Here is a 101,065-nt window from a genome sequence, read left to right on the forward strand (position 1 = left end):
GTCATACTCACGCTTACATTCTACCTGAACTCACATTTATGTTACCCACAGCCTTAGAAGAAGATAGGCTCGTGTACACATGATAACATGCCAAAATGTGATCTGATTTACATCAACTCCATTGACTTCACCTGGGTAACTAGAGATAAGGGATGGACACAATATGTGTATATAAGCTATTTGGGGAAAAAGTAACAAAAATTACCACTCGGTATAGCACTATGTTCTTTGGGAGTATGAAAAACAATCAGAAATGTGTGTTCATGTCCCACTGCCCTGTTCCTACACCAACAAAGTCAATGGGAGTTTTGCTATTATATCACCAACATTATTGTGTGGGCTGTATTGTCTCTTGAGCTCATGCAGGGTTTTTGAACACCCTTGAAGTTGGTAGATGTAGGGCCAGATCCTGTGCTTTTTGACATCAATGCTGATTTACTATATCTCTATCTATAAGCTAAGCCATCTTTTAAAAAAGCATTATATAAAAATAGAAATGCAGAAAACCTTAAAGCAAAGAGCAAAAGATAGCTGCACTCAGCCGTTTTCTTGAAAAGAAAAAAAGCTCTAAAAGATATATTTAAAGCAGCAAGTACAGTATGGATTAAGAGTAAGGTGACCAGACAGCAAGTGTGAAAAATCAGGACACGAGGTGGGGTAATAGGTGACTATATAAGAAAAAGCCCGAAATATCAGGACTGTCCCTATAAAATCGGGACATCTGGTCACCCTAATTAAGAGTGAGCAACTTAACTGCTGGATCAGGGGCCAGAGGGAGGAAAAGAGTTGGCTGTAAAGATTGAGGTGCTATAGTTATACTTGCGGAGCACCCAACCTCCACTGCGTGGTAATTTTGATGATGAGTTTTAGAAAAAACATGAAGTTTAAAGAGCCATCCCACTGGCATGAGCCAGGACCATGTAATCCAGGAACAGTGATTTTTGCTGAAATACTTAGCTTTGGAAAATAAGGGTAAATGGTAAAAAACAAAAGCAGTGCTCCAAATCATTTCTATGATGGAACCTTCTGCTATTATTTAGCTCACAAAATACCTTTTAATGAACAATATCCTTTTTATCGTGCAGTAAACTAAACAAAATGTGGTATGATTAAAGATGAAAAATTATTTATTTTTAATCAGTGCACACTGCCTGTTAGAGACTTGACTTTTGTGGCAGCAAACATCCCGTTTTCATGTTACTGTACTTGGAAGGGAACCAGGCAGAGGAAAAGACAGGCTACTGAAGGAGAAATAGAGCTCAAGAATAGGTTTGCAGAGTTGGAAAATGAAGAAGGGGCTCAGCAGGTGGTCACTGAAGGTGGAAGAGCAAGGAAGAAGAGAAAAGCAGCTAGTCCTATAGGGAAAAGGGAAGAGTCAATGGAGACTACACCAAATATGAGTCCCAGGAGGTTACACAATGGGTTGAAGAGGATTACAAGGGAGAATAGGAATAGAAAGAACTTGCAGCCAGAGGGAACAGGGGATAGACTGGAGAATAGCACAGTCACTAGGAAAAGGCAGGTCTACGTGATCAGGGACTCTTTACTGAGAAGGATGGACAGACCTGTAACCAGAGCTGATCCAGAGAATAGAAGGGTGTGATGTCTTCCAGGTGCTAAGATATGAAATGTAGACCTGAGGTTGAAAAGGATCCTAAAGGGAGTGGGAAAGAATCCCCTAATTATTCTTCATGTGGGAACAAATGATACCGGTAGATTCTCACTGGAACGTATCAAGGGAGACTATGCTAGGCTGGGGAAGACGCTTAAGGAAATCGAGGCTCAGGTGATCTTTAGTGGGATTCTGCCTGTTCCTAGAGAAGGGCAACAAAGGTGTGACAAGATTATGAGTATCAACAGATGGCTTAGGCAGTGGTGCTATAAGGAGGGCTTTGGGATGTATGGCCACTGGGAGGCATTCATGGACAGAGGTCATTTCTCTCAGGATGGACTTCATCTGAGTAGGGAAGGAAATAGACTTCTAGGATGGAGGCTGGCACAACTGATTAAGAGAGCTTTAAACTAGGAATTTGGGTGAGATGGTTGGGAGATGTCCAGGTAATCTCCACACCGGATTTTCGCATTGAGAGGGAAGAAAACAAAGTAAGAAAGATACAGCCGTGGGTAGGAGAATGGACATAAGGAGGAAGGGCAGTGTGCATACCAGTCTAATAGGTCATACTGGCTGTAGAATCACCGTGCCTAATCGGGTACAGAATGTGAGCGAGGCCAAACAGCAAAAATTAAGATGTTTGTACACTAATGCAAGGCGCCTAGGTAACAAAATGGAGGAACTTGAGCTACTGGTGCAGGAAGTGAAACCAGATATTGTAGGGATAACAGACACATGGTAGAATAGAAGTCATGACTGGACTATGGGCATTGAAGGGTATGTGCTGTTTAGGAAAGACAGAAATAAAGGTAAAGGTGGTGGAGTAGCATTGTATATCAATGATGAGGTAGAATGTAAAGAAATAAGAAGCAATGGAATGGATAAGACAGAGTCCGTCTGGGCAAAAATCACATTGGGGAAGAAAACTACTAGAGCCTCCCCTGGGATAGTGCTCGGGGTGTGCTATAGACCGCCGGGATCTAATCTGGATATGGATAGAGCCCTTTTTAATGTTTTTAATGAAGTAAATACTAATGGAAACTGCGTCATCATGGGAGACTTTAACTTCCCAGATATAGACTGGAGGACGAGTGCTAGTAATAATAATAGGGCTCAGATTTTCCTAGATGCGATAGCTGATGGATTCCTTCATCAAGTAGTTGCTGAACCGACTAGAGGGGATGCCATTTTAGATTTGGTTTTGGTGAGTAGTGAGGACCTCACAGAAGAAGTGGTTGTAGGGGACAATCTTGGTACAAGTGATCATGAGCTAATTCAGTTCAAACTGAATGGAAGGATAAACAAAAATAAATCTGCGACTAGGGTTTTTAATTTCAAAAGAGCTGACTTTCAAAAATTAAGGAAATTAGTTAGGGAAGTGGATTGGACTGAAGAATTTATGGATCTAAAGGCAGAGGAGGCCTGGGATTACTTTAAGTCAAAGCTGCAGAAGCTATCGGAAGCCTGGATCCCAAGAAAGGGGAAAAAATTCATAGGCAGGAGTTGTAGACCAACCTGGATGAGCAAGCATCTCAGAGAGGTGATTAAGAAAAGGTAGAAAGCATACAGGGAGTGGAAGATGGGAGGGATCAGCAAGTAAAGCTACCTTATTGAGGTCAGAACATGTAGGGATAAAGTGAGACAGGCTAAAAGTCAAGTAGAGTTGGACCTTGCAAATGGAATTAAAACCAACAGTAAAAGGTTCTATAGTCCTATAAATAAGAAGAAAACAAAGAAAGAACAAGTTGGACCGCTAAACACTGAGGATGGAGTGGAGTTAAGGATAATCTAGGCATGGCCCAATATCTAAACAAATACTTTGCCTCAGTCTTTAATAAGGCTAATGAGGATCTTGGGGATAATGGTAGCATAACAAATGGGAATGAGGGTATGGAGGTAGATATTACCATATCTGAGGTAAAAGCGAAACTCGAACCGCTTAGTGGGACTAAATCGGGGGGCCCAGATAATCTTCATCCAAGAATATTAAAGGAATTGGCACATGAAATTGCAAGCCCATTAACAAGAATTTTTAATGGATCTGTAAACTCAGAGGTTGTACCGTATGTTTGGAGAATTGCTAACACAGTTCCTATTTTTAAGAAAGGGAAAAAAAGTGATCCGGGTAACTACAGGCCTGTTAGTTTGACATCTGTATATGCAAGGTCTTGGAAAAAATTTTGAAGGAGAAAGTAGTTAAGGACATTGAGGCCAATGGTAAATGGAACAAAATACAACATGGTTTTACAAAAGGTAGATCGTGCCAAACCAACCTGATCTCCTTCTTTGAGAAAGTAACAGATTTTTTAGACAAAGGAAACGCAGTGGATCTAATTTACCTAGATTTCAGTAAGGCGTTTCATACCATGCCACATGGGGAATTATTAGTTAAATTGGAAAAGATGGGGATCAATATGAAAATTGAAAGGTGGATAAGGAATTGTTCAACAGGGAGACTACAGTGGGTCCTACTGAAAGGTGAACTGTCAGGCTAGAGGGAGGTTACCAGTGGAGTTCCTCAAGGATCAGTTTTGGGACCAATCTTATTTAATCTTTTTATTACTGACCTCGGCACAAAAAGTGGGACTGTGCTAATAAAGTTTGCAGATGATACAAAGCTGGGAGGTATTGCCAATTTAGAGAGAGACCAGGATATCATACAGGAAGATCTGGATGACCTTGTAAATTGGAGTAATAATAATAGGATGAAATTTAATAGTGAGAAGTGTAAGGTCATGCATTTAGGGATTAATAACAATAATTTTAGTTATAAGCTGGGGCTGCATCAATTAGAAGTAACAGAGGAGGAGAAGGACTTTGGAGTATTGGTTGATCACAGGATGACTATGAGCAGCCAATGTGATATGGCCATGAAAAAAGCTAATGCGGTCTTGGGGTGCATCAGGCGAGGTATTTCCAGTAGAGATAAGCTCTGGTCTCCCATGTTTAAGAAGGATGAATTCAAACTGGAACAGGTACAGAGAAGGGCTACTAGGATGATCCGAGAAATGGAAAACCTGTCTTATGAAAGGAGACTCAAGGAGCTTGGCTTGTTTAGCCTAACCAAAAGAAGGTTGAGGGGAGATATGATTGCTCTCTCTAAATATATCAGAGGGATAAATACCGGAGAGGGAGAGGAATTATTTAAGCTCAGTACCAATGTGGACACAAGAACAAATAGATATAAACTGGTCATCGGGAAGTTTAGAATTGAAATTAGATGAAGGTTTCTAGCCATCAGAGGAGTAAACTTTTGGAATAGCCTTCCAAGGGAAGCAGTGGGGGCAAATGACCTATCTGGTTTTAAGATTAAACTCAATAAGTTTATGGAGGAGATGGCATGATGGGATAACATGATTTTGGCAATTAATTGATCTTTAAATATTCATGGTAAATAGGCCCAATAGCCTGTGATGGGATGTTAGATGGGGTGGGATCTGAGTTACTACAGAGAATTCTTTCCTGGGTATCTGGCTGGTGAATCTTGCCCGTATGCTCAGGGTTCAGCTGACTGCCATTTTTGGGGTCAGGAAGGAATTTTCCTCCAGGGCAGATTGGAAGAGGCCCTGGAGGTTTTTCGTCTTCCTCTCTAACATGGGGCACAGGTCACTTGCTGGAGGATTTTCTGCTCCCTGAAGTCTTTAAACCATGATTTGAGGACTTCAATAGCTCAGACATAGGTGAGAGGTTTATTGCAGGAGTGGGTGGGTCAGATTCTGTGGCCGGCATTGTGCAGGAGGTCAGACTAGATGATCATAATGGTCCCTTCTGACCTTAATATCTATGAATCTATGAATCTATAAGGGCAAAAGGGAAATAGAAAAAATATGCTGTATAAACATAATTGGATCACAATAGAATGTGCTTCCAAGTGTGTTTTGCTGTGTCAATAGCTTTAAGGAAACCTCCCCTTCTAGACTCTAGAGTAACATCATATTTAAGAGAATTACTCTTCACTAACTGAACTCACATTTTAAAAAAAAGAAAAAGACCTTAGGGGACCTTCCTTTGGGATCAATTCCAGCCCCCTTTAAAAATGTAAAACTAATTTCAACTCACTGAAGGAAACCATTTAGTTTATCACTCCTCTTCCAAGATTTTTTCCTATTCAGACTAGGATCCAAGCAGAACAGAAGTCAAATGTGCACTGAGGAAAAGAGGAAAACAGTAAATACCATGTATTTTTCTAGAAAGAAAATAACATATTTAACGTACATCTGTAGAACTCAAAGCTGCCGCTTGGAAAAATAGCAGAACAAAAGGACAGGATCTTAATTAATTCTGGAAAAGGATGACACAGAATGCAGGCTTTTAATATGATGCTACTTACTGCAGTCCAGAGGAGGCTCCATTAAAGTATTTGGGTATTTGCCATACTTATAGGGATGAAGCATTCAGCTGGACCAATTTCTAGGTTAAGAACAGCCCTAGTCACTTGTGACAGGGTTATATAAAGACTAAGCAGCCCTGAAACTAGGAAAAATAGATAAATCAGAGGTGAAGTTGGGCCAAAGGCAGATTCAAAAGTGTGCACGAGTCAGTGAAATTAAATAACTTTTTCCTAGTTGTTTTTTAAAGATCAGCTCGTCTCTTATGAAATATTTTGAAAAGGATTCAATTTGGCTACAATTCTGATTTTATATTATATGTTGTACTTTACATGTTTAGCTTTGTTTAATAACTAAGGACTTTTGAATACAAAAACACAATCCTGGGATCAGATTAATCACAGGACAGGATGTGTTTTTAAGTTTATTAATAAACTACATGCTTATTTCTTATTTATTTGCAGCTGAATTTTAAGGAATCTTGTCTCTTTATGAATTTGGTAATTAGAACTGTGTGTTAAATATAAGAAATGTAAACAACAAATAAAAATGACAAATTCTGAAAGAAAAAAACATTTGCATCCCACTGATGGGTCTGGAAATTGGCTGAAGCATTCACTTGCTCCTTCTGCATAATCCCTACCTGAGAGAGGGCCAAATCCCTTCTCCTCCCTTAGAGCAGAGCCACTGAAGCTACAGAAAGTACTTGCCTGAGAAAAACAAGAGGGATTTAGCCCATAATGATCTGTTTGCAACATCAATATTTCCCATAGTAATTCATTCAGATATCCCAGAGGATATTAACTCCAGGCGGAAAGCAGGCAGCTGCAACACATGAAATGTTAATGAAGAAAATGTTTTCCTGCAAATGTCCTTCATAAAATGAAAAGGAAAAAAATACAGAAAATTATACATAAACTCAAATGATTTCTTAATACGACAGAATGCTTTTCAAAGTTTTTCCACAAGGCATCAGCTGCTCTATAAGGATGAATATCTTAGTAGCCTTGTCGATGTGATCAATTTATTTCCTTTACTAAATATAAAGTTTTGCTTACTTCAAGATGTCCACCATGTGTAATCATAATTAAGGGTCTCAGATGCTGTAGCTTGTATGCTAACAAAACCTCCACTAAAGTACAGTGAAAATTTGGGTGCTCAAGGATGCAGGAATAGGCTCCCAGTAAAATGGTAAAATGGCAATATTGACAATTGGTTTCATTCTGCCCTGCTGTTGGCTTGATTCTATGTAGAGGTGAATTCCCTCAACAACTCTCACTGATTTCAGCTAGAGTTGAAAGCACTCAGCATCTCCCAAAAATGAGTGGAGTTTCTGCAAGGCCCTGATTTGTCCAGGTGCATAAGCACATTACACATTACTTACAGTTAGGCATCTCATTGACTTCACTGAAACTACACATATTCATAAAGCTAGACACATGTTTACAGTACCTTGCTGAATCAGGGCCTATATTCTTAAATACTTTTGAGTTTTTATTGCTATTTTTCTATTTCAAAATGGAACAAGACAGATGATTCTAAGTGGCTCAATACCCTTAATGTTAATTTCTAAACATTCCTAGCTATTTTGTTGAACTAAATAATACACTACAGTAGCTATTTACAGCTTTGCACCACATCAGACTGTAAGTGGTACCATATAGATACAAGCTTAGGATACAATTATTTAGCAAAAATTATTAAAATGCCTGAATCCAACTTTTCACATACAAAAATATATTTTTATTACAACACTGAACAGTTAAGGCCACAACACTTCAGTAACACTCTGATAAGCTTATCAGTTTCAATTACTAAAATTATCAATAGAAATAAATACCAAAACCATGGTCTTCAAGTCCAAAACCAAGGCAAACAACTTAATTATTTTTTTTAAATCTGTCATCAGTAACAATAAGAAGTCATAATTGTTTTCAAGTATAAATTGCAACATGTGCTTGCAGCCTGTCAAATATATATTCTGACAGCATTACAGTATTATACAAGTAGAGGACTTGGTCTTTCTGCCCTGGTTAGTTGTGGTTTCCTTAGGATTCTTCCTCGTGTGATTTTGGTTTTCATCTTTCCTGTCATAGCCAGATAAATCTGCTTCCTTTCCTTTATCCTTTTCACTTTGGAGTGGCTTTTCAGATTTACCTTCATTGCTGTTATGTACATTTTTCTGACTTGTCAATGACTTTCGCTTAAACAAAGAAAACTAAAATAAAAGATGATATATTACCCCCTCGACAATTAATAGTGATTTTCAAGATGTACAAAAAAGCCTGCACACAAGTTAAAAGTTACACTCTCAAATGAACTTAGGCCACACAATTATGTTTGGTAAAACAAACAAAAACCCCACCTCCTAAACAAAACAAAAACCTCCTAAACGTAAATGTTTCAACAATCTTTTAAAAATGTTAAATGGATAACATTCCTTTGCAGTATTTGTAACCCAAATATTGCAAGTTTTGCCCGTGTGTGTAAGAACGAGAAAGTGAAACTGAGCATACACTGATGAATAACACAAGTTTGTTTACACAGACCAAACTCAGCAAATTGCAAGAAGTAAACAGTGTAAATGATGAAAAATAAGTTAAATTTGTAATATTTTTTTCAATTTTAGCATTAGGGCTCAAAAAATTAATTGCAATAAAAAAACTGCTATCAATCACAGTTTTAATCACACTGTTAAACAATTGAAATTTATTAAATATTTTTGGATGTTTTTCTACATTTTCAAATATATTGATTTCAATTACAACACAGACTACAAAGTGTACAGTGCTCACTTTATTTTTATTTTTTATTATAAATATTAGCTCTGTAAAAATGATAAAAGAAATAGTATTTTTCAATTCACCTCATACAAGTACTCTTGTGCAATCTCTTAATCGTGAAAGTGCAACTTATAAATATAGATTTTTTTTGTTACATAACTGCACTCAAGAACAAAACAATGTAAAACTTTAGATCTTACAAGTCCACTCAGTCCTACTTCTTGTTCAGTCAATTGCTAAGAAAAACAAGTTTGTTTACCTTTACGGGTGATAATGCTGCCCGCTTAATTACAATGTCACCTGAAAGTGAGAACAGGCATTCGCATGGCACTTTTCTAGCCAGCATTGCAAGGTATTTATGTGCCAATACGCTAAACATTTGTTTGCCCCTTCACACGTCGGTCACCATTCCAGAGGACATGTTACCATGCTGATGATGCTCGTCAAAAAGTAATGCCTTAGTTAAATTTGTGACTGAACTCCTTGGGGGAGAATTGTATGTCTCCTGCTCTGTTTTACCTGCATTCTGCCATATATTTCATGTTATAGCAGCCTCGGATGATGACCCAGCACATGCTGTTCATTTTAAGAACATTTTCACTGCAGATTTAACAACATGCAAAGAAGGTACCATTTGAGATTTCTAAAGATAGCTACAGCACTCGAACCAAGGTTTAAGAATCTGAAGTGCCTTCTAAAATATGAGAGGGATGAGGTGTGGAACATGCTTTCAGAAGTCTTAAAAGAGCAACACTCTGATACCAAAACTACAGAACCCAAAACATAATAAAGAAAAGCAACCTTCTGCTGGTGGCATCTGACTCAGATGATGAAAATGAACATGCGTTGGTCCACACTGCTTTGGATCATTATTGATCAGAACGTGTCATCAGCATGGATGCAAGTCCTCTGGAATGGTGGTTGAGGCATGAGGGGCATATGAATCTTTTGTGCAACTGGCACGTAAATATTTTGCAACACCAGCTACAACAGCATGCGAATGCCTGTTTCTCACTTTCAGGTGACATTGTAAACAAGAAGCGGGCAGCATTATCTCCTGCAAATGTAAACAAACTTATTTGTCTGAGTGATTGGCTGAACAAGAAGTAGGAATGTGTTGACTTGTAGGCTCTAAAGTTTTACACTGTTTTATTTTTGAATCCAGGTTTTTTGTACATAATTCTATATTTGTATGTTCACCTTTCATTATAAAGAGACTGCACTACAGTACTTGTATTAGGTGAACTGAAAAATACTATTTCTTTTGTTTTTTACAGTGCAAATACTGGTAATAAAAATAAATCTAAAGTGAGTACTACCTTTGCATTCTGTGTTGTAACTGAAATCAATATATTTGAAAATGTAGAAAACATCCAAAACTATTTAAATAAATGGTATTCTATTATTAACAGTGTGATTAATCGCACGATTAATCGCGATTAATTTTTTTAATCACTTGACAGCCCTATTAAGAATTTAAAGCCAGATCCTGGAAACGTAGTTCATGAACAAAGGCAAACCATTTAGTTACATGCTTAATTTTAAGTATGTGTGTAGTTCTAATGAAGTCAATGACAACAGACTTTGACGTTAATGGGACTACTCATGTGCTTAAAATTAAGCGTATGTTTAAATGCTTTGCTGGATTGGGGACAGAGTGCTCAGTACCTTGAATGACTGAGCATTTGAGTTCTAACCCTTCAAGGGGCTCCATGTAAGGTGGTCACCTGCAGCCCTGTAAAGAACTCCATGGACATCAACTCTGTATGTTTTCAGCTCAGTAAAACTCAAAATGGTGAATTATTTCCTTCTTTGAGGTACACTGTATAAGATCAAATAAGAATTATAGGCCTGATCCAACTTTCACTGAAGTCTTCAGAAAGACTTACAATGACTTTAACAGGAGTTGAATCAGATCCTAAATCTGTGGTAGACCCTGCAAACCCTGAAAAATATTAGCTCTTAATTATGCAAAGAACAGTCTCATTCAAGTCAATACGAATATTCATGTAAGTAAGTTTGCAGGATCAGTCTCGTCATTTGGACTATAAAAAAAATTTTAATCTAAAAATCCCAGACAAGTTCTCTAATTTATTCATTGTCAGTTATACAAGAAAACAATTGTGTATCTGATTTAAACTAGCTGTTGAAATTGATGAAACAACACTACTTCCTTTTTGCTTTTTTGCCAGGATATGGAGAATTGTGTGTGTCAGAGGGTTCAGAGTTCATATGCATGTTCTTTAGGAACTGCCTAAAATACTTTGGAAAAGACAGATCGTTATTTAAAAATCTGGGGTTGGAGTAAAATGTTTACTTTTCAAGCAGGTGATACTCACCTTTTGACAGTGTTCTATTCTGCTGTTATTCATATTATCTGCATTCATTTTAGTTTAGAGAATAGCCTATTTTAAGCTTCAATCGGAGAGCAACATAGCCCTAGAAAACTTCTTTTAAAACGTACAATACGTTGTATCTGTAAGTATTTTTACACTAAGGTGTCTGACAAAGAGATTCCAGTAATAAATTCACCACTTAACCTTCTTTTACTGGCACAGAATTGTTTTCAACTTCACAATACTTCTCCCCCACCGTATCTGATGTATACCCCAAAACTCAAACCTCCGGGGGTTGGGGAAGGAGGTGAGACTTTGTGGGTTGCTTGGAGCAAAGCAACATATATTCAAATAAAATTTTAACGGAATGCTTCTTTGTACCTGTTTTTTATTATGTGATTTCTGGGTTTTAATATTATCTTGTTTTCTACAGTCTTCTGCTTTGGAGGAGATTTTTGAACATGGGGGATAAAATCCTGGCTCCATTTAAGTCAATGGGAGTTTTGCCATCATTTGAGTTCAGTGGGGTCAGGATTTCACCTGGGTGTTTCCATAGCAATAGGTCCTGTATGTCAAATGCATTGGCTACTTCTTCTCAGAGTTCTTTACATTCCCAATACTGCAAATAGGACACAGGCCCTTGAAATGGGGTTCAGTAGTCTCTCTACATCTTCCAAACCAGGTTTGTCTTCCTTCTTTGGTCCCTTTCCCCTACAGAGTGTGTCTACACAGCCCAGGGCAGTCAGAGTCCTAGCCTGGTGTCCATACACTCCGGCTTATGCTACTGTGTAGACAGCCCTTTGAAATTGTGCCTTGGGCTGGAGCATGGGCCCCTCCGTAGGCTTCAGAGCTCAAGATCCAGCCTAAGCCGCAACCTCAAGCACAGTCCACACAGCTGTTTTTAGCATAGTAGCACAAGCCCTGTGAGTCCAAATCTATCGAACCTGGGCTGGGAGCCTCACTGCTGCAAGCTGTGTAGACATACCCAGAAGCTCTTCACCAGTCATACTGTGCTGAACCCCCACCTCCACCCTGAGTATTCCTAAGGCTGTTCATATGCCATCAGGTCCTCTCTTCCTCTGATTAGCCTCTGGTTCACTCCTTGCTCTACTAAAAATATGGGCACAGTAGGGAATAACCAGAGGAAGAAGAGAAACCTGGTGTAAAAGCAGCATAAACCACTGCTACACTGTGGGACATATAGAAACATGACAAGATGGTATGACACAAAAATGGAAATATCCGAACAAGTGAGATGTACAGCAAATGTAGGATACTTAAGAGATAAGCCTGCCATCAGTGGTCCAAGTCTGGATATTTCCCCTGACTATGTCTCAACTCTTCCATTATGGGGCTGTGGCTCATAATGCTTTCACATGATGTCTTATCCTCTCTATCTGCATATTGGAGTCAATGGAATCACTCGTGCAATAAGTTACTGTTGAATGTGAGTAAGGTTCTCAGGCCTTCTGCAATTCCAAGAATGATCCACAATAATGGATACTCTTCAACAGTAGCCGGCACATACAAAGGGATGTTCACTGGGGCTTTTCAGTCAGCTATGATGATGAGGCTCACTTGTGTGGACAAGGATCAAAAATTTCAGTAAGTGCTCACCATTATTATTATTATTTTATTATTAGTCAAATTACACAGAACTGAAAACTCAGGTGGTTTACCTTTTTAGTCCTTCCAAGTATTCCTCCAGATATTCTGTCAGTACTACTTTCCGAAATTGCCCCTAAAGAACTGTTCTCAGGATGAGTGTCGGTATTTTCTCTTTCTAAAACAACACAAGACATTACATTGAACTTTTTTTCACAACTGCAAAAAGAAACCTGTGCTTTTAATTATTTTTAACACTCAGACACACAAATTAGTTCTGCATCTAAAATGGAACAGACAGAATAAAATATTCAGTTCCACTTGATACCGAGCCAAACCTGAACAATTCTGTTTTTATTTTTCTCATTTCTATCTGTTTACCATACCCCAGATGTTTGATTTTCAAAAGCAGAATTAATACTGAGGGCACTGGCAAATATGTAAACTATTTTGACTAATCCACCTACAACTGCATATGGTTAACAGAAGGCAGAGTATATTGCACATGAATTTAGAAAATGTATCTTAACCAGCAGAGAGTGACTCCTGGTGCAAGAGTTGTATTTCAGCACAAGTCTTTGTTCTGTAGCAACAATACAGAAAGGGACAGAATTCATCTCGATTTTCATACATCCAAGTTGCCCTCTAGTGCTAGCTTTAATGATATAAATCCCCCTCCTAGAATCAAAGAACCCCAGATTTATTGGGGGTTGGAAAAATATTTAAAGATCTGTTCTGGGTTACCTAATTGCAGCGCAATATTGGAGCGAGATGCCCTAGCTTCTTTGTAATTAGATGGAGTGATGTGTTACTTTATGATGCATCACTGATTTCCATAAAGGCAGTAATCATTTTTTATTCCAGAAGTTGAAGAAAAAAAAAGGCTCGATTTTTTTCATTCCAACATGTACATTCCAGTATCTTTCCAAAGGACAGCATAATCTTCCCTGATATTCTCAAACCTGTAAAAAAGCTTTAGGCTTACTATATCAATGTTGCTGCATACTGTCCAACAATTCTATATTTCATCTAAGATGGTTATCCCTTTCAGTAGTGGTGGTAGGAAACAGATTCCTACTTACAGTGAGTTACATCCAAGTGGTGAAAAGGCTTATGAATTGGCCTTCAGGTAAAATGCCACACAGTGCTAGGGCATTAGCACTGGTGATGAAGGGGTGGGTGGTCTGGAACAATAAGGTGCAGGAAAAGTGCATCTGGAATGCTGCAGCATTGTCTGCCCCTTTCTTGAAGACTGAGGGTGAAATCCTGGCCCCGCCGAAGTCAGTGGGAGTTTTGCCATTGACTACAATGGGGCTAGGATTTCACCTGATTAGGTATACCAATTTAGTCAGTTTCTTGGTTCATTAATGTCAGCCAGGAAGGTGAGAACAGCTCACTCTCCAAGAACTTAAAGGAGTGTCCTGGAGCCTGAGAATCAGCTGGAAGGGGAGCCTGATGATTAAAATATGAAGCTAAGCAATCAGGACAGAAGTATCCCTCCACACAAGGTATTGTGCTTTAGTTGATATTTTATTTTATCCTTGTCCACTGAATAGGGAAGGATAGGGTTACTCTGAGCCTGGGACATCTGTACCCCAAAGCAACACCCTGGCACCCCCACATCTACCATGGTGATATAATTATGATGTGTTTTGTACACAGTATGCCTTGTGGGGTACATTTTAAAAGTCTTGATCTGTTGAGCATTAATATCCTGTTGCATTGTATGTGCTCTCATTTTATGTGAAGCTTACTATGTATGTGTTTCTGAAATATGCTGTGAGGTTGGGAACACCCAAAAGCAGCCTTTCAGGTACAACAATGAAGAAGCCAGATAGTGTTGATGGCCCATTAAGGGGAATATACACACTACTAAGGATTACCCCAGAAACTAAACAATGGAAACCTCTCTGAGATAGCATATACACAATGGAGGCTGTTTGACTCCCATCACAGCAAAGGATCTTTCCAGCAAGCTGAAAGAAGCTATAAAAGGGGGAAGTGACATCATCATTTGGCCTCATTCCTCCACAATTCAACACCTGGAAGCGGGTCAGGAGGAAAAAGACTTTGAATGGGGGAGGGTTGTCCCAGGCTGGAAAGGCGTTCCAACCTGTGTATGGAAGATCTGTAAACTGCTTGTACTATCGGGGTGAGACAGTGCTTGATTCAAATCCTGTCTAGTTAATAGAACTCAGATTGCGAATTTGTTTTATTTCTTAGGTAACCAACTTTGATCTGTACGCTATTACTTATAATCACAAAAAATCTATCTTTCTGTGGTTAATAAATCTGTTTTATAGTTTTTTACCTAAACAGTGTGTTGTTTGAAGTGTAAGGGAAATCTGCTCGGGAATAGGTGTGTTGTCCTCTCCACATTGAGGGACTGGGTAATAAACTTACACTGGTCAGGCTTCTGACCAGGGCAAGATGGTACAACTCTGGCATCCTAGGCTGGGGAGCTGGGGGGAATTGGCTGGAGCCACTCTATTGTGAGTGGCCGGTGAAAGCATTAATGTAAGTCACCTGTGTGTGTCCCTACCTGTGAATGTTTGTGTGAGTGCAGGACCTGGAGGGGTTTGCAGCTTGTCACATAATCACAGTGTGAGAGGGAGCCCACGTTGGTAAGAGAGAGAGCTCAGCAGTACCCCACTTCCAGGTTGCACCTCGGGGAACCTGTCACATTATACTCATGGACTCTCTCTTCACCACTATTGTAAAGTGGAGGTGGGCACCACTGCAGGTGGAATTTCCCAGAATTCCCAGAGGAAAATGGGCAAAGTTGACTGGAACTGTGATTTCCCCCCTGTTCCTTTTTTCCAGCTGAACTATTACAACAATGCAGCAAACCCCCAGTCCTAACCCTGTTATCTCTGCAATCAGTTCCCTGTAGTTGGCCCAGGACACTGCACAACTAATAGATTTGGCTTCAATAATGTCTCTCTTGCAGATTTAAAATTGGCAGTGTTCAGTTACTATTTCAGCAGACAATAGGAGTGGAATAACTCTCCTCAGATACGGAAACTGATGGTATGCTAGATGTATGAGTGCAAAAGCATACAGAAACTTTTGAAAAATTTTACCCTGAGTATTTTAGGAGCCTAAGTCCAATCTTCAAAAGTAACTTAGACTCTTAGAAATCTAAATCTCAGACTTATGCTCCTAACTCACTCTTGAAAGTGGAACTTAGGTTCCTAGGTCATTCAGGTGCTTTTGAAAATGTTACCCATAATCTTTTCAAGAATTTTGAAATCACATTTTAATTAATCCACGTCTGGCAGCCTCTCTTTCCCCCTAGTATGGTAATGAAGGCAGGCAGCTAATCAGACCCTACAGTTTTCATAACCATATAGATTTCATTTCATCCTTTGTTTCTGAGTATTCCCCATACAGTTTCATGCATAATAATTACTAGAAGGACATCTGAAAAAGGCAGGGTGCAAAGCTCTCTAGTGCTCCCTCCCCTCAAAAGTATATAGTCAACTAAGGGGGTGGGGAGAAGATATCTGTCTGTCTGACACAGGATCCCCACAAGGTGAGGCAAGGAAACACCTGGCAAAACGAGTTCCCTATGCCAAACAGTCAGCACAGATACCGGCCTTTACAATTAGTTTGTCATCTGTGAACTAGAACTTCGATGATTTCTCCTTTAATGGTTTGCCTGTGGCAACAAGCATGTAAAAAAATACAGAATATTCCTGCAAGGAGCATGCCACTATGATAAGCTTCCCCTACTACACCCCCGAAAATATCTTGTGAAGAAAAGATTTCTTTCTTGGAGGCAAATAAAATTGGTAACTTTGCTGTGTTGCTAGCTTTAGAGCATTGCTTTGTGTGTCTTACAAAGTGTCTGCCTCATTTAACATTTATATAACCTAGATACATATATAAATGTTGCCAGGTAAAATATGTAGTTTGTATTTAGAAGTGCTGTAATGGTTAGATTCTGAATGGAAGGTTCCTGTACCTTGCTGAAGTATTTTCTCTTCTTGGGTGGTCTTCTCTTCCTATAAATAATAAATAAAATAATGAAATCTTTATACTGTACTTTCAAACCCTTTAAAAAAACTATATTTAACTGCAACATGTGAAATTCATTGTATTTTTTTTAAATATTGCATTATTAGTATAATTCTTGAAAAAATATAGTACAACTGTAGGTATTACTTTATTGGTAAAAGATGAAATAAGATAAAAAAATAACATACCTGTTCACCTAAGCAGCTAATCTTAAAAAAATAGGAAATATATTTATTTAGACAAAGCATTCCAGAATATTTCTTTTGGCTACAAAATAAAATAACTGAATTATAACTGCACTCCTATTGCTATTAAAACCACATACGAATGAAAAACTAATTTGGACTCAAACATAGGGGTAAGTTTTCAATGCTGAGCACAGGTATTTAACAGCATGCATGTTATAAGGAATTATACAGCTAATTCCTTCACAGTAAACAATTTAAAAGAAGTGCATGCTTTACCTCTGTAGTGGTGTTATTGCTTCTTTCTCCCTCAGGTGTTTTACTGTCACATTCCTCCTTTTCATGCACTTTCCCATCATCACTGCTCCCTCCCTCCTCCTCCTCCTCTTCTTTGTCTGTTATTTCTTCTTCTTCTTCTTCTTCGTCAGTCTCTTCATCTTCAGAAGTTTTTTGATCCTGTGACAAAATGGAAAAAATAATTTTTTTAAAAACTGTGTTCTGCAGCAATAGTAACCAGTACTCTACGACAGCCCTATGCCTCATATTGGAATGGATTCAGGTACCCTGGCCCATGTTCCCTTCACAGGCAGCTGAAAATAGGAAAAGACAAAAGCATTTTATTTCAGAGTATTATGAGTCCTTATTTAGGCTCTGACCTTGGAGTCGTATTTTAATGTCTGTTTTAAGTACAAAACTCAACTCAGCCTTAATTCTGGAGCTGTGGCCAGTAATAGCCTTTTTCTGACGAAGATGTCCCCTTACAACAGAAAAACAACGAATGCGAATGCTTTTTTGGAAATCCTGGATAATTCTTTTTATTTGATATCTGTGTGAATAATGAAATCGATAATGCTTCCAACACTTTAACAGAAGGAACCTGTTAAATACCAGGTCTATTTTTCAAAGAGTTGATTCAAATACTAAAGTCACAGCAAATGGAATGCTCTGATTCCCTTTAGACGCTATCATTCACAGCATGTTTGAGCTCAACCCAGTATAGCACCTCAATATATCTAGGCTTTTCTACAGATACTGTTTTGTTTTTATGATAACCATGGGGTATTATGAAAAACTAATTTACATCAAAGAACATGTCTCTGTGAAAACTGTTACTAAGAAAGCAACGAGTAATTTGTATGATTTACATGACATCATTTAGTCCAATCACCTTTGCTGTGCTAGTTATACAGTTTTGGTAACATGAAATGTAACTTTTTTTAAAAACAGAAACATTCTTTCTCCTATTGCAAATCTACGATGAACATATAACAGCCTAATCTGAAATTCTAGCTTGGATTTCTAATGACAAAGCAGTGGAGCTCTGCTCTCAGTTGATCATTTCACCAGAAAACGTAGACGATATTACATCCTTGCACTGTGTGGTTGTTTAACTATCGTTGTTAAAATACATTTAGATGTTCCAACTAACATTTCACAGAAACATTCACTGAGCTATTGAACATAACACAACGATCCCAGTTGTAACTCAAATCAGTGGTTCCCAGCCTTTTTTTTCTTTTTTTTGATGCCCTGTTTTGATTTGTTGGTGGATGGGCACTCCTTACCTGGTAGCCTCTCACTTCATGCTCAGGCATAGTTGCTGTGTCTCTCCTATTTTCTGTCCATTCTCTCTGGTTTTTTCCTCCTCTCCTTTTTGGCTACACTCTCATAGTTGCTTACTGTGCCCATTCAGGATACTTGTTGCTCAGGGCAAAGGCCATTCATTGGTGGTTCTGTGGGGCCGGGGCACAGGATCTTGCAGCCATGCTGTATATCATGAATGTGGACACAAATGCCTAAGCTGATGAGCTCCTTCCTGGATGAGTTGCTCTTATGAACAGGTGTATTTGAGGCTGCTGCAGGAGCAGGAAGGGTAGGTAGATTTCAGGAAGCTGCCCACCACTTTTCCCACATCAGCACGTTTGTAGAGAGCAATCAGAGTGGATCCAACTTCATGCAGCTTTCCATACTTCCACTGCTTTCCTCTGCTCCACTTTTCATGGACTAGTCTAGTGCTCTCCCACCCGCAGAGACTTGTCCCCAGGCTGAAAACACTGCCTTCCGTACACACAGGCAGCTTGCACTTAAGTCAATGCATGCATATATATCTAAGGGCAGAATCAGGCCAGCTCCCTTTAAACAATGATAAAATCCTGAGCTTGAATATGCTAAGTTTATGTTATCTAACTGCGTGTTTCATTATTTCAAAGCAGAGAAAATGTACGGTTTCAGAGTAACAGCCGTGTTAGTCTGTATTCGCAAAAAGAAAAGGAGTACTTGTGGCACCTTAGAGACTAACCAATTTATTTGAGCATGAGCTTTTGTGAGCTACAGCTCACAAAAGCTCATGCTCAAATAAATTGGTTAGTCTCTAAGGTGCCACAAGTACTCCTTTTCTTTTTTAGAGAAAATGTAAGTTTTCAGTAGCATAATTCCACCTTTTTTAGAGTGGTGGTGTTCATGACCTGACAGATTTTGTCAGCTTCTAAGGCCTAGACTGTCTAAGGCCTAGACTGTACCCCTATGATCCATACTTGGATTTCCCCACTTTCACATCAAGGGAGTGGGAGATGCAGGAGTCACTTCTGTAGCAGCAACCCCCTCACTCTCTAGAACCTGCAGATGGCACTTTGCCTTCTGGGCAGGGAGTGAGTATAGGGTGGAAGCTGGACCATATGGACACACATCATCCCCACACTGACCCCACGGAGATTAGCTGGAAAGGGAAATGCAGCTTGGGAGTATATTAATTTTCCTACTGAGCCCCATCTCTGTTGGGGAATGAAATTTAAGCAGTGGTCATGGGCAGTCATGACTAGGAAGAATCCTTGGTAATACAGCAGTATTGTAAGCGTACTACGAGGAAGATGGGAAATGCAGGGGAGCTTCTGCTGATGTGGATGGCCCTGACCTTTGGGGATCTATGAAATTTGTAACGGGCACTGCAGCTCACTCTGCTGGGGGCAAGCCCCATTACCAACATAAAATCTGCAGTGTTGCCTTCACTGAGATTCCCTCCCCGTTTGCTCCCTCCAACCGATTTCACTGCAGTTTCATTTAGTTCTATAAGAAGAGTCTTCATAGCAGGCAATGAAAAAACATCCTCATACACAACCTTGAAAAAAGAAAAAAGGAATCACAAGCAACCCAGATGCAATCACAAATGCAATATTTTGTTTTGCCTACATTTCAATAGAATAATAGAATCACAGAAGATTAGGGTTGGAAAAGACCTCAGGAGGTCATCTAGTCCGACTCCCTGCTCAAAGCAGCACCAACCCCAAGTAATATTTTACATTACTATTGGGACTTGCAAACTCGCATATCATTGTCAGGATTCCTGGAAGCAGGCTGTGCAGATTGCAAATGGAGAGCCAACTGTGAATTCCACATAGTGGGCAGTCATCAGTTTGAGAATGTTGACAAGCTGCCAGCAAAGATCATGCCTGCTGGCTTTTGGAACAAATATGAGAAGACTGACAAGAGGTTTCAGAAGGGTATGATTTTGTTGCTGAATTTTTTGTTTTTACTGAGGAACACATTAATCATCAAGTTACAAATAACAGTCTCTTACACACCAGCTTAATTTCTATATCATTATTTATTCAAGCATCTATAAAGCAATGGAAAAAATACTAAGTGTTCAGCAAAAGCTGTCTTTTTCAGGCCAGCTCTGAGGGGGAAGAATTTACAGATAAAAAATTGGAAATGTTTTCATCTCACAGTTCTGTGAAATTGCTGTGTTATTTATCTTTAGTATGATACACATGCAGGCCTGGATCTGCAAGTGCTTGTACATTGCATAAGGTGACTGTACTCCAGTGCATATGTGAGAGGAGATTACACATATGCACAGGACTGGATGTCTTTCTAAAAGGTATGCTCCACCTCAGCCAGATGTTATAGACTTGATGTAGGACTTAATGGGTGAAATTCCATGCCTTGTGTGGAAGGTACGACTAGACGGTCATAATGGTCCCTTTTGGCCTTAAAAATCTATACAACAGTAAGGGTGAAATACACCACTGTGCAATGGGCCAGCAAAAGGCCTATGCAGCACTTAAGTCCCACTTTAGTCCTATTTTGAGGAATTAAGTGGTTCATAGGTCTTGGGTTGGTCCATTTCACAAGGGTAAATTTCATCCCACAAACCTAGTCCTCTCCAAACTGCAAAGAAGATTAAAGCCCTGATGGGCCTACTCCCTTGGACTTCAGAGCACAAAGTTTAAACAAAAAGGAGTGTGGGTCATAGGCGGAAAATGGGCATGTCTCAGGAGATACTGCATTAAGTGTGTGTGACCCACCAATCTCTTAATGCCAACTAGCAAGAGGATGCACAAGGGTTACAGGGATCTCTTGGGCTGGCATGTACATTCTAGTTTACCAAAGTGCGTCATGTGAAGTCTCAAATAAAAGTCAGTGTCACACTGATCACCAATATAACTGCAAAATGCATGTGCGGATGTTGTGTAAGGAAGCATCTACACACTCAGAAAATTATGTTCTTAAACTCTGCGTCTAGCGACTGGCCACCAGCAAAGGTGAAAAACAAGTTTGCTGCCAGACAAGCAAAGTTTATCTAGGTAGCTGTTTACATGTAAATTAAGTATTGTATAGTTCAGAATGGGTCCCCTCCCACCAGTCTGAACAGAATGCTAATGGAAGATTGTAAGAACTTCAAGAAAGACAAGTAACAAGAAGAAGCAAACAGCTGGGGGCAGAACCCTATCTTGAAGTGCACATTGAAGGTTTTGGGACTCTCTTTAAAGTACAAAAAAAGACACCCTATCATCCTTCATCTAGGAAATAAACTGACAGCACATTCTCTTAATGAAAGAGGGGCTTCAAATAAGCTTGGATGAAAACGTTGGATAGTAACTGCAGGTGAGATAGCTTCGTTAGACAGGAGGTAAACCTGTTAGTTAAGGTTAGTCTCCAGGAAGTATGTTATGATTTTGTTTTATATGTAACTGTTTGTTTCCAATATTCTTACTCGCTACCACTTGAATCTTTGTTCTTTGACAATAAACTTATCCTGGTTTTCATACTGAATATATCAAAGTGCTGTGGTGTTAACCAAAGTGGTTGAGTTGAATCTTATGAGCTACTGTATACTGTTCCTTTGGGAACAGTGGGCCAGGTAATACTGTGAGTGTCCAGTGGACAAGGGGCTGGACACTACCAGGAAGGCTCGGAGGGCTCGGGATTTGATGTGTGCCTTTCGCTAACCTGTCCAGAGAGAGAGAGAGAGAGAGAGAGAGAGAGAGCACTGCAGAGGCTACCACACGCTGGTGGGTCAGGGAGCTGAGCCACAGCAGGCACAGACAAGATACCCTCATGCTAAGGGCAGGTGGTGCTGAGGTGCCGCAAAACCCTAGGCACCCCTGGGGAGTGTCACAATGTGATCCTCAGCACACAAATGGGAAAATTCTGTCTTACCTCTGAATTTGCATTCTAGGACGCTCCATGTCAGACAGATTTCACACTGCGGTGTTCCCAGTCTCCATGGAAACCAGACCTTGCTCTGAGTCTAGGTTTAGGACCAGCCCTCAGGAAGAACTCTCCAGACTCATAACTTCCAAATACTAAATTATGTAAAAGTTTAAATTTATTATTTGGCTCAACATGTCAGCCTTGACATGAAATTGAGGGATTTCCTGGAGGAACTCCCTTTCCTTTCAAACTACTTAACAAGTGAGCAATAGCCAGAGAGGAGGAGGGTGCAACCCTGGACATAGTCTGACCCTCACTCAGAGGATTGTACTATCTCCCATGAAGGGTCCTAGGACAAAAATTCACAGGTAAAACAGAACTTTCCCTTTCTCACTCCCCTCCATGTCAGACACTCTTCACAACAGGACACAAAAAGCAGTAAATCATCTGTAGTGAGGAAGGAAGGATTCAATTTATCCAGACAGAACTGAGAAGAAACTTAAAGATCGGTGGGGCATCCTGTTCAGTAACACCCTTCTACCAAACACTGCATCAGCATGGGTGAGGATGTCAAGCCTAGAGTGTAGGAGAAATTGTGAACAGATGACTCTGAAGTAGACTTATGAACTCTCCTTCTCAGAAGATGTGTAATCTCTTTGCCCACAAAATTGCTACTTTTTTCAGACTGCATAGTAATGAGAGGAGCAGTACCTGATGCTTTGAATGCCTCTACTATCTATATCTTTATTCCTCTGTAGGCTCTGTTCACATCTAACTTATTAATTTCTACTTCCTCAAGATGTTTGTATTAAATCAGAAATGCAACAATACCACTTCCTATTAAATGCGAAAGATTGGTGTAATCTTGGGGATGGATGCCTGGTTAGTTCACAGAACTGCTGCCTTTGGCAGAACACGTAACGGGTTTCATTGAGAGCATGCCAAGCTCCAAAACCCCTTGGACAAGAAGGTGGCAATGCAGTAGGCAAAATACTTTCATTGAGAAGAGGAAGAGACCTACCAACTGTGAAGCTGAAAAGTGGTTTTATTAGGACTTGTAGCTCTCAGAACAAGACCAGAATCTGCATATTGCCAGAGGACTGATAAGAGTAATGGCCCTCAGAGATCTGTTATATGACAGTGATGAGAGATTCTCACGGGTTTCTTACAGTGCAACGTCCCCGCAGTCATTGACCTGTCTTTCCAAAATGTGTTGGCCTTGAACCCCATGATCAGACTATCTTGTAAAAACACCAGAACATTCTTTGCTTCAGCTGACTTTGCTCTGATGTATATCCCTTATAAGCCCAACATCTAAACCTCAAGTGAGACATAGACATCTTTTGAGAATTTCCTCCAAGTGGCTAGGAGGGTGTTTATTCACCTTCTTAGAATAAGTGACCGTAATTCTTTCTTCTCAGCTTCCCAGACAATGGGTTGATGGGTTAGGCAATGCTGGATATTGGTACAGGATAGGTCCCTGTTGCACTATGCTTTGTCTGTGTTAGGAATTGGAGCAGAGATTCCAGTTACATCTAAATCAGGTCTGTAAACCGAGAACTGAAGGTTAATGGGCAGGTGATTATGATCACCAAGGTCTGTTCCCTCACAAACTTCTTTAAAATCATTACTCTCAGTAGTGGGGATGGGATGGGGTCGAGATGGCATAGACTCATAGATCATAGTCTTTAAGGTCAGAAGGGACCATCACGATCATTTATCTAGTCCAATCTCCTGCACATTGCTGGCTACTGAACCTCACCAATCCACTTCTGTAACAGACCCCTAACCTCTGGCTGAGTTACTGAAGTCCTCAAATCATGATTTAAAGACTTCAAGTTACAGAGAATCCACCATTTACACTAATTTAAACCTGCAAGTGACCCGTGCCCCATGCTGCAGAGGAAGGCAAAAACCCCAAAGGGTCTCTGCCAATCTAACTGGGGGAAAATTCCTTTCCAACCCCAAATATGGTGATCAGTTAGACCCGGAGCATGTGGGCAAGACCCTCCAGCCAGACACCTGGGAAAGAATTATCTGTAATCAGAGCCCTCCCCATCTAGTGTCCCATCACCAGCCACTGGAGATATTTGCTGCTAGCAGTCACAGATCAGCTACATGCTATTATAAACAGTCTCATCATACCATCCCCTCCATAAACTTATCAAGCTCAGTCACGAAACCTGTTCCAGAACTTCACTCCTCTGAGATAAAGGAACCATAGCCTCTGCTTTTGAGTGTCTCTTCTTCATTTAGTGCCTTTTTTGGTTTTAGGATGGAAATAGGTTCATCAATAGGCTTCCAACATGGCCTGTGATGCACCGAAATGTTCTAAGCTTGTCTTGCTGAGCCAATCGACCATGACTTTCCTTTTTGGTGTAGAATCTTGAGTAGAGCAACAGCTTCTGCATAGGATATGAACTAGACTACTTTTCTCAGAAGTGCTGAAGGTTTTCTGCCTTCTTAGCAGGCAAATATACGCTATGTTTCTGAAGAATCATCAGCTGGAAATGGAGATGCTGCTTGATGGTCCATAGCATGAGACAAGTTATGCTCCATGTCACCTCCTTGAGCCACATCCCAACCCTCAAAGTCACATAAGTGTCCAGATATGTTCCCCCTACATGGAGTCTCGTATCTATACTTTGCTTCTATGTTTCTCTGGGCCTAATACCACACAGCTGTTAAGTAATAGTAAGAATGAATTCAGCTAGTACTGAACTGAACCAAGATCTCTATATACTGATTTGCTGCAGTTGCTCACTGGAATTGAAACAAGGATTGTGCTGGATATACATATGAGACCAACTAGCTCAGGAGCCAAGTCAGAGATTTTTTCTGAGGAGAGCGTGTGCTCACGTTTGAAAATCAGAAACAATCTTCCTCCCTCTCCTCTTTTGAAATAACTACTGTTTTGGAAATGATTATTGTTTTGACAATAACTTAGATACTAGAGTTTTGTAAAGGCCATAATTGGTCCTTTCACTTGTTCGCGCAAGTCAATGTTTCTGAAGGCTTTCAGTGATGGCTGCGGGGCTCTGTGTAATGATGAGAAGGCTGTCCAGACAAGGATATCCCTTTCACTTGCAGGGAGGGATGATATGGTATTTATGAATACCCATGTAGAAGTTACAAACCAAAGAGGGAGTACTCTATTGAAAATATTTCTTATAGCAGAAGCTGAAGTATCTCCAGTAGTTCTCCAGGAGGTTTATTTTCATATTCTGAAGTTTTGGGAAAATAATGTATAATTGATTTCAGTATTTCCACCTACAATATTACACTCTTTTATGAACTCATTGAGAGACCTGAGATCTAAAGTGGCCTACATGTCACTGTTTCTCTTTGTACCACAAAAAGAATAATTTGAAGAGTGTCTCACTGGAAGAAAGGAGTGACTTTTTCCCTTCTCTAAAGCCCCAGGGACTGCTTCGTCTCAGTGCTTCCCAAAGAGCTTCCCAACAAAATATTTGGAAGGATATTAGATGTTAGCACACAATTCCAATTTCATTAAGTGGAGCCACAGTTGTTCCTGAGACACATCTTTGGAAGTTCTGAATATACAGCAAGTCAGAATCAGGTGAGACATCATGCACTGAAAAAATTGCTAGGGAAGCCTAGTTTAAAGCACATTCTTTGTGGTGGGTTTTGGAAAGGTTGGGATGGGTGGGGCGGATGTTTCTGCATGCTTAAAACGGCCTTCCAGTTGAGCACAGACCTTCACAATAAGAGACTACAGCCAATATTCTCAGGCTACTGTATCCACATTTAGCCTGAGTGATGATCTTATTCTCCTGTCTGTGGATTTGACAGAAGTACTCCCTTGGCTGGTATGACTATGCCCTTTACTAAGAAGGCTGCAGGAGGCTTAACCTTAGGCAGATTAATGAAGACCTCTTAGTCCTTACCTACAAGTAGGTCTTAATCACACCCCCATAAACCAGGTGAAGAATTACACCATTCTTCAACTTTGCAACATGGGTTTTTTAATTTGTTTTGTGTTTCAATTGCTTAAAACACAAGCACCTACAAAGTTAGGCCTCCCATTCATGCTTACTTCTGTGAAGCTTAGTTAAGACAGTGAGGTATCTTGTTCATAACCACAGCTCTAGAGATGTGTCCATCTCTTTAGAGGATCTAGAGGGGAGACTCTCTCATGAGAGGTTTTAAGACGGTGAACAACATTCTTCACCAGTCCCTGAGCCAAAACAGAGAAGGGGAGGGGGCGCTGTGAGGAGAGTTACTAAGGAGATTGAAAGGACAGTCTGAAGGCATATATCCTGCATGTCTTACTAAAGGAAAAGAGTAGCTACTTTATGACCTCATGTCACACCCCTGGAGGCAGGAAGGGGAATGATGGTAGGTCCATCTTCTAGGAAAGGTGATCTAAAATGCTTCACTCTATATTCCCTGCTGCTGGATCTAGGCTAAGTGGGGACTGACTTGGATCTCCTGGAGACAAATGACTCTTTGGCACCTTGCATAGCAGCTAAGGTCATGCAGGCAAAATAGCTCGTGGGAAGGGAAAATACCTTGCGGCCTTCTCAACCACCTCAGCCTGGACCTTGCCAGGCTGGGAGGAGGAATTTCTTTACCCTGCTCACTACAGGAAGAACTTTTGCCTTCTGCCAAGATTCAGGAGGCTCCGGTGAAACTTTCCTGCTTGCTCTGCAAGCTGTGGGAATGGGGTCCCATGCCTAGGGAAGATGCAGGGGCACTTTGAAATAAAATTTAGCCCCAGTTCCATGCCACTGATTCTGGTTTTGTCTCAGTGAAGGGAGTTTTCATGTGGCTGTTTATCTCTCTTTGCATAGGCTTCAACCACACACTGACTAGAAGCCAAGTTTTAATGCAGCCTGCTGAACTATCTCCACATGGCCTTTCCCATACACCAGCTGAGAGTTCAGTTCCTGGGACCTGCTGTGTGTGCCTGCCATTTCTGAAGCAGGAGGAGAGGTGCTATCCTTCAAATCCTCCTCAGAAAGTCAAGATTTTTTTTTTTTTTTAGTTTACAGTTTTGAGAAGACAAACTTTAAAACCAATGAGGAAACAGAGACATTTAGTTGAAAAATCTTTTTAAAATCCCGTGAAAGCTCTGCTACAAAGGGGCCCCTGAAGTCTGTTTTGTATGCCACCTAGAAGCAGAGAATTCTGAGGATTTCTTCCTGAGGGCTGGTCCTAAGCCTAGGCTCAGAGCAAAGATCTGGTGTCTCCACAGTTACCATGGAGAAGACTGACAGAGGAGACAGAATGAGGCACTTAGCTATGTGCTCTTTCCGTGGCCCAGCTCCTCCTAATAAGCAGGAATAAGTTGGCAGTGACTCAGCTGTCCTCTCAATAATGCAGGAACAGGTTCCCTCACAACTGTCCAGCTCATCACCTTAGGGTGTCCAACACTCTGCCAGTGTTGTACAGGCTCAATCCCAACAATCTCCAACATTACCTTCAAAGTCAGCAATTCAGAAAAGTTTACCAATTACTGTGCTATTTCACACCTAAGGACACAAGTGAATAGAAGGAAAAGCAAGTATATTTGTGGACACAGATTCCCAGCATTATATGAAGCAAAAGGCTATGCAGACAGAAAATCATCTGTGCCTGCAAAATTTCTAAAAGGCAGAAGTATACAGTGAATTCTGCTTTGTCATGCACACTATCCCTAGGTGAAACGTTTGAAAAGTAATCAAGTTAGTTCTAAATGTTTTGGCTACACTGCAGTTTTAAAGATTGTTCTTTAGAGATGTTTATGCAGCTGTATTTGTTTTACAATTTCACATAGCAGATAAATTAGTCATTTTTTGTTTACCTCCAGTTTATTAAGAACGATTTGCAAACTCAGATGTCGCCTTTTTCATATCAGGCTTTTAAATTTAAGGTTTCACCTTTTAAAGAAATCAGAAACTAGATCCAATGGGTCAGACCTTCCTTTGCAATAGACCCCCCCTGTGAGGTACCTCGGTGGTGCAAAAGGGCCAGAAAGTTTCCCTAAATAGGTGGTTGGGGATTACCCCACTGTGGGTGAATGTAGAGCTGGCAAAGCTCCTCCCTGTCTTCCAAGTCTGTGTGGTAGGAGGGGATACAGCCAGAACATCCCCAACAATCTGGCATTCACAGTCCAGTGTAACAGACCCAAATAGGCCTTTACAAGCAGCATATTTAAAGCTGGCTGCTCTAGATTACATCAAAGGGCCAAACCAACCCAGCAGCCCCTGGGACAGGGAAGGTGAGTGGTGGTATAAAGCTACCTTTGCTCTTTCCACCCCCTAACACACAAACCTTGTGTCCTGTGCAGAGTACCGCTCAAGCAAACTGAAGGATTGGAGTTTATGCTATAATCTAATTAGGATGTGCCCAGTAGGCTAATGGTTCTTGAGAGACTTTGCAGGTCAGATTTTTTCCCCCCAGATTCTCAGGGGAATAAACTTCTTTTAAAGCTTCATAAATACTGAGAAGTCATGGCCCTTTGCATGGGTGCAATGTGGGTTGAGTGTGGACAGGTTGAGAGTTTTAGAGACACCCACTAATTCCCATGCAGCAGCTGAGCAGAATATATACTTAGCAAGACCCTGAGTACTAGGTGGGGCACCCAGACAGAGAAGCTGATAGGCCTCATGGGTACAAGGGATTGTGGTCAGCTGACGTGGGTGCACAGCCAGCGTGAAGGCTGCCTTCATAAGAAGGTCTGAGGGAAAATGAACACTAATTGTTTTATGAGCAGTGGTGAGGGGTGCTACAGAGTGCATTGCCCTAGACCATCCGACCCCGCTGAGGCAGGACTTCACAGGAATCCTCCACTTGGCAGATATTTTGTTGTTCTCCTCTCCACTACACCTCAGAGATGGCAAGGACAGGATTTTACCCTCTGGGGGCTTGTCTCTATGGGAAAAATGCATCATGCTAATTAAAATGTGATAACACTTGTTCTAACAATATTAAATAAAGGTTTGGTAGAATTCATTTTTAATATAATTTTGATGGATAATATCCTTGTTTATTTTTATCAATTTAAATTTTCATAGTTGTGCAAGATTATAGGTTTTACTTTTTCTTTTTAACAATTGAAATTTTCACAGTTGTGGAAAATTATGGAGCTGTTGAGATTCAAAAAGTTAAAGCTTTATAACTGTCAAAACAAATATCACGTCAAAATATACAAAGTAAATATCCTTAGCTCAAACTCTGGTAAGTTCTCAAGCAGCATTTTTCTTACTTTGCCTATTTGTAGATTTCTATTATTATTGTTGATAGAAATATTTTTTCATCAGTTTATGTAAGTATGGTGAAATTGATGTTTACTGACATTTACACACAAAAATCTAATCCTTCCAAGAGTAATTATATATGACTTTGCCTTGAGTGTGGACAAGGACAGTCATTTAAAAAAAACATATCTGACCACGGTTAACCCTTAGGGGATTAGATATATGTGGGTATCTTGATCTGTAGAACATTTCTTTAATACTGTTGTGCTTATTGCTCTGATCTTGGATTACTTAATGTGATGACTGGAGGTACTGCTTTCCTAAGCTCTTAGCAGTACTAATAAATACATCTGGTTATCTCTTACTGAGCAACAGGGCAAGCTTAACATCTTAAAACCCAAATACTCTCAGCCATTTACCTTCATAAATTGAGAGCCTTATTTAAATTTCTAACTATTAATATAGTAACTTTGTTAGCTTCAGCTATTCACCAGAAGTGGCAACAGTTTCAGCATCCACCACAGGAAAAGCTGTTCACAGAGTTTGATGACAAAACTACGTAAAAGCATGAGTTGACCACTCTGATGGATTTAAGAGCTTATTCTTTCAGCTATAAGTTATTAAGGTAGCTGTCAAGCTAGAACTTCCTTCTGTGTTTTCATGGACACAAAAGCCCCACTGCATACTTTAAAAAGAGTTCTGACAGTAAAATTTAGGGAACAATTACTAATTCTTGCTTAAGAGAGAAACTTTGAGTAAAATCAATCACTTTTATTCAAATGATTTGTTTTATTTTACTAAAAGATCATATAAAGCATTATCTGAAACCTGCTGATTGTGAGCACAACGTTTTATTAAAGGCTATATTTACACCGGCCTTCAGTTTGGACTATGGGGGCATGAAGAGCAATGTTGCACCAAAGTGCTATGCTGTAACTCCCTCATGTGAACACTGCGGGCATGAATGAAAATGGTTCCTAGTTCGCATTAACATTAAAGAGGACTACATTAATGTGAACTAGGAACCTTTTAATTCATGCCCAGAGCATCCACATAGGGCAATTACACAACAGCACTTTGGGTACACACTGCTATTCATGCCCCCATAGTCCAAACTGCAAGGTAGTGAAGACAAGCCCAAATTGCATGTTCCTATCTCTGTTATTCCTGTTATTCTTTCTCCATTCCCTCCAACTGTTTGCAATGCCCACTTATTGCAACCTGTCCAACATTATAGTATAAACTCTTCAAGTCATATTTCTCCTTATGTGTTTCTACAGTGGGCAGCACAATGGAGCTTTGATTTGATTGGGGCAGCTAGGTGCTAATGCCATACAGTTTGGCAGACGTATAGTTGCAGAGCCTGGGACAACTGGGGTAAAGGAGACAGACAAGTTGTGTCAGACCACCAGTCAAGGCTGCCTGCTATAGATGGTATCTGTTATATACAAACATATACTAGATATAGGGTAAAATTCCAAAATTGCCAAAGAGACATAGGAACATAAGTCCCAATGTCAAAAGTCACTTTCAGTGGGATTTATGTTCCTATGTCACTTTTGAATATGGAACTTAGGCTCTTAAATCTTAGGCACTTTTGAAAATTTTAGCCATAACATTGGTACATGGAGAAACACACATCATGCAAGCTACAAAGTATATCAGCCTGTGTGCTGTTCCCTCACAGGTACAGCTAAGAATACAGTAGATTCTTAAGCACCATCTACTGTTCATCTCCCTTATTGGAAACTAACTCATTTAACACATATTATACTTAACACAAAATACGAATTTGATAGGTAATCCAACACTATTCTATCTACATTTTAATTGCACTTTTGTGTTTTACAATACCTATTCATCTACTTCTTACTTCCTTCTCATATCAGTTTTTCTTAGTAACTGGAAACATTTGTCCTGCAGTATCTCTTCCTTTACACTCTGTCTCAGATTAAATTAACCTTTGGAATTGATTGACAAATCTGAAATGGGTAATTATTCCTTATATCAATGCTTTGTCTTGAGCTTTCACTTCATGCGGGGAGCAGGGACATATATGTTGGATCAAGTTGTTTCTATATGGTAATACAGTTCGTCCTATGATTTAAGTGGGTTGGTAGATTGCTGCTGTGAATCTCCCCAAGGAAGGCTAAGTCTTTGCCATGTTGTCCAAGCAAAGCATAAACAACTACTGTACTTTTATAATTGTTTAAAAATTATAGTTGTTTGTAACACGTTTGTTTTAAGTATCTGCCCTTTTATTTTACAAGCAATCTAAGTGGACGTTAACATCTTTTCTGCCAACAGTGAATCCAGAGAATTACCATCAGGTCTGAAAGATTTTTATTTACATATTCCCAGGGCAAGTCAGCATTAGAAATAGCTCAGGTAGGCTATGTCCTTAATTTACAAAACAGCATCTTCTGAAAGGAAGCAGGCTGTGTGGAAAGAGCAAAAAGATACAACTTAGATGGCCTCAGGCTTAACTGATCTTCTTGCTAAAATGGACAACTGTAGAATTTGAAGCCAGTTTTAAGGAGCTTTGCAAAGCATCAAACAACAAACTTAACACTCTCACTTCTTCCAGACCACCTTAAATAGTAAAGTAAATATCTTTTAATCTTCAGTCATTTGGGAAAAGTCATACCAAAAGCAGCCCCAGACACAAAAATAAAATAGTCAGTCAAACTAGGATAGACTATTAAATCACAGTACACTTATGATATCAACTACTTAATGAATCTCCAGGAAATTATTATTAATGCTAATTGACACTGGAGAGACTAGCTTAGGAACATTAGCCTAGCTTTCTGGCTGTAATTTGTATACGTTTCCCAAATGCTTGAAGAAGGAAACTTTAAACATTATGCCATGCAGCTTCCACAAATTTCTCAACTGAGTAGTGGACAGATGCAATGTGTTCACTGGTATCGTGCCTTGGAAACAGTGAAATTATTATTCCTTTCACTTTTTTCTAAACATTAGATATTCTGGCCTAAATTTTCAAAGTGATTAGTGATTTTGGGTGCCTCTTTTTTTTATATCTAAGATGAAACATCTTAAAAAGGTCTGATTTTCAATGGATGAGTGCTCAACACTTTATGAACATGAGGCCTATTTATGGTCTTTCAAGTGCTGAGTGGCCGAACCAAATAATCAATTATTCTTTCAGCTCTACTTGCTACTAGAGGGTCAGATGCTTTAAAAATGCACCTATCAACCCATTCAGTGAATTAAAAACCTTTAGGGTTTTAGTTTCTATATCTGCCTCAAGAGGTGAGATTAAAATCTTCTTCTGAGCACCCCTGTAAGTGACCTGGCTATGTGGGAAAATCTGACTCTTCCAAGCTAGAAGTGCTTTTAATGTAAAGAAAAAACTTTTGTTTTTCTTTCTGGTTGAGTTCCTGGATCTGTATCCAAGCATTTCCCCTTCTTTTGATGGCAATTCAGAGCAAGATTTCTGAGCAGTCTTTACCTCCAACAATGCAACCGTTGCAATGTTTGCAGTAAATTATGAAGTCCTGTGAATTGCTCGAAAATGGTGATAATATTATTGTACATCCCTCATCTTCTATCCTATAGACAGAGACAGCCAGCATAGGACAAACTGCTTCATGATTTTGCCCACCAAGAAACTGAGCAAAAGATCCATCAGCCAAGTTCTGTATGTAAACCCCAGTCCATGCATTTTCCACCAGTTTTCTCTCTCCCCCCCATTGGGTCTGGAAACAGACATTTTGCCTCATTGGTCATAACCAGCTCTCTCTTATTTTTCTTTGTCTTTCTTTTATTCCAACTCTCCAACAGCAGACAAGGGGGACAAGAAGGATCAAAGAGCCACACTGAAAGGAAAAGGAGAAGAGAACAGGCAGCAGAGATATAAGCTCTCCCAGTAAATCCTTGCTTCAAATAGAGACCCCAACAACTAGTAGTCTAGTAGCACCCCCTCCAATCTGTCACGGAGATAAGGCTGGGACTCTTTTCCTTCCCTGCCTGGAATACTGCAAGCTCCTCAAGACTCTGTGCTTTCAACTTGGATTCCCCAAGCTGCTCCTGCCACAGTGAGCCCTACTACAGTGAGCCTGTCCTCCTGCTGGACTGCTTCATTCCTATCCCTTTTGTCGCACATGTACGCACACACAGTTCTTCTCTATTGGTGATTTCTCTCTACTGCTGGCATTTTTAAACAAACTTGAATTGTGCCTGCTCCTATGTTGTGCTCTGTGGGACCCCACTAAACAGCTCACATAGCACCTTCCAAATCCTCCCCCCCCCCACATTCCCAGACATCTGTCTTGATTGGCCTTTGTAGCAATGGCCCTCGTTTCCTCTTTCTAGTGTCATCCCTCCACCCCATAAGCTGTGCAGGTCCTAACCAGTCTGAGCCCGAAGATATGATCTGGGCAATTTTTGCCTCTATCCTTTAAGAGGGCCCTTCTTCCAAATGCAGATTCTTCAGACTCACAGACCTACACACACACCAGAAGGGATGCCGCAGTTCCTTCAGTTCACTCCTAAACGTCCTTCCCACCAGGTTGACTTTCTTGGAGACGATTTCTAGATTGATATTACTGTGGTACAGAAAGAAAGATTTCTCCCAAACCACTGAAGGCTCAGGATCCCAAGGCTGAGTCCATTATCTTTTATATCCTTGCAACTGTTTAGAGTAAAGAACCCTGGAAAAATCATGGAGCAGGTCCTCAAGGGATCAATTTTGAAGCACTTCAGGGACAGGAAAGTGATCAGGAACAGTCAGCATGGATTCACCAAGGGCAAGTCATGCCTGACTAACCTAATTGCCTTCTATGATGAGATAACTAGCTCTGTGGATGAGGAGAAAGCAGTGGACGTGTTATTCCTTGACTTTAGCAAAGCTTTTGATATGGTCTCCCACAAAATTCTTGCCAGCAAGTTAAAGAAGTATGGGCTGGATGAATGGACTATAAGGCAGATAGAAAGCTGGCTAGATCGTCGGGCTCAACGGGTAGTGATCAATGGCTCCATGTCTAGTTGGCAGCCGGTATCAAGCAGAGTGCCCCAACCGTCGGTCTTGGGGCTGGTTTTGTTCAATATCTTCATTAATGATCTGGAGGATGGCGTGGATTGCACCCTCAGCAAGTTTGCAGATGACACTAAACTGGGAGGAGTGGTAGATACACTGGAGGGTAGGGATAGGATACAGAGGGACCTAGACAAATTAGAGGCCAAAAGAAATCGGATGAGGTTCAACAAGGACAAGTGCAGAGTCCTGCACTTAGGAAGGAAGAATCCCATGTACTGTTACAGATTAGGGACTGAGTGGCTAGGCAGCAGGTTCTGCAGAAGAGGCTGGGATGATTTAGCTGGGGATTAGTCCTGCTTTGAGCAGGAGGTTGGACTAGATGACCTCTTGAGGTTCCTTCCAACCCTGATATTCTATGATTCTATAACCCTTAGCTAAAATCCAGGGATCTGGAGTGGAATTTTCAAACACACCTCAGATATATAGGAGCACAAGTCCTATTGACTTCCAACTAGATGAGAGTTCCTAAGTCACACAGGTACCTTTGAAAATTCTACCCTTGATGTTTAAATGGACTACTTTAAAATGTAGTTTGCCTTCCCCCTGCACTCTGCCATCTGGGATATACTCCAATTTTATTGCAGAGAGGACAATAAACGTACCCGATTTTAAATTCTATTGTTTTAAGATGTGTCAGATGAGTCGAGCCTGAGGCAGCTGCTTGATAAAACACAAATACATTCTTTAAACCTCTAATAATTTTGGTTTTAAATATATCCAACCTCTGCCAAGGTGGTTCACAATTCTGGGCTAATATGGGATCCATGCCTGCTCCTGGGTTGCCAGGTGATGCTATTACAAAGTGACTTTTATCATCTACAGTTGACCTGGAAGTGGTGAACATTCCTCTCCAATGTCATAGAGATCCACGCCCTTCTAGCCACAGGATTTTTTGATTAATACAATGTGTCCTATTTGAAGCTACCTTTGATAAGCACCTGGAAGCTAAAAGCATGGACCACAGAGAATCATCACTTTAGTAGGGTATCAGTTACATTCTGAGTATGTAACGAATGATTTATGCTCTGCATTTTCTACTTGTCCATTTCCAGGTGCAGTTCAGAATATTGGTTACAGTCTATAAAGCCTTACATAATCTGGGACACAGTATGGCAGTGGAGGGCTCATAGGCAGGAAAGCAATCACAACTGAGGGCAAACATGGCTGATCTTTCTCCAAGAGGGAATATGCCAATCTTCACGGTTCAATATAAAATTCTGGTTATTCAGAAGTCTGATATCTAGGTCTCCAACAACAAGGAATGGGTTCTTGAGATTCTGTTGTTGTTAAGTAGCCGAGGTGTGTTTGAAAATTCCACTCCAGATCCCTGGATTTTATCTAAGTGTTCTTTACTCTAAACGATTGCAAGGATATAAAAGATAATGGACTCAGCCTTGGGATCCTGAGCATAAAATTCCTAATTAAGGATGCAATGGGAACGGTTACAAATCTCTAAATGAAACAGTGATCAAGCATACTTGTTTTGTCTTTTTGCTATAGACTAATAATAACCTATGAAGTTCTCAGCAGTACAAATTAGTTTTTCTGAAACAAAAATACCCATACCTCATCCAAATATTTTCACATACAAAAGCCTAGGTTTAAGTGTACAATCACATTCTGGGCTCGGTGAGCGTCTCCAAATCAAGAACATATTGCAAAATGTAACTCAGGATAACACTGGAGATTTCCAAATTGCACAATCAAAACATTTGGCTCAGTTGCTCACATACTGCCATGATTCCAAACATTCATATATTTGCACTGCACTGCTAGAAATGAATTTCAAAAGAGACAGTTTGTTAGTGTACATCAGCTTCTGTACATTCCATTAAAATGTACAGATCTCACAACTGACTAGATTGTTAGGTGTTCACGCAATTTGCTATATATGGGGTCGATCCTATACCAAATTTAGTCAATGGCAATGCTGTCACTGACTTCAGTGGATGCAGAATCAGACTCTAGGTGCATTTCCAATGTAGCAGCAGTATGGTAAACAGATGTCAGGATACTTTTATTTGATATTTATTCTAAAATTAGAAATAATGTCACAAATTCTGTTGAAATCGTAATGGATAGTTCAAAACATATTTACAGCTTCAAAATGCATATTTCCATATTACCGCAGTCCCTTCTTATTTAGGTTTCCTATATATAAACATCAGGTATACAGCAAAAATCAAGCTATACAAGATAAAACACCATTTTAGTGCAGACATCTTAAATCTTGGGGCAAAGCCAAAAGAAATGCTGAAATTATTTCTTGTTGCGTCACACAAATAGAATACTTTGCATATAAAATTATATCATTTGAAGTTCTCATACTGTATCACAGAAGAAGATTGTGGGCCAGAGTATGGTCCTGCATAAGTTAGGAAGGGAAGAAGGTGACAGTAATCAGCCATAAAGACTGCTCCAAGCTAGTTCTGGCCCGTAGAGCTGACCTGGCACAAAGTCAGGGGGACCGTATACATGGAATGCTTGCAAAAGGTGATCAAGCTGCCTTTTCATCATGTACTCTTCCTAAAGCCCCGTGAAGAATTCTGGGGCAGTCCAGCCACCATAGCTCCAGAGGCTTTTGCAGCAGCGTTTTCTTCAAATTCCCCAAATGCAGGCTGTGATTTGAAGTTAAAATCTAACTCTATGTAAAGTGAAACTTATTCAGACTGGGATTTCAAAGGAGCTTCAATGAGAGTTAATGGGGTTTGGGCTTGCTGAGGCCCCTTTGGAAATCCCACCTTTAATCTAACTAAAGCACTATCTGTCACATTAACTTTTATACATATCAATGCTTGCATATGCCATTTTAGAGGTTTTTATTGTGGGTTTGTCTGTCATTGGTTAACCATGTCATTTACTGTGGCAGTTACCCAGTCTTTGACTGATTTCTTTCTTTAAAAGAAAAAGCAACTTTATCTACAGACTTCTCATGAGTAAAGCAACCCAGAAAGAGGCTGGAGTAGACTATACAAGGCTAAGAAGTAGGATATCATGATAACTTTAAAACAAAAGCCCAGACAGATGTAAGGCCATCATGTCTAAGACAATTATCTGGCTTGTTTATGAAAATTAAAGTAATGAAAAAAGTATGGCTGTCAATCGCAGTTAATGCGCACAATTAACTCAAAAATAATCACGATTAAAAGAATTATTCATGATTAATCACAGTTTTAATCGCATTGTTAAACAATAGAATACCAATTGAAATTTATTAAATATTTTGGATGTTTTTCTACATTTTCAAATATATTGTTTTCAATTACAACACAGAATACAAAGTTAACAACTCATTTTATATTATTTTTTATTACAAATATTTGCACTGTAGAAATGATAAACAAAAGAAACAGTATTTTTCAATTCACCTCATACAACTACTGTAGTGCAATCTCTTTATCGTGTAAATGTAGATTTTTTTTGCTACATAACTGCACTCAAAATCAATGAAAAATTTTAGATCCTACAAGTCCACTCAGTCCTGCTTCTCGTTCAGCCAATTGCTAAGACAAACAAGTGTGTTTACATTTACGGGAGATAATGCTGCGCACTTCTTATTTACAATCTCACCTGAAAGCGAGAACAGGCGTTCTAATGGGATTTTTGTAGCCAGCATTGCAAGGTATTTACATGCCAGATATACTAAACATTCATATGCCCCTTCATGCTTCAGCCACCATTCCAGAGGACATGCGTCCATGTGGAGGACACTTGTTAAAAAAATAATGTATTAAATAAATTTGTGACTGAACTCCTTGGGGGAGAATTACATGTCTCCTGCTCTGTTTTACCCGCATTCTGCCATATATTTCATGTTTAGCAGTTTAGGGTGATGACCCAGCATGTTGTTTGTTTTAAGAAAACTTTCACTGCAGATTTGACAAAACGCAAAGAAGGTACCAATGTGAGATTTCTAATGATAGCTACAGCACTTGACCCAAGGTTTAAGAATCTCAAGTGCCTTCCAAAATCTGAGAGGGATGAGATGTGGAGCATGCTTTCAGAAGTCTTAAAAGAGCAACACTCAGATGCAGAAACTACAGAACCCCAACTACCAAAAAAGAAAATCTGCTGGTGGCATCTGACTCAGATGATGAAAATGAACATGCGTTGGTCTGCACTGCTTTACATTGTTATCGAGCAGAACCTGTCATCAGCATGGATACAAGTCCTCTGGAATCGTGGTTGAAGCATGAAGGGACATATGAATCTTTAGTGCATCTGGCATGTAAATATCTTGCGACGCTGGCTAAAACAGTGCCATGAGAACACTTATTCTCATTTTCACGTGACATTGTGAACAAGAAGCAGGCAGCATTCTTTCCCACAAATGTAAACAAACTTGTTTGTCTGAGCAATTGGCTGAACAAGAAATAGAACTGAGTGGACTTGTAGGCTTTAAAGTTTTACACTGTTTTATTTTTGAATGCAGGGTTTTTTTGTACATAATTCTACATTTGTAAGTTCAACTTTCATGATAAAGAAATTGCACTACAGTACTTTTATTAGGTGAATTGAAAAATATTTCTTTTGTTTTTACAGTGCAAATATTTGTAATAAAAAATAAATGTAAAGTGAGTACTGTACATTTTGTATTCTGTGTTATAATTCAAATCAATATATTTGAAAATGTAGAAAACATCCAAAATATTTAAATATTTGGTATTCTATTATTAACAGTGTGATTAATCACATGATTGATTTTTTAATCACGCAATTAATCGTGATTAATGTTTGTAATTACTCGACAGCCCGAGAAAAAAGGAAAAGTAAGATGCTCAACTTTTGTTCTCTTTCTTTTGTATTTAAACAATGGTCCACAAGATATTCATGCAGTAGGAAAAACAAGGTACAAAATGTACTTACTATTCTTATGTACTTATCCAAGAATAACTAAGTTTTATTCACATGTTGAACCAACAAAAATAAAGTTCTGTTTATCTTAAAGTTTATAAATGTATAAACTGTTGGCAATTCTGAGGGTGAGGAATGTTGTGTCATGTGGCCTGAAGAGCCCAAAGAGTTATTTTAAATTCCTGATTGAAACAGAAACTAAAGCTAGCTACAATTTTTCAGCCAAGAGTGATTTAAGAAAAGAAAGAAAAGAAACTAAAAAAACCCAGAAAAACAATTTTCTTTTTTTTAAAAAGATCATTCTTAAAGGCTCGCTCATGACCAAAAAATTGTTGCTAAATTAATAGAGAAAAGAGAAAACAAAGTTAAGTACCTTCTTGGGCCATTTACTAACAATTTTACCCACAAACCTGTTTATGCTCCTCAATAAACAATACCTTGGGCATACTCAGTGGAGTCTATCTTGTGTCAGTGACAGTTGTCCAAATGACACATTACAGAAGCACTGCTCGTCATTCCATAGTAAAGGGTGAGTTTTGCTCTTAAGAATGAGAATTCAACTACATTATTACTATGAAAAATACAGCACATCCTCTTCAAAATTAGAGCATTTTTGTCTGAAAAAAAGGGTGGACTTAAGGAGCTAGCAACTTGACTTCCCCTCAGACCTGGTGGAGGGGTTGTAGTTGTCCACACTGGAGTTGGAAGCACGCCTCCCAGCCTAGTGCATGAGCTGAGCTAGTACATTAAAAATGGCAATGTGGCTGTTAAGGGTGGGGCTCAATCTCAGACTCAAGAGCCTGAATGGCAATGCCCACGCTGCTACTTTTAGCATGCTAGCTAGAGCACCACTAGCACGAGTCTGTCTACCCGGGATGAGAGACTCACTCCCCGCTTAAGTGTAGACAAACCCAAGACAGCCCCACAACCTGGGGCAACACATAAACTGTCTATGTTGAAAAGGACAGCAGCACAGAAGGCCCCAATATGGCATTCTACAGCCACCAAAAAGGGGGAAGCTGACATTTTAAAATGCCTCCTATAGCAGGGGTTCTCAACCTTTTTCTTTCTGAGGCCCCTCCCCGCCCCCATGCTATAAAAACCTCCACGGCCCGCCTGTGCCACAACAGCTGTTTTTCTGCATATCCAGCAGATTAAAAGCCAGGGCTGGCATAAGGGGTAGCAAGCAGGGCAACTGTCTGTGGCCCCACACCACAGGGGGCCCTGCAAAGCTGAGCTGCTTGGGCTTTGGCTTCAGCCCCACATCTTGGGCTTCAGCTTTCTACCCTGAGCTCCAGGGAGTCTAACGTTGGCCCTGCTCTCTGGTTTATTTTGGGGGACCCCCTGAAACCTGCTTGTGGCCCCTGTGGCCCCTGAGAACTGCTGTCCTAAGGTATAGCAATTTGCCTTCATAAATGAGAAAAGCTGAAAAGAGTAAAATACATAAACATCTTCTCCAGTCTGTATGACATATTTTCCATGGTTTTGGTAATCGGCATTGACTGTAAAGTTTACTAAAAGGTAGAACTTTCTGAATAAATGACTATGTTTAAGTATATTGGCATTTTCAGATAAAGTCATGCCAAAACTTACTTTTGTTGAATTTAAATAAGTTTGGAAGTATGAAGGGATGACAACTCTTTCAAAATTTTCAGTCTGCTAAAGAGGATTTCAGAAGTACTGCTATAGTGCTGCTTAAGTCCTGCACATAAATCTTTGTGCATCCGCTAAGGAATACTTAACCCAGACTGAACTATCATAGTATTGCCAGGGAAATACTATACAACTGAATGACGGTATGAAACTTTGAGCAGGGCTCAGCAGGTGTCAGTTCCAGTTATGTTAATGAAGTTAGAAGTCGCACAAGAGCCCAGTAACGTTGGTGTGTTGTTCAGTTTATGTAACAGTTCCTTGGAAGACCCTTAGAAGTGCTGCAGCTTTAATGTGCTTATTCCCCTTCAAAAGGAGAGATCCACATAGCAATATTAAATCAGTTTCTTCGCTCTAATGCATCCCTATCCAGTCAGGCCCAGATGATGGCTGGTCAAAAAGAAGCTTCCCCCTCCCACCGCATGGTTGTACAAAAGCCATTCACAATAGTAATCCCTGCACTCCAAGGAGAAGAGATTATTTGCTCTTGCAGCTCCCCAAACCAGGGAGGAGATGAGGCCATGACTTAGCTTCCCTTCTCCCCCTGGAAGCCTTGGGAAGGGGCGGGGCGGGGCCAAGCACTACTCCTTCCTAATGGATGTAGAAAACTGTGTTCCCCACTTCAACAAGGTGGGGGACTCCACTTACACAGGCTGTGGCTTGAAAGCAACGTTCTAGCGGTCAGTGAAGAATCAGTTCCTGCCTGGATTTGGACTAGAGATCATTGGCCTCAAAAGCAATAGCTCATCGCCTAAACTAAAGAAGACTCTCCAGTATCTATCACCAGACATAACACATATAGTTAGGGGCCTGAAAGGAAACGATTAGGGTTTGTTGTAACTATGCCAGGTGTTCAGTCTAAAGAAAACAGTTTCAGTCCTATACAAATCTCTTTTCAGCATTACCCTAAGTTAAATCACAGCAATATTCCAGGACTGATGATGCATCACCTGAGATCAGGTTAGCAATGTATCTAAATATTTTCAGAACAGTTCAGTGATGCTTTTGCAGCACTTAAGCAATATAAATGAAACTCCATCATTAGAGAAGTCTGTTTTCAGTTCCTCAACCAGTAATTTATTCTGTTGTGCAACATACATACTATTTACACAGGCCACTCTGCTTTGATGTCAGAATTCATATATGCACCCCTTTACCAAGATTTACACACACTGATACCAAACCAATAAGGTCTACAGATCAACATTATGTATGCACCTGAGCTAGAGACAGTTGAATTTGGAGTTCATTTCATTTTGAGGACTTTACCTTGAACAGCGCAATCTAGAAAATTCAGAAATTTACAACGGCTATGTTTTCAGAGGCAAAATTCAAAACCACAAAACTAATTAGGTTGTGAAAGTCATTGGACAAACTCACATTAGTGATAGTGAAAATATCTTCTGAAGCTTGTGAAAAGGAATGAGTGACTGACTGAAAAACAGGAGAACAAATAGTATAGCTGATCAAGATCTATTGGCGTTTGGTGATTTTCATGGAGGATAGGTCAATCAATGGCTATTAGCCAGAATGGCAGGGATGTGTCCCTAGCCTCTGTTTGCCAGAAGCTGGGAATGGGCAACAGGGAATGGATCAGTTGATGGTTACCTGTTCTGTTAATTCCCTCTGGGGCACCTGGCATTGGCCATTGTCGGAAGACAGGATACTGGGCTAGATGGACCTTTGGTCTGACCCAGTATGCCTGTTCTTATTACTAAATTACTACAGCCTTTTTTGGAAATAAATCTGGAGACAATGAATTAAAACATTTTAATACCAAGATGTTACAAAACAAAAATTTTAAAAAAATGTTTCATAACCACAATACAAGTGCTAATTAACATTTTTACTGCTTGACATCTGTTAATCCCACGCCCCTCCCCCATGCATTTTGATTTCCTCTTCCTCCTCTTGTCCTCATTTTGAAAGAGAGATTGAAGGAACTCTCTTCAGAGACTGTCAAGACCACTCAGGTTGGTTAACAGAGATTTGTCTACTTTAGGGTTTCCTATAGTGGCCACCAATATGGTACGCAAGTACTAAGGAAAATGCTGGATGACAAAACCACCTATTTTTCCCTTCCCCTCACCAGACGCACCATTACAAACATAGTGCAAATCCTTTAAAAATTATTTGCTAAGAGTTTCAAAAATTGAAAAAAGGGGAACTATGATTATTTAGAGTTTAGGGGAACACCAAATCTTTTAGAAATTCCAAAAATTGTCTTTTCAGCCATCTAGATCTTTTATGGCAATTTCCATTCTATTTCATCTAGATTCTTGATTTACTACATCTTCCTTTCATCACTTAGGCCCCGATCCTGCAAACAGTACCCACATGCTTTATTTTAGTACTGTGAGTAGTCCCACTTGGGATTACTCATGGCAGTAAAATTAAGCATTTGTGTGTTTGCAGGATCAAGACCTTTGTGATCCAAATTCCCAGTCCTTTGTTACCTAGGGGTATTGGGTGCCTATCTGATGCGCTCTATGAGGCAGGGACCATGTCTTCTCTGTAATGTATGGCACAGAGTACATTAACAGTGCTCAACAAGTAAATAAGAATGAAGAAACATTTCATGGCTCTGTATGGATCTGAGGTGAATTGCCTCTAATAATTAAATAGTTTTGTTATCACTAACTGGATATACTTTAACCACAATACATTTGGGTTCAGATTTTCAGAGGCCCCTGATTTTGTGCTCATATTTTTTAGCACACAATTGCATGTTGGCACTAGAATCAGAGACTAAGCTGAAGTCCTTTTGAAACATCAAGGCCTCAGTTTACAGAAACCAAGTACTGACCACATACTGACACTGTCTTTTCTTGGACTTATCTGGAATTTTCTAACAAACTATTTGTCTATAAGAACAAATGAATACATTGGCCTACTAGAAATTAAAAGGAAAAGAACACGATATATTTCTCAAAATTGAATTTTTATGATTTATTGATATTCCATTCATATAAGGCACATCAACATGTTAGTTACCCCATAATCAAAATTAAATGTTTCAGCTCCAGAAATCTGATTAAAAAGGCAATTAAAATTACATTGTTACAAGACATAATACATGCCATCATCCTAAAATTATGACAAAATTTGTGTCAAGCAAATGCTTTGTCTCAGGGAATCACTTTCTGTATCTGTAATAGTGTTGTACACAGTAAAGATGAAAGTGATTTCACCAGAATTTATATCTGATAATTTGGTCTGATAAAGGTCACCAAACTCTTAAATGTTTTCTGTAGCCCTTTAGGAAACTGGCACTTGATGTTAATATAATACATTTATTGTGATTAATTTTTTTTAAAAAATCACTTTAAAAAAAAGTATTATAGCTAAATAAACTTGGTATGGCACAACAATATCCTGAATGAATCTGTTTAAAGTAAATCTCCAGCATCCTGTACTATTTTAGTGTCAAATAATGAGGTAGCACATTGTTCCAAAATTGTTCTGAATTGTGTAATCCATTCACTACATGTTGTTTAGTCCTTACTTTCTGTTTAGAGCTCTGTACAGCACTTTCTTTCTTCTCCTGCTTTCTGTTTTTATTATGCCTTTGCAGAGGCTTATTTTCTTTGATTTTTTCTCCAACATTCTCCTCTTCCTCCCCTTCTTCCCCCTCATCTTCTCCCTCTCCTTCCTCCCCCTCCTCATCTTCCCCCTCCCCCTCATCTTCCCCCTCCCCCTCCCCCTCCCCTTCCACCTCCTCATCCTCCTCCCCCTCATCTTCCCCCTCCCCCTCCTCATCTTCCCCCTCCCCCTCCCCCTCCTCCCCCTCCTCATCTTCCCCCTCCCCCTCCCCCTCCTCCCCCTCCTCATCTTCCCCCTCCCCCTCCATCTCCTCATCCTCCTCATCTTCCCCCTCCTCATCCTCCTCCCCCTCATCTTCCCCCTCCCCCTCCTCCTCCTCCTCCCCATCCTCCTCCCCTTCCTCCTCATCTTCCCCCTCTTCCTCTTCCTCATCCTCCTCCTCTCCCTCCCCATCCTCCCCCTCTTCCTCTTCCTCATCCTCCTCCTCTCCCTCGCCTTCACCTCCCTCTTCCTCCCTTTCACTGTCTTCATCCTCTTCTCCACCCTCACTCTCAGCCTCCACTTCTGTGTCTTCACTCTGCTCCTCCTTACATTTACCCTCCTTTCCTCCTACTGACTCATCTCTCTTCTCCTCTTCTCTCTTGCCCACTGTTTCTTCCTCTTTAAAATTACACTCTTGACTTCTCTCCTCTGTGCCTCTTCTGTGATGATTCTCTTCAGCCTTTGCCTTTCTCTCATGATCACCTTCCGCTTCATACTGTGCTTCAGATTTTTCACTTTCTTCTCCATTACCTTTCTCCTCTTCATCTCCATCGCTTACTATTGAGGTATCATCATCATCTTTTCTAACCTCATTTTCATCTTCCTCCTCTCCAAATTCTACTTCACTATTAGGGTTTTCATCTTGGTTCTCCTTTTCACTTTCACCCTCTTTCATTCCCATTTCACTTTCTTCACTCTTCTCTGCCTGATTAAATTCTTCATTCTTAGCATCTTGCTGTGGGGCCTCATCAGGTTTATCATCAAACTTTTTCACTTTTGTTTCCTCTTCACTCACGCTTTTCATATTGGTCTCTTCTGCACTCTCTCTTTGTTTATTTGTATCTTGCTCTTCTTCTGTCTCAGTATCTCTTTCTTCTAAATCATTCACATTTTCTACTGCTTCTATTTTCTTCTGGGTTCCTGTGTCTTTATAACGATCCTTGCGCATTCTTCTCCTTTGAAGTACATATTTCGCAAAATCATTACTACTTTCCTCACTTGAAGATGATGACACAGTTACTGCTATTTGTTTAATGAATTTCTCCTTTTTCTTAAGTTCTCTCTGTTCTTCATTACTTTCTTCCCCTCTGACATATATTTCTCCGTATTTGTCAGATGTCCTAACTTCATCCACTGCATCTTTACTTTCTCGTTTACCAGGTTTTGGTTTTTGTGCAGTTACTGAAATGGTCACTGGTTTGTTACTCGCTGCAGAAGTCAGTACATCTGTTTTAGGGGGGTGCTTAGATTTAATAGCTTTTTTTAACTTTTCAGTGGAAAACAATAATTCTTTAGTCTTATCACTGGAGAGACCATAAGATGTGTCTTGTATTCTAGGTTTAAGATTTCCTGCATAGTCTTTCTTCCTTTTCACTAATTTGAGTTGATGTTTAACAGTTTGCTGAACATCAGACTTCAGTTTGCTAATAGTATATGCCTGTTCTAGTTTATCTTTTATATACCTGTTATTAGCCTTAATTTTCCCCACAAAGGCATCATAATCACGGCATTCTAGATCTGAACCATTTCCATGAGACACTGAATTTAAAGACTGCTTTTGCAAAGAACCATCAGTTGATTTTGAACCCTCCTGCATGAAATTAAGATTAGTCTTTTTCAACCCACCCTTACCATCACTTTTCAGTTTCACATTTTTATTGTTCTTCTATTCCACATGAAAAGCAGAAAATTAAAAAGAAAGAAGGAAAGCATTAAGAACAAATTAAATGAGAACAAATGGAAAAGACTATAGACACATCTGAAAAGATTTGTTTGATAGGACTAAAAAAAATGGCATAAAATACGGAATATTCCAAATAAAATTAATTTAAACAATACATAATGTTTAAAGAATGAAACACTTATTGAGTAGGTTAAATGCACTCTCCCTATTCCACGGTCAATGTATTTACTATTGACCTAAAGCTACTTTGTCTTTTTTGGCTTAAATTTAAATTTTTCTTTTTATATACTCCATTTATCAATCATATTTTGTGTAATCAATTTTGAAATATAAGATTATGAGCTGATATTGATGTACCCCTAATATCAAAATTCAGTTATCACTTTAAAATTAATACAGGATGGTAATACAGAAGTCTCAACTTTATAATGTGATAAAAGTATTATTGCCCAGTGAATCATTACATTTTACTGTAAAATTACATCCAGCATTTTGTAAACATGGTTACTTTACATATATTTTGACCTGGATTTTAATCCAAATATTCTAGTATCAGCAATCAAGTAAAAGGCAAATTATCATTAATATATGTTACAAATGTATAATGTAAGTTATAGTATACTGCCCCTTCAATTGCAGTAATATTATAATGTCTCATCTCAAACTGCTCCAAGCAGACAGATCCCTGCATCTGCACAGAGCCCCAGTGATTTCCTTGCAAGCTCAGGGTTCTACCAAGTGGAGCCGTTTGCAGAATCCAGGCCTAAACATTTAATGTAGGAAGTAGTCTATGGAAATTGAGGTTTACTTTATGAGAGTTAGGAGCGAAAGAGAGAAAGAAAAAAAGACGGCGCCCTATGAAGAGAGTTATACATTTTCTACATTTCAAACATGATTAATTACAGTACCTTTTGTTTTTGAACTGGTGTTAATTTTAAGGACTGGTCACTGGGATTCAGTCTCATCATATGTGTCTGAAAAGAATGAGGATACAAATTAAAGAATGAAATGTAAATTAATGAATAAGAATGATACCTTATTTACATTTAATACGTTTCTTCAGAGGATCTAAAACATTTCCCAAAACATTAACCCTGTCAATTAAATTGTAATTAAAACTGCTGTGAATAAATGTATTCTATTGTTCAATTATCAATATACTAAATCCATCACACCATTTAAAAATAATAAGCTACAAGATGACATTTAAGAGGTCTCCAGTATATTCACACTGGGCTCATTCAGGTGATCTTGAATCTGAATCAAGATTCTGATTGAATCTGAACCATTTTTAGCAAACAGTTCAATTCAGCTTTTAATGAACCAACAGTTCACCATTCTGTAACCAACTATAAGTATACTTTGAAGCCACCTTCCATGCATCACAGATGTATGACCACTAGTGTAGTGCCTTTTTTACTTAAATATGAAAAGGGGGGGATCCTCATTTTCTCCCATGGTCACAATCAATTCTCTTTTAGAAAGGAAATCTGTCACCACTGCAACAAGATCAATCTCCAATTGAATGGCAGTAACTAACACCTAATCCTATGATCAGAACCATGTACAGAACTGCTGATTTTCCCCTGAACCAACAACATTTTAGTTTCTAAGAGAGCTTTTTAAAAATATAAATACCCACATATCCTTTCTACTAACGCCATCAAAAAAACACCACCAAGGCTTTTCATGCCTTTGGGGCCCACAAAAAACAGTCACTGCTGCCATTTAGAATTGAAGTAGCTGGTGCTGTAAACAGATAATTTAGCACCAGGAAGAATAATTGTTTCTATTTCCGTCTTGATACATTTTCCTGAAACAGATATCTTTTCAAAACGCTATTTAAAAATATATTTCTACTACTTCTATATCAGTCTCTTAACAGAAAGGTATTTCTGAATTTGTTCACAACCCAGTATACAAAAAAAAAAAAGTGAAAATATGCCTGGCATACAGACAGTGCATGATGAATGCAAGATAGTTTAAAGAGATTTCTTCATGTGTCAGTAAATTCTTCAAGACCTATTTTAATTTGTATATTTGGCAATTTTTACACCAAATATGTATGGAGTATTTTCACCATTCTTTTACAAATATGGTATATTTAAAAAAAAAGTAAACCTCTCTCTCTTATTCCCGAGCTACTATATCTATTTTGCTTTACAGAAGAAATTCCCAAAATATTATCTATGGAGCACTATTGGGGGAAAAATTATTTTATTTTTTAAATATTTTTTCTTTTTTTGTATGTAAATGACTAGACTTTTTTAAAAATTTTAAATGATTAAATTAGCAAGGAACTCTGGCCAAACTAATAATGGCTCCTGCAAAGTACTGCATCAACCACAGCACATTTAGGAACATAGATACAGTATGTTCACTATGGCATCAATTCAGCCCAGCACTTAAACATATGCTTAAGTCCCTTGAAGTAAAAAAAACTACACTATTGCCTCTCCATAATGCTGATCTGGATTCACCAATTCCTAAACAATGGATGGGGCTGGGACATGTTCTAGTATGCCTGGATAGGATAGGCAAAGATATGTAGGTGATACATTAAAAATTATTTTAAACCCCCCCAAAACTATTATGGCAACATGTTTTAGGGTTGTGAAATACTCAAATGCTCCATATTTGGGATCCTTTCTTTAATCTCCTCCACCTGTATCAAAAAAGCTGTGCCAGGAGCATATTAAAAAAAAAAAAGGTAGAATCCTCTGTCTTCCCTTTGCATAGTAATGTTGTCACATGACAAATTATAACAAGCTGCAGCCCTGAACAATGGCAGCATGAAACACTCACTGTGTGATGAGAATTAGTGGTACACAAAATATTTTATACCAATGCCACTTGAACAAACTGTTTGTAATAAAAAAAATATCCAAATATTTTCAATGATGAAATGAGAGGTCAGCACATTTCAAGCATCTCTATAGTAGTCCTCAGGATTAAGGGACCTCATGTGAAAAACCAAGACTGTCCTGGTAAAACAGGGATGGCTAGGTGTCTTGATCAGGTGCGGGTGTTTGAACAAAAAGAATGACGGGCTGACTATAAAACAGTTTCTTCCTGTCATCAGGGACACAAAATTTTTCAGATATATGCAAAAGCAACAGCCTGATGAGTGCTGTAATGGGGTGCCTACCCCACACAGGCATAGAAGGGGTTAACCAGGCCCTGCCACAGATGAAACAACGGAGGTGTCTTCCGAGTGGCCCAGAGAGGCTCCATGAAGCACAGCCAATCAGGGAGGAGTTGCTGGGAGCAACCAATCCAGGCCTGGCAGGCTCAGATAAAAAAAGAGCTGCAGGACAGAATAGGGGCAGTTGCTGCTGGGAGCCCAGGGAGTAAGGACTGCATCCCTGGAAGGCTGAGAGAACTGTAAGCACCTTGGACAGAGCAGTGGCTGGCTACTGGGACTGAGCAGTTGAGTGCCCTGAGGTGAGGGTGAAGGAAGTGCTGGAACCACAGGGAAGTTGACCAGGGAAATAGAGCAACATTGACAGAGGTTACAGTGGAGCAGCAGGAAGCTGCTATTTATCAGATTCCTGGATTGGGGCCTGGAGTAGTGAGCAGGCTCCTGTCCCCCTCACTTGCCACTGGGGAAGTGGCTGGACTGTTGGACAGAGATACCCAACCTGCAACACCTCCCCCACACCAGAAGGGGGAAACCCAGATGGTGACATGGATGGAGGGCTGAGTTGCAAAGAGGACGCTGCAGGTCTGGAAGCGAAGAGAGGAGCCGTATGTGGGAGCAGAGACAGATTGCCAGTGTGCAGGCCTGGGTGGGGACGTGGGTGTTGGCCTTGAGCTAATCCCCAGCATGACTGGGAGGAGGTGGCAGTCTGGCTATGAGGGCCACACCCCATGACAGGCTCCTATGATGAATCAATTAGGAAAAAGAAAAAGCAAGAGGTTCACATATAGACACCAGTAAGTATGATTATCACTACCAACCTTCAGCCTTTGCAACTAAGATGGCTAGTACATTTTAGCAGGGCTCTGTGCCGTTCTTGCTTAGATGAGAATAAAGTTCATGCTACCATTTTATTTTTTGTTTTTATCTATTTCTTCTCTCTCTTTCTTGAATGAATGGCATCTGGTTTAAACACAATTATAATTTGGATGTAATTTTTAATATTCAAGGAACAAATGCCAATTGTCCATCCTGGGAGACATGAAAGGTCCTATTCTCTGAGGAGGAAAACAAAGAGGTGGAGTCCACTAACGCAAACATGCCAAGGACATAAAGGGATTGTGGTCCTTGTAGTAACAGATGCCCCAGACTGGGGTCTGTGCTGGCATAAAGGGAGCCCCAAGAACTTGGAGGTACCAAGGTGTGGTGACTACTTTTATTACAGCCATAATACAAACAATTTTACTGCTATGTTCTCCCTCAAAATGATTGCTAAGCCACAATTTAGTAGTAGGTATTTTACCATATTTAGAACATCAGTTGTGTTTCCAAGGCTTCTGTCATCACTTTCCTTATCTGAATCTTCCTCTGTGGTACTTTCTTCAGGTTTATCTTTTTCCTGCTTCCGATCCTCTTAAAAATAAAACAAGAAAATAAAAAGTATAAACAATAAGTACAATAAATTGGAGCAGGTGATATATAGCAAGCCAAACATCACCCTTAAGTGGTAGGGAAGTATTATTATCCTTATACAGATGGTGCCTTAGCTCCCAGACATGCCCCAACCCCTAACCCCAGATGGCAGCTCCTCCACATGAGTTTAGATTAAGACTAGGATGAAGTCTAGCAGACCAATGCATCCCAGGGCATTGCAGGTCTCAGCTTGTATTTGCAGATTTTCAATGCAAAAGAGGCATCTGGAGCAAAGTTCCTTTTGGGTGAGCCTTTTAGTAATATTGTACTTCCAAGGAAGAAAGAGTCTTGTGATTAAGGTACAGAATTGGGAAAGACCCAGGTTCTCTTCCTAGTTCTGCCACAGACACATGTAATGTCTTGGACAAGTCACTTAATCACTCCGTGCTGCGGTTTCCTTATTTATAAAATGAGGGTAACAATTACCTACTTTACAGGGCTGTTGTGAGGCTAAACTCATGTATGTTTGAGGTCTTTAGCTAGCAGGAACTATACATAAACAATAGCAGTTGTTTTTTCTTTTAATTAGCCCCCCCCCCATGAAATCCTTAAACATCTTTTCCACAAAAGGGCTGGGGAGGAACAGATTCCCCAGCCTAGCATAGGCACTACTTCCCAGCCCTTGTTTTTGTGCTCTCTGAGTCTGACCAGCCAACACTGGGTTGAGACAAAGGTGTAGTGCTCAGTCGCAAGTTGTGAAGATCCCTTCTTCAAATGAGTGCTTCTCTCACAAAAGTACAAACAGTATATATGTAGCGCTTGAAAGACAACAATGAACAGAAACATCATGTTTTACCTGTTTCGCAGTCCACAGTTGATTCAATGGCTTTATTTGTATTCGCTTCCGTTACATCAGGATGGTTTGTTGTGGGTAAATTGGATGGGACAGTGTTGCTGGCAGCATGTAAAGAAGGTTTTAGGGAGCCTTCTCCCAATGGAGGTAACGTTCGCACCATTCGACAAAACTGTTCTGGAGATTTTTCCTTAAAAAAATATTTGAGAAAATGTTGAGAACATTCTGAGGCTGATAAGAGAATATCACCTTCTCATACTTTAATTACAGTATTTGCCTAGCAAATACTGTAATTAAGTATGATAAAAGCTGTTTGTACATGTCAATTATTTACAGTCCTAAAAAAATGGACAGGTATATTAAGCTGATGCTTTCCACAAAATAGTCAAATAATTGTGCAATATCTTAAAATAAGCAACAATAAAAAAAGCTTCCATTATGATTTTAAAAGAATGAGAGTTTATTTAATCCACAATTTAAGTACATAGAATATTTCCCTTTATTTTGTATTTATCTACATTCTGTAGAATGGAAACTGGATTTCAAAATTCAAAGGTATCAAAAGGGCACAATCTCCTTCAAGGGATATATCTTTTTAATATTAAACTAAAGGTAATTTGAACAGGTCAAAATTCAAAGGTTCGCACATTTCTACACTCTTTTCAAATGTAAGAATCTGTAGAAATATTATGTTTCATTACATTATACATAATAAAAGCATCAGAGCTTAGCATAAACAAAGCTTGGAAGCTAGTTTCTGAAGAAAAATGGGCTTGTGTGATTTCCTGTTTCTTCATGATGTATAAAGAAGGCCGGAGAAGTTTCTCCTCCCCAATGCTAACCTCATCCCTGTTTTCTTTTCCTGTTTTTTATATTATAAATTCAAGTGTTCTCTATGCTGTTTTTTTTTCCCCTGTAAGACACTATGGACAACTGGAGAACTGGTGGTTTTATGACACCACAGATATCAAGGAAGCAAAACCTTATTACTTAAGAGGAAGTGATTTTTATTCAGGTTAAGAAAACAAAAACCAAACACCTATTTAACTCACACATTAGATAAACAGCCAAGAAATTGCCTAATTTACTTCTCAGGGGCCTCCAAAGGAAGCCTCTGGGAAAACAGGGAAGGTGAGATTCGACATTCCTGATATCTCTAAAGAGAGGAACAAAAAGCTTCAGGCTCTTACACATTGTTAAATTTCAGGCCTCTACAGATCATAAAAAAGCAAAACAGGGCAATTACCCATTTTTCCCCCATCATCAAATAAGAGGAGGTTATTCACCTTGTGCAGTAACTGAAGTTCTTCCAGATGTGTGTCCCTGTGGATGCTCTACGTCAGGTGTGCCTGTGCCCTGCACCTTTGACTGGAAATTTTGATGGCAATGCCCGTCCAGCCCGCACATGCGTCCTACACATCCTTCTGCCCCACACTCAAGTTATATGGGGCTGCACAAGTGAATCACCCTCAGTTACTTCTCCACCATAAAGTCCCACCAGGGAGACTCCAAAGCAGAAAGGAAGGAGGGCGGGTAGTAGAGCACTTACAGAAACACACATCTCAAAGAACTCCAGTTACTGCACAGGGTGAATAACCTCTCCTCCTTCAATTAGCGTCCCCCTGAGTGCTCCACTTCAGGTGACTCCCAAGCAGCACCCCCTAAGGAGGCAGAAGCTTAAGAGCAGAGGAAAGAACTGCATTGCCTACTGCAGCATCTGATCTTGCAGCAGGAATGAAGGCATAATGGTTAGAAAAAGTATGAACAGAGGACTATGTTGATGCTCTACAGATCTCTGCAACTGGTATGACTTTAAGTAAGGCTACAGATTTTATATAGTGCTCTTATGGAATGTGCTATCATTCCTGAAGGAGACTGAACCTGAGTTTGGTTGTAACAGACCTTAATACAGCTGGAGATCCATTCTGATAACCTTCTGTTTCAAAATTACCAATCCCCTGTTTCTGTCTGCAATGGATACAAGCAATCTAGATCTAAACAGCCTGGTCCTAGCTAGATAAAAGGCTAATACCCTCCTAACATTTAGGATATAGAATATAGCTTCCTGACATCAATGTGGTTTGGCAGGGGAGTGGGGGGAAAGAGGAGATAAATAGTTTAATATGAAATTCTGATGACACCTTAGGTAAAAATTTTGAAAGGGGCTGCAGCACACTTTGTCTCTGGTGAATACCATAAATGGGGAGTCTGACATTAAAGCCCTCAGTTCTCCAACCCTGAAGGCAGACATGATGACCACCAGGAAAGTTGTCTTAACTGATAAATTTAATAAAGAACACACAGCTAGTGGCTCAAAAGGATGTTTCATGAGGCAATTAAGAACTAGGTTCAGGTCCCAGCTGGAAATAATATCTCTGATTTGAGGGGAGAGATCCAATAGACCTCTTAGGAATCTTGCCATGATTGGGTGAGTGAAGACTGGTAAAAAAACCCTATGGATAAAGTGAAAAGCTGTTATTGAAGCTAAGTGGACCCTAATGGAATTCACAGAAAATCCTGATGTTTTCAATTCCAACAGGTAATCAAAATACCATGGGAAGAGAAGAGTGAGTCCGTGAGATCTGAATGTTACACCAAAGATGATATTTTCATTTCAGGAAGTAAGTATTTCTTGTAGATTTTTTCTACTATCTAATACAGTGCTCTTCACTATTTTTGAAGTGGGGGCCACTTTAGCAAAAAATCTTCAACGTAAGAGCCACATGAACTACTAAATTAACACACTGCTCACTAACCTTAATGATGTAATGTTACAGAGCCACTCGTAACTAAAACAAAGTCTACTTGCACAATAAAACAATACTCCTTTTATAAAAATAATAACCAGAAAAATATATGGAATTAAAAAGGCACCTATGCAAGTAAACTTTTTGAGAGCAGAATAATGCAAAACTTACTTTAAAAACTGGATGAGCAAAAGTGTGCCTGTTCCTCCTTGACTTTGTTCATGCAGTATTTGTAATCTGTCATCGCAATCCTAGTAAGGCTGTCCAAATGTTCATTGGACCATATGTTCCTCCGTTTTCTTTTCACCCCACTGGCTGGGGGTGAGGGCTCTAAAATGGAGCTGCGGATGAGGGGTTTGAGATGTGGGAGGGGGCTGCAGCCAGGGATGAGGGATTTAGGGTGCAGGAGGGGGCTCAGGGCTGGGGCCTCTCTCTCCCTGCCAGCAGGCAGCATGGAGCTCCAGGGGAAGGGATCCTCTCTCTCCCCTGCCAGCAGGCAGCACGGAACTCCTGGGGAAGGGCCCCTCTCACCCCTGCAGCAGCACGGAGCTCTAGGGCTGGGGGGAGAGCCCCACAGCAGCCCTGCAAGCCACAACTTGCTCCCTCCGCAGTTCCGCCCACACCCTACCTCTCTCCTCTCAAGGTCCCTGCTGCATGGCCCTTTAGAGCTGCTGCATGGCTATTTATAGCCTGCTGTGCGGCCGCACAGCTTACAGGGAACTTAGTGAGCCTCATTTAGGGTCGATGGGAGCCACCACTGGCTCGCGGGCCCTGCAATGAAGAAAACTGATCTAATAAAACATGTTGTACTTCTGATGAACAGGATATCTCTACTTCAGAGAACCTTTGAGGAACCATACTTGAAGCCTCAGTATCTGCAGGTTGGGGTGAAGTGTTTAACCAGCATACTGAGTCAGCAGACGAGAAATGACTGGAAGATGCTATGGAGAACAACAGTTGTGTCTATTTAGACAGGGATCCCAAACTTGTCTCAGTCACACTGGTGCAAGCACTATCAACCTGGTCTGATCTTGTTGAGAACCTTCAACAATAACGGTGTCAATGGATAAGCATAGAGAAGACCCCTTGTCCATGAAATGAAAAAAGTGTCTCCTATGGGCTAGGGACTGAGACCCCTCTGGAGCAATACTTGATGCATTTTGCATTGGCTGCTGTTGCAAACAGATCAACCTCTGGGAACCCTCAAGCTATGAATACTGTGTCAAGGACTCAAGAGTCCAGTTACCAATGGTAATTCAGGAAGAAATCTTTGCTGAGGTCATCTGCCATGGTATTCTGATTATCAGGGAGGAAAGAAACTGCAATGACTATCTGGTTGGCTATGCACCAATGCCAGAGTTTTGATCACCTCAGCACAGAGATGGGGCATGTGATGCTCCCTGACGATTGATATAGTATGTGTATTCCACATTGCCTGTCATTATCTTTTTGACCACTCTCAATTCCAGACAATTGATGAGGAGGAGGAGCTGCTCTTGTAGTGACAATTTGTCCTGTATCTTCTGAGGTCCCAGATGTATCCCGCTACCCAACATTGAAGCATCTGGCATTATCATTATGGTAGGAGGATGCTAAAAGAACGCAACACCTGTGCAGGTTTTGGTCAGGTCCTTCAATCTGTTGAGTGACCACAGAACCCACTGGGGAACAGACACTAACCTGCCTAGAATGTGCTTGCTTGATTTGTAAACCATTCAAAGCCATCCAGGGAGACCTCGGAAATGTAATCTGGCACGTTGCACTACAAAGACACAAGCTGACGTGTGCCCCAGCAGTCAATGACAATCTCTTACTGTTACTTGAGGACCGCCATGAATCCTTGAGATAAGACTCAGCACGAGATAGCTGCTGGAAGAGACGCATGTTCTGCCTGTCACTGCATCCAGGCAAGCTCCTATGATGTCTAGATACTGTACTGGAGTCAAAACAGACTTTGAGGCTGAGTTGAAGGCCCAGGCTGTGGAACAGAGAACACGTCATCTTTACAGCCACCAACACTTCCTGATAAGTTCTGCCCCAATCAACAAATCATTCAGATACGGGGAAATGACCCAGAAGACGTAGGTGGGTGGCAACTATCATCAGAATCTTTGAGAATAACCTGGAGCAGAAGATAGCCTGAAAGGGAGCATGTGATATTAGTAAGTGTTTGTTGTTGATCAGAAAATGAAGAAACCTCTTATGTGAAAGGTGAATAGTGACATGAAAATGTGTCTTGTAGGTCAAGAGTCACAAATCTTGGTTTCCTGGCCAGGGGCTCAGATGATCTATGGTAAGTTGAATTGAGGGCTGGGTGTGATCTTTGTGCGCTCTGGGACCTACTAAATCTCCTCTTATTTACAGACGTATAAATCAGGATCTCAGCATGGCTTTCAAGTCCTTTAAAATGTGGAAAGATGTACCCATTGAGTCTGCAAAGAGCTTGTGAATATCAAAGGGAAGGTCCTCAATGGTACTCTGGACCTCTCCTGGGAAGCCTTACAGCGCAGCCCAAGACATTTTTCTCAGACTGTGCTGGAGTATCTGAAGCATCCAAGGAGACCTGGAGCAATGTCTTTGCTAGGAGCTAACCCTCTTGAATAATTACCTTAAATTGGTCACAATGTTTCTCTGGCAGATGATCAATAAAGGAATTAAATTTGTTGCAATTCAAATAGGCATACTTCACCATGAGCACCTGATGGTTTACTATTCTAAAGTGAAGTGTGGCTGAAGATTTATGGCCAAAAAGATAGCACTTCTTGTGGTCCTTGCTGTACGGGGTGGACTTTGAGCTATATTGTTTGCCCCATTCATTAACAGACTTCACTACGAGAGAATTTGGCACTAGGTGAGAAAATAGAAATTATGATTTCCTGGAAGAGACATAATACTTTTTATCCACCTTCTTGCGGATAAGCAGTGCAGTAGCTGGGGTTTGCCAAACAGTCTTAGCAGGTTCCATAAGAGCTTTGTTGACCGGAATGGCAATCCTCAAGAATTTTGACATAGGTAAAATATATAGGAGTTTATGGTGTGACTCCTGAACTGTGTGTCATCAATTTCATCAGTTCCTGTAAGTACCTGAAGTCATCTGCCAGAGAAGATAGTGGAGGCAACACAACTTCTTCAGACGAGGAGGAGGAAATATTTGTAAGAGGTGTTACCTCCTTGTCTGCCCTTGAGTCCAACTCCACAAAGGTTTCCTCCTCTGGCATTTATGGTGCCACAAGTGGTTGGGGAATGTACTCTTCTTTGCTTCCTTTGGTGGTGTGATAACTTCATCACATATTGTTGACAGAATGCCCACAGCTCCCAACAAGGCCACTGGAGGGGGGGCATATGGGATAGGTGGAGGCAACCATCTCTCTTCTTGCCACCTCGGGTGTCCTTTGAGGTTTATCCTCCTCCAATACCTCAGTGTAGGAGAGGCAGCAATGTGTTCTAGAGTAGACAGGGGAAGCCTGTACTGAGATTTGAGAGTCCTAGGACTCCTTTTCAACATATCCAAGTGGGGAGGAGGGAAAATAACTGTTCTGCTTGTGTTGTAAACGAGGGTGAGTATGATATTCTAGAGGATGGGGGTCAGTGACCAAGTAAATCTTGAGGAGAGTAACCCCCAGTACCAGTTGGCAGAGGAGTGTCTGACTCTGAAGATACTAGATGATCCTTAGAGTATCCAAATTCTTGCGGTACTAATGGCATCAATGACAGGCCCAAGCAAGAACCTGTGGAGGACAGCTTCAGTACTGATGTAGCTGGCACCAAGTGCTTGGCATGGGAATGAGTAGACTCCAATTACACCAGTCAAGCAGTCTTCAGTATCACAGACTTCTAAGTGGCTGGCACCAACTGATGTTCAGGGATGAGACTAGAATTCTTCTTGGAAGAGTGTCTATAGCTCTGGGTATGATACCTGAGTTCGGTAAGGAGTTTGTCTTTGAGGACTGACTCTTTGAAGCTGTCTTCCCTGTCTTTGCAGTACCAGAATCACTTGGACCCTGCATGATACTCCTCTGGGGACCTGAGGTTTTCGTAGCCTTCTTGTGCACCAGTGACTGAGACTTTCTCAGAGATTTACTCTTTATTTCTTTCTGAATAGAGGCTGATGTCAAGGCTACCTTTGCTGAGGTCTTTGGTGCCATAGATGCAATCAGTGCCATGATATTGCCTCCATCTCTGTCGACCTCCAGTGACCAGGATATTGATGTGGATGGGGCACAAGCTGTTCTGGGAGATCTGTATACAGGGTGGTCTTCCGCCCCTGGATCTGAAGCCAGTTTTAAGGCTTGCTCCATCATCAGGAGTTTAAACTTGATCTCCCTATTTTTTCAGGATCTATCGTTGAAGGAAGTGCAGATTATGTACTTACTGGGAAGATGAGTATCTCACAGACAATGGAGGCACTGAGAATGCCTGACTGGGACAGCCTCGCAGCAATAGAGGCACCTTTTAAATCCCGGGGAACCTGGACTACCCAAGCAATATAACAAAAAATGATTCCTAAATAGGGAAATCTTTCCCATCAATATTTTTTTAAGAGAAAGGAAAAGAAAAAAGGGAACAACTGTTCCAACAACTACAAACACTATAAAATATCTAACTACATATTAATTAACTAGCTGCTAAATAATAAAGAGAACAGGCATACAGAAGCCACTGTCTCAGGCTGAAGGCAGTTGAGAAGGAACTGAGGGCAGTTTGTCTGCACAGCCCCATTCAGCCTTGCTGCAAGGCACAAGGATGTATGGAGCACATGCATGGGCTGAATGGGCACTGTTACTAAAATCTCCAATTAAAGGTGCAGGCACACCTGAAGTGGAGCCCTCACAGGAACATTACTCAAAGAAGAACCTTGAAATACAAACATTTATTTCAAAGAGGGATATTTATCTGGTGAGTGTAAGTTATAATTTAATTTTTTTTTTAAAAAGTCTTTTTTCCTGTAAAAAATCATGAAAACTTAATAAATGTCAGAAATAATTAGCTCTGAATTTACCCTCTCTCTCCGCCGCATTCGAGCCGATAACGTTCTCTGCAAGGTGTTAGTTACTAATGAATCACCACCCAGTTTAGAGATAGTAGCAGCCAAACAGTTTTCATGTAAATCTTCGTGTATTTCTTCAGACCCTTTAGGCCTTGGAGTGGCAAAAACTAGCATATGACAGCCACCGCAAGCAACCTACAGTGTAAACACAAAAGGATCTCATCGACTTGCATTCATCTTCTGGACCAACGACTAAGAAACAGGTTAGAAGATCCAAATGTTTTGCTCCACACTAAGTTACAGATTTCAGTAAGATAGAGTACAAACTGTAATCACTGATGTTTAAAATATATAACGGATTGAAACTTTTTAAATACAATATATTGTAAAACCGAATAAAACTAGCCAACTCTCTGGAAGCAAGCAACAAATTCTGCATCAATTTTCAAAGGAGTTTAGTAAATCATTCTGAAGTTAGCCAATATGACATATACACAATGTTACCATCTCTTGAAAACTACCACAAGTCTCATAATATTTGATGTTTTATTTAGAGCCCTAGCCAATCTGGGAGACAGTTATTACATGAGAATCTCAACTTTCTTTTTTTAAAAAAGTTTCTAGCCCTCATAGCTGTAGAGAAAAGCTTGAAAACATGACCCAACTGGCATGTTGATGGCCCAAGAAACAGAAGCAAATAAAAAGAACTCAAAATGGTTTTGGTTTTGTTTGTTTGTTTAATTGATCTTTTGGGGCCTGACTCAATTTCTGAATGTTTGGAGCTAGCATTACAGCAATTTTCCTCAATACCAGCAGAAAGACTAAAACAATAACCTAAAAGAACAATATTGCCTCTCTTTTCTCATCATGTTTGGAGTAAAAAACTAATACATTTTCATTTGATTAAACTTTTGTAAATAACCTACATTATAAATAATCTGTGATATTAAAGTGATATAAACCAGGTGGTTTAGGTCCACACACTGGGTAGAAGGCTATTCCTAAAACTAAAACTACCAAAATGTTTAAAAAAAAATTTGTCTGAAATTTATGGATTCCTTTGAAGTGTTTGCAACATTGCAGTGTTGTGAAAGCGCATAACAATCTGAAAGAAAAACTGACTAGTCTATTTTTATGGTCCAAACCGATCACAGAGCAAGAAGTGAAGCAGCAGAATGAGAAGTGGTAAATAAAACAAAACATTTTAACATTCTTTCACTATTAATCTACAGTATTAATAAAATACTATAAAGAAATAATATAAATATGATTTTAAACTGTCAGATTTCCTTTAATAAGATATGAAATGATTTTATAAAGTATAAGCATTTCAAAGCTTGAGAAAAAGAACAAAGCAAAGCCTTACCAAACAGACTGTAAACTTCAAGAAATTAGAACATAAGGTGGGTATGAATTGATTAGTAAAATTCTCTTCTCCAAGTCCTAATTTGCCGTGTCGTCCATCTCCAAAAGTAAACATAAGGCCGTTGTCTACATGAAAAAAGAAACATGTTACTAATGTAGAAGGTGCATTAAAAGCACATGACAAAACTGTTATAAGAGTAGAATTCAATACATTTTGAAAGCAAGGTGTATTTCATTTTCAAAAATTGAATCTGAACCAAGATTTGTATGATTTTTAAACTGCTGAATATGTTTCCAGAAGATAAATACATTTTCAGACAAAAGTATTGTCTGGGATTGTTAGTCTAGATAACCAAAAAATAAAATACTAATAAAAAATACAATAAAACTGTATAGCAAAACTGAGACTCATGCATGAGTGTTAGAGAGGACTTTGTGAGGCTACAGCTTCCTTAAGAGGCAGCATGGTCTACAGGAATAAGCATATACAGAAAGTCAAAAACAGAATTCCTAAATTCCAATCTGGCTCTTCCACTGACCACTGGATTGGGCAGTCACTTAACCTTAAATGAAATCTGCATGTTTTCCTCACTGTGCTCATTTTATAATAAACCAATTCCATATCATAAATGATAATACTTTATCATTTTAAGTACATTTCAGAAGTTTCAGCATACATACCTGCTATTACAGCTGTATGATTTTCCCCACATGCAATGTTACATATTTTATGCCTCTTCAGATGTTCCACAGCCTTTGGTGCCGACATTTCAAAAATAAACGTACCATGTCCAAGTTGCCCATATTGTCCAAGGCCAAAGGTATATACATCTGTTTCTGAAAATTGTACATGGAAAGTAAACAAACAGTTAATATGTCCTAATTATGACCTCCCCACTACTGGCAAAACAGAAATCAAATTACTCTCCAAGTTTATGAAAAAAAGTTTTACATTTTATCAATTCATAAAGTGTAATCACAATGAAAGAGAAAAATCAAAAGGAACATGACATGAAAAAACCACCCTCCGTCCGAAAGATTTAACTAAACATATAGATCAGTGGTTCCCAAACTTGTTCCGCCGCTTGTGCAGGGAAAGCCCCTGACAGGCCCGGCCAAGGGGCGTACTGGCCACCGCTTCCAGCAGCTCCCATTGGCCTGGAGCAGTGAATCTTGGCCAGTGGGAGCCGCCATCGGCCGAACCTGCGGACACGGCAGGTAAACAAACCAGCCCGGTCCGCCAGAGGCTTTCCCTGCACAAGTGGTGGAACAAGTTTGGTAACCACTGATATAGAAAATAAACTGGTACGAGCTGCTACATATTTTGTTTCACGGCGTACTTGCAAAATAAGCTATTGACTAAATGCACATGTGAAAGTCAGCCAATGAAAATTATACAATGTTATATATTACAGCTGAGGTCAACACAAGCGCACAATTATTTTAAAAAAATCATTATGTATATTTTCCTCTTCAACAGCTTACTCTTGAACTTCTTGCCATATGCAAAACTCTATTTTGTACGATCCAGATCTTTGCAGGTCTGGTATTGCTTAAACATTAAAAAACACTGACAATGTTGTTATTGCAGTGTATCTGGAGACTCCAGGCTTAATTTTCCTCTTCATATACATTATCCATATAACCACCAGCAGGTGTCAGGAACATTTGCTTTTAGAAAGTTTCTCTCTGTTCAAGAATCAAGGTCATTCAGATGGCAAGGTTACATTCAGCAGCTAAATAAAAGCATTTAAAAATAGTTTTAATGTTTGCATATGTTGAAAATAGCTGATGATTTTTTAAGTGGAAGTAAAGGAGCCACACATCTCGCTAGCAAGAGAAAGAGAGAACTCAAGACTTTTGAATGGAAGTGAGTATGTCTGAACGTACATTGTACTCCCACAGGAAATCAAACTTAAGTAGAAGTCACACTGCACACCAGCAGCAGGGCGACTAGGTGCTCCTCCCACTTGTGGGGTAAAAGCCAGACTGCAGCACAGGGGCAGGAATTCCTCCTACCCACGGAGGTAGACACCACACCATAGCACCAGAAGCAGGGCAAGCACAAGCTCCTCCCACCCCTGTGGAGGATGCCAGGCCGTCACACCAGCCATCTATGTACAGTAACTGAATGCTTTTTTGCTGCATTCTCAGAGGAGCAATAAACTGGTAGCACATTTAAACACAAATCACACATTACATTTACTCCAGCGCTATCTTCCAACCACTCTCCCACCTTCATCTTGTCTTTATTGTGGGAGAAGAGGAGGGATGGGAAGAAAATAGAAGTGGAGCAGACCCGGCATTACTAGCCCAACATAGTCATTGACTTTAATTGCAACTTCAGGTCAACAAAGAATACAGGATCAGACCTTCTAACACAAAGCTGAAAAAAAAAAGTTTTCTGTTTACAGGATATCTTTTCCTCTCATCACTCTTTTAAAACAATTTTAAGGGTCACTTCTGCAAAATCAAAAGACCATGAAATATAAAGAGCAAGACTTTTTTTTTTTTAAGTATGCAGAATATTTTATAAAAAGTTATCTTCCTACTAAATTTAATATTACAGCTCCCTCTGCTGGAAGATTCAGTGCTAGGAAAAATATCCAGAAAGGGATTGCTAACAAGTAAAGTAAAATAAGAAATCAGAAAGAGATCCCTCAATTCCAATTAACAGAAGAATAACTGATAGATATCTAGGCTTTCCATACGAAGTCTATATGAATACAGATTGTTCTTGAAGCAGATACTTTCTTTAGCCAGAACTGAAGTCTCACCCTCAATTTGGCAAATGGATTTCCCAGTATGCAGGATGCCATAAATTCTAATAGCCTTAGCAACATTCAAATAGGTTGTGAAATTTCTCTGGAGACAAATAGACCTTTGTCATCCTTGCTCTGATGAACATAATGAGTTTAAGTGAAGTTGGATGTTTTATCATATTTTTCACTAAGTCTAAACCGAGGTATGGAACATACTCTTCTCTAAGGCAATTTAAGCCTTTTTGAACATCTGTGCTTTCAATAGTCAGTTGCCATGGAAGGAGAAAAAAAGAAAGCACAGCTTTCTCAAGTGAGTTGCCACCACAGTAAGACATTTGCTGAAGAACATGGATGCAAAAGAAAAATCAAATACAGGTAATGATCCTCTCCAACACAGAAAATAAGGTATTTCCTGTGAGCAGTCTTTATGGAATACATAGAAACAAGAGGGTCAGGCAAACCATCCCTTAGATTTGTAATGCAATTATTGAGGCCAAGGCCACTATTCTGAATTTTCAGAGTGCTTGAGCCTACAATAGAAGATACCCCCCCAAAAAACCCAACCAAACAAAAACCATTAGGGCTAAGGAAATATTGGGAACAGCATCTCTGTCTCTGATATGGCTGAGGAATCACTTCTGTTACTCTACTCGAGATAACCCTTCTCTATGACTAAATCCCTCAGCAGTTTCTCATGAACGGGATCCCTGTAAAGGGATAAGAAAAGGAGGAAGTTTTGGTCGAGTGCAAAGGCATAGCAAAACTGTTCCAAACTATCCTGAACACTTACTGTTAGGACATGATTCCATTCCATGCCACCAAAACAGAATAAATATGGTCCCCTCCAAAACTTAGTAAAATGGGATAAGTTCAAGATCGTTTGAGTTAGGACTCAAGCATTGTGTTCGACAGCAGAAAAAGGCCCAAAGGTACAAGCAGCATAACTGTGCTTCTGACAATAGGGTTTTATATTTTTTCGAGCCAAAATAAGGTTTGAGATTTCTTCTCGTCAGTCTGGCTTTGGAGCAAGTTGAGAGGATTTATGATATATGAAATATTTTTCTTAAAGAAGGGGGTGGTTTGGCAAATGACCAAAGACTTCAATCTTTTTTCTTCTCTATCACCTTATTTATGAAATCTCCACCTTTGTATACATGTCAATAGATACAGAAGAACACTTCCTCCAAATCTCACCTCAAAGTGGTAGCTGAGATTACAGATGAAGCCGTTGTAGCCAAAGAGACCAGGTAGTTTTCACATTTTTGATTTGCTGTGATGGTGGCTAGAGGAAATGAAGGTGTAGGAGGACCATGATTCCTTATAGGAGTGCTCCATGACTCAAGATGAGATCCATGCAATCCCCGATGGCTAGAGATTTCTAGAAGGATCCAGGTTTGGTGTGAAACATGCAGGCACATTCCAAGAGTGTGTTTGCATAATGAGAGAGCTCAAAGGACAGCTATCCAAATATTACACATATCCCTTCCCTATCCAGATTAGCTATAACTCCTATTTACCTCCTCAACTTTGAATTTTAGGAGACTTTTGAAAATGAGCTCTGCATGCTGCCTTAATTTTCTCCTCGGGAAAACTAATTTTTCCCAGATCATTTTGGGCAGCTGAACTTCAGTTAATTCAATTATATTGCCCAATTCCTTTTTTCCTTGCTTGCTTCTTGCACCACAGTATATTCTGGCTTCGCACAATGTTTGGTTTGCTTGATTGGGTATCATCTATAGGCAGTAGCAACACCATTAAGATCTTCAATAAAATCTGTTCTATTTGCTGAACTTCTAAAAAGAACAGCATCACAGCTGACAATAAGAGTAGGGAATAAGGAGTTTGGTCACTTCTGCTCTCCCCATCCTGAGCCTGAAGAGGGAGACCTCAGAAATAGGCGGTAGAAGGCAGTTATTTGCATTCATGGAGTATTAGGAGTGATATGGGCTTTACTCAGCCTGCCAGTGGGGTGAGGGAACAGGGTATACTCAGGATCTGTTCCTTCATGCCAAACAGTGCACCAATAGTATCTGCTCACACACAGCTTCATAGCTGCTGTGCCTGTTATTCTTGCTTCATGTTCTTAAAGCTTTTTTATCATAATCCTTAGAGACAGATGAGTTATACAAGAAGATCTAGATGATCTTGTAAACTGAACTAATAGAAATGAGATGAAATTTAATAGTGCAAAGTGCAACATTTTGCTTTTGGAGACTAAGCAACATAAATTTTTGTTATAAACTGGGGGGGCGTATCAATTGGAAGTGACAAAGGAGAAAGACCTGGGTGTATTGGTTGATCACAGGATGACTATGAGCCATCAATGTGATGCAGCTGTGAAAAAGGCTAACGCAGTCCTAGGATGCATCAGGCGAGGTATTCCGGTAGAGATGGGGAAGTGTTAGTACCATTGTACAAGGCACTGGTGAGACTTCATCTGGAATACTGTGTGAAATTCTGGTTTCCCAGATCATGTAGGAAAGATGAATTCAAACTGGAAAAAGTACAGAGAAGGGCTACTAGGATAATTTGAGGAATGGAAAACCTACCGTATGAGAGGAGACTCAAAGAGCTTGGCTTGTTTAGCCTAACCAAAAGAAGGCTGAGGGGAGATAAGATTGGTCTCTATAAATACATCAGAGGGATAAACAACAGGGAGGGAGAAGAGTTATTTAAGTTAAGCATCAATATGGACACAAGAACAAATGGATATAAACTGACTATCAACAAGTTTAGGCTCGAAATTAGGCAAAGGTTTCTAACCATCAGAGAAGTGAAGTTCTGAAACAGCCTTCCAAGGGAAGCAGTGAGAGCAAAAAACCTAACTGGCTTGAAGACTGAGCTTGATAAATTTATGGAGGGGATGGTAGATGAGACTGCCTACAAGGGCATGTAGCCAGTGGTGAGCTGGAGCTGTAAAATTTAGAAGCCCTTTTAGAACTGGCCAATAGTAGCGCCTTAGGCACCGACTCCATGAGTGCTCCTGCCATGGAGCACCCAAGGGGAAAATTTGATGGGTGCAGAGCTCCCCGCCCTACCCCCTGCCCCAGCTCACCTCCGGCTCCTCCCCTGAAAGCGCTGCCCCGGTCTGCTTCTCCGCCCCCCCAGGCTTCTGCGAATCAGCTGTTTGCGCGGGAAGCCGGGGCAGGCTGAGAAGTAGGCCGCGGCTTCCCACTCAGGCCCAGGGAGGCGGAGGTGAGCTGGGGCTGGGGGGCACGAGGAGGGCTGCCCGTGCCCCAGCAGGTAACCCAGGGGGCCGCGCATGGGAACTGCTCACCTCTGCCCTCCTCGGCCTGAGTGTGAAGCCGTGGCCTGCTTCTCAGCCCTCCCAGGCTTCCTGCCGAACAGCTGATTCGCGGGAAGCAGGGGAGGGGGCGGAGAAGCAGAGTGGGGCAGCCCGTTCAGCGGAGGAGGCGGAGCACGGTACAAACAACTAATACATTCTCACAAAATCCCGATGAGGTATTATATAATAGTATCATATATGGAGGCAGACACATTAAGTACTTTGCCTAAAGCCACAGTATTGGAGCTAGGATTGGTATTCCTGGGGGAATTCTGTGCCAAAAAAATTAAAATTCTGTGCACCATATTTTAAAATTCTGCACATTTTATTTGTCAAAATAACACAATATAATCATGCCAGTTTCAATTATTTTAGTAGTTTATTTCAAAATATATGTCAGCAAGTATGTCTGTAACAATACAGACCCTCCCTCAAAAAAAGATTCTGATCATTTTTTTTGACAAATAGATTCTACACTAAGCATATTAATACAGAACTTTGAATAATTAATTTAAATTACAATATAGAACTGTCAGAAGCAGTGCAAAGGCTTAGGGGAGTCAGGGGTAACAGAGGAGCTGAGGGAGAGGGAAGGAGTCTGGAGTGAACCTGGAAAATTGTTGGGTATGGATGTAAGAAGTATGGAACAGGTTTTTTGGGGGTAGGGGCGGGATTGTTAGGGAGTTGGGGAGCCTCTCCCATGAGACCGTAGCTGAACCCAAACCTCTCCCATTCAGGTCAGGCACATCTGCTCTTGCCCCCACAACCTCATCTGCATGGGTCTCTGCAGCCTCCTCCCCTATCCTCATGTGTCCCTGCAGTCCCCCCGCCTGTCGCCAGGCTCAATGCTGTCAGCCCACTAAGTCCTGAGCCTTTGCCCCAGTATTTCCACCCCTAGCTATTCTGAACCCCAGTCTGTGACCCCGCTTCCCTCCCCGCCCCAGCAGGCCTGTGTGCCTCACTCTGTTGTAACCTGGCTCTGCGAGCAGGATGCTGTGATGAACTTCTACTCCTGGGTGAATTCTGCAATACTGGGCATGCATAGAATTCCACCCCTACCCCCCAGTACATTCTGCCCCAGAAGTGCTGCAGTTGAAGTGAGCTGTAGCTCACGAAAGCTTATGCTCAAATAAATTTGTTAGTCTCTAAGGTGCCACAAGTCCTCCTTTTCTTTTTGCGGATACAGACCAACACAGCTGTTAATCTGAAACAGTTCTGGGAAAGTCACTTTTCTGACTATAACCACTCTTTAATGGCTATAAAGAAAAATGTATGATCTATTGGGAAAAATACAGGACTGGGATCCATGAACTGATTTTTTCTAATCTACTCCTGGCGGAATTCTGCACATCTGAAGATATTCAGAATTCATGTACCCTGCAGAAAATACATTTCTGCCAAAGAAGTGCTGCAGTTCCACCTTTCACCCACCAGAGGCCACTGTGGTGCCAGAACAGCCAGCAGCACAAACACAGCCAGCTGTTGTGGCACCACAGTGGTCTCTGGTGGGTGAAAGGTGGAACTGCAGCACTTCTTTGGCAGAAATGTATTTTCTGCAGAAAAAAAATTCTCTGCAGGATACATGAATTCTGAATATCTTCAGATGTGCAGAATTCCTGCAGCAGTACATTAGAAATAATCAGTTCATGGATCCCAGTTCTGTGTTTTTCCCAATAGATCATACATTTTTCTTTATAGCCATTAAAGAGTGGTTATAGTCAGAAAAGTGACTCACTAATTAACACATATTCAAGATGATTTTAAAATTTCACAAGGGGAGGCTTTCTTGTAGAACTCATGGGAAACAAACACAGATTTCATTTTCAATGTAATAAGATAGAAGAAAAGTTTCTCTAGGCATTGTCTGACATTTCATAAGAGTGTTTGCTCTATCAAGCAAAGTGATTCTTTTAATTACAGGATCAGAGAAAAGCCAACTAGTTTGCATACCTGTAAGTGCCACCGTATGTCCTCCACCACAAGCAACCTGATTAACCCTTTCCAAAATTCCAGGAACTAGCTGTGGAACCCGATTGTTTTTCAGTTGTTCAGGCGACAAACCTAGCTTCCCATTTTCAGGTTCTCCAAAAGTGTAGAGCTCACCATCTCCTGGGGAAATACAAAACAGAGCAGGAGTCATACTACTTCACTAAAAGGCAGAGCTGGGCCAAGTTATTTTCTCATGCTTTCCTGGTTTGTAAAGTACCCGTTGCTTTTTGGACTTTTGTTTTAAATTATAAATAAAACAAAATGAGAGTTGTAATGTTTCCCTATGCGAGGAGTCTGTCAAGAAGAAAACCAAAACAATACTTGATTCTGAGAGGTGTCAGTGAATCACAACTCCCATTCTAGTCACTATTTACATCAATTGGAGTTGCTTGCAGCAGTCTTAGCAAAGACTGGCCCTACTAATGGGATACATGAAAGTCCATGCTCGCCTCTGATGGAGAGTGAGGGGACAGAATAGGAAACCAGTGCAAATATTGTAAAAAGATTTGTTAATGAGCTACATAACAAGAAAAGAACCATTGTACTGAATACTAGAAATAAATGGCACTATATCAAGCGCTCCAAGGTTCACCATGGCATTATCTCCGTCAGAAGAGATTTCACCACCTCAGTATTACATAACAGCTTTCTGGTCAGCCCAGCAGTTAAAGAAAAAAAAAATCCTTCCCAGGCACCCAGACTTAGTTTTACGAGCACAGGGTTTTCAGTCTGTTCAATCCTAAATACAGCAATCCATTCTTTTATAAAAGAGTTTCCTTTGTTTTAACACTTTTCAGTTTCCACCTTTGTTTTTTTTAAACAATCAGATAACAGTCTGAGTTATCTAATCTGGCCATCTGTTTACCCTTCTACTATATTGCTAGAAGAGTTAAAAATTTCAAAGTTACTGTCTACTGCTGTGCCAGTTCCGATCTGATTTTCTGTTCCAAAAGCTCTGTTAGCATTCTGCTATCCTAGGTAAGAGCTAGGTCAAGTGGGAGAGATCTCTGGTTGCTGGGTGAAGCTCCAAGGACGTAGCTATGGGTCTCCACCAAGCCTGAAAGAGGCCTGTAGAAACATTTTTCATAGTACTTGAGTTGCTCCTTAGAACTGATGTTCAGATTGAGACTCCCTCTGTACCTGAAGCAGCTGGATGCAGTAACTTTTTTTTTTTTAAGCGAAAATTACAGTTACTCCATGATGGTGCTCTGCCAAACTGTAAAAGCAATAGGCATTAAGCCAGTTGTAAATAACAGAAATCAGGAGGACTGGGTTCTATTCCCAGCTCTGCACCGACCAGCTGGGTTATTCAGCACTCTGTGACTGTTTCTGCAACCGTAAAGTGGGACAATGAAACTTACTTTCCCCTTTTTAAAGCATTTCCATGGACTTCTATGGATAAAAAAGCTATATAATAGCTAAGTATTATTAAAAGGTGCTTACTGACTAAGGGTTTGACCCAAAATCTATTTAAGTCAAAAGGAAACTTTCCAATGATTTCAATGGTCTTTGGATCAGGCAAAAAGTTCTTAGTCAAAGTCTGTCCAAGACTTTGAAGACATAAAACACTACATTAAGTGCTATATATTATTACTATTATGGAGTTATCATGCACAGTGTCTTTATACCAAGCAAACTTTATATAAAGTCATTTAATCTTTTCAGCGGACAAACAGGTTAATAATTTACACTTGGGCCACATTCTCCACTCCCATTCACATGCAACTCCCATCCACCAGAGTTAATGGAAGTTGCGAACAACTAAATGAGGTAGGAATTTGGCTCTTAATAGATTTGGCAGAAAGAATCATCATAAAAATTATTTACATCTCCATATATGCTCTAAGAACCAGAGCATTGATTTTGTTTTTTAACCTATAGCTGGATTTACCAAAGCAAAAGGATAAATAAAACTCTCATATGAAACAAATCGAAGACAAAGAAATGTTTTGACTAAGGGCTGGGTGCTCAGGGAAACGTGTTAATTATGTGCTGAAGCCATTACTTAAAACACTGGGCAACTGTCCCATTATTGAAGCATATCTAGAGTACATTTCTGAGATACACTAATTTTCCATAATTATAGCCCAATAAACTTAAGCATTAACAAACCACATTTATAGAATTAAGAGGCAGTCCTAATACACACAGCAAATGTCTAAAGGATCATATCCAAATGCTATGAATTCAAACACACTTTCATAAAACTACATTTTAAACGCTCTTGATACACACAAATCACAGACTCCAAAACATGAGCCCATAAGTAACTGCACTGTATATAACACTATATTTCCTTGTATGGCACAAGCAATTTTACATTAGAATCCTTCCCTCGTGTTTATCCCTTTCCGCATCTCTGTCATTTGGATTTTGAGGTCCTAAGGGCAACAACCATGCCAAAACCAAATAAGTCTAGAGGACAGAAATTGAAAATAAGAAGAAATTAAAAATAATCACATAAACTCAAAATAGAAATATATACACACTTGTCCAAAGCAAATGGGTATGACTTATTAAAAAGCAAGGTTAATAAAATCAAGGACCAGTTTCCAAAGCCTACTGAAGTCAATGAAACCTAAATGGGCAGAACAGACAAAAGCAAGGAATTAAAATGTTTTTTTATTTTGAAAAATGAAAAAGTAGCAATTCAGAGTTCAAAAGAAATGCACCATTTGTGTTGCATGCATTCCATTTCCCTCTTCCCTTTACCAAATCTTTATTCAGCTTTTACTCTGGTAAAACACTCACTGAGTGTGCAAGACATTCTATATATAGAGCTGTGGCTCAAATTAATTGCTGAGGTAATTCTATTTAAATCATCTGAATTGCCCAGGGCTGAATTTGGCCCATTGTATTTTTCTGCTGAGCCACTGTTTAATTTTTGTGAAATTTTGGTTATTAGTTATTTGGGATTAGATCGTGTCAACAGCGGATGGCAAAGGGTAGCAAAGAGCCTTCTATCCCAGGAGGAGGACTGGATTAGTCAGAGAAGCAGAATGCACCAGAAGCACATACAATATGCAGCATTTCTTCCTGCCACCACCTTCTTGGAGGAAGTAATTAGGGAACAGTCCATGCACTCCTCCAACTGCAAATCTGCCTGGATCTTGCACGGGATACACAAATGATTTTTCAAGACAGATTTTTTTCTTCACTTCCCCCCCGACTCCTTCTAGTGCTGGTACAGGGCAAATTTAAGGTTGTTTGCATGCTTTAACTGGGAATTTCTTACTTTAACATAAGGGTACACACTAAAAAAAAAATCCAGTTAACTCTGAAATTTCTGATTTATATTGCTGATTTTGGGGATAATTACAACATCCCTGAAACATTGTTTACCGCTAAATTACTGATACTTCTTCTCAATCTTAGTTCCATTTTAAAGTAGTTTTTTGTCTGGGAATTTCCCTAAGGAGTGTCCACACATGTGTACTAAAAAAGAAATCCCCAAACAGTACTAATATGCAATATTTCTAATGATCTGAAGATATGCAATATTAACCTTAAATCATTTACGTTTTAACTTAAGGACACATTCATTGGTACAGCAAAGTAGCCAGAGTGCACTGAGCAGTTAAGTTTGTCTCCCCAGAGCAGCACAAAGCGGCGGAAGTGTTCTGGTGAATCTGGCCCTTAATGTGCAACTGATTTAGGCATTTAGAAGGCTGTGTTAACAAAACCGGTGCTAGATCGATTCCCAGTGACACTCTGCTTTAATGGCTTCTCCTACCTTCTGCCTCCCGCTTCCTCAATGTGCAGTGCTATCAGGTCAATCAACTGACACATAAGCCAGCTAGCAGCTACAGAATCTTTAAAGAGCAATGATCACTGGACTAAATCTGCCAATTTTATACAACTCTCTCCGTCTCCTTTATACCACTGAGTAATTACCACCAGTAGAAATGCTGAATGTAAATTAGCTGTAGAGGAAGGGTGGCAACTGGTTGAGTTACCCTTAACGTCACAACAGCTCCACTTAAGAGTTACCTGGGCTGTTGACTTGAGGCTGTTGACTTGAGCCTGTCTGTAGCCTATCATTAATAACTTAATTATAATCTAATTTCTTCGAATACAGCCTATGCACAAGATATCAATTAATTTTAACTACATGAAAAGTTTGAAGTGTGTGTTATTCTGTTGCTAAGATCCTTTGGGACAAAAAAGACAGGCCCAGGTGCTAAATTTCATAAAGAACCCAGTTCAATTAATCTGAATGCAAAAAACGAATGGATTTATTGGTGTATCCTCAGAAAATTAATTCTGTACTCAAAAAGTAAGTGTTGTAAGTTTGAGGAGAACACATGTGAAACAGAGTTGAATCCCTTCGTTAAGTGCAAAATGGATCACTACCTTAACTATGAAGTCACAATCAGTGCCTCCATAACAAAGATAATGTGAAAACTGTAACCTTGATAGCATACCATTCCTAAAGTTTTTGTAAATCCATTAGATAATTAACACTTTTTGCAACTTGGGGTCAGACTGATACAAAAGAGGCTGTAGCACCAGGCTCTTACTTTGGGATTCTGTTAAGGATTCTCAGAGAGGCCCCAGTGTTTCTGGGCGAAAGAAGAGAAAGAAAAGAGTAAATCAACGGCTGCAAATGTTGAAAAACAAGAGTCATCATTTTTACGCATATATATTTAAGTGTATCTCATTTATTTCTAGAATCAAGTCAGTGAGCTACTGACTGTTAGAGCTGCACATGAGATTTTCTCTCAAAAGAAGCTAAAGCAGTCTTTTTAAAATTCAGCGTCAATTTTTCATAAATCTGGAAACACACTAGTGCACCATATCTATTAACCTGCTCACAATCTTAATTAATGGGGTTATAGGTTCAAGTGGTCAGTCTTCCATTGACTTCCCAAACTAACCAAGCTTATTCAATTTCTTTTCTAAACTTCATAATCCAGCTAAGAAAGATAGCCCCAATTACTACAGTACATTTTTGAATACATTAAGGAGACCCTCTTGGGCAAAAGCAGTTTAGGAAATGCTGAAGCATAACTTTCAAACAAACATAAGAAGTCCTACAAGGCTCCAAAGTCAGATGATTTGAGTACAGTTATACAAACATATTAAGTTTAGATATTTGGCAAGTCCGATCTATAACGCTTCCATCTAATATTATTGTTTACTCTGCTTTTCCACTATGAAATCTCTGAGTTTTTCCCCAAAAGGTAAAATTCTCCCTAATGTGAAGGGCCCTCTGTCCTACTAAACCCTGGCCCACAGGGGCCTAGCATGGAAATGCAAAGGGAAAACTTCTCTCTCTCTCTCTCTCACTGAGTGGCGTTAGGAGGGGGATCTTCATGCCAACCCACATAAGCAAGTAGAGAGCAGACACCAGGGCAGGCTGGAGGTAGGCCAGGGAAGACAACATAGGAATTGTGTTTACAGATCCAGTAGCCCAAGGATTCCATACATGGTGACCCACAGGAGCTGAAGCGATTATTGCAGCCCAAGTCAGCTGAAATAGCTAGAAGGAAAGGAACAGAATATATGAAAGTGTATTTGGAAAGGATGGACCTTGAGGTACGTGCTAAGGCTCTTACTGACCACTGATGTAGCTAGAGAGGCCTCTTGCATTATGACAGAGGAACCAAGAACATTTTCTGTGAGCATAAGCAAACCTTAAGTGCCCGAGAGCAACCAGAAAATTATTAGTGAAGTTTCAGAATTCTTTGGGAAGCTGAGCTTCCACACAGGGAATATTCTTATGGGGAGAGCCATTCCATGCATGGTCTGGAAGTAGAGGCAGAAGTCTACATCCTAATGAACTTTCTATATTTTTGTCCAAACAGAGCTGGTCAAAACTTCTCAAATTCCAACATTTGGATAATAACTGGGGAGAAACTGATGACATTTCTTGACTCTTCCCCCGCAACGAGCTCTACTCCAAAATGGCTTTTGGAAAGTTAGTGGCCCTAATGGAACAGAGAAAAATTTGGTACATGTTGCCACAGAGACGTTCATGGGGCAGGGACGGGGGAGAGAGCGATAACAACAGTCAGGCTTCCTACATTTCTGTAGACAACATAGTGCTTATGGACCTAGCCAGGGATGTACCTGGGGATCCCTTCAGGAATTTATCTCCTGTATCATTTTCAGTTAAGAATATTCTTTTCCCTTTTGGAATCATTCGAGAAGAGAGAGCACAGTCTCCACCTCTACTTCCACTATTGGCACAACTTTAAGGGATATGTGACAGGCTTGAACATTCCTTTCCTCTGAACCTTCTAAGCGATTCTGAAGGCTGTACATCTGGATCAAATAGCAGCACCTCTCACACAGCAGAGGTCTATGAAGGAGCTTGGTGAAGTGACGGCTTCCGAGCTGGGCTGTAAACAGTTCCATGAAAATAAGGAACACACATGAAAGGGACCCATGGGAACCTGCAAAGCACTCTTTAGAGGGGCTTCTCCAAAGGTTTCTATCTATGTCAATCAAAGTCTCATTTGTAGCAAGGATGCCATCGTGGGGGTTTTAGAGTCTGTCTTATCTGCTTCTGGCAAGGGAAAAGCACAAGGGGAGTTCTAATCCAAAACATCATTCAAATTTTCATTTAACTCAGAGGATCCATTTCTGCATGGGGGACCAGGGCAGTGGGCAGGCACACTGTTCCTCTCAGCCCATTCTTGTGCAGAGAGGGTGTCTGCATTGCAGAGGTAGGCCATGTCTTCCATCTATTCCCAGAAGCACGTCCTTGACAAAGGGCCTGGTTATAGACTTGACAAGAGAACCCAATAGATATGACCCCGAACAGTGTCATCACAAAAATATATATGAAATTTTAGTCCTTCCGCTGAAAGGGCAGAAAGAAAGAAAGAAAAAAAAGCTGGCAAACACACTACAGAAAAAGTCCAAAAAGGACTAAAAGACAAAAGCCATCTTTGCTGCTTCTCCTCAGTGAAACAAGAGAAAAAATTGAGTGTGGGAGAAAAGGAGAGCAGCCAATGATCCAAAGACTACAAAGAAAGTAACTGGCCATCTTTCTGCCTGATCTGCATATGGAGAAGACCTATCAGTGCTAGTGGCTAGACCAAAGCTCAGAAGATTTATTATTATAGACTTTTGGTCATACTCTCCTCTCACAAATGTGCATAAAGCTCTTCTTGGCTTCAGTAGGGCCCACTTACCCACATGGTAGAATTTAGTCCATTAAGTTAATATGAACCTTCTTTGACACCAGATACACTATATCCCTCTTCAGATATCTGATTGCTAAAACACTCAAATAAAACAAAAAGTTAAATATTTTTCCAATGGCCCAACACCTTGATCTAGTACTTCCATGCTGAGAAAGTCTATCAAGCCTGACAGCTGGGACAATTAAGTATGTGCAAGTATCTCTCAAACCTCTCTCCTGGGTTAAATTGTCACAGGGCTAAATATTTTGGATTATAGTCTCTACTAAATTCTACTGTGGCCAAATTAGCAACTCAATTTTTGGCTCCATATCATAGTAAGCTATCAAAAAACATTTGTTGATCAAGTTTTTAGTATACCACCTTCTCGCTATGCCCTGGAAGAGCTGGGTTTTTTGACGTACACATCTACTTGTCGATTGTGATGCTTGGAAGCTGAAGAATATTTAATGGCTGCTAAACTTCTGGTCAATCATAAGCATTTAACTTATTTATTTTAAGAAAGCATCATTAATACAAAGTTGCATACTATAGGCAAAACACCCTACTACATATACTTTATAGTCACTGAATGCTTTCATTCTGTTCACGGCATACTCTCAGGGACCCACACAGATGTTATCTGTAGAAATCTGTCATTTATCAAGCAGGTTGAATAAAGCACCAGATGTAGTTTCTGGATGCCTGTTAAAAGCTCTGTAATCCAAAATTATTGATCTGTTGAAGTCTTTAATACTTTATTGGGACTAAGATAAGATTAAAGACTTAGTATTATTTGGGGTCCACACATATGATGAGAATAAATAGTTGCCCATGCCTTTAATATCATCTTCACTGTAATTCACTCAAATCAGGAAACGTGATTTTGGAGATGGGGGGTGGGAATGAGCTATAGAAATGTCAAAGTGTCTCTTAGCCCAAATCCTGCACAGTAAAAACTATCTGTATATAATCTGTCATTATCTCCCTGAAGGAAACATAGATCTTAACAGTCTTTGCATTCCTCCCTTCTTTGCCTCCTTAGAGCTGCACATGTCTTCATAATTCTCTGCAAGGTTATAGGTTTTCATGAATGGATTATTGCGTTTAATACATTATACTTCCTGTTAAATCTTTTGATGGTGCTTTGACAAAATTCCAGATGTCTATTTTGAGCATGCTTTCTAAAAATATTTAACTTTTTTTATTGCACAGCTGTAAATAGCCATACATAGCATTCATTCCCTCAAGACATTTCTACTTTATACAGCATATGTTCAGTTTGCCTCAGAAACTGCCTTGACAATTAAGGCAGTGAATTATCAGGAAAGATGCATTTTTCTGAAAAATATGTGATAGGTGCCTATTCAAGATTTGCATTTTTGGGGGAAGGGAGGGAAAGGTAGAAGAGAAGCGGGTCAGTACACATGAGCAAATATGAATAGTCTCAGAGATGCTGGATTATTGTACAAAATAGAAATCAAATTCACCTAAGGCATTTGTTGTATGTCTCACTAAAATCAAATCAGTGTGACAAGACATTCATTCAGCATTACACCCTTTTCCATAACACTGTCCACACACTAACGTTCACTGTAATTTGTTTTCACATGGTAGTATTAATTCAGTTACAATAAAGAATCATGGAACAGAATACATCAGTTTCCCAAATCATTTCACAGCATGGAGCAAATTTTAGAGATTGTCCCTGCGAGACTTACCTCTAATTCACAAGTGTACAGACCACTTTCCTTTGTATTTGTGATCATATAACATACCCATGGCATAGATCATTAGGGAAGTATTTAATGTGTCATTAGCTATTTTTAATGCAATTTAGCAGATGAAAATAAGGACCACAATTTGAGGCCCATTGGTATAGTTAGCTCTATTACAAAGTATATCATTATCTTACTTGTTACCAAAGCAGAATGGTAATATCCACAGGAGACCCAGGAAACAGGCTTTCCAACATCCACTTGACAAGGTAGACACACACTGGCTTCACCAGCCAGGCCAATCTGACCTTCAGAATTGTCACCCCACACGAAAAGCTGTCCATCCTCTAAAATAAAGCGGCAGAAAGTCAGATTTAAAACCAAAGCTGGTCTAACAATAATATTTACATTTACTGGTGGCTTCCATCCAGAGGCAGTTCACACACTCTATATGACACTGCTAAAACATAGCCATTGCTGAAGTATGAGGACAGCTATCAACTGGCACTCAACACATAGCCAAAGCATAGGGCCAGAGATACCAACGCATCCCATCCCCCACAATCTTCTGAAACGTGCCATGGAATATTTAGTGACCAGGTAGTATTAGACCAGAGATGGCAACATTTAACATTTATTTCCAGACATGTTTCTCCAGTAAGCAATAAGATTGGAGGCTGTCAGACTCCCAAGTTGCTGGTGGTCTGTGTACACACATTCTGGGGAATGTTGTGGATGTTAGGCTTATTCCTACCCTATTAGTAACTTCATGATGGCATGACTCCACTTGCATCATCAATAGGATTCCCATTTCTCTTTTCTCCAAATTGATTCTCTATCCCAGCTTTTCCATTCACCCCACTAATTCTCTTCTTTTTCCCCTGCTTTCTCCTATCCCTCTCACACTCACCCCAACCTCGTTCTGTCTCCCTCATGCTGATTAGAGTAGCTGTTCTCCTATTTGTCCCAGACCCAGTCTCATCTGCACAGAGACCCATGTCAGCAACAAGGAGCGGCTGAGGCAAAGGAACGATACAATAATCTTCAGCCACCATCCAGCCTTCTCTGTACAGCAATTCCAAGTTGTGGGAAGCTAGCTCTGCATAAAACCCTTCTAGCTGCAGCAGTTCCTGGGGCAGTATTTGGAACTAAAACTACACAGGGCTGCTTCGCAAATCCGAGGAGAGCTTTAGCCGTTGGTAGAAAGGAAAATAGCCTAGCACACATCTTACTGGCTGCTATAAGGTAGGATTTGTGAAAGAGGTATGAATGAGATTGCAAAGGGAGAAAAGGGGCCTAGCATCAGATAGCTGAAAGCCTTTCTACCAACACACGGACTTATCAAGTCTCCACTGCTAATTACTGCTTTTGGAAAACAAATGATCATGGTATAAGGCTTCCATCAGACTCAATGCGGCTGTCAAAGGATAAGCTATGTTGTTAACATATTTTTTACCTTTTCATGGTATAGGCATTTGTTATTAGCTGTTGCTCTCACCGGTTAGTGCTGCTGATGTGTAAGATCCAGCTGCCAGCTGTTTGATCTTGTACTGGTTGGTAAAAAAACTAATTAGATGAAACGTGTTTCTTTCCTCTGTGTCACCTAATCCCAACTGCCCTTCACTGTTACCTCCAGCAGCATATACATGTCCTCGTTCTGCACATAGAAAAGCACATGTAATACGTAGAGTAAGTGACAGCAAATCAGAAAGTTTGAGCTCAATTTCTTCCTACAGAAAAAGTATTGCAGGAAAACTGTGCTAAGCTGTCCTAAAATATTCTAACACTGATATTATGAATTGCTGCTGTAACTCCCGAGGAAGCTTTCCTGGGCACTTTTGGATGGGGAAGTTCTAACAGTCTTCCTCTCCATTTTAGAATACACATGCATCTAGAGAAGGTTGGGTTTTCCCTCAGCTTGGAGAGAGATGTCAAAAGTGAAGGATCTCTACATACTCTGGAGTTCTTTTAGAGCTCAAGAGACATGAAGACATCTTGGAAGAGCCTTAACTTAAAAATATCTGCAGACTGAGTAATTGCTGGAAAGTCCAGGTTACCAAAGGCAATTTATAGATAAATGGAAAACTAAAAAAAGAGCCTTTTGGTAACGAGCTAAAATTAAGGTGAAGTTTGTCACTTATGATTGTTTTCTTCAATTCTGGTACATCAGATTTTGTTTCTCTATCATTTATGTACATAAAAAGAGTTTTACATTTCCCAATTGGACTGTTGCTTGTACATAAAAGGTTAAAAAAAGATATTTATAAATTTAGTTCTCCCTCAAGACACACTACATTAAAAATTTAACACACAGGAAGGATATCAGGAGAATCTAATCTGCGCTGAAAAAAAACTGAAAAACTCAGATGTTACAACGTATATGAAAGTAACGCAGGTGTTACACAGGAATCACAAGGAATATTCCCCAACTGAGAAACACAAGATACATTTTTTTACCCTAATTTTGCAGCAGGCCAAGTTCCTCTGAAGACTACAAATCACTATAGGTAAAATTCAGCTTTATGCAGAGAGCTATTAAAGACCTTTGCAACCCTTAAATCCCAGATAAACTCTATTTCAAGGGCATAAGTGGTGCACAGGCTATATGTTGGACTCTACCTACAGCTAAACTTTACCTCAGCAATTTTTATTGGATTTTAAAATATAATAAAATTATGTTTGTATATAGGAGCAGCATTACAAAGATGTTTAACATATTACTTGGTATACAGCCATGGACTACTGGTCAGTCCATTTACAAATAACTGGGAAAATATATGCTATCCAAAAAAGGACATATTTAGTTAATGAATTAAGTTGTATGACTGGTTTCTTATTCATTTGCATTGCGATAACAATAAAACACCCCGGTGTTGGGGGCCCATTGTAGTAGATGCTATGCACACACACAGAAAGACACAGTCAATAGTTTACAATCTACTTTAAGACAAAACATAATAAGCAAGTGTGACAAAACTGGAGGCAAATGGGGAGGCATGGCCATGGTAACAATATTAAAATCACCTAATTAGTTATGTACATAGCTTGATGATTTTGAACAGGGTGGATAAAAATAATATCTTAATTTAAAAAATTTTATTTAAATCATTCTTACTTAATTTTTTTAGATTGACCTCCTTCTGAAGTGCTTTGACATCTACTGATGAAAAGTGCTATAAGACTGAGGTACTATTATTTCAATCAGATTTTTATTTATTTGTTGCTAGCTCTATATTTTTCTCAATATAGTTTTAAATTGGCAAAGCTGATGTTTTGTACTTGTTTCTTTAGCTTCCTAATTAAAATAATTTCAGAGTTTGTGTGTCTTCTACTAAAGAGTTTAATATTTAAAATGCTCATCTGTGATAAAAGAGACTAGCCCAGGGCCTCACTAACACTTTTAGCAGAAGAACACCACAAAAATCAAACACAAAATTGATAAGCTATATTTCCAGCCACCCTCTTCCAATATGTTGAACCTCCACAAGACAAGTACAGCCTGAAATGCTTTACCAGGCTGTATTCACCCATCAAGGTTTGCTGTTTGAAGTCAACATGACTTGAGCTCCTAAGGCACTTCGGTGCTTTTGAAAATCCCACACCTGGGTGCCTACATGTAGGTTTAGGAAACTGGTATTAGGCTCCTACTTTTTAAGAATTTTGATCTCTGCGGACATAACAGTTCACAATAACACCACTAATGTACTGAAAGACTAAATAACTTGCGCCAGGGTTAACAATGTAACAACTTTGTCTTGAAGTGACAGAGATTTTATGCCACTAAGAAAAATTATTAAAAATACAGATTTAGCCCCTGATGTTGCAACATTTATGCCCGTGCTTAACTTTAAGCATATGAGTAGTCCACCTGAAGTCAGTAGAACCACGCATACAGCAAAGTAATATACCCACTTAAGGATTTGCATGATAAAAGCCTTAATTTTCAAATTTTTGTCAGGGTTTCTTTCGTGTGTGCCTATAGCAGTTTTGTAAAATTCAAACGAGAGCCCACTCGTAGTGGCATTTTGTTTAAAAAGCTTAAATTTAGTTAATTATAAATGTTAACATAAAGTTGCAATAGCACAGTTCTTCAAATTAGTTGTACAAATATTCAATCAAATTTAATAATTTTTAAAAAAATTAAGTGTTTTCTTTAATTGCTTTACCCTGGATCTTAATCATTTAAAAGTATTAGGTGATGGGTTTTGTGGAGCTTTTTGTTTTGTTATTATGAATTGTTATGCATTCGGAGACCAAAATTCTTAAAAATCTGGACCCTAATGTTAGGTTCCTAAACCCATAATTAGGTACGCATACGTGGGATTTTCAAAAGCACCCAAGTGTTTTAGGAACGCATTGATTTTGTTTCTGACTTAACCAATCTGGCTGATTTCTGGTAAGCATCACAGCAGAAGAGAATCTTGAAGGTGGATCTGAAGGAGGTGAGGGGTAACCCAGAGGTAAAAGATTCCATCTCTAATTATACCACTACCTTGGAAAAAATACTGTTCACATATATTCTTGCTTTAATAATACTTAGCTCACACACAGCAGTTTTTATCAATTACTATAGTTATTGTAGCTACATTATGTATTGTACTTCTAGTGTTGCAAATTTTTTCCGTATTGTAAAATTTCAAAAAAAACAAAATCTCATGTACACTATTACTGTACATGTTCTAACACTTTGTCAAATGATAATTGTAACAAAAAGGTTTTAGATTACAGTTCTCATTTCTTTCAGATACATCTCCTCAAAATAGTTACAGTATATTGGATCTGTCATACCAGTCTGAACTAATAGTCCATCTAGTTCAGGATCCTCCGACTGGAAGTAAACAGCACCTTATGCTTCAGAAGAAGGCAAAGAAACTCCATAAGAGGCAGGATGGTCCAGTGGTGAGGGCAGTAGGCTAAGACTTGAGACGTGGGTTCAATTCCCTGCTCTGCTACAGACTTCCTGTGATACCTTGAGTGAGTCACTTAGCCTCTCAGTGTCTCATTTCCCCAGCTGTCAAACGGAGATAATAGTACTTCCCTATCTCACAGTGGTATTGTGATGGATAGATACATTAAAGTTTGTGAGATACTCAGCTACTATGGTGATGAGGGCCATATAAGTACCTAAGATAGATAGATAGATAGATAGATGCTTCCAGGTGTACAACACGATAAAAAGGGCAGGGGAAATAATTTCTTTCTTAACCCAGGGTTAATTAGCTTGTGCCCTGAAGCATGAGTTTTAATTACCCTTAATGTTATCTTAACATACATAACTACAAATGTTAATGGTGGTCATAAAAATTATTCAGCCACAATACCTGTTTCAAGTTGTAAATCTGTACCTTGTTCAATTTACTATAGTCAATCCTTATTAAAGTGTTCTGTTATATTGTAAGAATAATTTACTATATCCTGAGTTCACACAGATATTAAACCCTTAGCAAATCAACCACTCTCTTCACATCACTGTAGGCTCCGAAGATTGGTGCCATATGGAGGATAGTTCCTTTCTACAAATTTTAAAAACATGTCAATCCTTGCATATTGTCTCTGTAAAATGAAAGTGCCAACTTCTAAAGCTTAGCAAACCAATTTCTCAAACCCAACAGTGGGAGACAGAGCATATTGCCTTTTAGGAAGACTAGAAGAGGGTTCTAAAAGATATTTGCTGCATATCCAGACCTTTTCTGAAGTTATATAAAATTGTTACCCTCAGATCAAAATAGGGCAGGAGGAAATTCTTCAAGCTGGCTATTGTTTGCAAACTCCTATATATAATTCCTTTACAAACACCGTGGCATGGAAAAGTTATTTCAGGAATGCAGAGCACAGAATGCATGACAAGTGGTTTAAGTGGCTAGTCATGGGTAAGTGTTTTGGTAGAAAAGAGGGAAGAAAAAAGGGGCATTCACTCTCCTCTAAAAAGAACAGGAGTACTTGTGGCATCTTAGAGACTAACACATTTATTTGAGCATAAGCTTCATGGGCTAAGCCCACAAGTACTCCTGTTCTTTTTGCGGATACAGACTTACACGGCTGCTACTCTGAAACCTGTCACTCTCCTCTAGTAACTCCTCCCCATTTCACTGCGATGTTTTTCCCCTAGATGCACATAGTGGGCTCCCATTACAGAATTAGAACTATGCATAAAAACCAGGGCAGAATTTTGCCTTAAATATTTACCTAGTATGCAAATAATGTAGATTACATACCTGTGTAAACTAAAGTGTGGTTTCTCCCGCAAGCAGCAAGTTTAACTTTTTCTGGTTTTAAAGCTATGAATTAAAGTCAGAGAATAAGTTTACAAACAGGTTGATAGTTACATTTGTTTAACAACATTTTGTAATCTGAATATAGCCATCTGCTCTTTTCATATTTTTACCAGCAGCAGGTAAACTTACAATATAAACTGAACACTCTAAGATAACTTTTCTCTTTATTTCATAAGAATGTGTCAATCAAAATCACCCCTTGGTAAACAAAAATAGAAAGATTCCCCAAATGCTTGTAGTTGTCATTCATATTAACTGCATGAGTGCTAATATTCCAGTCAACCAGAGACCACATCTTACCATGGTAAGGTAACCCTCAGCAGAATGCAGCAAGTTGTACTGGCGACTATATGGATGGCACTTGCTCCAATTTTCAGTACTTAAATGATGTTACTAACCCACTATTTTCCTTCTCCCTCCATTTTGTGTCCTTATAATCACCCATTTCTGTTGCCTCCTACTCCCCTAACTTTTCACCCCCACATACCAATTCTCTATTGTTCTTCTCTCCCTCTGGCTGTCATGTTCGATATCACCCTCTCAACTGGTCACATTAACCAGCGTAATCACCAGCTGTTAGTGGCAAGCCTACTGTGGGCTAGTGCCCAGAATAAGCGGTGTGGCTGCAGATAGCAACCTCCCTTTACACCCACCACCGTGCACATGCACCCAGCAACACACTCATTCTTCCTCTATCCCTCCCTAGTGCTTTTGAAGTGAAAAACTGGACCCTGTGTGGGGGAAGGGGCTAGTCACAGGGAAGTGTTTTCGTAGAAAAGAGGGAAGAAAAACGGGCATCCACTCTCCTCTAGTAACTCCTCCCCATTTCAGAAATAGAGAAAAATATTTATCCGTGTGACCTCTCACCTTCTCTCTACTTCCCAATTTCTGCCCCTACAACCTATTTGCCACTTATCCTACTATCCTTATTACTGTTTCTCTCTACCACGTCCACACACCCACTAGCAATACACCCATACTCATTCAAAACTGATTTGATTTCCCCCAGCACTCAATCCTGCCACCCTAGGGCATCTCCCTCCTTTTTCAGACCCTTCTCAAGCTCCCCACAAACCAACCTCCACCAGCTCCAAAACATCTCCATCCTGCCAGACTGACGGTCCTTGCACTTTCTACCCAGTCACTCCACAGCTCAGACTTACCCCCTCAACTCTGAACCCTCTCGCACCCCAGGCTTAGAACTTTCCCACACAAACACAAATCCTCCCTGCTCTGGACCCTTTTCCACCCAACACCCACCGACACCATACAGTAGAACCTCAGAGTTACAAACACCAGAGTTACGAACTGACCAGTCGACCACATAACCTCATTTTGAACTTGGAGTGCACAATCAGGCAGCAGCAGAGACCAAAAAAAATGCAAATACAGTACAGTACTGTGTTCAACGTAATCCACTAATAAAAAAGGGAAAGCACCATTTTTCGTCTGCCTAGTAAAGTTTCAAAGCTGTATTAGTCAATGTTCAGTTGTAAACTTTTGAAAGAACAACCATAATGTTTTGTTCAGAATTATGAACATTTCAGAGTGCTCGTAACTCTGAGGTTCTACTGTACTCAGAAATCGCCATGCTTTTCCGAGCCCTTTTACTTGTTGCACCTGGAAAAAAAAATGGAAGTACTGTGGGATCACAGAGCATATGCAGAAAACCCTACATTCTGCCTCTTTTGGGTATGGAGATTATCTGAATTAGCTCTTCAGAAGCCTGCATTCTCCCCATATGTACCTCCTCCATCTGCTGTGTGCCATCTATAGCCTGTAAGGCCAGGAGTATCCCCACAGCAACCAGATGTATGGCACCTCGGTATATCAGCCCTGCTACACAGTGCCTGTAACATGGCTGACAGTTTTGGCATTACTGATAAAGTTTACCCTCACTTCCCCACAAGGATCATCTGCTCCTGGGCAAGCCCAAGAAGGCACTTTCTCAGGATTGCAACAGCAACATGCTACGACTGCTGCTTGGCCCCAAGCAGGACTTGAGCAGGGAATTGTTGCCATCCCATTCCATAGCCAGCTGTCACCATCTTGGAGTCACCACGAGTCCTTTCCACAGCTGGCCACTGCCAAGGAGAGTGAAGAAACTGTCCTGTCTAGCCCTTCTCCCAGCCCTCCCCCCACTTCCTAAAAGAAGGAGCTCTGTTCTGGGCTCTCCTCACTCTTTCCATTGCCAACCATAGTCTGAGAGCAGAAGCAAAGGGAGAGCTCCCACGCTATCTTAGCCGAGGCAAGAACCAATCCCATATCCTCACATGGCTGTTGACAGAGGAGGTGAAGATCCCAGTGATCCTGCTCTCCCCTCTGTCGTCAGCCTGAAAAAGGTAGAAGGAGAGGAACAAAAACAGCAAAGGGCTCTGGAAAGATGTTTGGGGCAGAATTGACTGATTCCTGGATGAAAAGGGTTTGAACAGACTGAATAATTTGTATTTGATGATGGGCAACTGAACATATCTGATGAGAGAGAGGAAGGAAGTTAATGGATTTGATGGTGGAGAATGATGTACTGATAATAATGGGGTGAACTGACAGAATAAATTTTTTGATGGGGAAGGAATTATTGATTTGTTAGAGAAGGTAGAGCTGGCTGGGAGAAACTGTAAGAGTTTGTGATGGAATGACAAATTCCATAATCTGTAAAAGTGCCTGGGTATTTATTTCATTCCTTCTTTATTTAATTATGTGTATAGTGGGTGTGGGTGAATCCATTAATGGCTCTGCTTTTTTGGGATACCTTCAGGTATTTCTCATATTTGCTCAAAAAGTAGTAGGACAGATAATGAGACGGTCTCGGTCAGGGGTTGCATTGGCAGAAGGTTACATATAATGATATTAGAGAGACAAAGTGGGTGAGGTAGTATCTTTCATTGGACCAACTTCAGACCTGACGAAGAGCTCTGTGTAAGGTTGAAAGCTTGCATCTCTCACCAACAGAAGTTGGTCCAATGAAAAATATTACCTCATTCACCTTGTCCCTCTAATATCCTGGGACCAACATGGCTAAAACAACAATGCATACATATAATGATACTCTCTCTTGCTGTCTAAGCACCAAACAGCACTTCAGAGATCAACCGTTCAATAACTTCCCTGCACATGGAATGGAGTTGGACAGAAACAGATGACACTGAATGGGAATTCTTAACGGGTATCCAAAAAGATCAGATTCTGTGTATCTTGAGTAGTCCTCAAAATCCATAAGACCTAGAATCGTGAGGTGACGGAAGATCAAATAGGGACCTTGTATTTAATTTGGAAATTGATACTATAAATCACTTTTTCATCAAGCCATCTATCAAAAAGCCAAAGAAGAAAATAAGACAAACCTTTTATACAAGTTGGCTTGTTGATAGTATTCTTTGTTCCTAGTCCTAACTGGCCCCAGTTATTGCTGCCAAACATGTAAAGTTTACCATTTCCTGCAAAATAAAGACATCAGTCGGAACTCATAAAAGTGTTTGAATATGCAGCAACTTTACAGAAGACCATAATTAAGGATGGCCATCAACTCATGGCACACAATAAATTAATTATTATTAAAGCTTTTTGTAAGGGAAATTATGAATGAAGTTAAATATTCTTTATTTTACAATTAAATTGTTTAACACTATTTAATATTTAACTAACAGACTATTTTCAAAAATATAGTCAATTACAATACACATGGACGGAATTGAATTTTTTCTACAAATTAACATCACAGGCTTGCTGTGTAGTTGGTCAGCCACAGTTAGTAGTCAGAATGGCTTTAAAAAAAAAGGAAAAAAAAACACCCTTGTTTGTGTCATGGCTGCGACAGCCTTCTCCATAACAAAACAGTTTGCTTTGTTATCCATAACAATTTACTTTGTCTCAATTGTCCACATCCTAAAAAGTGTCTGAGACTGTTTTGTTATGGACAACAATTTGGCTGTGGTGAATGCATTCTTGAGGCCAAATTCTACACTTTTGATGATTTTTTTTGGCAGATCTTTTCAGTAATATCAGCCAAATTTTAACAGGCCACTGTACACAGACATCTGCCAGAAAACCAGCACTCAGAAGAGGGCACATAAGGCAGAAGTTGTTTATTTCAGTTATAGTTTCCCCTACATACACTATTGATAGGCTGTTCCACAGAACCTCCATGACACAAAATGGAGAAGTATTCTTGGACAGGACCTATGGATTAAGAAACACGGTCTCTCTGCATCTATTTACACAGCAACAGTATGGACACGTGAACAAGCAAATAATTCTAGATAGGAAAAATGAGTAATCTGTGCAGGTGACTGATGAAAGTCAGAATAGGGTGCATATACTTCTTCCACATTTACATGCCTGCATTTTGTACAGTTTATACAATGTCCAGATTTTGGCCCTATGAAAGCACAGTAAGAGGTTGTTTGGGGGTGGAGGGTTGTTTGTTTTCTTTCGGTTTAGTTTTTTGTGCGTGTCAAAATTTTCCCTGTGATTTCTACAGACGTATATGCACAATTTGGCCCGTGGGAGAGATTTTCCAAATTTGAACTTCTGCAGAACATTGTCTGTATTTAACTTATATAAATATGGCCACATATTGTGTGGGTTCCTCCTTGAACATGTGTCTGCCGTATGCCTTGTTCCCAGAAGAGTGTGTTCTCCTGTGAATTAGATTTAGCATCTGGATGTAATATTTACCGAAAGGATATATTAAAAACCTCTTACATTCAGACAGTTCTGTAAGCCTACAATGTAAAAGCTATACTACAAAACTTAGCTAAGAAATAATGCCAGAATCACATTTTTCAAGAAATTAGTAGACGAGTTTTTCATTAACTTTACGGGCTCAATCAGTTTACAAATAGACAAGTGATTTCAAACAATAGATCCATAGATTGAAGATGGAAGAGTAGCAGATCAACAATTTGAAAAACCTAACAGCATCCTTTTCAGACACATATGAAGATTAAACAGCTCCATTTGACCGTTTGCTTAATGCTGAAAACATTTATTTTTTTAAATGGTGATCTTGTGTAATACCATGGACCAAATTTAGCAAAGTTGGCATAGCAAGGTGTAAATTACAATACCTGCTCTAGCAAAGTTCCTTGTATACAAGGGTACGTCTACACAGCAGCTGGGAGGGTACGTCTACACAGCAGCTGGGAGGGTACGTCTACACAGCAGCTGGGAGGGTACGTCTACACAGCATACATGTTCAAGCTCTGCTGGAGCTAGCATGCTTAGAATAGCAGCGTGGCTCTGATGGCACCGACAGTGGCTCTTGCTAGCTGCATGAGTACATATCCGGGGCCAGGGAGGACTGTAATCAGGTGGCTAGACCAAGCTGTTACCCTTGCCACCGCAGCCACAGTGCTATTTTAGCATGCTGGCTCAAGCAGAGCTAAGACAGCTGAAAAGTCAGTTGCCATGGCCGTTCTCTGATGAACCCCCATCTGTCAGAGCTTTATGGAGCTTCAGCAGGAGTGCACTCTGCTCCTCCTATTGGGAAGCACTGTGAATGAGTATGTCTACACAGCAGCTAGAAGGTGTGAACTTCTGCCTTAGCCGCCTTGACTGTTAAAACCAGCACAGCTCACATCCATGATCCCGCATGTACACTCACCTAACTTGCAGCTGTTTTGTGCTTCAACAATCTGGTTCCCCAGTGAAGGTTTTGAGTTTGGGTTACAGAAACTCTGACTTTTTCGAAGTGTATAAGTCAGTCATTTTTCATTTTTGAAGTACATAGCAAAAGCACTTATTCTACATTATAAACATATAGTTTTTAAAAGATTTTTAACATCATTGTACAGCTTTAAAACCCACATAATTCTTAACACACAAAGCCCGAAAACAACTGTTGGGAAGGGTTGTTTTTTTGGTAATGGTCACCCTTTCCCAATGTAATGTCTTGCCAATAAAGTTAGAGAAGAATAAAAATAAAAGTTTAGCTTATCAGAAATGTTAAGTGGTAAATACAAACTATTTAATAAAACTTCCACAACTTGAAAAAATACTTTGAAGTTTTGGTCAAGTATAATTAAATCGCAGTATCACTGTCTCTGAAGTTAGACTGGAAAAACCCTGCTGTGCAGTAAATACTTTGAAAAATGTGTTGTAGTGAAAAAACAGTCTGTTATAAAGGCATAAAAGCATTTTCATTGTTAGAACACTTGTTTTTCACAAATCCCAATTACCCAACATACAAACGAAAAGCAGCCTAGCATGGGGACAGACAGGATATTCTCAAACACCTATATAATGAGAAAACATTTAAGCAACACAGAAGTAACAAGGGGGAACACCTATTTCAAACGTCCTAGGGTGGCAGATGGGGAGAATTCTACCTCAGAATAAAAATCTACTCTGAAAATGCATCATGAATTTTTGGTTTCAAAATTCCATTTCCTATTTTTTTAATGCTGGCATTTACATGAGATGAACTGCCAATATATTTAACTGACATGATCGCCAATTAAACTGTAGTCTCTTTTGCATTAGTTCAGACAGGACTCTAATTCTTTGTTGGTTACTGCTACTAGCATTTCAAAGAATCAAAAATGAGATTTTTATTAAAAGTGTGTTTACTATGCTCCATCAAAACTTTTTCTGTGTTGTTGTTGTAATTTACCATAGTAGTAGTATCATTTATTAAAATGTTTAGAGTTATTTTCTGTTCACATATAATTTATAACTCCAAAAAGTTTTAATTTTAAACATATAACATCTTGAATATTAAGTTTCAGATAAGGATTCATATTGACCTTTGCTAGTTACATTCAGCATTGCTTCTCAAACAAAAAACAACCCTCCAGGTTCATTTTCAGTTCACGTCCTGATTATCTCCACTACATAAACTTTCTCTATTTAAGAATAGTTATTAGACACTGTCAGTGTCATAAATATAAAGGGAAGGGTAAACCCCTTTGAAATCCCTCCTGGCCAGAGAAAAAAATCCTCTCACCTGTAAAGGGTTAAGAAGCTAAAGGTAACCTCACTGGCACCTGACCAAAATGACCAATGAGGAGACAAGATACTTTCAAAAGCTGGGAAGAGGGAGAGAAACAAAGGGTCTGTGTGTCTATCTATATGCTGTTTCTGCCGGGGATAGACCAGGAATGGAGTCTTAGAACTTTTAGTAAGTAATCTAGCTAGGTATGTGTTAGATTATGATTTCTTTAAATGGCTGAGAAAAGAATTGTGCTGAATAGAATAACTATTTCTGTCTGTGTATCTTTTTTGTAACTTAAGGTTTTGCCTAGAGGGGTTCTCTATGTTTTGAATCTAATTACCCTGTAAGGTATCTACCATCCTGATTTTACAGAGGTGATTTCTATTTACTTCTATTTCTATTAAAAGTCTTCTTGTACGAAAACTGAATGCTTTTTCATTGTTCTCAGATCCAAGGGTTTGGGTCTGTAGTCACCTAGGCAAATTGGTGAGGCTTTTTACCAAACCTTGTCCAGAAAGTGGGGTGCAAGGTTTTGGGAAGTATTTTGGGGGGAAAGACGTGTCCAAACAGCTCTTCCCCAGTAACCAGCATTTGTTTGGTGGTGGTAGCGGCCAATCGAAGGACAAAGGGTGGAATATTTTGTACCTTGGGGAAGTTTTGACCTAAGCTGGTAAAGATAAGCTTAGGAGGTTTTTCATGCAGGTCCCCACATCTGTACCCTAGAGTTCAGAGTGGGGGAGGAACCTTGACAGTCAGTCTCAGTGTTCTTTTTCAAGTTGATTTAATTCATTTTGATAGCTGGGGGGGAAGGTCCTCTCATAGATCAGTAACTGGTTAAAAGTCAGGAAACAAAGGGTAGGAATAAATGGTCAATTTTCATGGTGGAGAGAGATAAACAGCAGGGTCCCCCAAGGATACATACTGGGATCTGTGCTGTACAACATATTCATAAATGATCTGAAAAAAGGGGTAAACAGTGAAATGGCAAAGTTTGCAGACGATAGTTAAGTCCAAAGTTGACTGAAGAGTTAAAAAGAGATCTCATTAAACGGGTGACTGGGAAACAAAATGGCCGATTAAATTCAATGTTGATAAATGCAAAATAATGCACATTGGAAAACATAATCCCAGCTATACCTACAAAATAAGGGGGTATAAATTAGTTGTTACCAGCCATGAAAGAGATCTTGGGGCCATTGTGGATAGTTCTCTGAAAACATCTGCTCAGGATACCAGGCTAGATGGACCATTGGTCTGACCCAATATGGCCGTTCTTATTTTGATCCAATACTGTCATTATGCACCAAAGACTCATTCATGTGGGGCATCAGGCATCTCCTGTTTAGTGTGCACTGGGAATTAAATTCTGAGACTTCAATGGGAATGAAGGCACTCCTTCAAAGAACGGGGGGAGGGGATTGTTTGTTTATAATACTACCAAAGACGTGAAACTAAGCGATACATTTACAAGCCGTGTATTAAAAACATGTTCCTTAAACTGTGTTGATACTAACCTGTAACAATAGCAGTATGTTCATCTCCACATGACATATACAAAGGCTTGTCATTTTTAAACCAGAACTTGCTAGGAATATTTTCGGCAAATTTGCTTTTTCCAAATGTGAAAACAGCACCGGATTCTAAAACATAAATAAGACAGTTTCAGTATTAGTGCAAATTAGTTATACCTCATTTATCCAAAATAGTAACTTCCCATTAATCCAAGCATCCTTTTTATTTTCCACCGTCTTTTCTTATTTCTTTAATTCTCTTCAAGATCTGGTGGTTTCTCTCAGTCAGCTTCCTCAAGGCTACCATTTTTAGGATCACATTTTCTTCCCTCCATTCCTTCCTAGTCTCATGGGCTTTGCTAATAGATTAGATACAGATGTAGATATATTTTTCTTTAAGAATATAACTAAGTTCTTTTGTCCTTTACCACTATCCTCTAAGAAATACGGCAATATTGCCATATGTAAGAGGGCTTAAAAAAATGAAAAATTTGACCCAAAAAAGTAAAACACAAAAAGCTCAACCTGAAAGCAGGCTGAGACAAAAAATAATAATCTCACTTACGTTTACACTTGAATTCAAACAGGTTTTCCAAATTGGATTAGACAGAGACACTGAAAAGGTTGACAGGCTCCAAATCTGACCACTCTTCCTCACTCATCTGAAAAGATACATTTGCTCTAAAAACTGCCCCCTAAAAGCAAGACTCTCAGCCCTTGAAAACTAGGGCTGCCAAAACCAACTTCCATTTTAAAATTATGATCTTTAAAAAAAAAAAAATCCAACCCTGGAGATCTTTATTTTTTACACTCATAATTCTTCCCACTTTGGAGAACAAAAGAATCTCAAGCTTATTGTGCTACAATGGACATATAAATTGAAGGATTTGCCCAACATCATGCAGGAAGACTGTGAAAAGCCAGAACCAGGACCAGAACTCAGATCTCCTAACTGTGAGTCCTGTGCTTTAACCATTACACCATTCTTCCGCAAAAAGAATTTTCATTGTTTTGAAAAGTGAAAGCCCTATACATACAAAAACACACACACACACCCCTCATGCCTATACACACACACACAGTAATGGATGAAGTAATGTTCATGGCTATTCCTGTAAAATACTGTCATATAGTTCTAGAGATATTGCTTACATTGAAAATTAATAAATGCAATGCTTTCTATTATGCTATTCTCCCCGACATTCCCAACTTTGTTTCTTAGCTTCAATTTCTAATGCTCAACATTTAAGTCTTCTTAAAGAAGTTTTCCCTGTACTTAGGAAGAATATGCTTACTTTACACATCATTTTGTTCAGGAGACCATCCAGAACTGCATCTGCTGCCCACAGAGCTTTGAGATTTTCATAGCTTTCTCTACTGAAAGCTAGCATTAGTGCAGGAGAATGAAAAAATGGGGAAGGGGGTCCAGTACCCACCTCCACTACAGCTGACAGCTCTACCATCGCTGCCAGCTCAGAGCTCCAGGGGCCCCACCACCTGTAGCAGATTGGAGCTCCGAGTCCCATCCCCCTGGCAGCTGGGATCTGCAGGGGGCCCCCACCACCCATTGTGGCTCATAGCTCCAGGGCCCCGGCAAGCTGACATTTTCAGCCCCAAATGTCCCAAGACAGAAGCAGAAAATGTTACAGAATACGTGACTTCCGTAACATAATCTTAGCCTTAATTATAGATGACAATTTCCTAATTCAAAAAGTGTTGCACCCAGTGTGGGGGAATTCATGATTAGACTTTGTCTAAACAGAATAAAGAGGAACTGATCACAGAACTAAAAATTAATGGTAGCTTAGATACAAGTGATCATGACTTGATCACAATTATAATGTTCAAACAGAATAAAGTCCAGACCAGTAATATATATACTTGGTGCTTTAATAGGGCCAGTTTCACAAAGCTGAAAACAATTATGAGCCAAATCAATTGGGAGGACAAATTTAAGGACATTTAAGAATCGTTTAAGAACACTTTACGAGAGGCCCAAAAAATCCACAAATTGAGGAAGAAGGCCATATTGATTTAAAAAATGACCGGGTTTAGACAGGAAGTGAAGGCAGCTATAAAAAAAAAAAGTAAGTATAAAACAAATGGAAGAATGGGGAAGCTGATGGCAATACATTTAAATCAGAAGTTAGGGATTGTATAAAACTGATAAGGGAAGCAAAGGTACGCAAGAAGAAATCAATGGCCTGCAGAGCTAAGGCTAATAAGAAGGAGTTTTTAAAAATATATTAGAAACAAAAAGAATTCTGAGAATGGTACTGGTCCATTACAAGATGGAAACGGTAGAATTATCAATAATGCAAAAAAGGCACCAGTGTTCAATAAATATTTCTGTTCTGTATTTGAGGAAAAAACAGATGATATAGTTTCATCACATCATGATAACAATCTTTCCATTCCACTAGTATCTCTGGAGGATGTTAGACAGAATCTACTAAAGTCAGACGTGTTTAAAACTTCAGGTCTAGATAACTTGCATCCAAGAGTTTTAAAACAGATGGCTGAGGAGCTCTGGGGAAGTTCCAGAAGACTGGAAGAAAGCTAATATGTCAGTTTTTACAAACATAAACGGGATTACCTGAGTAATTATAGGCCTGTCAATATGACATCAATCCCAGCCAGGATAGTGAAATGGCTGATACAGGTCTCTAATAAAGAAATAAGGAGGGTAACATACTTAATGCAAATCAATATGGGATTAGGGAAAACAGACCCGGCCAGACTAATTTAAGATTTTCTTTATGAGATTACAAATTTGGTTGATTAAAATAGTTTTGGTGTAACAGACAGATTTCTGTAAGGCATTTGACTTGGTACCACATGAAATTTTGATTAAAAAACTAGAATGATATAAAATTAACAAGACACACATTAAATGGATTAAAAATGGCTAACTGATAGGTCTCAAAATGTGATTGTAAATGGGGAATCATCATAGAGCAGGTGTGTTTCTAGTGGGGTCCTGCAGGGATCAGTTCTTGGCCCTGTGCTATTTAACATTTGTATCAATGATCTGGAAGAAGCCATAAAATCATCACTGGTAAGTATACAGATGACACAAAAATTGGGTGGTAAATAATGAAGAAGACAGGTCCCTGGTTCTGAGCAATCTTGAGCGCTTGGTCAACTGGGGGCAAGCAAACAATATGCATTTTTATACAACTAATGTATATACCCAGGAACAAAGAATGTAGGCTGTAGGTACAGGATGGGGGGCTCTCTTGTGGGAAGCAACGACTCTGAAAAAGATGTGGAGGTTCTGGTGGACAACCAGCAGAATGTGAGCTCCCAGGGTGGTGATGTGCCCAAAACTGCTAATGCAATTTTGGAATGTATAAATAAAGGAATTTTGAGTAGGAACAGAGAGGTTATTTTACCTCTATATTTGGCACTGGTGCGACTGCTGCTGGAATACTGTGTCCATTTCTGGTGCCCATAATTCAAGAAGGATGTTGATGAATTGGAAAGGGTTTTGAGAAGAACCATAAGAATGATTAAAGGATTTGAAATCATGCTTTATAGTGACAGACTCAAAGAGCTCAATCTATTTAACTTAACAAAGAAAAGGCTAAGGGTGATTTGATTACAGTCGATAAGTATCTACCTGGGGAATAAACATTTTATAATGGGCTCTTCAATCTAGCAGAGAAAGGGATAACATGATTAATGGTTGGAAATTGAAGCTCGACAAATTCAGACTGGAATAAGTTTAACAGTGAGAGTAATTAACCACTGGAACAATTCACCCAGGGTCCTGGTGGACTCTCCATCTCTTGCCACTTTTAAATCAAGATTGAATGTTTTTCTAAAAGATATGCTTTAGGAACTATTGTGGGGAAGTGCTGTGGTTCGTGTTACACAGGAAGTCAGACTAGATGATCACAATGGTCCCTTCAGGCCTTGGAATCTATTACAAGTATCTTTTTTTTACTATATCCACAATGCTACTCTTGAACTAATAAATATTAACCAAAAGTGTGGTCTTAGTTTTTGCATTTGTCCCCCTACAGAGAGGTGTCCATTTTCCATGTCATTTGGATATGCTTAGAGTGATGCCCTTGACATTAATACCAGGGTAGAAGTGTCTGCCAAGCTGAATAGTAACATATTTTGTTCAGTTAAGAGCCCTATGGCTGAATATATATATATATACACACACACACACACACACGCAGTAAAAACTTTTTTTTCCCAGCATGTTGGGTGAACGGGGGTTGCCAGTAAGTGAAAAATGCCAGTTAACTAAGAGGTAGGCAGTTTGGGTGCAGCAGGAGTGCAGGGCGCAGGCTCTGAGAGGGAGTTTGGCTGCAGAAGGGGGCTCGGGGCAGCGGGTTGGGACATGGGAGAGGGTGCGGGGTGCCGGATCTGTGGGGCACTCATCTCAGACGACTCCCCGCAAGTGGTGACCTGTCCTGGCTGCTCCTAGGAGGAGGCATGGCAGACTGCTCCACACACTGCCTCTGCCTGCAGGCTCCACCCCTGCAGCTGCCATTGGGCGTGGTTCCCAGCCAATGGGAGCTGTGGAGCTAGCACTCAGGGTGGGGGCAGCACGCAGAGCCACCTGCTGTGCCTCCACCTAGGAACAGCCGGGACAGGTCGCCACTTGCAGGGAGCACCTGAGGTGAGCGCTCCCCGGATCTGGCACCACACACCCCCTCCCGTGCCCTGAGCCCCCTCCCCCACCCAAACTCTCTCCCACACCCCGCATTCCACACCCACTCCCACACCCCAACCCCCTACCAGCCCCAAACCAACCAGACTATAAACCGGAATTTCAGTGAAGCTTTCTGGTTGGTGATGTGCCAGATAAAACAGCTTTTACTGTATTCTCAATACAATACATACAAAAAAGGCAGAGGGAGTCACAATTTGCACTGCATCGGGTAATTACATCATAAAACACACATACTTTTAAAATTTATTTGATACTAAATTTAGCAATTTAGTAAATATCTTCATATTTCCCAGGATAACAATACAGCTTGTAATACTATAACAGGGTTCAAAAAAAGAACTAGATAAGTTCATGGAGGATAGGTCCATCAATGTCTATTAGCTAGGATGGGCAGGGGTGCAAAACCATGCTCTGAAGTGTCCCTAGCCTCTGTTTGCTAGATGCTAGGAATGGGTGAGAGGGGATGGATCACTTGATGATTACCTGTTCTGTTCATTCCCTTTGGGGCACCTGGCATTGGCCACTGTCAGAAGACAGGATACTGGGCTACATGGACCATTGGTCTGACCCAGTATGGCTGTTCTTAATACATAGTAAGAATATGCAGATATTTTAACTCCAATTGACATTATTATAAAATGTCGTAGACTAAGCCACATTCTTTACCAGCTGGAAAATAGTCATGATAAGATTTTAAATGTGTTTTATTAGTTTCTGGGGGCAACATTTTCTTTGCCTAAAATCTTTTTTTCTTGACTGAACACATTCTGTACATGACAGCAGTTGCTCTGCAACAGACACTTTATTTTGTCATTTGCCTGAAAAAAACCAAACCCATAGAATAAACAGTTTTATATGGAATTACATAAGGAACACCATACCAGGAGGGTCCAATGGTCCACCTGGGCTGATACCTTTCTTCAGTAGAGGCGAGTGTGATGCTTCTCAGAAAAAAGCATTAGAAGACTAAATCCGTATGATTGTGTGCTACTATGATGGGGCTGGGGGTGGAGGGCGGGGGCCACTTGCATGTAACCTCAGCCCGCAGTTCTCTTATGATCTGTAGCATGAAAACCGATAATACCTAGCACTAGTGAGGATAAAAATGAACTATCTGTACTAGGCGCTGCAACTCTTGCTAGCTCTCAAGAGGCCAAAGCGTGGCCCAAATTGCCCAAGGTACACGCCAGACATTCAGCGGGGATGGGACACGCACTTCGAGCAACAGGCTGCGCAGGGGCCCCAAAGAAACGTGCCAACCCCGGGCCCGCCCCGCCGCCGGCCCGGCCAAGCCCGGGGCGAGAGAACTGGGGGGCCGCAGCCGGGCTCGCCCGGGCCCCGGCGCCGCCGGCAGCCCCCAGGGGAGGGCCACTGTAGGTCCCGCCCCGCAGCCCCCGGGCGGCCCGGACACGGGAGTCCGGATCCTTCCGCGGAAACACTCAGGCACCGCAGCGCCCGGGCGGGGGGTTGAAGCCCGGGGGAAGCCGAGCACGGGACGGAGCCGCCCCCGCCCCGGGGGCGCTTTGCTCACACAGGGGCTGCCCGCGTTTCGGGGCGGGCCGCGGCTGGGACACAGCGGACGAGCGACCCACACCCCGCAGGGACCCGGGAGACTCACCGGGCACCGGCTCCTCCGCCTCCCCCATGGCGGCTGCGGGGGGCGGGGGCGGGTCCCGGAAGTAAACAAACCTCCTGCCACTGGCAACGGGAGGCGGGGCCCGGCCATAGAGAGCCCCCGCGCGCGCCCCCTGCCGGCCGGGGCGAGCCGCAAGCGCGGCCCGGCTCGCGGGGCGGTGGGGCGGGCGGGCTGGTTGCAGGGTTTTCAGCCCTGCTGGGCTCTCAGGCCAGGTCTTGGCTGCCCCGTGAACCCCGGCTCCCAGCCACGTGCCTGCCCAAACCTGGCTCCTCTCCGCAGACAGCAGCCCCCCCAGCCCTGAGCTGTGGGGGTGCAGCCCTGGCTGGCGCAGTCACCCCGCAGGAGGGTTACGTCAGGGGACTGTTGCCCCCTTCCTAACAGTCAGGGTGGGCGTTTTGGTTGCTAGCTCCCAATACTAAAAAGGGGGAAGGGTCGATGGGGAATCAGGACCCTGAGACTGACAGTCCCCAGGAACAATGGGGAGAGGCCAATGCTCCAGGTCAGCCTGAATGACAGGGTGGGCAGGCTAATCAGAGAGTCAGGAGGCCACGGAGGTCCCCTCCTCTGTGTGAGCTGGATTTGCCTGGGTCAGACAGAGTGGGGCCCAGCTGAGCTGGGGAGCAGAGGTGGGCTAGATGCAGCGAGAGCAGCCCCTGTCCTGGGAGCAGAGCTGCAGCAACCAGAGCCAGAGGGGCCAGAGAAGCAGCCCAGGGAGCTGGAGGCAGAGCAGCAGCAGAGTGGGGCTGGCGCTGGGGCTGGGGCAGTCTGGAGCCAGGTGTCCTGAGCAGCTGGGGAGAGCGAGGGGGGACCTTGGGCAGTGGGTCCAGCACAGGGAGACCCCTCAGCCAGGAGGCTCTGCAGGCCAGACTCATGGGGGGGGATTGGTAACCCTGGCAGGGCGGGGGCAATGCTGGGAAGAAGGGTCCTGCCACCTAGAGCGTGAGAGCATGTGGCCACCACCAGAGTGAGTGTCCAACCCACAGCATCCCTGCAGCACAGCCAGGGCCTGAGAAGGAGGCCTGGGATTTACAAGGAACAAACTGCGAACTGCCCTGACATTCCAGAGACACTGTTTGTGATGTTCCCTGCCACAGAGTGGGGTGATGTGTTTCCTTTAACCTTTCCCATTTTTCGTTACTCTTTTTCAAATTAATTGTTGATTAAATAACTTGCATTTGCTTTAAATTGTATGTAATGATCAGTGGGTCAGAGAAGTGCCCAGTGCAGAGAGAGTACCCTGGAGTGGGGACACCCTAACCGCTGTCCTAGGTGACCACAGCAGGGTTGGGGATCGAGCCCCACAGGAATCCTGGGTGCAGCCTTGTTGGGGTTACGAGGACTTTGCCAGACGGGGGAACGGAAGGGGAGTCCTCAAGGGCAGGGAGGCCTCTGGGTAAAGGAAGTGGGAGCAAGGACTCAGATCCTTTCGCTAGCCCACTTCACCGGGGTAGTGCAGAAGCCAGGAAAGTTCCCCACAATAGCGGGACTATTCCCTCGCTTACAGTTAGGAGCCAGGCTTCACTTTTACTGGGACTGCGGCTGTATGCATGCAGGGGGGATAGCGCCAGGACTGATAGTTCTTCAGTGCCCCCCTCCCCCTGGCCAGACAAGCTCTCAGGCAATCAACCGGGAAAGAATCCCACTCAGAACATCTCTGTACAGAGAGCCCTGGCGCATGGCCCCAGCCACATGGCTGAGGAAGTGCAGAAACAGGGAGGGCACAGTAACACATATACACAGTGCTGTGGGCACTCCCATGGGCTAAAAGGCTAAACCAGGTGATCAGACCCAGGAACCAGTCACCCATATTAACTGTGCAGATGCGGAGAAGACAAAACCTAAGGGTGTTAAGTTTCGGAGTGGTAGCCGTGTTAGCCTGTATCAGCAAAAAGAATGAGGAGTACTTGTGGCACCTTAGAGACTAACAAATGTATTTGAAAATAAGCTTTTGTGGGCTAAAACCCACTTTATCTGGTGCATGCAGTGGAAAATACAGTAGGAAGATAGATATAGATATACACACAGAACATGAAAAAATGGGTGTTGCCATTCCCACTATAACAAGAGTG

At 40.4% G+C, this 101,065-nt stretch overlaps 2 protein-coding genes across 8 annotated transcripts; both read right to left on the reverse strand.

The window, feature by feature from the left end:
* Positions 1-7,688: 7,688 nt before the first annotated feature.
* Positions 7,689-99,111, reverse strand: LOC311530526 (X-linked retinitis pigmentosa GTPase regulator-like). Of its 7 annotated transcripts, XM_084647242.1 has the most exons (19): positions 98,979-99,111; positions 93,233-93,329; positions 92,671-92,796; positions 87,567-87,659; positions 84,163-84,225; positions 79,446-79,604; positions 78,145-78,294; positions 69,061-69,219; positions 61,744-61,899; positions 61,064-61,188; positions 59,710-59,892; positions 51,967-52,153; positions 51,001-51,110; positions 47,467-47,532; positions 17,149-17,325; positions 16,873-16,893; positions 16,632-16,671; positions 12,739-12,842; positions 7,691-8,158 (listed from the first exon to the last, which is right to left on the reverse strand). In XM_084647242.1, the coding sequence occupies exons 3-19, from the start codon at positions 92,705-92,707 to the stop codon at positions 7,931-7,933; spliced, it is 2,058 nt and encodes a 685-aa protein (XP_084503368.1). In that variant the 5' UTR covers positions 92,708-92,796; positions 93,233-93,329; positions 98,979-99,111; the 3' UTR covers positions 7,691-7,930. The 7 variants fall into 7 exon arrangements, with proteins under 7 accessions (XP_084503365.1, XP_084503364.1, XP_084503368.1 ...); XM_084647239.1 differs by lacking the exon at positions 93,233-93,329 and having other exon boundaries at positions 7,689-8,143; positions 98,979-99,026; XM_084647238.1 differs by lacking the exon at positions 93,233-93,329 and having other exon boundaries at positions 7,690-8,158; positions 98,979-99,026.
* Positions 44,453-46,550, reverse strand: LOC311514363 (uncharacterized protein). Its single transcript, XM_084616915.1, has 2 exons — positions 45,110-46,550; positions 44,453-44,674 (listed from the first exon to the last, which is right to left on the reverse strand). The coding sequence occupies exons 1-2, from the start codon at positions 46,469-46,471 to the stop codon at positions 44,486-44,488; spliced, it is 1,551 nt and encodes a 516-aa protein (XP_084473041.1). The 5' UTR covers positions 46,472-46,550; the 3' UTR covers positions 44,453-44,485.
* Positions 99,112-101,065: the final 1,954 nt, after the last annotated feature.

This window comes from Lepidochelys olivacea (assembly GCF_965140295.1).
Source record: "Lepidochelys olivacea isolate rLepOli2 genome assembly, chromosome: 1".
Lineage (NCBI taxonomy): Eukaryota > Metazoa > Chordata > Testudines > Cheloniidae > Lepidochelys > Lepidochelys olivacea.

Excerpts from the sequence above, each read along its gene's own strand:
- LOC311530526 (XM_084647238.1), bottom strand. The coding sequence starts at position 99,006 with ATGGGGGAGGCGGAGGAGCCGGTGCCCG. Across the intron at positions 52,154-59,709 it reads GAATGCGGCGGAGAGAGAGG|GAAAAATCTCCAGAACAGTT; the intron begins GTAAATTCAGAG and ends TATTTTTTTAAG. Across the intron at positions 47,533-51,000 it reads CAACTGATGTTCTAAATATG|ACACATATGATGAGACTGAA; the intron begins GTAAAATACCTA and ends CATTCTTTTCAG.
- LOC311514363 (XM_084616915.1), bottom strand. The coding sequence starts at position 46,471 with ATGCAGGAGGGTTCAAAATCAACTGATGGTTCTTTGCAAAAGCAGTCT. Across the intron at positions 44,675-45,109 it reads GGGAGGAAGAGGGAGGTGAA|GTTGGAGAAAAAATCAAAGA; the intron begins GGCGAGGGAGAG and ends GAAGAGGAGAAT.